Source organism: Globicephala melas, chromosome 13, assembly GCF_963455315.2.
Source record: "Globicephala melas chromosome 13, mGloMel1.2, whole genome shotgun sequence".
In the NCBI taxonomy this organism is placed as follows: domain Eukaryota; kingdom Metazoa; phylum Chordata; class Mammalia; order Artiodactyla; family Delphinidae; genus Globicephala; species Globicephala melas.
In genome coordinates this window covers 65,543,767-65,662,310 of record NC_083326.1, presented here as the reverse complement: position 1 = coordinate 65,662,310, position 118,544 = coordinate 65,543,767, and the positions used below count along the sequence as shown (strand labels likewise).

Below are 118,544 nucleotides of genomic sequence, written 5' to 3'. Positions count from 1 at the left end.
TGTTATGTCACAATATCTCTGCTGTCTGGTGTGTCATGCAGGTAGAAAGTGTGACAAACAGGACAGGAAACAGATTTAATTCAGTTTGGAGCTCTTTCACTTTTCTATCAATCCATCTATCACCCATCAATCCGCCCATCCATCCACTATTCATCCATCCATCCATCCGTCCATCCATCCATCCACCCACCCATCCTGTGATTGCTCTTATTTGAAAGAGGATCAAAAAATACCTCCACACCCATTCCATAGCAGCATTAGTCACAATGGCTGAAAGGTGAAAGCAACCCAAATGTCCATTAGTAAATGAATGGATAAACAACATGTGGTCTATTTACATAATGGAATGATTCAGCCTTTAAAAGGAAGGATATTCTTTTTAAAACATCTTTATTGGAGTATAATTGCTTTACAGTGGTGTGTTAGTTTCCGCTTCTGCTTTATAACAAAGTGAATCAGCTATACATATACGTGTATCCTCATATCTCCTCCCTCTTGCGTCTCCCTCGCATTCTCACTATTCCCAGCCCTCTAAGTGGTCACAAAGCACCGAGCTGATCTCCCTGTGCTATGCGGCTGCTTCCCACTAGCTATGTATTTTACATTTGGTAGTGTATATAAGTCCATGCCACTCTCTCACTTCGTCCCAGCTTACCCTTCCCCCTCCCTATGTCCTCAAGTCCATTCTCTATGTCTGCGTCTTTATTCCTCTCCTGCCCCTAGGTTCTTCCTAACCTTTTTTTTTTTTAGATTCCATATATCTGTGTTAGCATATGGTATTTGTTTTTCTCTTTTTGACTTACTTCACTCTCTATGACAGACTCTAGGTCCATCCACCTCACTACAAATAACTCAATTTCGTTTTTTTAATGGCTGAGTAATATTCCACTGTATATATGTGCCACATCTTCTTTATCCATTCATCTGTCGGTGGACACTTAGATTGCTTCCATGTCCTGGTTATTGTAAATAGAGCTGCAGTGAACATTGTGGTATATGATTTGTCTCATCTTTGATGATGGTCTGTTTCCCTTACTGGGCTGGAAGCCCTGTGAGGAAGGTAAGAGCCCTGTGAGTCTTGTTCACAGCTGTATCCCTAGAGTCATTGCACATGACCTGGCACATAGAAGCTGCTCTTTTGTTGTAAGAGTGAATGAAAGAATGAATGCCTTTTATGGTCTCTCCTTGGCTGCCACCCATCCCTTTCCTTCTCTGGCCACCTATGTTCTGCTGTCCTAGAAAGATCAAAGAACAGCTTGGTCCCTCCTTTGAGGTCCTTTAGCACTTCCAAGCCTTCCTCCCACTCACGCTTTGGATTTGCTTATTTCCACAGACTTCACTTTTAGAACCGGGCATGGGCTGGCAGCCTGCAGCTGGTGGTTAAAGGCTGGACTTTTCCTGTGGGTGAGCTCACTTCCAGACCAGACTGGAAGTTCCCTGAGGGCAGGGACTCTGCTTGGCAGAGTCAGGTGAAAAAGCTTTGCTGAATGCGGGAACCAGTGGACACAGATGGAAGGCAAGCTGCTCCAAGCTGTGGCTGACTACTGAGCTCTAGGTCATGGGAGGCATCCACGGTGAAGAGCCCCTGCTTCCAAGATCCCCAAATGGGGAATTTTTTCTTCCTGTGGGCAGGTGTTATGATGGGCCCTTATACAGTTTACAGTCCTGGGGGATGGGTGGGGGAAGTGGGGACAAACAAGCACTGAAGAGGCAGGAGGGCAGTGGCCCTCAGAGGCAACAAGGTGCAAAGGAATGGGCTGCTTGACTTTAAGCAGTGGATGGATGTCTGGTGGTGGGCAGGGAGGGCTTGAGGCAGAATAGCATCCTGGCGGGTTTGGATGGTCCTTCCCCCTCCCTCACCTCATCACCTAGCAAGGGTCCCCTCTCCAAAGTGGCTGCTCTGGGGCCTCCAGCACCAGCCCCTGAGAGCATCCCAACCCTCCTCTGAACTAGGGCTGCCTTGGTCTGGGCTGCATGGTCACCTCTGTCACTGGCTCACTGTGTGACCTTTGGTGAGTTGTGCCTCTTCTCACAGTCATCTCTCTTCTGAGCCTTGACTTCCAAATTAGACATGTGTTTCCAGATGGGTAGGCTGAGCCCCCAGAAAGGGCTAGGGTTTGATGAGTTCCTTGGAAGGGATTCTGTAGTATCTTTCCTCCCTCCCACCTGCCTTGGAAGGGCCCCAAATAACATTACTGGGTGAGGCACAGGGCAAGGAAATAGCTCCCAGGGGAATCCTTTTCCCCAGTCTCAGTTCCTTCTTCCTTACAGCTGGGGTAACAGTGCCCCTTGGCGCTGCAGGCTGTAGAGGGAGAGGCAGAAAGGTGGATGGGTGAGTGGTCATCCCACTCACCCATGAGTGGCCAAGATACTGCCATCATGCTGAATTTTCTTCCAGCAACATCCAGCAACTTCTGGTTCTCACCAGAATGTTCTCCATGGAGGCCAAGAACTTGGCTGATTCCTGGAACAGTCCCGCACTCATTTTACACATGGAGAAGCCAGGTCCACAGAGAATACAAGATTGGTCCAACAGCAGGTGGCAGGTGATCTGAAGCTTCTAGGCCCCCAGCACCAGGAAGCCTGGCTCCTCAATGGAGCCGCTGGAGCCCTGGCCTGGGTGTTGCCACACAGCAGCCCAGGTGAAGCTGCCCCGTGCCCAGTGCCGGTGCGGGAGCACAGTGGGCCTTTGTGCTAGGAGGGCACCACTCCCTGGCCGGCCCCACCCCACTTGAGGGAGAGTGCTTATCTACCCGCCCACCTCACCGCCAAAGCTCTGCCAGCTCCTCCTTGTTGTGCACTCAGAGCTGCTCCCCGACGGCGCAGCGCTGGGGCTCCTGCAAGACAGCACTGCTGCCAGACTTCACGGATCCCCTCCCCGGGACTGATCATTAACCCGGAGACCATATAAGGAGCGAGCGGCCTGGGCTGGAGGGACGCATTGCGGCCGCCGTCATGGACAGTAGTACCTGGAGCCCTGCGACCTCTGCCACCGCCGAGCCCCTCAAGGCCTATGAGCGCATCCGCAATGCGGCCGACATCTCTGTCATTGTTGTCTACTTCGTGGTGGTGATGGCTGTCGGGCTGTGGGTATGTAGGGGTCCTGAAACGCGGGCTGAGGTGGCAAGGGCCAAGGGGAGGGAGGAGGGGGCACACGGAGGAGCCACCGCCTTGGTGAACTGCAAGGAGGGGAAGGTGGGCTGAAGGGTGTGTGGAGCCGGGTGGAAATGACTTGGAAATGTTTGAGAGGAGTTCAGGGGGCACCGTGTGAGGTGAGGGGCCAAGCAAGGGTGAGCAGAAGTGGAGGTGCTGGCCAGTGCCTGAGGAGGCTCCCCCACCCCGGCTCTGTGAGCAGAGAAGGAGAGTGAGAGATTGGAGAGGCTGGGGGCTGGGGGTGTGAGGGGCAGGAGAGGACCAGCTGGTAGCTGCAGGAAGGATCCCAGGGCTTGGGAAATGAGCCCCAGGAAGGTGACTACTGTCCTGCCTCTTAGTCATCCAGTTTCAGAGGGGAAAGAAGCAGGGTAGATCCAGAAGGACACCAGCCTCTGCCAGCTTCAGGTGCTTTGGGGCAGCCCAAGGCAGAGGGGCTGCCCTGCGTCCCCCACCTGGGAGAGGTCTTGTGCCCTGGGATCTAGGGGCTGGAGTGAGTGAGAGCTGAAAAGCTGGGCCCAGGAAGAGGAGGAGGACGAGGAAGACTGGAGGGTGGCCTGGTGCTGGGGAGAGGGAAATGCATGTGGCTCCCTTTTGGGACTATGGGGACACACCAAACCAGAGAAACTTGTTCTTAGCAGTCTTGAACTTGGAAATTTCACTTGTGACAGACGTCGGCACACCTAGCAACTGGAAGAGAGGTATTTTTAAGTGTGAACATATTCCAGTCACTCTCAAAGGCTTTCATGAGGGACCGCAGGCCAGGAGGCTGAGGTGCTAGCAGGTGGTTGAAGTCGTTTGACTTAGAGTAGAGGAGGGTGGGCATTAACCCCTTCATGGCCAAGAGATTTTTTTTAGAGATAAAAGGAAGTGTTGATTTTTAAAAAGAAAAAAATAATTGTAGAAACCAGATGTGACTGAAAGCCTAAAGTGTCACAAGGAATCTGTGTGGCTGATTCTTGCTCAGTACTCTCAGCTTCCCAGACATGGTGGAAAGTCCAGCCAGGAGCCAGGGTTCTCAGGTTTAGCACTGGCTGTGACACATGCCAGCCTTGCGATGCTGGTAACCCCACTCAGTCTCAGTTTATTCAAATGTGCAATGCGTACAATCTTACCTGTTCTTATGACACCCCACGTGGCTGTGAGGATCTGCAGAGATGTATCTGAAAGCTCCTTATGGACTCTAGGAGTCTTCAGAATGACCTTCAGAATGGTCTTTCCCTGACCAACTTTCAGAGCCTGATTCCTTGGAACTTTTTTTTGTTTCAGCCCTAGCTACCTCCCCTGCTCCTTGGGGCTGTTGGTCCCCTTGCTATTCCCAGAAAAACCACTACAGAGGCCCTAAGACTATGGCCTATGGAAGCCTCCCTGCCAGGAGTCCAGAAATATCTGAGCCATGCTCTCCTTGGCACTGCCTAGGGCACAGGGGGCTCAACAAGTCTGTGTTAATTGCCTGTCAAATATAGGTTCCTTCCTCCGTCTTCTGAGCTTCAAGGAAGTAAGGAATGTGGAAGTGTTTCAGAAAGTGAAGTGGGTTGAAGAAAGTGCAAGTATATGGGGGATGGGGGTGATCCTCTTGGCTGGCAAGGTTATTCCGTTCTAGTTTTCTATTAAATTTTTGACACTTCCTCCCCAGGCCATGTTTTCCACTAATCGTGGGACTGTTGGAGGCTTCTTCCTGGCAGGACGAAGTATGGTGTGGTGGCCGGTAAGTTTTCTCTGAAATACTATTTGCTGAACCACGATATTCCCCATAGGAGGCCATTTTCTTGTTGGCTTTGGGTGATGGTTCTTCTTTCTTCTTGCCTTAGATCCCTGATAATGGGTCACCTGCTCTCCAGGTCTCTGGGCACCCTTAATCTCTTGCAGTAAGGGAATAGCCTTTAAATAAATAACACTTGGAAGTTTTTCAAGGGATAAACAGAGGAAAGACTTCACAAGGAGGACAGCGTGGAGAAGCAAAAAGAGCACACAGTCCGAGGTGATCTTGGGCAAGTCTGAGATTCCATTTCTCTTTCTATAAAATGGGAGTTGGTAATATTTGCCTTCCAGGAGTATGATGAGAAGCGGAGACTGCTTGTGGGGTGGAAACTCAATAAATAGTAGCTCTTTTGCTACCTTTTTGCTACTTTAAGACCCACAGAGGAGAGACTTTATCTCTCCTACCTCAGGAGCCTAACACAGTACCTGATACACAGGAGGCCCTCAATAAACATTTGTAGAGTGGCTGGAGAAGGAGCCCCTACTGTCCCCAGTTACAGTTTTCCTCATCTCTTGGTGGATTTTGTATTTTGTATAAACGTGAGGTGTTTTCCCTGACACTTGCACATAGGCAGAAGTATCCCAATCAAAGGACGTGTGCATGGGTGGAAGAGAAACTGGAAGGGCCCTTCCATCCTAACAGCACAGGGCTCTGCTGGGTTATCAGTCAGCCCAATGATTATTTCAATCCAGAGTTCTCATCAAAACTACTGGTTGACCAGATTGGCCAAATTGTGAAATTCTTTGGGCGTAAGATACAAGCAGGACTGACTGGTGAAAGGGGCAGGGGTAATGAAATGTACATACAATGAGAAGAGAGCGACAGCTATGGAGGAAGAGAAGCAAGAAAGTGAAGATTGTCACTGTCGTATACACAGAACAGAGGGAAGGTAGGAGGAAATCATGCCACTTCCTGCACTTGGCCTTTGATCAGGTATTTGGGGATGGATTTTAATATTTGGCATCTTCACAGTTGCTAATGTTATCCCTGAAGTCATTTCTGCTTTACCCTTGGCCAAGAATACTGGGCAGATGCTGACTTCTGTGTTGGGTCCCTCATGGTGGTCTCTCCTGACACATTTTATCTTCTCATGCTTTGGACTTTGGTGCTTTCCTAAAAGCTGGTGTTGGATAGGCAGCTCTGATCACAAAGTTCAAGGCAAGGTTGGAGTAGTTCCTCTAGAACTGCACTGTCCAATATGGTAGCCACTAATCACATTGGCTTTTTAAATTGAAATTAAAATAAGATAAATAATTTGTTTCCTCAGTCACACTAGCCATATTTCAAGTGCTTAATAGCTACATGTAGATGGTAGCCACCATATTGGACACTGCAGATCTAGAACATTTCCATCATTTTAGAAAGTTCTATTGGACAGTGCTGCTGTACAGATTTCACAGCCAAGGCTGGCATGAAATCTCAGTGGACTTGAGATTTTCTGAATTAGAAAACTGAATAGGACCTTGAAGTTTACTTTAGTTGTTAAGAAACAAGTGTATCCCCACCCCATCTAATGCTTCAATGCCCCCAAGAGTAAGCCTGCCATCCAGGATGTTTATCCAGCCTTGGTTTGCATCCTGACCTCTTTTCTCTTCCTTCCTCCCTCTTTAACAGGAAACTCATATCTCTTCATGTAAATTTTCTAGGGCTGATTTATTGGGGATAAGGCCTTAGCTTCCAATCTCTGGGTCTTGGAGAAGCCAACAAGAAGGCAGAGGCATGGGGCAGAACCACCCGTAGGAGATATACATTTTGGGCTAGGCCTGGGAACACATCACATCTTAACCAGTGATGATGTCTTTCTTCCTGATGGCACCTGGGTTTGGATCTGGGCTGAGAGTTGGGTGATGAGAGGATTAGCCCCACCCAAAACAGATAATGTGGGGTTTCCGGTGGGTGTTGTTTTCCTTACTCATGTCTCGGATTATTCTAACCAACAGAGAAACATGACATCATTCCGCTTTTGTGCAGAAGTCCCTGTTTCCTTGATGAGGCTGAAATTTGACTTTTCTTCCTCCAACAACAGTTTCCATCTAAGGTTTCACGAGATTACGTTAATGGTTCATAAACCTGCCCGTGTATCTGAGTCACCTGGATGTGCTTTCTAAAAATACAGATTCCTGAGCCTCACTCCAGACCTACTAGATGAAAAAACCTTGGAAGAGGGCCCCAAGAATCTGCATTTAAAAAAAGCTTACCAGGTGCTTTTGATGATCAGGCAGGCTTGATAATCACTGGTTTGGGTAGACTCTTCCCTATATGGTCAGATTTACCGAGAATATCAACATCTATTAGGGATCCTGGCAAGGGGGATTCTTGAATGGGGATACAATGACCTCTAAGTCCCTCCCAACTCTGAAAATGCTCTAATTCTAGAAAATTCTAGAGTAGAATGAGTATGGGCTTTGAAGTCAGCTCATCTGACCTGCCTCATTTACTAGTTGTATGACCTTGGGGAAGTCACTGAACTTCCCTGAGCTTCAGTTCCTCCCTCTATAAAATAGGAGAATAATATGTACTTTGGAGGGTTCTTGTCAGGATTAAATGAGATTATGCATGTGCAGCACTCAACACTGTGCTTGGCAGGTGCTCAGTAAATGGGGACATTAACAAATGGAAGGAAGGTTAAGAGCATCAGGGCATCTTACCCCTAAGATGCCCTGACGCTCTTAACCTTCCTTCCATTTGTTAATGTTCACAGACCTACTAGAGAATGGACTTGAGGATATGAGGAGGGGGAAGGGTAAGCTGTGACAAAGAGAGAGAGTGGCATGGACATATATACACTACCAAACGTAAAATAGATAGCTAGTGGGAAGCAGCCGCATAGCACAGGGAGATCAGCTCGGTGGTTTGTGACAACCTAGAGGGGTGGGATAGGGAGGGTGGGAGGGAGGGAGATGCAAGAGGGAAGAGATGTGGGAACATATGTATATGTATAACTGATTCACTTTGTTATAAAGCAGAAACTAACATACCATTGCAAAGCAATTATACTCCAATAAAGATGTTAAAAAAAAAAAAAAGTGTCAGGGCAACGCCCCAGCTGGCACTTGTCTGGTGCCCAGTAAATGGAAGCTAGCATTTATGTGAAGATATTGCTACCACATCACTTAAATTTAACTTTCACATTGTGTGAGTATATGAACACGATTTATATGTAATTTATTTATACTACTGTAAGTCATCAATTCCAGCTACACATTGACCGCATTTTTACAGTTCTGAGATTGACTGTGTCTGACAGTTAGTGGCATGCCATACTTTAAGTGGCAATGTTTTTTCTTCTTCGTGCTCCGTGGTATGTCTTACAATAGTTGGTGTTTTTGATTCAGTAAAGTATGGTTATATTCTAAGGTAGTAGTTTTTATCTTTTATTTTTTTTACATCTTTATTGGAGTATAATTGCTTTACAATGTTGTGTTCGTTTCTGCTGTATAACAAAGTGAATCAGCTATATGTATACATATATCCTCATATCCCCTCCCTCTTGCATCTCCCTCCCACCCTCCCTATCCCACCCCTCTAGGTGGTCACAAAGCACTGAACTGATCTCCCTGTGCTATGCAGCTGCTTCCCACTAGCCATCTATTTTACATTTGGTAGTGTATATATGTCAGTGCTATTTCTCACTTCGTCCCAGCTTACCCTTCCCCCTCCCCGGTAGCAGTCTTTAAAAATATGTTCACTACAACTCTTAAGCGCTGTAGAAATGCCTCAGGGGCTGCCCTCACTCTCCTTCCCAGCAACCCGTCTTTTATTTATTTTACATGAGGGGAATCTGCTAAGATTTTGTTTGAGGGCAAGGTTCTGCTGACTTACAAAATTTAAAAACTGCTAATTTAGAAGAAAAATAAGCATGATGATTTCCATTCTAAAATTTAAAATGATTTTAAAACTATTGTAGTACACACTTGAAAGAACAACAAGGCATGCAAGAAAATGCAAATCAAACTACTTTCTCTCCAAAATTGAAAAATAGTTTAAACTGCATCAAAACTATATTTCAGAAAGAATATATTTCTTTCTTTTTTTTTTTAAATGGATACGGCTGCCTTCTGCAGTCCCCAAATTGGAACATGTGGTTTGACCAGTTCAATTGCACTTCTGGGTGCAAAGGAGAAGCACGTGCGTGGGAAATATGGGGCACCCCCCCCAAGGTTTTAGGGACATTTGAGGGACCCACACCCTGGTGGGGAGGAGAGGTTTGGGGACCTCTCTTGGGTGGATGCGTGCCTTTCCCAGCCGTCCTTGTCCTCGCTCAGGCCATTGTGCTAATGTTGGCCAGGCTGGAGGGGATCCTTCTGGGTGGGCATTCAGAGGAAAATACCTGAATAGGTAGTGCAGATAATTGGGGCCTGCCAAGACATTCTGTATTTTCTTTTTTTTTTTTTTTTTTTTTGGCCGCGGGGCATGCGGGATGGTAGTTCCCTGACCAGGGATAGAACCCGTGTCCCCTGCAGTGGAAGCGCAGAGTCTTAACCACTGGACTGCCAGGGAATTCACAAAACTATGCTTCTAAATTTCCCTTTGGATTAAAATACAAAGTCAGTTTAAGCCTGTCTTCGGTCTATAAGTTTATAACCAGAATATCTGTCCTCAAATGTGCTGGCCCAAGGAGGACATCACAGGGGCCACAGGCTCTTGGAGCTGACATTTCTCTTGGCCTCCAAGGGGACACTTTGCCTCCTTCATCTGCCTTTAGCACTGTTGCTTTGTGCTGTAGGATGTGTGAGCAACCAGAGAAACTTCGGAAGGATAGTCCCAGGGGATTTTTAGGAGGAAAGGACTTGTATTGACCTTGGATTGATACACCTGAGGCCCCGAGGGCTTGGATAGTCACCCATGAGAAAAGCAGGTGGAAATCAGAGCTCATAAAATCTGAAAGAAGATTGGATAAAGGAGACGCCAGTTGGGGGGCATTCCTGGGGGCTTCAGTGACTTTGAATGTGGCAGTTGTGACCTGTAACAGGTGGAGATCCAGGCACTCTAGAAAAGGACCCCGTTCTTAAAAAGTTAATGAGGCCAAGAGGGAGAAATAGTTTGTGCTTGGCCTAGGGATAAAAGTGAGGGCCCATTGGGAGGAGGAGCAAGGACTCCAGGGCTGGGTAAAGGAAGGTCAACTCACAAAGAGGGCCAGGCAGGGAGGGCCCCAGAAACCTGAGTCACATTGAGGCAAGCCAAGCCAACTGAGAAACACGAAACCTTGTGATTGAAATGAAACCTTATGTAATTGTGGGCTGGCACCATGGTTTGGTGCCTTTGATGAACAGCTGCCTGGGTGCTGTGCTATAATGATTCTTTGAGGATGTGGGAGACGTGAAAGCAGGAAAGTGAGCTTTGAAGGGGAAATTCTCCATGCCTTGGCTAGTGGCAGCAGAAATTACTTAGAGAGATAGAGCCCCAGGTACACAGCCCCACGGAGAACTTTTGTTTTGGAAGAGAGTTTGGTCACACCAGCCAGGACCACTGGCAGAGCCAGGTCCATGGGAGCAGCGAGTACAACAGGGCTGAGCCAACCCTTCAACAACCCCCAAGGCATTTTCAAACACTTCAGAAGTAAGTATTCTAAAGGGAGTGGGGACCTCACAAGGAGCCAGAGGACTTGCTTTGTCCTAGATTTGTGACGTCAGGCAAATCATCAGCCTCTCTGAGTCTCAGAGAGTCTTCTCAGTGTGGGAAACAGTAAGACTGAGATCTCAAAGCCTCTTCCAGGACTAAAATGCTGAGATTTCACACCACAGAGGAAGGAACAAGCATGGAGGAAATGGGTGTGTACATGCGAGCCAGTCCATTGCCAGTGGAAATGTGATGGCTGTGTGTCTCTCAATAGCCACAGTTTCTTTCCTTCCTTTACTATTAAAGAATCATCAGAGAGGAGTATATCACAGTGGTTTAGGTCACGGGTTGACAAACTTTCTTTGCAGAGGCCCACAAAGTAAATATCTCTGTCACAACTACTAAACTCTGCTGCTGTAGCATGAAAGCAGCCATGGACAATACATAGATAGATGGGCATGGATGTGTTCCAGTAAAACTCTATTTATAAAAACAGGAGGATGGCCAGATTGGGCCCGTAGACTCTAGTTTGTTGACCTCTTGTTCAGGTCTGGGCCAGGCTGCTTGGGTTCAAATGCAGCCTCTGCCCCTTACTAGCTGTGTGACCCTGTTTGAGTTACTAAACATCTGTGTGCCTTACATTTGTTTTCTTATAACAGAGATAACAGTACTTACTTGAGGTTGTTTTGAGGATGCACACTCAGTCTCAGAACAGAACCTGGCACACAAACTCTCAGGTTTAGCTCTTGTTCTTTTTTCAATCATCTATCTGATTGAATCCTCAGTGATCCAGCAAGAATGACGATTAACCCCATGGGTTGCCCAAGTTCACACAAGATAACAGTAGAGCTAGGGTTCTCCCTGTTCTTCTGGTTACTCAGGTCTCTTTTTCCTTATCCTTTGAGATGGAAATTTATGAGATCTATAGGTACAGTCTACAGGTTTCTCTGAAAACCAAGACAATCTTTCATTTAGGTTTGACCATAGACCCTGATGGAAATTTTCTCTGAGGAAAGAGGACAGCTTCTCATACTTCTTAGACTCTTTTGAGTAAAATGTATCTGATTAAGTCTCTAAAACCTAATGATCAGATCAAAGTTCAGTCACTTAGGATGCTACTGGAGTGGCCACCGGGAGGCCTGGAACAGCCTGGCAGGCCTAATACCTAGGTGAGAACTCATGAATGAGAGAGGAAGAGCAGGAACAAGGCGAATGGACATAGGAGAGGCAGAGAGCTCACCAAGGGAGCAAGGGTTGGGAAGATGTGAGATGGGAGACAGACAAGTACTTGACCTTCATAAGACCGGGTGACTGCCAAGTCCAGGTGGCCCTGTCTTCCTGCTCTGATTGCATGTAGCTGTGTGTGCTTTCATTTGTCCCAGGGTTGAGCCTGTGTTTTTCTTAATCTTTTTTTTTTTTTTTTAAATCTCTTCCACCACCTAGTCCAGGGCCTTGCATCTAGTATGTGCTGAATTAAAGGAATGAGAGGGAGAAGAGGGATATGTCCCCAGACCCTCATACTGGATCCCTTTGTCAATGTCACCTGAGCCTTCAGCCTGCATTCTGCTCTCTGGTGCAGTGACTACACTGTGTAGGTGGTGGAAAGAATTCAGGAGATTAGGAGGGTGCTGAGTCCAAGTGAAAGGCTGCTTCCAGCAGTGCTCCACGTTTCTGTTCCTATGTACACAGAACATTTTTTTCCTTTAGGTTTTTTTTTTTTTTCTAGGCTCATGGTAGTAAAACTGGAAAACCAAGCCTGGCCCTAATTAGGGTGCCTGATTTCAGCCCAGATTGGACTCCTTGGTAAAGTCTGGTGTGGCCATGCTTCCTCACTCTCTCAAACATTTGGCTTCTCTCAGTTTAAGTCAAGATTTTGCAAACCTTGTCAGTTCCCATATATCTGTGTCTCATTTGTGGTGAGTTTTTTGCTTAGCATGCCAGTGACTGCCTTACTCTCGAAGGACCAGTTCTTTCTCTTCCTCCTCCTCTTTCTTCTCTTCCTTCTCCTCCTCTTCCTCCCCCCGCCTTCCTCCTCCTCTTGCTCTCTCCCCCTCATCCTTCCCTCTCTCTCTTTGGTGGACCCATTTCCCTCCAATTCTTCAAGGCTTGGTTTCCTTTGAGGAGTTTCTCTGATTCATGCACAGGCACTCACCATCCCATGTATCCTTTGTGTTCCGTGGCCTCAGTTGACTGTGTGTAGCCAAGTTCCTGTCATCTAGTTTGTACCTAAGCTCCTGGCTTCTCCTTTCCCTCTGGCTGTCTTCCCAACATTCTCTAACACACTAGCAATTCTGCCAACAGAGAAAGGGAAAAGTAAGTTATAATCAATATCTCTAGTTGGTTGAGGTCAGAAGAGTGCTGAAACTATCAGCCATGATGAAGTCTTTGGATTGTTCATGTTAGAAATGTGTCTGGGCTTTCCCTGTCTACTAGTGGCATGGCACATTTTGAGTTGGCTACAGCTATATGTTTGTTCTGGATAAACTGTATGCAAGGGAGGTGATTTGGAGTTGGGGTTAAGAGCATAGGCTCCGGATCCAGGCTGCCTTGGTCTTAACCCCAGTTCCATCCATTCCTATCTCTGTGGCCTTGGCTAAGTTACTTACCCTCTCCTGACTCAGTTTCCTCAACTTCAAAATAGAGGTCATAGCACCTACCTCACAGGGTTGTTTTGAGGATTAAAGTAGTTAATACATGTAAATCTCTTAGAATAGTATACAGTTAGTACTACCCAAGTTGGACATTCTTATCATCATCATCATCATTGTCCTTATTATTGTATCTCATCTCCAGATCCTCCTTCTGTTTATTTATTTATTTATTTAGCTGCTCCAGGTCTTAGTTGCGGCACGCGGGATCTTCACTGCTACAGGCGGGATCTTCATTGAGGCATGCGGGATCTTTAGTTGCAGCACGCGAACTCTTAGTTGCAGCATGTGGGATCTAGTTCCCTGACGAGGGATCTAACCCAGGCCTCCTGCATTGGAGGCGCGGAGCTTTAGCCACTGGACCACCAGGGAAGTCCCCAGATGCTCCTTCTTAAAGTGTGAATTCAATCATTTATCCATATATGCATTGCTATTATTTCATTCTACATTTACATATTGATTACCTTCTATGTGCCACATTCTGTGTTAGGTGCTGGCATATATTTGTGTGTGTGTGTGTGTTTGTGTATGTGTGTGTGACACACATTCTTACAAAATGTATCTGAAATTACAAATAGTGGTGAGGGTTAAGAAGGAAATGTGTTTGAATCTTTATGTACATAAGAGGATCAGGGAAGGCCTTTCTGAGGATTGGGCATTTAGGTTGAGCTCTGAAAGATGAGAAGGAGGCAGCCATGTGAAGACTGGGGGAAGAGCGATCCAAGCAGAAGGAACAGAATTGTCAAAGGCCTGAGGTGAGGAGGAGCTTGGGATACTTGGGAACTGAAAGAGGGCCAGCATAGGGGAGAGACCATGCATATTGATCAGGCCCTTCAGGTGAGCGACCCTGAGTTGTTGATGATCCCAAGGATGAGCCCGTCTGAGCTGGTGAGAGGGTTGGTCTTCAGCCACCTTGACCTATAAATGCCAACAGAAGACCTCACCCCCCTTTTGTGCCAACAGCCTGTGGGAAGATGCCAGCTTTGGCAGTCGTTTCCTGATTTCACGCCCCTTTGGTTGTTGGGGCAAAGAGAGAGTTCATGAAGAAAATAAGTGAAAGGCCACCATTGTCCATTTTGAGTTGACATAGGGTAAACAGAGATTATGATGACTCTGGAGAACGCCTGTGTCTAAATATTTACGAGTCTCCAAAATTAAGTAGCCTGAATATGTAAGCCCCACCTTCTCTTCTGTCCCAATCCAGGAAATGTCATCCCTACGAGATGGCAAGGGTCAAAGATTAAACCTTTTCAAACTTCCCCTGTGAAAATATTCCTTACTAAGGGAACCAAGATGTTAATTAATCAACTTATTTATTTTTAGTTTGGAAAATAGAGTCACTTTTTATTAATACATGTTATTTTTTGTTAACATATAATAAGTCTATTATTGTTATTTTAAATGATTTCACAAATACATATTCTTTCAATTTCTCATTTTATATCTCCAATATAAATATAGATAGATATAATCCTCATAAACTCTTTGGAGTCTTTAAAATTATTTTATTTTATTTTTTTGAATTTTATTCTATTTTATTTTTTTATACAGCATGTTCTTATTAGTTACGTATTTTATACATACTGGTGTATATATGTCAATCCCAATCTCCCAATTCATCCCACCACCACCATCTGACCCAAGATGTTAATTTAGATTAAAGACCAGTTCCCCAGAGGATGAGGGAAGTATCGAAATACAAGTGTGATGCAGACACACACATGCTGTTCCTGAATTTACAATGAGTCAATGAGGTGGGCTGGGGGGTCTGACTGCATTGTGCCCCTTCAGGGAAGTTCAGAAGGGAATGTCTGGGGAGGAAGGGGGAAAGACAGTGTGGTGCTCTGGCCTCTTCTTCTGTCCTTTGGACAGAAGTCACATTGGGCTGTGGGACCTTGGGCAAATCACGTCACTGCTCTTGTCCTCAGACTTCTTACCTGTAAAATGAAGATGAGAACAATATGCACTTCACAGACTGTTGTGAGCATGATCAGATAAGGTGAATGAAGTGCCTGGCCCAACACTTGGCCTCCAAGGAGGCACTGTAAGTTAGTCATCCTCTCTCCCTTTCTTATTCTCCTAGGACGGAGCTCTCAAAGTGTGGTATCCGCAGCAGCAGCAGCAAAAAAAAAAAAAAAAAAACTTGGGTTCTTGTTAGAAATGCAAAATTTCCAACCCCAACCTCGACCAGTGTATCAGAAACTTGAGGGGATCGGGCTCAGCCATCTGTGGTTTAGCAAATCTTCCAGGTGATTCTGACTAGGGTTGCCAGATTTAGCAAATAAAAATACTGGCTGGCCAGTTAACTCTGAATTTCAGACAGTGAATGATTTTTTAGTATAAGTATGTATCACTCAATATTGGCACATACTTTTACTAAAAAATGTATTCTTTTATCTGAAATTCAGATTTAAGTGGACATCCTGTATTTTGAGTCTAGATTGTGGTGCATGCCAAAGTTTGAGAACCACTGTCTGAGGATATCTCGAGGGAGGCATCCAGCACAGCCCAGAGTAGTGGAGAGGAGGCCCTGAGATATCCTGGTAGCATTCCTTAAAGGAAAGACAGAAGCTGAGAACAGGAAGCCATCTCCAGAGCTCTGGACATTCTGGGTGTTATATGATCCATTAACAAAGAAAGTGGTTCCCCGAAATTAGCTGAGTGTATTTTCCATTTGAGCTATGAAGATCTTGCTCCCTCCAAGAGAAAATGACCACTCTGTCTAAGGAAATTCAGGGAACTCCATCAAAACACGGGCTATGTAAAAGCATCATTAATATTTCTTCTGGTTAGTATGGCTTTGTGGGGTAAAACTTTCCTAAAGATTTCTCACGTGTCACTTCATTTAAGCCAGAGAACACCCTTGTGAAATAGGCTAAGAAGGATTCTTATCCTCAGTTTATAGTGGAGAAAACTGAGGCTCAGGGTAGTAATATGACTTGCTCAAGGTCACATAATTTGTCCTGGCAGAGCCAAGAATTTTTTTTCTTTGGCCGTACTGCATGGCTTGTGGGATCTTAGTTCCCCTACCAGGGATTGAAGCTGGGCCCTCGGCAGTGAGAGCGCAGAGTCCTAACCACTGGACCAAGATTAGAACTGGGTGGGAAGCCTCTCAGTGTGCTTAATAGGAGGGGAAGAAGGTGGGGTGGGGGGCAGGCACACCGTTTAACTATGCTTTCAAGGCATATACAGGGCACTCTTTTTTCAGTCCAGTGGCTACCTCTGATGGTAAATCTAGGAACACACACAGAGCCATTGTCTGTTGCTTTAGGCAATTCTTGACTCTTCAGCTCGTGGTCCTGAGTGTTCACATACTATCTTACTTTGCTAAGGGTGCGGAAGTAAAGAAAAAATGAATGTGTAAACTTGAACTTTCTTCCTCTGGGCTTTAATTTTGTTTTCACTTGAAAGAATAGGGTTGACCTTAATTATTTCCAAGGTAATCCCTGCTCTAACATCAGATGACTGAGTGTTGGCAAGTAATAGGCTTTCCCGTATATTTCCTATTTTCTATTTTATGTCATATAAAACATAGTTTTCAATTAGCATTCAATGATATTTTCATGTCTTTTTCTACAACCCCAAAAACAAATACATAACTTCCCTGCATGCTTTGTTCTAAGACTTCAGGCTCTACAAGTTAATCTGAGACCACCCTGGAATTGTTGCCCTTTATTGTTAAAGGTATTAAAGAATTGTGTTCTGATTATAAAATTACACATACTCATTGTGGGAAATTTAGAAAAATACAAAAACACACTTAGTGTTTTTTTTTCCAGAGATAATCACTGTTTAATTTGGATATCTCTCTATATCTATCTATCTATCTTTAAAAATTTGGGGATCATATGGTATATAACTTTGTATGTTTTTTTATTTGACATTTTTGTCACAATCATCTCCTCATAACAAATTCTTCAAAGCTATAATTTTAAAGGCAGTGTAATATTTCATCCTGAGTATGTACCTTAATTTATCCAGTGGTTTTCCTATTGTTGGTCATTGATGTTGTTTCCAACTTTCCTGTATTGTAAATAAGGTAGCATTGAACATACTAAGAAAATCCTTACGTATAAGACTTTCTCTGCATCTCTGATAATTTCTTAAGATAGAATACTAAAAGTAGGATCGTATGGTGGAAGGAGATGATCTTTGGATTTGTGCCAACAAACTGCTTTCCAGAATTACATTTCTATCAGAACTATGTGGGAGAGACTATTTACTTGCCAATACCAAATATTATCACTTAAAATTTTTTGCCTATTTGATAGACTAACCCTCAAGGTCAGATTCCCCTTGAGGTCTTGGTCTCACTAACACTGAGCTTACAGGTCACCCTTTTGACATCTCAGAGCAGTTTAGAGTTTCTAGTCAGCCCCACTGTCTTTAACGGGCCCCGTGTGGGCCTGGCAGGACAGGTTTATTGCTCTTCCTCAGGAGAGAGCCGTCCTTGGCATGTCCGCATTAAGAGTCCCGACTCCATGCAGCCAGTGGGAATAAATGCAACTCAAAGGCATTTGGTCACCATGGTTCCTGTCATTTCCCCAAGAGGAGACTCCAAGGATTTGCTGTCACTCACCCACCCACTCACTCACTCACTCAGCAGACTTTCACTGAGTGCTTGCCATGTGCAAGAAAGGTCCTATGCTAAGTGGAAGCAGAAATGCTCTTCAAGAGCTAGAGGATATTTGGGGGACAACACTTGTCCGGAAGCAGTTACCAAAATAGGGCCTGACAGGCACCAGGAGAGTGCAACAGGCGACAGGTGGGGTAAGAGGTCAGAGGAGGAAGAGATTGGTTCTGGAAGGTGTCAGCAGAGAGATGGGACTGGGCTTCCCTTTGGTCACTGGGACAGTGTTTTTGCAGGTAGAGCTTGATGGAGAGGGAGTTCCAAGCAGAAGGAAATGGTGTAAACAAAAGCAGGAGGTAGGAAAGCACAGGGCATATCCAGGAGGCTGGGTCTGTGTGATTTAGCTAGAGCATACAGGACTTGGAAGAGTGTGGAGGGGCTGCTGGGATTGGAGAAGGAGGATGAGGCTAGATTGCAGAGACCCTTGAGAGCCTGTAATTCCTCTTCCCATTTTCATGCCATGGCAGGGCAGAGGAGCCCTCCAGTCGGCAATATTTATTGACTCTGGTGGTTGAGGTCATCCTCTGGGAACTCTTATAACCCCCTCTCTTGAGGAGACAAATTGTGGAAGGATTTCCCACAAAGCCTTTAAGTGGCTTCTGTAGACTTCCATATGAAATGTCTCAGTAACTTTGCTATGGCATGAGGATACTTGGGAAGTTTTTATTTAACTGAGCCTGCCGGGTCTGGGGTTCACCAGTGAGACTGGTCAAAGCTTGTTTCAGTCCATGTGCTATATGTTGGCATGTAGAGAAGTGACAGTGTCTCCCACTGGGTGGCCCAAATGCCATGGTAAACTCCGGAAGTTCAGTAGGGGATTTTGGAGAGAGAGCCTCTTTCACCCCAAACTTTTTGTTCTCATCTTAGCATCCCAAGTTTGTAGTTAGTCGCTGGCTTCTGGTCCCAAAGAGAGGTCAAAACAAGTTTAAGAAGGAACAGTGACTTTCAGTGCAGTCTAGGGCAGGTTTCTCAAACTTCACTGTGTGTAAGAACTACCCTTACTTCTCTGATTCAGTAGGTGTGGGGTGGGGACTGAGCACTCGTAGCTCTCCTAAGCTCCCGGGTGAAGCCAGTGCTTCTGGCCCGCAGAGCACTCTGTGAGTAGCTTGGTTTAGGGAGCCCATTTCTAGGGCTGAGTTAAGCACTGAAGGAGCGATCACTAGATGGACTGTTGTCTGCCTTTGGTTTGAGAGGTAGATGCAGTCCCTGCTAGCTTCCAACTCCAGACATTAATAGTTGGTATGGGGAAATGAATTTGGCCAGATGTTTTCCTTGTGGTTTAAGTGGTTGTCCCTTTAGAGAAGGCTCATGGGAAAACATCAGATTTGTGCCAAACCCTGGAGGGATTGAAGTGAAAAAAATTTAAGTGATAGAGCCACTGTATTGTTAAGGCAAACCACATTATCAGGAATCTAAATTGCAATGAGAGGAAATCTATTCTTGTTAAATGGTCCAGATAATTTAGAGGCAGATTCTCTGACAGTGATGGGAATAAGAGGGACTGGCTTTGTCCTCAGCACTGCCAAGACCCATGGCTGAGAGGCAGGTTTAAAAGTATTTGAAGCCACATGATGTTAAAAACAGATGGTAAGTCAAGAAGGGCAGCCTGCTTAGCTCCGGACAACCCATGTCTGGACTGGTCTAGAGGCCCAGGGTCTGAGACCTATTTGGGGACACAGGTGGGGCTGAGGGCAACAGAGAGAGCAACAAGGGCCACCAGTGAGGAGCAGACACATGAGAAGAGGAAGCTTAGCCTGGAGAAGATTTGAGGGTGGGTACAACCCTTGTCCTCAGATACTGGAAAGACTAGCTTGTGGAAGAGAGATTTGACTTGTTCTGTTGCACTGTAGAGGGCACAAGTAGGACTAAATGGGGAGATTTAAGCTCAAGGTAAAGGAGGACTTTGCAACCATTAGAGTTGTTCCACTATGGATTCAGCTGCCTCGTTAGGTGGGGCATTCTCTGTCACTAGAGACACACATCCAGAAGCTGACCTTCACTTGGTGCGGGGGGGGGGGGGGTGGAGTGTTTCCGAGGGGATTCAAGCTGTGACATCTATGGGCCCATCCAGTTCTGGAAGATTCTGTGATTCTCTAATTTCTCCCTAGGTTTTTCCCTCCTGCCAACCATCTAGGATAGGAAATTTAGGCAGTAAAGTATGATTGTGAATTCCCTAAAGTCAAAGGAGAACATAGTCTTTTTCTCTTTGTAATGTAATGACATTACATTATTTCCCCAATTACCATGCTGCGAAACCTGTTGGGTTTGGTCAGACCCAGCACATTTTGCACTGTGACAGCAAACCATCTAAATACTTGGAATGGCTTCTTGAGCCCCATCAGAGAATGAGGAAGGCCTGGAAAGAAGTTAGTCAGAAGCAAGGTCAAGCTGGGAACATTTCAGAGGAAGTCTGAAATCCTGAACTGAGAAGGAATGTGGGAGGAAATTACAGAGAAGGACAAGATGCTTCATAGGTCACTCCCTAGATGGGGCATGATTCCCAAGTGGACATGAACATGGGTGAGGTGTGGGCAGAGAGGGCTTTTGGGAAGTCAGAGTGATGAAAGCATTGTTAACAAGCTCCAGTGAGAGGAAGGGTGGTGTGAAAACCTGTCAGAGGAGTGTAGGTGATAAAGCAATGATGTATGTATGTATTAGCCCGCTTGGGCTGCCATGGCAAAACACAACAGACTGAGTGGCTTGCACAACAGAAATTTATTTTATCACAGTTCCAGAGGTTAGAAATCCAAGATCAAGGTGCTGTCAGGGTTGATTCTGGTGAGACCTCTCTTCTTGGCTTGTGGACGGCTGCCTTCTCTCTGTGCACATTCAGTGAGAGAGAGAGAGACAGAGACATAGAGAGAACTGGTGTCTCTTCCTCTTCTTATAAGGACCAGTCGTATTAGATTAGGCCTTACCCTTATGACCTAATTTAATCTTAATTTCCTCCCTAAAGACCCAATCTCCAAATATAGTCAAATATAGGGTTAGGACTTCAACATATAAATTTTGGAGGAACACAGTTCAGTCCATAACAGTGTCCATTGTAGCTCTTGTGAACTGTCTTTGAGGGTGAAGTGACTGTCTTCTTGGAGGAAAGAAAGGACACTGATTGAGGGCCCGCTGAGTGTGTCATTACTGATTCATAATCTCCTTTGACTCCTGCACAACCCTGTCATGGGAGAAGATTGAGGCTTGCAGATGTTATGATCACCCAGATTGGAAGAGGGCAAGAGAGCATTCAAACTTTAATTTTTAAGCTCATGCTGCCTTCTCACTGGAGGGAACTTTAGTGTGAAATCTTGCTGAATTCCTGGGACTGCATCTTTAAACCCGGAACTGCCAGGAAAGACTGCTTGGCAGGCTCATTTGGGGGTCCGGAAGGGTCTCTGAATAGGGAAGTGACTTGATCAGAGTTGTGCTTTGGAGAGGTCATGTGGGTGGGGGGAGACTGGAGAGCACCTCGAAGCCTGTTAAGAAGCAATGACAGCCTGTACAAGGGCAATGTAAAAAGTGCTAGCTGCCTATGCCATTGTGAAGGCAGAGTCAGGGTTTTGTAAATGACTGAGTGCAGGTCACGGGGCGAAGCGGGGGAGGTCGGATGAGGCCAAGGTGAGCGACTGGAAAACAGTAGTGACCATGATAGAAATGAACTGAACCTGGACTAATACCTGCAAAGCTCCCCTGGCCCCCATTCCATCAGATGGTGAAGGGCTGCCTCAGGAAAGCCTACAACTGCTTAAAGCCCACTGTCCCCCTTTGGGGGGATCTTGGAGAGAAATTCTTGAACTTAAGGTTAATCTAATGCAGTTAATTATTACTAGTAATTATGCTCTTAATAGTGTAACATTAGGCTTAATAATTTATCAAGTGAGAGATGATAAATGAAAAAAAAAAGATAATGTGTAATGACAGGCAGGCTACATGCAGAAGGGAATCCTGATTAAAAGTGAATTCTTATCCCCACCAAGCTGTGAGGAGAGGAAGGAGGTGGATGTGTTTAAACAGCCTGCTTTCCTCTCAGTTTCTCCTTCTTGTCCTCCTCCTCCTTCTCCTTCTCCTCCTCCTCCTCCTCCTCCTCCTTCTTCTTCTGCATCACAAAGCATTTTACTGTTTATGCTATAATGAGGATGAAATGCAGTCTAGATCAATAGAATTTTTACACAATGAGAATTCCACTTATGGTCAGAGCCAATGGTTATTTACTTCTTTATGCAAAGCTTACTGGGTCCTATTCTTTTAACAAAGGCAAGCATGCATATGTTGTACAACACACTTTAAAATACAGATAACAAAAGATTAAACTCTTAAGCAGCAATAATCAAAGTACACAGTTTCCCTTCTTAATGAATGACGTCCACCCAGTTACTAAAGTCCTGAATCTAGGGGTTACCGTTGATTACCCTTTCCCGCATTTCCCACGTCTGATACATCAACAGGGCTCATCAACTTTGTTTCTAAAATGTACCCCAATCTCTATGCTTGTCTTTGTCTCAACTGCCACCACCTGAGACCAAGCCGCTATCCCCTGTTACCTACAGGCAGCAACTGCCTCCCACATGTTTTTTTGTTTTCTCTCTTGCCCCCAACAATACACTCTCCACATACTTGAGAGCAATACTTAAAAACAAGTTAGATCCTTTCCCTCCCCTGCTTGAAACCCTCCAGTGGCTTCCCATCAGACAGAGTAAAATCCACTCTCCTATCCTGGCTTGCTAGGACCTACGTGATGTATCGCCTCCCAACTTTCCAGCCTCATCTCACACCACCCATCACACTCCAGCCACTCTGGCCTTCTTTCTGCTTCCCAACCATGATGACCTTCTCACTTGGGAGGGTGTGGGGGGGTGGCCTTTTCTTTGCTGGAAAGCTTTCCCTCTGATCTTAGCATGGTTGACTTCTTTTATCATCTTGATCTCAGTTTAGAGGTCACCCCACAGAGGGACCTTTCCCAGACTAAAGCAGTCACTCTATCTATCACACCTTCTCTATTCTCTTCACAGCACTTAACCACTCTCTGATCTTTTTTGTTGTTGGTGGTGGTGCTTTTCATACAGGAATCCCCAGTGTCTAGAATGGCACTTAACACACTGAGTAGGTGCTAAGTTAATATTTGTTGAGTGAATGAATGAAGGCACTTACACCACTGTCTCCTTATCATTCTGGAGACCTCCTGGCCCAGCCTTCAGAGATCTCCCTCTCCTCTGACTTAGCATATGGCACTAAGCACCCACTGTTTTATATCAAGGAACAGTTAGGACAGTTTCTTGGAGTAATCTGCCTTTTGGGAAATATGTGTTTTGTTCCAAATTTGAATCATATTGGGGATATTAGACAAATAACTACCAGCCTCCCCCAATTGCTCAGCAAGACTGGGGATAATCATACTAGTTTGATGATCATCAAATGTTGCTATGCCTTCTCCTCCTGGGTACAGAAGAGCTCTAGAACTTTTTGGAGTTCTCTTGGACCTCAGAGGCGGTTGAGTTGATGGTACGGTACCATGATTGGTCAGTTCAAAATCCCTCTCTTGTTTCACCTGATACTTTCTCCTTCATCTCCTATTCAAAAATCCCATTCTCCTTTCCTCTCCCAGGCGTCAACTCTTGGGTATTTAGTATATGTCCTTCCAATTTGTCTTCTAACCTATGTTTCTAGACATATGTATATCTTTGAAAAATGCAGTGTTTTGTGCATGTATCCATAGGACCTTTGTAAAAAAATAAAAATACTATATCGAGGGAATTCCATGGCGTTCCAGTGGTTAGGACTCCATGCTTCCACTGCCCGGGGCCTGTGTTTGATCCCTGGTTGGGGAACTAAGATCCCACAAGCCACGTGGTGCGGCCAAAATAACTACTATATCGACTTAGAGAGTTATTATTAGCATCTCTTGTTACTTGGGAGCTCATGGGATTACAGAATTTAACAGCTAAGAGTCACTTGGAAATTATTGGCTCTACCCCCTGCCTTCTTTGACAAGTGTCAAGTAACTGACGTCCAGAAGCTTCCTTTTAAATGATTTCTTTCAAAAAAACTGTCCACATTTCCTGAGATCCTGTATTGGTCAAGGTGCCAAGTCAGGAGTGCTGGGGGACACAGAGATGAATGGCACAGGTCCTGCTCCTGAGCCCTCCGCCGCTGGGGAGACTTCCAGAGGAGGCCGGTCGGGCTGTGGAGCTTCCCATGCCTTCTTGACTCTTGCGCATTGGGCTCACAGAGGACTCACAGAGTTCTGATTTGGGGATACATCCCACGACTCCTTCCGCAGTCCTCTCCTTTTTATCTTTGCTATTACCCAAGTCCTCACATCTGCCTTCTGAACCAGTGGTCCCGGCAGACTCCAGCATAGTCAAGTTTCTGGCTGGCCTCTGCTCTTTCTTGTCCTTCTCTTGGATGTCATGTCTCTTCTATCTTTGGTCCACCCCTGAGAGTCCTGGTGAAGCATGGAGTCCTCACCCGACCTTCTCTTTGTGTTTCCAGATTGGAGCCTCTCTGTTCGCCAGTAACATCGGAAGCGGCCACTTTGTGGGACTAGCGGGAACGGGAGCAGCTGCAGGCATCGCCACTGGGGGCTTTGAATGGAACGTGAGTAACATCAGAGACACTGTGTCCTGGAGCTGGAATGATCTCTAGCTGTCAGCCAGCTCAGTCTATACTCAGAGATGTTCTAGATGCTAGAGAACCTCCCAGGGCCACCTTGGAGTACAGATGGATGAGGGGCACAGCTTCAGGAACCCCAGGGTCCTGCTCCCCTTCCACCATGAGAAATCACTGATTTGATGGCGATAGTGTTTCTTTCTTCTTTTAAAAAGCCAACCCCTCCTGTACCCTTTCAGCCATATCAGAGGTTTGGAAATACCACCAGATTTCCATTATTATTATTATTATTTATTTTTAAAGCTCTCTAAATGGTATTTTACTCCTGTAAACCAGGGAAGAGGCAAAAGGAGCTGTGATGTCAGTGGGTAGCCCCCCGGGTTCCTCTACACTGTTGCCCAGCTGTTGTTCCTGTGGACCAATCAGGCATCAAAGTCCTTCTCCAAGCACTGATGGCCACTTAGGGAGTTGTGCCCAGAGCCCAAAGAGAAAATGCTGGGTGGATGGTCTGCAGCAGCTGCAAGCCCTGCAGGCAGCAGGATGGGCTAAGGTTCCTCCTGGTTTGACTCCACCTCTTTTTTGGTTTCAGGCCCTTTTTTTGGTGGTTCTGCTGGGCTGGGTGTTTGTCCCCATTTACATTAAGGCAGGGGTAAGTATTTGCTCTGTTATTATGTAATATATATTTCCTGCTGGCAAATATCTGTGTGAACTTGGTCCTCCTGGAGGGCAGAGGAGACTTTCTGGGATAAGAGCCTATGACTTGTCTCTCTTTCCTGGGTTATAAAGTTCCTGACTGCTCTCAGGGGCATTCAACAGATCTACTTGGCCACGACTTGTCCCTCTGGGAAGCCCTCCTAAGCAACCTCACTCTATTCAGCATTGAAAGCATCACATCCCCTCGGTCTGGGTGAATACTTGCAAGGCACTGTCGTGCATTTGCACATGATACGTAACTGTCTGCCTCGGCCCCTGGAACAGAAGCAACATGAGAAAAAGAACCATATTTTCCCTTTATTTAAAAACATCAGCAGCCTTTGTTTGCTGAGCATGCATCTGGTACTCAACTACCAAATGCATGCTCGGTCTCTTGACTAAACCTCTGACATTTTACATAAGAGAGCTTTAGCAACATCTGTCCATTGAGATATAATGAGCACCTACCATGTGTACGTCTATACATTAGGAGCTGAAATCAATAAGAAAGAGGCACAGGCAGACTCTGCATCTTCTGGAGGCTCATGGACTGCTGGTGATACATGTCTGATTCCAGGAGACAGCAGGCTCAGGGTTGAGAACATGAGACAGAGTGTGGTTGGAATTTGCAGAAAGGAACTGGGAGAGCAGTTGAGCTGGCCTGCAGCCACAGTCCTTGGCAAGGCTTATGTGCAGAGCAGGGTGAAGCACACACCCAGCGTGGACACCTTTTTTGGTGCACTGGAAAGGTACCACCGTGGTTATGATGTCTTGTTCACAGAAGGTGCTTTGTATAGGACTATCTATCTATTTATCTATCCCCTCCTCCTTCAGGGCAAGGATCTGCCTTCTTGGTTATGTGCAGGCATGTGTTCATTAAAAAAATTGTTTATTGGGCCCTTCTATGTCCTGGGATGCTACCCAGCTGCCTCTGCAGTGGTAGGGCATGTGAGATTGAGATGAGCAAATGGATGGAGGATGGGGACATCTGGCCACCTCGAAGACTTCTCTGACCAATGACGGTTAACCCTTGATCATACCTCTGACACCGGGGTGGATGCCTCTGCTCTGCTTGCTCTGGGCCTTCTGATCACTCAGACTGGCAGTGACCGCCCTTCCATCCCATGCAGGTGGTGACGATGCCAGAGTACCTGCGGAAGCGATTTGGAGGCAAGCGGATCCAGGTCTACCTCTCTGTTCTGTCCCTGTTGCTGTACATTTTCACCAAGATCTCGGTGAGTCCTCCGCCCTAGGGGCTGAGCACTGGCTGTCTCAGAACCTGCCTACCCTCGCTCCTCACCACATGCTGGCCCACCAAAGGGCAGTGCTATATGTTTCCATTAACTCGGTCCCTTAGGCCTTTTTGCTTCTTAGGGTAAAGTCCTATTTCACACATCAAGGAGTGAACACATGGAACTCCTTATCCTCTACTGTGGGGAAGATTGAAGACATAAACGGTTCAAGAAGGTTCAGTGAAAGCTGTTCTTCTGTTCTAACAGAAGATTAATAGGGAGTTAGGGATGCCTGAGGGCTGGCCCCGACCTTAGAGGTAGTTGTAAGCCTTTATGCCCTGTCAGGGTCAGAATCTGGCTCCAAGTGACATTTCTGATGCGCTTAAACATGGGCAGTCAGTGGCAACTCTGGAAGGGAACTCAGAGATTCCCCCTCTTCCTTCGTGAACAGGGAAACAGAAACTCTGGGCATGGAGATTCTTGCTCAGGAGTAGAACCCAGACTGCTGGCTCCAGCTCACTGTCCTTTTCACTGCACAAGCCTTCTTATATTCATTCAGAATCAGCTCCCTGGGCCTTTAGTTGCTAACCCTCCAGGGGATTTTTGCTCTCTCTGAACCCAACCACTGGGGTGGACCCCCTTCCATTTAGCCTGCCTCCCTGCCAACCTGGAGCTGCAGGCCCCAATATGCAGAGCTGAGATTTCTCAGGGATTGGCTGGCCATTGCGGTGTGTTTGAAAGCTGTGCAGAGCTCTTGGCTGACCCACTGGAGCAAGACTTGAATTCCTTCTTTACTTCTCTTCCTTTCTTGAAAATGTTCAAGTCAACTCCTTTTGATGGTAAAACAAAACAAAGTGAAAGACCCAGGAAATCATTGAAGTTCTGAGATATATTCCCCCTGACAGTCCAAAAGATGGCAGGAAGAAAAAAGTTCGCTTATAGGTCTTGCCTGGAATTTTTTTTTTAACCCCTAAGGAGATTGTCAGTCTGATAAAGGTTAAAGCAACAGTGGAAAAAAAAATTTTAAAGAAGGAAAATGTGAATAAAGAATAACAGAAAGAAAATAGGATCTTGATAAGAAAACTATCTAGGAGAATAATTGGAGGAAGCATGGGGTTGTGGAGGAGCTGGGCTTCTGCTCTACTGCTCGCCAGCGGTGACCTGGGGCCAGTAGCATATTGCTTTACTTCTCTGGAGCTTAGCTTCTTTGTGAGTAGGATGGGGATAAAAATTCTGCCTTGCTTACCTCCCTGGGTGGTAGTGAGGATCAAATGGATTTTCTTGAAAACATGAAACGTTTTTGGGATGTAAGATATGATGATGATGAACATGAGAACCATCGACGCTCCCTGTAAGAAGCTCCCTGGATTGCTTCAGCACCCTAACCTAGCTAGAGAAGAAGGCTATATATTCTGGATACTAGGCCCTTATCAGATATATGATTTGCAAATATTTTCTCCCATTCTTTAGGTTGTCTTTTCACTTTCTTGGTAGTGTCCTTTGATGAATAAAAGTTTTAAATCTTGATAAAGTCTAGTTTATCTGTTTTTTCCTTTTGTTGTTCATGCTTTTGGTGTCATTTCTAAGAATCCATTGCCAAATCCAAGGGCAGAGAGAGAAATGGCATTTTCTGTGCTCACATAGGAAGTGGTTCCAGCTTTCCCCCTTAGCCAGCAGTTACAAAGTACTCACTGCTCTATCAGAGGGGTTATCTCATTGACTATCGTCAATTTTCCTCTTTTTTCTTGTCCTTCCTCATCTAGCACTAAAGGTGAGATTGGACCAATCTCAGCACTCGTAAAAGATCTGCCCTGGCTGAAATCTGAGTCAGTTGGATCTGAACTGAGCCTTCTCCTCTAGTTAGCTAGGGTAATGAAAAAATAGCAGCTCGTGCTTTTATTGCCCTGATTACTTAAAAGTGAGAAAACAACAATATTAGATAACATTTTCAATTTTTTTAATTTTGGAAAATTTCAAACATACACAAGCAGAGATAGAATAGTACTAATGGACCTAATACTAATGGACCTAATTCTCATCACTTGGCTTTCACAATGAACAATATTTTGCCATTCTTGGTTCATCTCTCCCTTCCACCTTTTTTCTCCAACAGTATTTTAAGTCAAATCCCAGACATCATGTCATTTCACTGTAAATTCTTCGGAATGCACCTTTAACTTTTAAAGAACTTAACAATTGTGCTATTATCATGCTTAACAAAATGTATAGTAATTTCTTAATTTAAGTAGTTTAATACCTGGTCCATATCCAGATTTTCCTGATTATCTGAAAAATGTCTTCTTACAGTTGATTTGTTTGAATCAGGATTCAAATGAAATCTACACATGCATTTGACTATTGCTTCTTTAGAGGAAACGTATATATATCTCTTCAGCCTACCACAATAATTTTTCACTTTTATGTTATTACTTTCTACATGCATACACTTTTTTTTTTGACTGGGTTGTCTTTTTTGATGTTGAGTTGAAAGTGTTCTTTATATATTCTGAATACTAGACCCTTATCTGATACATGATTTGCAAATATTCTCCCATTCTGTAGGTTGTCTTTTCACTTTCTTTTGTGTCCTTTGATGCACAAAAGTTTTAAATCTTGATGAAGTCTGATTTATCTGTTTTTTCTTTCGTTGCTCATGCTTTTGGTGTCATTCCTAAGAATCCATTGCCAAATCAAGATCATGAAGATTGAATTCTAGGTTTGTTCCTAAGAGTTTTATAGTCTTAGCTCTTACATTCAGATATTTGATCCATTTTGAGTGATTTTTGTATATGATGTGAAGTAAAGTCCAGTTCTCCCAGAACCATTTGTTGAAGAGACTTTCATGTCCCCACTGAATGGTCTCAGTGGGAACATGTGCTCCGGGATTGGGCTTTGTCTTGGAGTTGGGACTGACACCCAGCCTTACTGCTCCCTCCCTGCCCAGCTTCCTGACATAAAGTGCTACTGCCCTTGACTGGTGCTTGTGTGCTTTCCCTGCCTATGTGGTGATTCCACCTCCTTCACTTTCTCCTCCTTTCCTTCAGCGTAGTTTTTAATTACAAGATGAAAACCCTGGGCATTTCAGTCTTATTTCCTTGGAGACTGGTGTGCATAGCCTGGACTGGGAGTTGCTGGGAGGGGTAGAGAAATCGGGCTTCCTGAGGCAGGGAAGGTCAGGTGCAAGAGGAGAAAAGGAATGTAAGTGAGAGGGTGGGGAGGTGACCCTGGCACTAGTGGAGGTTGGTGAGGGAACTGCTCCTTACTCCTTGGTTCAGCTTGTGAGATAGCACCTGTCTACTAAGCATGTAGAGGAGGGCACTGGGATTCCCTTTCTTGGAAGCAAGCCTTCTCCAAGTCCACAGTTCAGGTCGGTGAAAGTCTGTTGGCTGAGCTTTGCCCTTGGAGCTGATGTAGCAGTAGTCATAAAAATAATCTTACTGCTCAACATCTTTGCCTGCCTTCCCAATTACCTCACCTATTGTTCAGGTTACTGATTAAACCTCCCTGGACTTGGGAGCCCCCAGGTACCTGAGGGGCAGCCTCCCTCAGCTCAGACCCTGATGGAGTCCATCCCCCAGCAGATGGCTTTTTCTGAATTTTACTTTTGAACAGTACTTAGTATGGTCTGCCCCCTTTCTGTGTGATTTCTGCGGTTCCTTACTGGAGGCCTTGCCCAATGTCCTACCAGCTCCACCTGCTGCCCAGAGCCAGCAAACCCTTGAATAATGCACACGAAGGATGATAGCTGCCTTTTATTTGGTGCCAGTAGCTTTACTTAGTCTCCAGTAGGGGCTTAACTTATTCCATCTCCAGTCCTCATAAGAGTTCTGTGCAGGTGAAGATTTTTATTTAATTTTCCACTTGATGGAGGAGAAAACTGAGTCTCAGAGAAGTTAAGTAATTTGTCCCAAATCACATAGCTAGTGTATTGCAAAGCCAGGACTGGAGTCTGGGTCTCTCTAGTCCCAGTGTCTGTGTTCTCACAATTCTGCTCTGTGCTTGGATGGGATGAAGGCATAGGATAACAGGATAGATCATCTAGTTCTATGATCTATGCTCCCCTTTTACAGAGAAGAGAAGGGGCTTTGTGGGGTCAAACAGTAGCAGAACTAGATTGAGAAGCAGAATCCTTGATACTGAATCAAAACCTTTTGACATTATGTCCCCTGGCTTTCTAAGTCCAGTACAAACAAGTCAAAATTCAAGACCTTGGGGAAAATTTAAATAGCCAGTTAAGTGACCTTCCAATTTAAATGAGTTTCTGAGAGTAGGATTTGAGAGGACTGTAAAGGGAGAACATCAGCCGCACACTGGGTGTATAAGGGATCTGAAGGTGGGACATCTAGGCAGTGGGGAAGGACAGGGAAGGGTCAGACAGGCAAGACTTTGTAAATTTGGCTGACTTCAGGTTCACCATGGGTCACAGAGCATGAAATCTTTAAAAGGATTACACTGATATTGACTGTACTTGCTAGGAGCTCACATTAAGATACACGAGTTCAGGGCTTATGAACAAAAGGAAAGAATTGTTAGTTAACAAAGTAAGGTAATCAAGTATTTACATTGCACACAAACAGAGATTAATCACTATTGTTGTGTGTGTGTGTAGGCATGGGTAAGAAGAGAGGAGTGGCCTTGTGATATCCATGTCCAGACAGGGAACAATCAGGGACCTACCAGGAAGGCTTTGGGAGGATGCAGGGATCCAGTGGGCATGTAATTGATAGGAGAGAAAAAGTGAAATGCGTTTCAGGTGGAGAGTCCCAGATGTGGCCCAGGCCATTGAACAGGGGTGGTGTGGAGTCTTGACTATGGCTGCCGTCTTGTGGCTATGTCCTTTTGGTTTCTGAGACTCAGACTTGATTATTCCACCCAGACTTGATTATTCCTCCATGTAATCCTGAATTTTATAGGCTCCTTCCCGCCCACCCACTCCACCCCAGCACCCTGCCTTACCAAGTTCGGAGAAGCATTCTGTTCTGTAAAATTTCCTGGCATTATCTGTCTTATTCAAATGTGCACAATCACTTGAGATAAAGCCTCAGATTTTATGAATTACATGTGATGACCAAATGTCCCTATTTATATTTCCTGGGGCTATTATCACAGATCACAACTGTAATAAACTTTTATAGCAACTATGCTATCTGTTTTGGATCCTTGGGTGAAAATAAGAGCTTCGGAGCTTGCTTAAGTTTTGAATGCTTATCACCTGGTTCATTCACTCACAAATGGAAAGAGAAATTTGAGTAATGGGGCTCTCCATCTCAAACCTCATTGCCAGGCAAGATCTACTGGGTGCTCAGATACAACTAGGACTAGAATGGGCAGCAAATGAACACATGTAAAATCCCAGGATTTCAAACATTAGAGCTGAGACTAAACAAACTACCCAAGGCTTATGGTCAGAGACTGTTACTCTAAGAGGTTTTCCAACTGGATCTGTATTTATTGTCCCCTGTGAGTTCCATGGAGCTTGTTCAGCCAGACTTTCAAAGTGGTGGGCTAAATCCAACTTCCTGTTTCTGTAAATAAAGGTTTATTGGAACACAGTCATGCCCATTAATTGATGTATCATCTACGGCTGCTTTCAAGCTTCAACGGCAGGCAGTCTTGAGCAGGTTGGAAAGCAACTGTATGGCCTGCAAAGCCTAAAACATGTATGAAGTGAGCCTTTACAGAAAAAGTTTGCTGACCCCTGGCCTAGAGGACCATAATTGTTTAGTTCACTTCAAGTTAGTTTTGCTTAGCAGCACTGGGGAAATTTGCTTGTTCCCTTATTCCCTCCCTCCCTCCCTTTTCCCCTACCTCCCTTCTTTCCTTCCTTCTTTCCTTTTTTTCTTCTTTATTAAGAGCTAAGAGAAGTTTAGAGAAGGAGCAATCTGAGATGAGCTGTGAAATAAATGATCTCATAGGATTAGAGGAGAGTTCTTTTATATCAAAGTTGGTGGTATATTCCCTATCCAGTCCCTGATTTTTATAAATAAAAAAGTAATGAAATGCTTCAAACATACAGTAAAGTACTATACTAATACCACCACCAGGATTCTGTAGATCTAAACAGCTTATCATTTTTTAAAAAAAGAAATAAAACATAACAGATAAGGCTTATCTATACCCTTTTGACCCTATTTCCTTCCCTCTTAAAAGGTAAACACTATCTTGAACTTGGTATGTATTCTTCTGGTCTATTTTTTAATATTTTTACTACATGATGTGTGTATAGCCATATATCCATCCAGCCAAGTAGAAGGTTCTTTATGGAGCTAAATGAGGCAGGGAGAAAAAGAACTGCATCAAGAACTGGTGAATTTGGGGGTGGAGAGGGAGCAATTCTCCCTAAATTTACATGAGATAATCTAGATAAAACCACCTATCAACAAGCCCGCCACACAAGAGGTTCGTGGTGATGCTCTGGTTGTGTCTGAGTCAAGATGGATCCCATCTGTGCAGAGGAGATAAAATTATGATGTAGCTAACATCTCTCTCCACTCCAGGGTGAGGCGGGGTTTCCCTCTCATGGACTCCAGCACTCAAACTTGCTTTTGGGAATAGATCAGATAAACCTTTTACACTGAGGTGTAAATGAAGGATAATAGCCTAGAGCAGCAGTCTACAAAGTGGGTTGGGAGGAACCTCAAGGTGTTAATAGTTGTTCCTTGGCAAACAGAGTTCCATAGTTATATAAGTTTGTGAAGGGTCATTTACTATGTTTTCCTCCTGGGGATTCACAGTATATTAGAGGCTCAGAGAAGTTGTGTGGTAAAGAAACTGCTTTAACTTTATTTAATCCAGTATTTCACAGACCTCTTTGACTATGGAATTCTTTTTTTTTATCATGTAATATCTATTATCATCTTGAATAAATCTTGTTGGGAAATTTAGGAATAGAGCATGACTCTCAGGTATTCATATCATTTTTTAAATAATTAATTAATTTATTTATTCTTGGCTGTGTTGGGTCTTTGTTGCTGCGCACAGGCTTTCTCTAGTTGCGGTTTGTGGGGGCCACTCTTCGTTGTGGTGCATGGGCTTCTCATAGCAGTGGCTTCTCTTGTTGCGGAGCGCGGGCTCTAGGCGTGTGGGCTTCAGTATTTGTGGCACATGGGCTCTAGAGCGCAGGCTCAGTAGTTGTAGTGCATGGGCTTAGTTGCTCTGCAGCATGTGGGATCTTCCTGGACCAGGGCTCAAACTTGTGTCCCATGCATTGGCAGGCAGATTCTTAACCACTGTGCCACCAGGAAAGTCCTCCTTTTGTTTTTATTTTTATTTTATTGAGGTAAGAACACTTAGCTTGCCCTCTAGCCACTTGACAGGTTTTGAGTGTATAATACATATTGTTGACTAGGTACGATGTTGCATGGCAGATCTTTAGAGCTTATTCATCTTACTTAACTGAAACATTATACCTGTTGATTAATAACTCCCCCTTCCTCCAGCCCCTGGTAACAGCCATTCCAGTCTCAGATTTTATGAGTTTGACTATTTTAGAAACCTTGTATACATGGAATTGTACACTACTTGTCTTTCATATTCTCAACTGGGGATAAAAATATGAACCTCTAATTGTGGGAGTTCAGCCAAAGGACAAAGGGGTGTGGGCCAACGTGGAGCCTCGGAAATCACAGGCATCGGCACTACTTGGGAGTCGGCTTCTGCTAACCCCTCCAAGTTCTCCTCCCTCGTCCCTGCCGCTGACGTGCCTCAGCCAGGCCCCGTGCACCCTGCAGCCAGTGGCCCCTCTCTCCCCAGCCCCACCTCTTCTCTCCTTCCAGGCAGACATCTTCTCTGGGGCCATATTCATCAACCTGGCCTTGGGCCTGAATCTGTACCTGGCCATCTTTATCTTACTGGTAATCACTGCCCTTTACACAATCACAGGTGAGTCCCCTCGAATGACTCAGCCCAAGCCCAGCTTGGGGTTAGGCACTTGTGAAGACGTGGCTTCTCCTCTCAAGGAAGAGATCCACCCAGGAAACAGTTCGAGGAAACAGTTGTAGGTGGCCCCAGAAAAATCCAGTGCTGGTGGGAACAGTCAGGACAGCTTCTTACAGGAGGTGGGACAGGGTTTGGCTTTGCAGGTTGTGGAGAGAACTTGGCTGAGTCGGGAGAAGCAGGGAGGGAGTGCCAGGCTCGGGGAGAGGTGTGAGCAAGGGAATGGAGTCAGGAATGGGAGTGGCAGTGCCGGGGCAGGGTGAGCAAGCAGATGAGTTCAGCTGGAGGAGGGGCATCAATGGGAGGTAGCTGAGGGTGGGGGGTGTGGACGATGCCAAGACCTGATAGTTCAAGTGGGGTCACAGTGCGGGGGCCTTGGAAGCCAGACAGAGGCCTTGGATTTGATGTGACAGGGACTGGGAGGCACTGTAGGGAGGAAGGGAGGGAGTGACACACAGAGACCTTAGAGGAAGGCTCCAGAGGTGACCGGAGAAGCCGGCGGCACTAGTGACCATGGGGCACCTTTGCAGAGGTTGCTCTGCCCAGTTAGGGGAGCCAGGCCCAGCGATGGAGCTTGCTGCCCAGCTGGAGCCCCATGGCGCTGGGGATAAGAAGTTACTCAGATGGCCTGAGAGAAGAGAGAGTGGACTGATTTGGTTATGTCCCCAGACATCTTGTAGAGATGTCAGCTCTTTGCTCTTCCCTGCCTTTGTTTGCGCAGGTGCTTCTCACCATAGCCATTTCCTGGCTTAAAGCAGTCACATCAAGCTCTCCGTCCCCAAATAGGGAGAAACATTCTCTCCCCAAGGCCTTTCCAGCATTTCTGTGAAAAGTGGAGATACTGGAACATGCTGGGTGGCAGACCTCTGTAACAGGACAAGGGAGGGAAGGAAAGGAAGGCAGACTGAAGGGTGCAGAAGGTGTGCAGAGGGAGAGGAGTGCAGGTGGGGGTGAGGGTGGGGAAAAGAGGTGGGCTGACAGGTTGCCCTCCTACCTGAGGTTAGATGCCTTGTCTCCTTTGCTTGCTCAGGGGGCCTGGCGGCTGTGATTTACACGGACACCTTGCAGACGGTGATCATGCTGGTGGGGTCTTTTATCCTGACTGGGTTTGGTAAGTGGGGCTGGGGCAGGCTGAGGAGGTCGGGGGGCAGAGGTAGAGGCCCAGGGAGAAAAAACGAGTCCAGCCTCCCTGTCTGCTGCTGTCCTAGACAGTGAGCTGGGTATGCTCTGCTCTCCCCAGGGGAGTAGACTGGCCTAGATTGGCAGTCACTGTGGGTGTGCAAGGGACACCTTCCCTAGCCCTGGAGGTTTCAGGCTGGGCCCGGCCCAGACAATACCTGGATTCCTTGCTGCCCTCTCTAGACAGTCTGGGCCAGTGGGCCCCAGTGTGGGCCGCTGATGTCACGAGAGGTCTTCTCTCCACAGAGAAACTGGACTTAAAAAGGATAAGGCTAAATATCTATTAGGCTAAATATATTTAAATGTTGCATCTTAAATCTCAGATTATGTCATCTACATTTTGATGTTAAATGTCCTTTCTTTTATGAATGACCATTTTCTTATTTATTTCCTGATTTGGTAAAATTTAAAAAATCAGCCACAAAGTAAGTCAGAAAGAGAAAAACAAATACTGTATGCTAACACATATATATGGAATAAAAAAAAAAGGCTCTGATGAACCTAGGGGCAGGACAGGAATAAAGACGCCAATGTAGAGAATGAACTTGAGAAGACTGTGGGGGTGGGGGTAGGGGAAGCTGGTACAAAGTAAGAGAGTGGCATGGACATATATACACTACCAAATGTAAAATAGATAGCTAGTGGGAAGCAGCTGCATAGCACAGGGAGATCAGCTGGGTGCTTTGTGACCACATAGAGGGGTGAGATGAAGAGGGTGGGAGGGAGGCTCAAGAGGGAGGGGATATGGGGATATATGTATACATATAGCTGATTCACTTTGTTATATGCAGAAACTAACAAAACATTGTAAAGCAACTATACTCCAAAAAAGATGTTAAAAAAAAAATCAGCCACTCTGTAATCCCCGTCCTCTCAGTTTTGAAATTTTATTTGGTGGTCCTCAGGGGTCTGGAGCAGGGGAAAGGAATGCCTTATTCTGCAGCACAGGGTCTGGAATGCCTTATTCCCACAGCCAAGAGGTGGCAGGGCTCCAGACTTCCTCACCCATTCTTTCCCATCCCACCACACTGCTGAGACTGGGGGCCTAATCTGTGTCTGTGTCCAGAATCCCAAAGGCCACTGCTGATAGCAGGGGGTGAGGGGAAAAACAGAGTCTTTGAATCTGGTTCAAAAACAAGGTCTTTCTTTTAATAATTCAAATACTTTCCCTTTGTAAAGGAGTTTATGGTTGGAGTACTTTCACAGGTTGTTGCTTTGGACCCTCACAGTAGCCCCCTGAGGGGGCTGGGCAGGGTTAATAATCCCATTCTATGGATGAGAAAGCTGAAGCCCAGAATGGGACAATGACTTGCCCAAGACCCCACAGTGAGGGCTCTGGCTGTGGGTTTCTCAGGCATCCACAGGAAGAAACTGCTATGAAGAGTTGAGAGTTTCATGATGTTGACTTATGTTACCACTGTTTTCCAGCTTTTCACGAAGTGGGAGGGTATGATGCCTTCATGACGAAATACATGAATGCCATTCCAACTGTGATTTCTGATGGAAACACCACCATCAAGAAAGAATGCTACACCCCAAGGGCTGACTCCTTCCACATCTTCCGAGATCCTCTCAAGGGAGACCTGCCATGGCCTGGGCTCATCTTTGGGTTGTCCATCCTCGCCCTGTGGTACTGGTGCACAGATCAGGTACCCATGCTGGATGTGTTGGGAGGAGAGGGTCTTCCCCAGGGTGCTACAGAGACTCCTGTCTGCCTGTGGCTTGTGGGGCTGGGAAAGGTAGGGCAGGGCTCACGTGGTCTGAGGGCTGCTGAGCCTCGGTGACATCAGAGTGCCAGGCCAAAGACCCGGGATGGTGGGGGAAGCTGGGGTGGTTAGAGCCTGTTGTGGGGTCTCTTGCCTACACCCCTCCCTCACTGGGCTTTCCCGGGCAGGTCATTGTGCAGCGGTGCCTCTCGGCCAAAAACATGTCACACGTGAAGGCTGGCTGCATCATGTGTGGGTACCTGAAGCTGCTGCCCATGTTCCTCATGGTGATGCCAGGGATGATCAGCCGCATCCTGTACACAGGTGATGCCTTCTGCTGGACTTGCTGGCCTCTCTCTTCCATTTTCCTGGCTCCAAGTCACTTCTAAAGTCCTGTAGGTCCCTGTTTCTTTTTTTCTGCCCTCTTCTTTTCTTGCCATGATTACCAAGCATTATTGTATCCCCCTGCCCCAGACAGTGAGCAACTTGAGGCCACAGAATGTGTGGAGTTGTGTTCCCTGGTTCTTTACATTGGCAATTATTTTTCCCCTTTTGCAAATTCTCTGAAGTCATGACGTGCCTCCAACTATAGCTTCTTCTAGCTAATATTTACTTATTTTTTGCTCTGTCTTCTCCCCAACCCCCAGGCTATAGTAGTATGTATGATGCCCTTAATGTCAAAGGACCGCAGCCAGTCTCTAACTGCTTCCTGCCCTGTTTCCTGGACCATTTCTGTGAAGGGGCCCCGAGCCTTGCACTTTGCTATCCAGGGTGTTAGATTCTTCCTTGGCCTGTTTGTGGCCTCTCCTACACTTCCGTTTGCGTGTGTTTTTCGGTCAGCCATCATAGGTCCAAACTGATTCCTGGAATATAAAATAATGGCAAAAAGAGAGCACCACAGAGTGAAAGTTTGATGAGCACCTTCCAAAATGAAGACAAGACAGTCTGGGGCCACTTGTTGCCGTTGGCTACATGCTCCTAACAGTGCTTTCACCCTCCTATACTGGCTCACCTGTCACGAGAAAAATATATCTAACTGAAGATTTTAAAGTATAATGGATATAACACACAGACAAATATTTGAGGTGGTGCTGTGATGATTTGGTACTATATGGGGCAGCACTAAATGACCTACCTGTAGTAAGTACCTAATAAATGCGTGTAGATCTGAATTCTATAGAAGTTTTTAGAACTTCCTCCAAGTCTCTAGGTCATGTCCCCTTCCCCTCCCAGGTTACTGCCTTTCTATTTCTAGCCCAGATTTTCCACATCTGGGAAGTTCTACCCCACATTCCTCCCGCTGGGGAATTCCCTTAGTTGTCTAGATGTTCAACCCTACTTGCAAGAGCTGTTGAAAACAAGCCTCAAAATTAGGAACAGCAAGTCACTGTGATCTTCAGGAGAAACAAGAACACAGTCACTGCTGAGCAGAGTAGCTAGCTAAAGTCTGAGGACCATGCCCTCTTCTTTCCTACGTAAGCATTTCTTTGCTTCTCCCTCATCTGCCTAGGAACTGTCTTTCCTCCCCAGGCAGAGCTTGGGAATGGTCAGAACCAGCAGGGCAGGGGGATGGCATGGAAGGGCTTAGTGGGAGCTGTGCTCTTTGTGGAACCATGTCAGGGCCATGGGCAGGAACATCCTATTTGAAGCCCTGTCTTAAGAAGGTGAATCTTGGAAATAGTTCCCGGATGTCTGCTTGCTGACATGACTCTTCATCTCTCCTCAGAAAAAATTGCCTGCACTGTGCCCTCGGAGTGTGAGAAATATTGCGGCACCAAGGTTGGCTGTACCAACATGGCCTACCCGACCTTGGTGGTGGAGCTCATGCCCAATGGTGAGAGTTGTCCCTGCTGGCAGGGTCTTTCTTGGGAGGCTGATTGGGCTTGGGCTCTATCTACATAGCGGTCTGTGGGCCTTCTGGGGCAAAGCCGTTTCTGAGGCTGGGGTGCTAGTAGGGAAAGCCTCATTCCGGGCATCCTCAGTTTTTGAGCAGGTCTTGCCTTAGTAGGGAGGAGACATCTGGCTTGGTTGGGCTCCATGAGTCCTGGCACTTGTCCATCAGTCAGGCATGGAAAGGAGATGATCTGAAAACATGTTAGGGAAAAACACGACTTTTTCATGCTCATCTAGAAAGTCTTTCGATGCTCTCCAACAGACATTAACATGAGGCTTGAACTAAATGGAGTTTTACCTGGAGAATGAATTGACTTCCAGGCTGTTCCAAAGAAAAACATGGAGAGAAAGGCAAAGAGCAATTTTAGCTCTAGAATGAGGAAATTCAAGGCAGTAGGTAGATTGGATACAAGGGGGTTTCTCATTATACAGAATGTGGTGTCCTAAGAAAGTGAATACTTAGAGTCCAGAATAGTTAGTTTTGGGGTAGACCTGTATGGTTACTGTTCATCTTCATGTTGAAGAAAAATCTAATTCTGGCTTAAGGGATGGAAATCTCATTAGGTTAGTGGTCCCAGGAGACAAAAAATTCAAAGGTATGGATCAGGAAAATTTAGAATAAACATAAAATTTTATTACTGAAAGGAAACATGGAGATCATCTAGTCAAACCTGTTCATTTTACAGTTGGGGAAATTGAGGCCTACAGAGAGAAAGTGACTTTTCCAAGGCCACACAGTAACTCAGCGTCGGGCATGGTTAACTCAGCTGAAGACTAGAATTTAGGAATTTGGATTTTTTTTTTTTAAACCACAGACTGGATAGATGACCTTGGGCAAACCCTTTGCATTCAACTTCTATAAAAATGGGAGTAATAGTTAACTATTCCACTGAGCTGGGTTGCTTATTAATTAAGGTTGCAATTAACAAGAATCATGGCTCTTTTAGAGTTCTGGCTGGGATTCTGGCCTCTGTGGCGTGCTTATGCTATTTCCTTAGACTGGCAGATCCTGGGTGAGGACTGTAGCTCTGAATACTGTGCTAGAGTGGATTGTGCATGACAGAAAGCTGTGTGGCACATAGGACACCAAAATGCTGCTTTTGCATGTACCATTGTCGTTCCTCCCTTTTGGCTGGAATCTGGCTTCTGTAAACACCAGATTCCCCAATGACCTCTCCATGCTAGATCAAATAGATATTTTCCATTGGTCCCTCAGTAGCATTCAGCATTATTGATCACTCATCTTTTTTGAGTTATTCCCTTCTCTTGGATTCCATAACACTATCCTCTTCTGTTTGTCCTCCCCCCCCACCCCCTGCCCCCATCCTTTCCAGCTGTTCCTTTTTGTCTCGTTTGCAGATTCAGCCTCCTTCACTCAGTCAGTAAATATTCCCCCACCAATCCATCACCAAATTCTGTCCATTTTACCTCCTAAGTATCTCTTATATTCATCTACCTCCTTCTCTTGTTATCTCCATCACTCTACTCTGATATACCGTTACTTGTTGCCTGGACTGCTCTAAAATTATGTTAAACAAATATTTGTTGTGTGAATAAATGAACGTGAGTCTGAGAAGAGTATCATACAGAGGGAAGAAAACTCTATCCCAGCTGAGCAATTAACTGGTAAAGTAACTCCGAGCGAATGGCAGAACTAAGACTTGAAGCCTTACCTACTAACTCCTTGAAATGGATCTTTGTTTTATTAATTGAAAAATGAGATAGTTGGATGAGATGGTCTTTATAACTCCTACTATAACTCCAATAGTCTGTAGTCTACATGATAGACACTCAAGTGGGACCATTAAAAAAAATGTCCCAACAAATGACAAAATAATCAGAATAGGCAACCTTTATTTTTCTTCTTGTGAGGCTGTAGATGAAAACACAGCTATAAAATTATTTACAGATACAATACCTAGAAGGTGACAGAACCATGTTCCAAAAAGATCTCAAGAAGCAGGAATGTTGACTCAAAGCTAACCAGCTGAAGTTTAGTAGAGATATATGTCAAGTTCTATTATACAGGGATAGTACAAGAAACTGAAGATGTTTAGCTTGGAGAAGAGAGAGTTCAAGAGAATATGAGTTGTCTTTGAATATGTGAAAGATGGAAAAGTGGATGAAGAGTAATACCGCTTCTGGTGGGTGGCTGAGGCTATCAACAGGCAGATATCTGCCTAGTTAGGACTGTCCAAGAGGGAGCAGGCTCCTGTTGCTGCAGGGTTTAGGCAGAAGAAAAGTTGTGGAAAGGATTTGTGTATCAGATGGGTGGTAGGCCTAGGTGACACCTAAGGTTACCTTTACTTCTGGGATTGTACTCTCAATAGTGGGCCCTCAGCATGGCCTGGCCTCCTAGCCTCAGTAGGGACAACCTCGTGCTCTCCTTGGTTAGTATTTCACAGAGATGTGAAACTATCACCACAGTCAATTTTAGACAATTTTCGTCATGCCCCAAAGAAATCTTGTACCCGTTAGCAATCACTCTATGTTTCATCCTAGCCACCCACAGCCCTAGGCAACCACGAATCCACTTTTTGTTTCTATGGATTTGCTTAGTCTGGACATTTCATATAAATGGAATCATGTACAATATTTGTCCTTTTGTGTCTGGCTTCTTTCACTTAGCATAATGTTTTCAAGGTTCATCCATGTTGTAGGCATGTACTAGTATTTCATTCCTTTTTTAAAAGTGATATTCCACTGGATGGATATACCACATTTTGTTTATCCATTTATCAGTTGATGGACCCTGTGTTGTTTCTACTTTTTGGCTATTATAAATAATATTGTTATGAACACCCATGTACAGGTTTTTGTACAAACCTATGTTTTTATTTCTCTTGGGTAGATGCCTAAGAGTGGAATTGATGGGTCATATGTTAACTCTATGTTTAACTATTTGAGTAAATATTTACCACAGTGGTGGTACCATTTTACATTACTGCCAGCAATGTATGAGGGTTCCTATTTCTCCACATCATTACCCATGCTTGTTATTATCTGTCTTTTTAAAAATTATAGCCCCTCCAGGGGGTGCAAAGAAGTATTTTATTGTGATTTTGATTTGAATTTCCCTGATGCTTAACAACTTTTCATGTGATTATTAGCCACTTTATCTTCTTTGGAAAAGTGTCTATGTAGGTCCTTTGCCCATTTTAAATTAGGTTATTTGTCTTTTTATTATAGAGTTGTAGGAATTTTTTATATATTCTGTATAATAGACCCTTATTAGATATATGCAAATATTTTCTCCCATTTTATGGGCTGTCTTTTCACTTTCTTGAAACCTTGTCTTTTGAATCCTAGTTTAACTATTTCTTCATTATCATTAATCTTTTGAGTGAGAGACCTTGTAAAAGTCTGCTCAGATGGAAACACGTACACACACACACACACACACACACACACACACAACACCATCACCACCACCACCATCACCGCCACCACCATCAATCACCCAACAGCAAAGCATTTACCTCATGTGTATTTTGTCCCTAGCTCTTTGTTGACTGCTGTGGGCTTACAATGTATTTTTAAGCTACAGTCCATTCCTTAAAGTTCTAATCTTTCTGGAGAGATAAATCAGAGAATATGGTGTGCTGTAAGAAGGCAAAAAACTTTCTAAGTCTTCACACTTTCCAAGCACAAAAGAGCTGAGGTTCTCCATGTACCACTCAGAACCTCCTTTTCTTTCAGGACTTCGAGGCCTGATGCTGTCAGTAATGTTGGCCTCTCTCATGAGCTCTCTGACCTCCATCTTCAACAGCGCCAGCACCCTCTTCACTATGGACATCTACACCAAGATCCGGAAGAGAGCATCTGAGAAAGAGCTCATGATTGCAGGAAGGTAAGTTCAGCTCCCCCTGTCATGCACCATAGAAAGCTTGAATGATCAGAGAGTTTCCCTCAAGCTGGGGAAGATTGGTACATGCTGGGTAGAATGGGAGTAACCTCTGTGGCAAGTTATATTTGCTTTCAGTGGCATTTAACTTTAAATTAGAGAGCATCAAACAATGTCCTTCTGAAGCAGGAAATGACATCAGAGATCATTGAATCTAACCTCAGTTTATCAATAAACAAGATGAGGCTTGTGCTGCCCAAATCAGGAAGCAGAGGCAGGACTGGAACCCACGGCCAACTGAGTCCTTGTCCAAGGCCCTTTATGCTGTCCCACGCTTTCTTTCTCAGCCCTCCACACTGCAGCTCTCCTCACTGGACTTCTTTTAGACCCAGGTGCCTCCAGTACCTTGACCCTTTGCTGTAACATTTTTCAGGACCATTGTGAGGATTTGGTGATATTACGCTTGTGAACATGCTTTGTAAAGTCTAAAATACCAGGCTATGTGCACGCTTGTAATGGGCACAACAGGATACTGAATGCAGTAAGCATTAATCCGTGGGTCAGGTGTGCCCATTATCCCGATTATCATGGAGCAGATGCTCTGGATAGAGGATTAGCAGAAGCTCTGCTGTGTCTCTCCATGGGGCTAAGGCAGGCCAACCTCCTCAGGGGAGGTGGAAAAAGTCCCTGGGATGTCTGTCAAGGGAAAGGTTCCCAGGGAATGCTGCCACCTCATAAATCTCATGAGCAAGATTAGGGCAAAGGAAGGAAAGGAAAATGGCAGGCCACTTTCAGGAGATGAGACACCTGGCACTCAGGGGAGGTCTGACCACTGGGCCAGAGTCCACCACTTTGCTTCACCGGAAGCAGCACAGTTACCCTGACTGGGTTTTCCTTAGAAAGAAGTTTACTGGTGTTTCTCTGCTATTTATAAGGCTCAAGATGCAACATGGGAAGAAAACCATTTTGTTGCTTTGCTCAGGGCTGGACCTCTTGGCCTGAGATTATGTTGGGGCTCATATATTTTTTGTGCATCCAATGACTGCTGCCCAGGGGTTTGTCCTTGTCCTAGATGAACTTACAGTTACATGAAACAATTCCAAACTTTGCTGTGGCACCTGTAAGAGCAATCAAGGGCTCAGAGAAGGGATAGATGAGTGCACCATGCAGTAGCTGAGGAAGGCTCCTGGGGGAGCAGCATCCAAAATGGCGGATAAGAGTTGGGTAAATGGGAGGCAATGGGAAGGGCATTTTAGAGGGAGAAATATGTAAGTGAAAACACTGCCCCACAAAGGTTAGCTTAAGACTCTTGCCTTAAATTCAGGTAGGAGAGATAAGAGAATCACAGCCTTCCTTCTATTTAAATCCAGAGGTTATAAGGAACCCTCCAATCTGTTCAGGACTTGAAGTGAAACTCAAAAGGAGGAAAGCTAGAGAATTCCCTGGTGGTCCAGTGGTTAGGACTCCGTGCTCTCGCTGCCAAGGGTGCAGGTTCAATCCCTGGTTGGGGAACTAAGATCTGCAAGCCACGTGGCGTGGCCAAAGGAAAAAAAAGGAGAGCTGGCTCCAAGGTCCATACCTCTGTTCCTATACTCCACTGCCTCTCAAAGTGGGATTCTCTCCTGGTAGTTACTGGGTCTACTTTACTATTGAAAATCAAGTGCATTTTACTTACAGGTGAAGAAGATTTTCCTGAAGAAGCAGAATACAGAAGAAAAGAGTCTCAGTGAATTTGCTAATTATTTTTCCTTGCTGTGGTCATATAAAACTTTATATCTATCTATCTATCTATATATTTTTATGTGTACATCTATATTTGCTAGTTATACACACACACACACACACACACACACACACACACATATATATATATATATACACAGTGATATATATTTATTCATGTGGAGGCATTTATTGACACCCTATTGTGGGGGCTTTGATTTCAGGTTGTTCATGCTGGTGCTGATTGGCATCAGCATTGCCTGGGTCCCCATTGTGCAGTCAGCACAAAGTGGGCAGCTCTTTGATTACATCCAGTCCATCACCAGTTACTTGGGACCACCCATTGCAGCTGTCTTCCTGCTTGCTATTTTCTGCAAGAGAGTCAATGAGCAGGTAGGTATCATACATGTCTAGAAAAATCATTCTGGAACAGAAATTCCCATCTGGATTTGTATATTCTCTGGGAGGGATTCTGTTTCCCAGAGATCTTAAGCAGGAATGAATGTGCTGCTGAGGGTTTATATGGAAAAGCCTCCAGGGACCATGGGACTCTCCTGGGTTCACATTCTCTCGGACTTCCCTCTTCTCTTTGCTGCAGGTTCCAAATTAATTCCCAACTAATGATGTATGTTTTCCATCCACTCCTGGTGATTTTGACCCAACTGCATGGCTCTCCCTGGGAAGTTTGTAGCCCCTGGGTGAGCAGCTCCAGAGGAAGTTCTAGCACAGGCTACCTCCTTGGTTCGGCAGTGAGCTAGATTTTCCAGCCAGCACTTTTCAGGGCCCAGTGAAGGACTAAGTAGTGATACTCAAGCAGGATAGGGATGAGGGACTGTCAGGAATCTCACCTGTTGAGAGAGTTTGTGTGTGTGGATAATGGAAGACTCAGCTGGAAAGGCAGGTTAAGGTTAGACTAGGCACAGTCCCTTTGAAAGCCAGGCTGAAGAATTTGGGCCATCAGTGGGGCAACGTTGCAGATTTTGAAGCACCACGAAAAGAATGCCTTTGGATAAGGCTTCTGACTGGGATGTTGCTCAGTGTCTCTGTATCCAACCATCTCTATGCCTGGGAAGGATTGGGAAGGGGTAGGGGTGTTGACTATGTAGCTGACTGTCTGAAACTAAACAATGATGTATTTTTGGTTAGACAACCCCTTTCTCTCAATAGGACAGAGACAGATATATATCAGGGAAACACTTCACTGCAGTGACCCAGAGTTGAGGTGTGTGAATCACAACACGTGTCTCTCTTCCTTTGTCATTTGCCATTAGGAACATAGTCCAGATTTGCTGGGAACACAAAACTGAGTGCATGGATAAGTGGCCTTGAGAGATCAGAATTAAACCTGCAAGTGATCTTGGAAAGTTAGGGAAATTGGCACACATCTTGGAATACGTTTCAATAGGGATTGACAGAAACTGGTTCACTGGGAGATTTCTAATATTCAGGTAAGGAAAGTGTGGCTAGAAGCCCAACTGGGTATTGCAGTGGGCCACAAGCAGACTCAGTTCAGCAATGGACCAGAGCTTTCAAAAAGTAAGGCTAGGGACTTCCCTGGTGGTCCAGCGGTTAAGACTCCAAGCTCCCAATGCAGGGGGCCCAGGTTCGACCCCTGGTCAGTGAACTAGATCCCGCGTGCCGCAACTAAGACCCAGCACAGCCAAATAAATAAATATTAAAAACAAAAGTAAGGCTAAGAATTGGAATAGATTGTCATGGTTCTCAACTGGGGGTAATTTTTCCCTTTCCCAGGGGATATTTGGTGATGTCTTGGAACATTTTTTTTTCGTATCTGTGAACATTTTAAAATTATATTTCATATTTTAAAATTTTGGTCAAACAGAAATTGCTTTGATACCCCAAATCCAGATTATTACCTACATTTCAAAATTCCTTAAGGAAAGGTTCAGTTTATCCTACTATTTTGATTTCCTTGGTAGGAGATATAGCTATATATCTTTATGTCCATGTCTATGACACTCTGAAAGGAATAAACACATTTTGTTAGCATTGTTCTCCTTTATTTGGCAGTTATTTATAACCACTCTTCAACTAACTTCAGAAGTATTCCAAGTTATTAAAGGGAGTGCTTTTTGGGTATGTAAACACCCAATAACTACTGTATTGGGAACATTTCTTTTAATGGTGCACTAAATTCATCTCTTTAATTAGGAAATGAGATGACTAATTTTCACATCATAAATGCAACATTCTCTTATTTCATTATTTTTTTAAAAAATTTATTTATTTAATTTATTTTTGGCTGTGTTGGGTCTTCATTGCTGCATGTGGGTTTTCTCTAGTTGCGGTGAGTGGGGGCTACTCTTTGTTGCGGTGCACAGGTTTCTCATTGTGGTGGCTTCTCTTGTTGCAGAGCATGGGCTCTAGGCACGAGGGCTTCAGTAGTTGTGGCTCGCAGGCTCAGTAGTTGTGGCTCGCAGGCTTTAGAGTGCAGGCTCAGTAGTTGTGGCGCATGGGTTTAGTTGCTCCGCGGCATGTGGGATCTTCCCGGACCAGGGCTTGAACACGTGTCCCCTGCATTGACAGGCAGATTCTTAACCACTGGGCTACCAGGGAAGCCCTTATTTCATTATTTTGGAACATTTTTTTTCTTGGCCACGCCGTGCAGCTTGTGGGATTTTTAAAGTTCCCTGATCAGGGATCAAACTAGGGCCCTCTGCAGTGAGAGCACGGAATCCTAACCACTGCATGGCCAGGGAATTCCCATTTGGGAACACTTTTGATTGTTATGATTTGGAGAATGTTACTGGTATCTAGTGGGTAGAGACCAACATTCTACAATGCACAAGACACCCTCCTACCCCACTTCCCCCAACAAAAAATTATCCAGCCCAAATGTCACAGTGCTGAGGGTGAGAAGCCCTGGCCCAGAGTCTCTGGAGAGTAGCACACAGAGACTGCAAAGTGATTCTCAGGACTCATCTTGCACTCTGTTTGCTGAGGGGTGACCAAGTCTTGAGGAAAATTTCAAAGGATCCCAGATTTTTCTTTTTTTCTTTTTAATAAATTTTAAGCTACACTAACTTTTTTTTTTTTTTACTTTTAATTAATTAATTTATTTAGGCTGTTGCTGCGTTTTAGTTGCAGCACGCGGGATCTTCGTTGCGGCACGCAAACTTGTAATTGCGGCATGCATGTGGGATCTAGTTCCCCCACTAGGGATCGAACCCAGTCCCCCTGCATTGGGAGCGTGGATTCCCACCCACTGGACTGCCAAGGAAGTCCCCCAGATTTTTCAAGAGCCTCTTGAGAATAGAGACTAAAGGAATAAGAGCAGACTAATTGCCAAAAGAAAAGGAAAACCTAAGCGAGTTTTATCAATACTATTCACACAAACTAAAATTAAGAAATAAATTTTTTACTGAAAAAGTGTATGAGGGACAAACGGGACCTCTTTTTCTTCTTCCTTATTCATTTATTCATCCAGCAGACACTTCCAGATGCCAGCATAGGGCTAGGCATTAGCAACACGCAGGGAATGAATCCTGGTTCCTTCTCTGAGCAAGCTCCCAGTTCAGATGGGGAGACAGGAGCGAATGCATGATTACATGGCAGTGTGGTCGGTGCTGGTGTGGAGGTGTGTCCACAGTGCTGCAGCCACAGCAAGGAGGATGCACCCACCCAGTTCTGTCTAGGCAGAAGGAGAGGAGAGCTTCCAGCTAGGGCAAGGTTCCCAGGAAGGGATGAACCTGTGCCCTCCTAGGTAGAGAGAATGACCTGCGCAAAGAGACAGGACATGAACATACATGACACGTTTAAAGAATAGCTGGTAATTTAGCACACCTGTAATATACAGTGTCGGGGTACAGATGGCTAGCAAAGGAGCTGTTCAGACCAACACTTGACAAAATCACGAAGCCTCCTTTTGGCCACCCTTCTATGTGCTCACTCTGCTTTGTCATTGGTCCTCTTAAAATATGACCTGTAGACTCAGACCTTGTCCTCTAGGTGAGAACTGACTGAAAGGAAGGAAAGAAGGAAGGAAAGGAGGGAGGAAGGAAGAGAGGGAGGGAGGGAGGAAAGAAAGGGTTTTTTTAAAAACCTGAAAAATTGTCCCCCAATGTTACTAGTCTCTTAAGGGCTTTCCATAATTCTAATATGTAAACCCAAAATTTAATGTAAAAACACACAGTATAATTTTATGTTCTCAAATTAAAAACAGTGACTTTGGATCTATAAAAGGGGGTGATGGAAAATTCCTTTCTCCTCTGTCCCCAAAAGACCCAATTTCTTTTTCCATGTCTTCAAGGAATACAAATTACTTCACAAGTAATTGGTGTACATCTGAATGTGCCTAAATCTGGAGGCTGATGGTAAAAGTAGCTGCAGGTAGAGAAATTCAAATTATTTTTAAAGTTAAAGGGAATTAAGGCCTTAGGTTGCTATTCTAACCAGTTATTAGACACTTTACTCCATTATCTTGGGAATCCTTGTTTTATGACTTACGTAAAATCACATTACTGAAACGTGGTAAACGCAACCACTGAAGGCCTGATGTAACATTCCTAGCCGTATTCTGAACTCCACTGTTTCCGTTTTAGATAGCCTGGAGCTCTCATTTCTCTCACTGTTATTCTTTTGCCTCTGTCCCCACAGTGAATGTGCAGCTGTTTTCTGTATACAGTGTTTCTTAACCCTGGTTTTTCTTTCACAGGGAGCCTTTTGGGGACTGATCGTTGGATTTGTGATTGGGGTGTCCCGTATGATTGCTGAGTTTGCCTATGGAACTGGGAGCTGCATGGAGCCCAGCAACTGTCCCACAATTATCTGTGGTGTACACTACTTGTACTTTGCCATCATCCTCTTTGTCATTTCTCTCATCATCATCCTGGCTGTCTCCCTCTTCACCAAGCCCATTCCAGATGTGCATGTGAGTATCCATCTGGGAGACCTGTCCTGCCCTGGTTTCATGTTCATGCTGCAACACCCATCTTGGTTGCCTTTGGCTCAATCAGACGTCACCAACTCACATGACTAAAATAGGCCATCCTTGCTTTTGGTGTCATGTAGAAGGATACAGGACAGAAAACATGGTTTCCCAGTAGAGCAGTGTTAAGAGTGTGTCTTCAGCAGGAGTCCTCACAGCAGGCCTCATTTCACTCCAGAGGCTATTCTCTGGATCCTGCTCCCCAAGTGACAGCTCGGTACAAGGGAATGAGATCACATGGGCAGGCACAGGGGTCACCCTGGCTTGGATGCTTATGCCCCAGATAGCAACACATATTTCTTGTAACAATCTCCTGGTCATAGCTTCCAGGGGTCCCAGCAAGGGACATACCTGGTTATAAAAATCACCACGTTGACGGAAATCTGAAGTATGATTTACCCTTTATTTTTTCCCAATTAAGCCTCCAAACAGTTGCCCATAGAATTTAAGAAATTTCAAATAGTATCAAAGTCTAATTGATTCAAGACTTTAAAAATCGCAAGTACTCTTCTTTAACTCTAGATGTCACCCTTGGTTTAGGGTATGTTTGCAGCCCTCCCAATGCAGATGAAGATTACCAATTATGGGTCATTTTTACCATAAGCAATATAGTCTGATAACCCAGCACAGGTGACATTCTATCCTTTTCAGTTTTCCAAGGAACAGAGCTAGAGAGTTAACCCAAGATCGCATTTGTCTGTAGAGAAAGAGAAAGGGTTTTGTTTATCCCTTTCTGGTGCGTGGACAAATACAGGGCTTACGGAATCCCTGAGAGACCTTCAGTCTCACTGCCAAATTTTCAAAACTGTGACCAACCTTAATATCAAACAAATATTGCTTTTATAGCAGCAGAACCGCCATCATGGTTAGTGGCCAAATCTGTCACAGGCTCACTTTATGTTGTATTAATTGCTTCTTGATGTCTCAGTTTTTGAAAGTATTGTAGCCCCAAACACATTTAATTCCATGCTTCCTCTTGAAGTAAAGTAGTTTCTGGTTTTATGTCAATAGAAACTGCACCTCCAGCTGTTCCCTGTTCTAAATGGCTTATGAGTCTACAATTCTCCCCCCATAATATAGTACAGAAAACCTGATCTTACACTGCTGGTCTAGATAAATGGGTGTCTAGCCTTGTTTCTCAGCACAGGTGCTAAATGGAACAAATTCACTTATCATATGAAACAAGAGATCATTCATTCAAAACATTTCTATGTTCAAGGCAGTCTCATAGCCTCTGAATATGCACATAGCATAGGGGCTGGTGTGCACGTGTGTAAGATTTATATCCACATTCCCAGCATATTTAGAGATAGTGCTGTGGATGGGAACTGTTATCTGTGTTCTTTATGGTATTGAGAGCCACATTCCTTTTCCTTTCTTGATATACATCTCTTTGTTCTCTCAACTTCTTGGCCCAAGACACTGTTTGGATCTTTCTGCTAACCTGTTCTGCTTTCTCCACAGCTCTACCGCCTGTGCTGGAGCCTGCGTAACAGCAAAGAGGAGCGTATTGACCTGGATGCAGAAGAGGAGGACATTCAAGAAACCTCAGAGGAGACCATTGAAACAGGTGATTTGTGGCTCAGAGCCTATTCCTAAGCCCTAAAGAGTTACTCCTCCAACAGCAAGACCACCTTACTGAAGCCTTCACTAAGTGCCTCATCAAAGCTCAGATCTTTCTACTAGAGGGGAGTGAGGAGTGGGGTGTGGGGTGAGATGGATAAGTGGGTTTTGAGTAGATTACTCAAGGTCTGGTCAAGGGGAGGAAGGGGATACCAAATCATCCCAGCTCTTCAGTCCCTGGTTTTTAGTGCTCAGTGAGTAAGGGTGGGTGAGATACATGCCACCCTGACTTGATTTGGGGCTTGGCTAGGGACAAGGGAAGGCTCAGGACTCTTCCGACATAGCCTGTGAGCTGAAAGAAGTTAGAACCAAAGCTATGGTCAGTTCTAGTCATATCAGGGGGATGGGATAGAGGCTCGTAGGGTCTTGTGTCTTACCGGCTTACCACATCATATTTAAAAAATCAAATTTCCCTGGAAGTCCAGTAAGATAGTTCTTAGGCAATGCCAAGAGACTTATCCTGATCATAGAGCAATGCTTTCCTCAACTTCTATGTTGCAGCTTTTCCTCCCTAGATGGGAGGGGTGCACACATGGAGGATGGTTGTGGTGATGTGCAGTGTGCAGAAGCGTGGTAGCACAAGGTCATATGTGTTTTACCTGGTACTGGGCTGGAGGTCTCATCACTCCATCTGAAGGGGAGCATGGATGCTGCACAACAAGGTCTGAATCTGGCCATCAGGAAACTCATAGAACTAGCTCTGGAAAGGGCCCTAGAGATTGTTTGGTCTTATCACCTCATTTTACAGACATGGATATTGAGGCCCAGGAAGGGAGAGGCTTTGCCTATGGTCCCAGCTCTGATGTAGTCTGCTCTGAGATCTCTAAAGACCTCTCAGTTCTGAAATGTAACCCTGCAAGTGCTGGAAGGAACCTAGAGCCATAGGCAGCTGACCATGGTATTGAAAAAGGCTGCCCCTTCCTGCTTCCTTGGGACAGGCAGGTGTGAACATGCCCCCTACTTCTCCCACCCCTCAAAATGTCTCCACATTGAGTGAGAATATCAGATTTGAAAGGAACATGGATGAGGCATATTTTGCATGTTTTAATGTGGAAGAAGAGATTAGCTCTGCACCACAGGGAAGGCTTAAGACAGATGGGTGGAAAGAACTCTTCCAATTTAACTTGAAGTATGGAGGCAGGATAGTGCAGAAACTGTGTGGTATTTGGATTTGGGGAGAACTGAGGTTGAATCCTGAATTCTCTACTTACTACCCTGGGCAAGAGATTCCATTTTTCTAAAGGTCAAGTTCCTCACAAAAGTATTCTAAATGATAGGCTACACTTCATAGCATAATCCTCCACTATAAGCATAATCCTCCACTATAAGAATTGGCTATAGTTATCACCGTCATTACTGATACTTAAGGAAGAGTTTTCTAACTGTGTTTGTCTGGAAAGGGGTGGGCAGCAAGTATGCATCTAACAGGGATGCCATAGAGGAGACTCCTACACTGACTAGAGAACTGGCTTAGTGACTTCTGAGGTTCCTGGCAGCACTTGAATTCTGTTGTTTCTTGAACTCATGGTGAAATCAGACTGAACACTCTGCCCTATTAAAGTTCAAAAAATGAAGATCTCTTGAGGGCTTTTGCAGGCAATAGGTGTGACCCTCAACATTCTCTGAGAAATGGCAGCATGAGGAAACTTGCAGCTGCATCATCATCATCCCCATATCATCACCACCAGCACCATTGTCATCATGACTGATATTGATATGATCATAACATTTTAATTATGAATACTTTAGTCTAGTGATACATTTTAGCACTGCATCATACTTATAAGGCATATAATGCAAGTGTAAGTCTTCCAATTTTACAGATGAGGAAAATGAGACTTTCTCAAGGCCACCCAACTTTTTATTGACCCAGATAACCAGGCATTTCTCACTTGGGCTGGTTAGTGAGCCCAACTCCTTGCTAATCCCTCCCCATTCTCCTATTTTGGTAGAGTTTACTGAAATGGAGGGGTACAAGGAGGTTTGTCTATCTTTTTTATGTGTGTGAGAGAAAAGAGAGGGAATGGAAGGGGACTAACACTTCCTAACCCCTACTACACACTGGGCACTCTCTCAGGAAATCTTATTAATGAAGAAGGTGTTATTTATCCAACTTTATGTATACTTGAATATGAGAGGTGAATTAAGAAGGCCATAAAGTGGATTGACATATATACACTAATATGTATAAAATGGATAACTAATAAGAACCTGCTGTATAAAAAAATAAATAAAATAAAATTCAAAAAAGCAAAAAAAAGAAGGCCATAAAGCTGGGTTTTGGTTCCAGTTCTGACACATGTATGTGCTTGACCACTGAGGTTCTTTCCAATTCAGTAAGTCTGTGATTCTTAGAACTGGGAGAGTGGAGAGCAGTGGTCCCTGACCATGGTGCTGAAAACACAGTGGGCTTGATTTTGTATCTAGTGAGTCACAAACCTGAGATTCTAACCCAGGTCTGCCTACCTCTAATGCCACACCTGGGCTCAGCAGACAGAATTAGTTCCCTTGGTGGGCATCCACTTTGAATGGCAAGGTCAGTTGAATGGTTCGACACAGCAGTATCAGATCTTAAGCCCTGGAAGTGTTGATCACTGCTGCCTTGTATCAGGGACTATTCAGACCAATCCTTATCACATGGCTGGATCTGTTGTGAAGCCTTGGAGTTTCCAGGTGTAGCCAGTGCACTCCTGAGTCATGCCAATCTCATTGCTTTTCAGTGATGTAGCAAACAGACATGAGTTTCTGTGTTTGGGAGGTGGGTTTTCCATGTTCTTCATACGTCACAGTCCCCAGCCAATTGTTAACATTTCTCTCTCATAAACTATTATTTCCTGTTTGATTCTGACTGTTCTAAATTAAAATGTATTTACATTGGGCCCAACAGAGATAAAACGTAGGCAAGCTGATCATAAGGATGTAGAATCCATCTATTAACATCATCTTATAATTATGTTTATACAAACATAAATTTGTACCATTTTCATTCTTGCAAACAAGAAAACTGGGAAATGTCTGCAAAATGGCAGATGTTTCATGGAATGGCATCTCCCCTGGAAACCTTTTCTGGTGCCTCCTGCTTCTGTATCCAACAATCCTTTTATGCTTTGCCCTTGAAACAGAAGTTCCTGAGGAGAAAAAAGGATGCTTCAGGCGGGCCTATGACCTGTTTTGTGGTCTGGACCAGCAGAAGGGTCCCAAAATGACAAAGGAAGAGGAGGCAGCCATGAAGCTGAAGATGACAGACACCTCGGAGAAGCCTTTGTGGAGGACGATAGTGAACATCAATGGCATTATCCTGCTGACCGTGGCCGTTTTCTGTCATGGGTATTTTGCCTGAGTCCTGCCTTCTGCTGCAGGCTGTGCTTGTGAAGGCTGGGATCTTTATTCTGTCTCCTTTTAATCCCGTTCTGCAGTGTTGAAGGGACACCAGCTAGTTGTAAAGTTTGCCCAGTTGATAAATGTGTACATTTGTAATTACAGGCTAGCTAGAGAAAAATTGCTGTTTTGCTGTTAACTTGTATTTGAGACCAGTGTGATACAATCATCTGTACATATCGGAGCTGCAGAAGGAAATTCCACCCAGTCTGATGTCTAGGAAAAGGCAGTCTGATGTCTAGGAAAAGGCAGACTAAGAAACAGAAGCCCATGATGTCTGATGCAAGTTTGTCTCAGGTAGATTCAGCACGTCAACATTGTTTGTGACCCTTGAATATTATGTTAAGAGTTGTGGTCTCCCTGGTTCCTACCACTTTCCCTATCTAACTTCCCCCTTCATTTTTTTTTAAAAGAAAAATCTCCCCCGCCTCATGATATCCCAGTCAAGGTTTTCCTGGCACAGGAAAGATCAATCTGATAAACTGATGAACACGTTGAAGCTGAGGATGTGAACTTGATGGGGTCCCTGTCCTGGGTGTTTGCTCTTTGAAGGAGGGGCCTGGACATGGCAGTACTAACACCAAAGGGAGGGACCTAGGCTCCAGCCTCAGGCCAGCGGGGAGAGCAGATAATTCCGAGTCAAGGGGATTTTCTGGTTTTCTTAAAAGTGTCCATTGTCAGTTCTTTGTGTTGAGATTTCATTCATTTTAGCATTTCCTGTGCCTGGACTCTCTTAGCCACTCAGTAATGTTTGTGGACTGAATGAATGATGTGGGTATTTGTTAATAAATGCTTGCTTTATTTTTGGTTAACCTTATGGCTGCACAGAGTACACACTCTGGTGACTATAATGAATTGGGGTGCATTTTTCAGAGGCTCCTCTTCCTCATGGTGCTGATATTGACATACAGGCTTAGTAACTGACTCAGTGTCACAAAATAGAGCACATATGCCTCTTGGGGGCATCTGTCATCTCAAAGCAGCTGCACTCTCCTGAAACACTGAAACTTTTAGCCAGAGATCCTCCTCCCTGTGAGTTCATGTGACCACAGCTCTTCTTTTCTTAAGTGTCTTGATTGGTGGTCATCCATTGACCAAGTTTGGGGTGGGTGGTCTCTGTTCCAGGTGGTAGCACTCAACACTTTTATTTCTTGTTTTACCTGTTTCCTAGGGAGAAATGTTTTAAATTAAAATTAAATTTAATTAATTTATTTCTTTTAGTTCCACCTGTGGAATCTTAATCATATTGTAATATAATCCTGTGGAAGTCATGATGTTAGTATTGACTGATTTCAGGCTAGCTTAGAAAAGAGCTGAGAGTGGTTCCTTGGGTATAAAAATGGTTCAACAGGTAAAGAATGGCTTCTTCTTGTGAAAGGAAAAGAAAACATTTGATGTGCCCTCATACTCCCCTTAAGCTAGGCAGAAAACAAGGAAAAGTGGAGAATTTCACATGGCTAGTATTACTCAGAGTACTCAGTTTTGTGGGGAGTTTGTGATATTTTTGAGCTTTGAGAGGATAAAGGGAGAGGATTGAAAGCTAGTGGATGGAGCATCATAAAGTATCTAGATTGTCCTAGATTCTGTTTCTGACCTTGTCAATGATTCACTATATATATTGTGGTAAATTATTTTGTCTCAACTCTGTATTTTTCTCTTTGAAAAATGGGGACCTTGGTGCTCATAGCATCTACCTACCTCCTCTGGGTGTGACGAGGTCACTTTGAAAAGAGGATGAGCAATACATACATGAAAGATGCCAAGCAGATGTAATATTAAGCTGCATTTAGTCCTGTACATTAAAATTTATTACTTTGGTAAAAAATAAAAACATTAAAAAACCATAACATCCTGATTTCCTGTTTTCTAGAGATTCTAGACAAATACTGAGCTTGTCTGTGGTGAGCATTTGTTGGTACAAGATATGGATTAGGAAGCAGGAGCCAGGACAGTTGAGAATAGAATCTAACAACTTGAACAGTTTAACAACAAGTAGCAAAGTTTGAAGATGATTTCCACTTGAAAACCACTAGTAAACATGAGGTGAGTAACTACCTTCAATGCACAATGTCCCATTAGAACAGACTGAACCACTTGGGTAACCAGGGCCCAGTAAGTGATAAACTATACTAGAATAATTTCAGGGATGCAGGAAAGAGCTATTCGTTTCCTCAGATGGAAGGTGTGTGTTATGGTGCAGAGTGATTGCTCATTAATGCTAGTTTTTAGAACTGAAAAACCAGGCACTGTCAGGAATAAAGCTTCTTTAAGTATGGATGACCATTTTAAAAGGAATCTTTCAAAATGAGAAGATAAAGCTCCTTGTCTGCAGAGTGACGTTGGTCCTGGGGCCTTTGACATACCTGGCAGCATTTCTTACTTCCATATAACTGAGTCAGGCATTGGTGTATACGTGAAAAAATTTCTACCTCTGAAACTCACTAGAACCCACTTTTTCCTAGTACTGAAATCACCATTTCCTAAAAGATATGCTACAGCTTGTTCTGCTTCACGAAGGCAAACCTTGGGAGAAAAACATGTGTGTACTTAGTTGCAGGAGAGAGATTTTTTTAACATTACCCCAAACTCAGCCCGAAGAGTACTCCTTCTAAACTCCAAGTTGGATTTCGGTGAACCAAGTTGTTTGAATGAGATGCCGTTGCATTGATGGGTTGGTGGGGATGGAATTAGGGAGATGTGGGTGAGGTTAATGGGGCAGCATTATTTGACTAGCTCTGGAGGATTCAGGTGAGTGTTATTCAGTCCCCGAGGTCCACATTGCATCCCTGACCCAGCCAGCTTTTTCTGTCAGAGGAGCTTCTGCTCTTCTATGAGGGCTCTTCCAAGACTCCCAGGACATGGATAATGATGCTTTCTGGTTCTAGGGCACCCCTAGCTTGAGAGAAGTTGGTCCTTGAGTGGACCTGCATTCCTAGATCACACTCAAAGGCCAAATTGTCAAACTAAACACTAGATATTTCAGATTGGAGAAAATTCAAATTAGAATGCTGGTGCTTCGCTTTATTTTCTGATAGTCCAGGAGTCAAGGTGCCTGAGTCCTGGGAGCAGCAGATGCTTTCTCATTAACTCTTTGTTGAAAACCTCTGTGATCCAGCCACCCAAAGGCGCTGCCCCACCTGCCTTCCCTCACCCTCAGGCCCTATATGTTCAGTTTGTAATTCTGTTTCCTTTTGCTGCATGACATCCACTTTAGATTATTTTTTCCACAGGAACCCATGACTTGGAAATCCATAAGATGCATAATTAACTTTACCTGTGCTATAAGCTTAATTGTGTTCTCTTCTCTCACGCATTCATTTGTTAAAGTCTAACCCCCCCCAGTACCTCAGAATGTGACTGCATTTGGATATAGGCTCCCTAAAACGGTAATTAAGTTAAAATGAGATTACTAGGGTGGAACCTAATCCAATATGACTAATGTTTTTATAAGAGGAGATCAGGATGCAGGTACACACAGAGGGAAGACCATGGGGAGACACAGGGAGAAGACTGACCATCTATAAGTCAAGGAGAGGCCTCAGAAGAAACCAGCCCTGCTGACACCTTGGTCTTGGACTTCCAGCCTGCAGAACTGTGAGAAAATAAATTTTTGCTGTTTAAGCCACCCAGTCTGTGGTACTTCGTTATGGCAGCCCTAGCAAACTAATATAATCTGTAAGGGGATTAGATCCTGTTCTGCATTTTCTTAGATTCTGTATTTGTCAGTTTGATAGGCATTTATCACAGGGTCAAGTATATTAACTATATTTTCCTATTTTCTGTACTTTGATGCTCTGGCATTTGGAGGCCTTGCAGACTGGGGAGAGATGGCAAAGTGCTTGTTCTGGATCACATCTGTCATAAACTGACCAACCAATCATGTTTATACACCAGTCACCTCCTTATCTAACTCTCACACACCAAGGCAATATTTCTTCTGTCCTAAATCATCCCAGGGCCAGGTACTTGGCAATTAGAGACCACCTCAATAGCCCAAAGCGCACCAGAATTACTCAAACCGGCCAATCCTAAGTTGTTTACCTGCTCTGCCTTGCCTTTCCTGAAGAAACCCCAATAAAGTCTGTGGCCTAGGCCTTCCTCTTGCTCCTTTCTGCCTTCTGACTGACAGTGGTGCTTCCCCCTGTGGCCCTGCATGGCATGCAGTGCCCTCCTCTTTGGGATCTGTGACTATAATAAACTTCTGCCTTTCAAGCCTGGTTCTCTTCTCTTGTGGCTGCACCGACTTCATCATACCATACCCCACACCTACATTATTAGAACAGATCCACTTCTCATAGCTGTCTCAAAGGTCTATAGGGCACCATCAGACAGACTCTTGATCAGGAATTGCATTTCCATTTCCTTACAAGACTGTCTGTCTTCTTCTCAACCTTCCTTCTTCTTAACCCTCTCTTATTCTTCACCCTCTCTTCTTCTCTCTCTGTCTCTATTCTTGTCTCCTCAATAGTCATTCACCTGGTCCAGCCATCTTGCAGACTCCATTTTTTTCTACTCAGTGAACCCAACACCACTCTTCATCACTTTCTGACCCCTCTTGAAGCCAGGAACACACCTATGGCCCCACAAAGCTAGGTTGATTCAACTTGCTTCAGCAAGGGAGACAATCAAGCTGAAGTGCAGCTTCTCACCAAATAGAGGAAGAGATAGAGTTACCATGGGATTTGGAGGAAGTGTGGAGTTTAGGGAAAATTTAGGTGAGACTGTGTTTGGCTCAAAGTAAAACAGAGAGAGTGTGTAAAGGGGTTAATATACAGGCTGGTCTAAGAAACAGACCCAGGGTTCCCATTATCTTGGAAATTCAAAGTTAAATGTGGAATATTATGTCTGAAGACCCCTATCTGAAGCTCTGCGCCTGGGTTGGAAAGCGAGGCTGTTTCTCTGTTAGTGACCTGTGTGACTCAGAGCCATCAGGCAAGAGTGAGCTATTTCATTCTCACTGATATCATTTCAAATAGCCAAGCTTCTCAGTCTATGATTTTAGAGAACAAGTTTTCACACCATGTCCACGATGTTAGTTAGCACAAGCTGTTTTTACACACTTACATTCCTTGTCTCTCATTCTCACACCACAACTCTGACTGCTCCAGGACCAGGGTCCTGACTTCTGAGTTCCAGTTTGTTAATATTGTACTATACTATCTACCCAAAGATATTGAAAAGGGAAATTTAACTTGTTGAAACAGAATACTTGGAAGATGGGCTAAATAGCAGAATGGACAGAACTGACCTTAGTGGATGGAAATATGAAGCCCATGAATTATCCTAAAACGTACTAAAAAGAGGTAAAGTGATAGAAACTGTGAAATAAAATTCAGAAGACATGGACCCAGGAAGGCCAACATTCATCTCTTTGACGTTCCAGAAAGAGAGTAGGCAGAACATGAAGTGAGGAAGTAATACAAAAAATAGCAAGCAGTTGGTAGGTAGACTATTCAAAGAATTCCTGCGAATCAACGAGGAAAAGATAGCAGGAAACTATTAGGGAAAAAAGGACAAAGAATTTAAAAAGTCTTCAAAGAAAAAGAAATCAGGAAGAGATCATAAAAATGATGATGTCTGCAATACGGTGGAGTAGGCCACTCCAAACTCTCATCCTCCAATAGAAACATTGAAAAATGAGCAGAATGGGGACATATGTATATGTATAACTGATTCACTTTGTTATAAAGCAGTAACTAACACACCATTGTAAAGCAATTATATTCCAGTAAAGATGTTTAAAAAAAAAGAAAGAAAAATGAGCAGAAACTGTCAGAACCAATTTTGTGAGAATTATGGAAAATGATTTATAAAAGTTTATAGTGACCAAACAAGCATGGAATCAAGAAAAAGTCACTACAAAATGGTAGGAAGATTTTGTGGCAATCTTACTGCCCTTCTCTTACCCTCTCGCTGTGTGGTGGCAGTTTTAAAGCAGCACCAGTCATAAATTGACACCAGTTTTAAAGTAGGGGTAGCTCATGTCCCCAGTGTGGAACCATTTCCCTAGCTCCAGAGGGAGCAGAGCAGACCACATTCACAAATTATTGTGTATGCCTCTTCTAACCTCTCTGGGAGGCTACCTGAAGGACTGACACTAGGTACAGCTCTGTTTTACCTAACTCTGAACTCAGACTGGAAAATCTTGAAAACACTGCAAGCCAAACTTGCAAAGACTCTTGTGTTGTCAAAACACAACAGACTGCCTAAGGCAAAATCTGGGGAAAGTGTCTCTGGGAAATTAAGACATCCAAAAACAACTGTATATAATGGGGAATTTAGAAAGCCATATTTATGACCAGGGTAAGACACATGCTTAGAAAAGACCTGAGAAGACCCTAAGCTTTCACCTTGGTCAGATCCAGTGCAAGCCTGGCTAGGAGTTGAAGGAGGCCCCCAGCACAGTCAACTTTAAAAGACTGGGAGAGCTTCTGTCACTCAAGGAAATCTCTATCAAAACAGTAGCTGAGGGCTTCCCTGGTGGCGCAGTGGTTGAGAGTCCGCCTGCCGATGCAGGGGTCACGGGTTCGAGCCCCGGTCCGGGAAGATCCCACATGCCGCGGAGCGGCTGGGCCCGTGAGCCATGGCCACTGAACCTGCGCGTCTGGAGCCTGCGCTCCGCAACGGGAGAGGCTACAACAGTGAGAGGCCCACGTACCGCAACAAAACAAAACAAAACAAAACTGGAAAGAACCGTTTTTGCTCTAGTGTCAGAATATTTCATTGTTTCATTAGTTAAGAGCTAGATATAGTCATTGATTTGTGTTTTGCTGCAGTGTTGTTCAAACAACAAAAACTTCTCTTTCAACTCTAGGCTCACAGAGCCTCAGTCAACAAGATATTTCCTTCATGAGAGTGTCATGGGGAAACAAGATGGTTACTGAAAATAGGAGATTTATGCACTTAACTTTCACTTACTCTGAAACATGTGCTCAAAGTATTAAAATGGCTTCAGGACTATCTTTATTGTTCCAGCTATACTTTTTCTTTATTTTTCCAACTGAGCTGGTATAGTTTAATTTTCATAAGTTAGTATGCATGAGGTGCTACACCAAAATATCTGGTTCATGAAAGCCTGCTTGAACTATTACCACACATCTCCTCCTACAACCAACCCACTGCCCCAATTTTCCTTTCCTGATTCTGTGCCTTGGCATCGTGTATTCATTTGGGCCCTGCCTTAGATTTGCCAGTCTCAGGTCTAAGCCACTATTTTATCCTGACCTCCCATGTGTATGATACACTGGGTTCCAAATGCCACTCTGCGTACCAAACACATAGCTGGGCCCAGTCACCATTACCCCATCCCATTCACTACATCATTAGATGCTCACACCAAATACTGAGGATTCTGTTTTCTTTGCTCTAGCTGTGTTTCTGGGTCTGTGCTTGAATCTCACAATGGAAATAAAAGGATATCCTTACATGGCAGTGACAAGGCTAACACTGAGGATGCTAATGGCAGGTTGGGGTGAGATCAGCAGAAGTAGCGTGACTGAGCCAAACATGCAATGGACTCACCAGTGGTTGTGCAAATGGCAGTGATAGCCGAGAGGATGAAGATCTCCAGATAAAGGTCCAATCCCAAGGCCAGTGTGATGAATATGGCTCCAGAAAATATGTCTGACTAAAGAGGGAACAGTCAGGATGGAAAAGAAACATGCACTGCGTCACTTAGCTCTTCACTGATGACTAATATTTACTATAGTATACATGTCACTAATATTTACTATAGTATACATGTCACCTCTACAATCCAATTATGAACACCTTAGAAGCCAGATCTCATCCTCAGAGGATCAATTACTGGACTGACCATCGAGGCTAATAATGAGTGATTGAACAGAAGGTGAGAAATGTTTGCACTATAGCTTGTGTAGACTACTCTTTAATGATGGTCAGCAGAGAAACAACAATAAAGACTAGACTAGTAGATAGAGGAGATACAGAATAGACGAATAGTTATGGCCAGGAAGGAAGATACTTGAGCATGCTTGGGGTAACAGAAAGTAATAGGTAAAATATGATGGGAGGAGGGTAATTATGAAGCAAATAGCCAGAGGCATTGAGAAGAGATGGGATCAAGAGTAGGCAGAGGTCAAGGGATTGGCCTTTGACAAAAAGGAAGACTCCTCATCCTCAGAGTAGTGGGAAAAAGTAAGAACAAGGTTATTTGGGTGGAGGAGGGTTGAGTGGTTGGTTCATGCCTAAATTTTCTAGATAAAGTGAGAGATGAGGTTTTCTGATAAGAGGCAGAGGTCCAGGAGGTAAAAACATTGTGGATGGTTTAGAATAGTCATTGAGAGGACCAGGGAGAAAATCATAAAGAAACACAGATAAAAGGACTATTGGTTGAGGTTTAGAAGCCAGCAGGGAGTCCTGCAGAGGGATGCTGAGATGCAAGGTCATGTCCACCCAGCTCTGTTGGCACCCCTATAGCCCCAAATTGTGCTTCCCAGCTTCTCTGATCTTTCTTCAACACAACAGGTGTTTCTTCAGCTCTGATCCTCCCAGGCTTCATATCAAAAACCAAACCCAAACCAAAACAAAAACCTGAGAAATAGGATGTAAGCATGTTAGAAACACAGAAATAAAATCTCTGGGTACAGGCACAGAGTCAGAGGGAAGCTGGATTCAACCAGGGTTGGACTTTTTGCCAGGGGAGTTCAATGAAAGTGGAGATAGGCAAAGAAACTGAGGCTATGTGCTTAAAGAGTGATTATAAAGATGGATCGTGGAATCTAAGGGAAAGGAAAGCATGAGTGGGGTCAGGGCAAAGGATAAGGCGGCAGGATTCAGAATCAGAAGAATTAGAGGTAGGTTTCTTTGTAGAACTTGGGTTTGGAAGGTGTATAATAGGAGATGGTTGCTTTTTTCCCCCCATGAAATTTGAAATAAAACTTGGTATTTTATCATCTCACCAGACATTCGTCTTGTTGAAAAGCCTGTTCTTGATGATCTGAGCCTAGAGCCTAACTCTGTGTTACCAACCCAAAGTACTTTCTGCAATGTTGTTATCACTGGGTTTTCAAGGAATGCAATTACTGTGTAAATTGAGGGAAGATTGGACTTTTTACATAACTGGATAGTTACAAAAAGTCTATTTATCATTTCAGAAAAGATATCACCTACTGAGTTGTTACTCATTGTATTTGAGTTGCCATGAAACATACCTGCATCCGTCTAAATTTATGGCTGTCACATTCATACCGACGTACATTGTATGTACAATTATTTAAGTACAGTATTACGACTTGTGTACTCATGCATAATTATTTACATATGAAAACACACATTACTGTATTATGAATTCCTTGACTTTGGTTTCTCTTATATAGTACAAGAAAGGCAATAAATTGATAGTCTTGAAATTATAAATAAGCAGCTTATATTACTAATGACTTTTTATTTTTTAAATATTTATTTATTTATTTAGGCTTCACAGGGTCTTAGTTGCAGTGTGAGGGAACTTTAGTTGCGGCATGCGGCAGGGATATAGCTCCCTGACCAGGGATCGAACCCGGCCCCTGTGCATTGGGAGCACAGAGTCTTAACCACTGGACAACCAGGGAAGTCCCACTAATGACTTTTTATTGTGGTAAATATATGTATATATGACATAAATTTTGCCATTTTAGCCATTTTAATGTGTATAATTCAGTGGACTTAATTACATTCACAATAATTATAAAATATTTCTCATAAAAAGGAAGCATTTCATGATTCAGGATTTTCTTTTGCTTTTAAAGGACGTTAGTAGGACAATTGTCATATCTGAATAAGGTCTGTAGGTTACATATTAGTAACCTTAGTTTGTATCAAAGTTAATTTCCTGGTTTAAAAATTTGCAGTGTGTTTTTCTAAAAGAATATCAATATCTTTAAGGCATACAGGTTGAAATATTTAGGGGTAAAGGTGCATGATGTCTGATAGAATACATATAATGATTCTCAGTATATGTATTATTGGAGGTTGAGAACCAGTGAACAAGATGATCTTTTTAAAACTTGGGGCAGGGGATGACTGTGAAAGTTTGATCTGTTTAATAAGTAACCAGGACAGAATCTGTTACAGAGTGTAATAGTACACAAAAGGTAGTATCTAAGATTATTAATACCACTTAAAACATAACCTTGTAGGGACTTCCCTGGTGGCGCAGTGGTTAAGAATCCACCTGTCAATGCAGGGGACATGGGTTTGAGCCCTGGTTCAGGAAGATCCCACATGCTGTGGAGCAACTAAGCCCATGTGCCGCAACTACTGAGCCTGCACTCTAGAGCCTGTGAGCCACAACTACTGAGCCCGTGTGCCACAACTACTGGAGCCCGTGTGCCTAGAGTCCATGCTCCGCAACAAGAGAAGCCACCACAATGAGAAGCCCACATACTGCGACAAAGAGTAGCCCCCACTCGCAGCAACGAAGACCCAGCACAGCCAAAAAAAAAAATTAATTAATTAAAAAAACCAACACCCCCCCCCCCAAAACCACCATAACCTTGTAGGTAAGAATGGACTCCTGCCACTGAATCTTTCCAGGTGACCACAGCAGACCCTGCACAGTCACACTCATGCTCTTGGCCTTCCCTGCTGTTTCATTCAGCTCCCCAATATTCCATCCCCTCCCCACAAGCAGGAACCATCTACTCCAAGAGTCTACATCCCTTGGGGGCCCCTTTGGCCACGTCATTCTGCTCCAGCACCTTGTTCATGCTCTTTAGGATCATAAAGCTCTAGATGTCAGAGCCAGGGAGAATGGAGATCACTAACTCCCACCCACCCGAGGAGCATGTGAGCATAAAGCCCCGGACACCTGCAGGCTCCTCTGCCTCCCTTGGACTCTCCTCACCTTTCTGTCCTGGGGCTTAAGTGCCCCCAACCCCCATCAATGAGGATGACCTCCAATTCCAATTCCACCCAACATGGACTACCACCCTCTTTCCTGGTCTGCAACACATTTCCTGTACTTGTCCACACACCCTAGTCCAGCTCTTAGTTTAGTATATTTGCATATATTGTCACAAAGTGCTATTTCATGTGTAAAATTCTTACACCCTTAACCACGTGGTGAACTCCTAGTGAATAGGAATCTTGTTCCCCCTGACATGGAGCTCAACAATTTATAATAAGTGCTGGGAAATACTCACGTTGCATTAGAAAGGCTCATGCCATTTAATCTAAGCAACTGGTTTACTTCCAGTCATGATTCAACTCAACAGAGGAGCAATAAGGATGGTGAGCTTCTGCTCTCATGAACTGCCTAGACTATAAACTTGCAGGAGATTATTTCCTTAGTCACCGATACATGAGGAGCTTTTTCTTTGTTTTCTACACGTACTGCTGAATCTTCAATTTCCTTTCTTCTTTCCTCAATGATTATCTCCAAGGGTTTTAACTGTTAAAAAGCTTTAGAATTCCATTCATCTGTTGATGGACACTTAGGTTGCTTCCATGTCCTGGCTATTGTAAATAGAGCTGCAATGAACATTGTGGCACATGACTCTTTTTGAATTGTGGTTTTCTCAGGGTATATGCCCAGTAGTGGGATTGCTGGGTCGTATGGTATTTCTATTTCTAGTTTTTTAAGGAACCTCCATACTGTTCTCCATAGGGGCTGTATCAATTTACATTCCCACCAACAGTGCAAGAGGGTTCCTTTTCTCCACACCCTCTCCAGAATTCTTTTTTTTTTTTTTTTTTTTTTGCGGTATGCGGGCCTCTCACTGTTGTGGCCTCTCCCGTTGCGGAGCGCAGGCTCCGGACGCGCAGGCTCAGCAGCCATGGCTCACGGGCCCAGCCACTCCGTGGCATGTGGGATCTTCCTGGACCGGGGCACGAACCCGTGTCCCCTGCATCGGCAGGCGGACTCTCAACCACTGCGCCACCAGGGAAGCCCTCCAGAATTCTTTTAACACTTATTTGTGACATTTGTTTTGTAGGGGCGATAAAATAGGGTACATTTAAGCAAAGTCAGTATAATAATACAAAACACTTTCCTTCTGGTCTACACGTCAGATAATCAAGCTGAAAAGGAAAAAGTAAACCTAAACTGGCTTTGACAAAGAGAATAAAGAGGTTATTGTGCAGGGGGGAGCCAGGGTGCCAGAGAATCCTTCTCGTTTCTACTACTAAATAGCTGTGCTACTTGAATGAGACATTCCGATCTTTCTGTACATCCATTTTTTTTCACATCCTTAATGAAAGGGTGGGTTTACACTCTGGAGCCTCTCGTGACATGTAATTCTTTTTTTTTTTTTTTTTTTTGCGGTACGCAGGCCTCTCACTGCCGTGGCCTCTCCCGTTGCGGAGCACAGGCTCCGGACGCACAGGCTCAGCGGCCATGGCTCATGGGCCCAGCCATGGCTCATGGGCCCAGCCATTCCGCGGCATGTGGGATCCTCCCGGACTGCGGCATGAACCCACGTCCCCTGCATCGGCAGGTGGACTCTCAACCACTGCGCCACCAGGGAAGCCCTACATGTAATTCTTTTACTCCACAAATGCAGGGTCTCTGAAGTTCCTTTTTTTTTTTTTGCATAAAATCTTGGTAGAGAGACCCCATGTAGTTTTAAAACATCTATATGGCTTGACCTTTAAAGGCTCTCTGATCTTAGCACTCTCATCCCTCATGAAGCTAAAATGCCAAGAGGGCATTGAACTCACTGAGATTCTCAAAGCCACACAGATGAACAGGGAGAGAACGGAGAGGTAGTGTGGAGTTGCTTCCCACCAAACCGCTTCCTCATATATTCTGGCATGGTCATCACCTTCAGAGACAGACATCAGCAGGGATTCACCTTCAGGGTCCAGCACATTCAGATCATTCAACACTTATTAAGCACCTGTGGGCAGGTGACTGTGTGTGGCACCTTGGGAAGACACAAGTGAGAAAGGCACAGTCCCTTGGGAAAGCAGCAAGGCTGGAATGCACACAGGCATTGGAATCAGGCAATCTTGGGATCTGTTCCCAGATCCAACATTTACTGGAAATATGAACTTTGGCAAATGACAATCTCTCTGAACCTCTGTTTTCTCATCTGTAAAGTGGGCCTTTAATATGAAGGTAGATGTAAAATACCTACCACAACACCAAATGCATGGTAGACACTCAACAAATATTTTTTTATTATTTTCACCAATAATGTTGCAGTCTAGCAAAAACAATATAAATAATGAACCATAATTAGGATTACATAATAAATTGATAATTCAACAAATTGCAGATATATATTCAGGTGTATATTTACGTGATTATCTTTATTGAAAAAAAGAGAGTTATATTAACTCTTATGTAGAGAAAATTCTGAGGTTATCATTACCGAAATACGAGATCAGCTATGTGATCAGTTTAAAAGGTGCATTTTTCTGGTTCCTTCATAGTAGTTTGAGCTCATGATTTCATCTCCCCCCGTATAAAAGAATGTTAAGTAAACATTTATATAATATTATCAAAAGCAAGAAGGGAAATTCTTGGGGCTCAGAAACTGTGCAGAACCCCCTCAAAGATGGTAAGCTATGTCCAAGAACACATGCATAAGTTCTGTGGTGTGTATTCTTACACCAAGGAGAGCAGAGCTTGTTCAAGCCTGGCACTAGAAGGGACTCAGGATGAGCAAAGAGGGATTATATAGTGACCTGCAGAGGTACTAGACAGAAGGCTTGCCCCCTGGACACCGTCATCCCAGGAATTATCCCAGGATATAGCACCCCTCAGCCTGTGCACCAGTTGCAGAAGGAATAAGCATGGGAGCTAGGCTCAGAGAGGCAGAGCAGTGCCCTAGTTGGTTGACAACACCGAAGTTGAAGGGGAGCCACCAGAGCATGGTATTTCCAACCCCTCATTAAAAAAAACAACAAACTACCTTACAAACATCAGAATGGCAAAAATCAGAATAAAGGAAAATACCATGCGTTGGTGAGAATGTGGGAAAATGGGAACCCTCACAACAGTGATCAGCAAGAGGACAGTGGATTGCAGCCGTTTTCAAGAGCGATCCGGCAGCACTTAGCGGTCTCATGTAAATGTAAGCCCAGAAATCCTGGGACTAATGATATTACCCAGGTTTCATGACTTTGCAGAAAGAATGAGTGAATAAATGAATGCTAGAAAAATGCACCAGAGAACACCTGTGGATGCTCACCCCTGCCTTGATGTATATGGGGACAAAGAACCACCCTAGGACCAGCAACAACAGCAAGGCCTACAAGAAATCAAGAACAGAGTGGAAATTAGAGAGGTTTGGCTTGTGGGCTTTTTCACCTCATGACCTCTGAGTCTGAAAATAAAATGCTTACTTGGATCCTGTCCCACTCAACCAATTATGACCCCAAGACAGCTGTGGGTCCCTTACCTCTGTTTCCATGATTCAGAGGTCACCGTTTCCTGGGGCTTAGGATGTGACAAAAGATGTATGGTGAAAAGTAGACAAAGAGTAAGAGATATGAGCTCAGCTGGACCACTAGAAGGTCATACAATCTTTGCCAAAAGGAATTATTCTTGAATGTCAGGAATTTCTTTCTCAAACCAATGAGAAAGAAATTTAGAGATAGAAGAATATTCCCAGTGACTGCCCCCAAGTCTTGCCATATATAATAATGATAATGGTATAGTCTTACATGAATATTAATGTTTGCAAAGAGCCTTCACTTATATCACTCATGCTTTTCTTACAACACCAGGTGAGGCAGATGTGATAAGCACAGTTATTCCTGTTTTGTGGAGGGGTAACCCAAGCCTCACAAAGATTAAGGAAGCCCAAGGTCACAGGCTAAAAGAGCCAGGCTCTCAGCAACCTGTTAGTCACACCCACTGGGGCCATAGGGTATTTTGTCCACACTTCTGGAGACTGGCCCCTTTCTGGAGTGCATGGCACTATCAAAACAAAACTCGGACCATAGGGCATGTGTGGAGGCTGGGTCCATTCTGGAGTCTCTGATACTACTAAAGTAAAACTAGGGGCAAAATCTTCAACAAGGGAGGGGCACAGTTATTTGTGATGACATAAGGTCACTTTCTGAGTCTATCCAGGGATGGTCTGTTTATACATTTGCTATGATCCAACTTTCTTCCACATAAGCATCTCCCTCTGACTGATAGGCATATATATGCATGTGCAAACACTAGAAAGGATAAGAGACTAGACCTGAAAAAACTCAGTCAGCTCAAGAAATATTTATAGCATGTGCTCAGTCAAATGCTGGATGATGGGGTAGTGTGAGTGACACGAGAGGAAATGGTCCCTAGTACTTAAGGAACTTAGGATCTAATTAAGAAGACACAGCTTCTACTGCTGAGATGGCAGTAGAACAATTAGGAACTTAATCACCAAGTCTTGAAGTTTTGATCTACTAGCTCTAAATCATTCACTCCTTACTATGCTATCACTTTCTTCCTCAATTTCTACTCATCCATCTGGCATCGGCCCCAGGAAGCTCCCTGGACATGTGCCAAGTCCCAGCCACCATCTAGGATGGATGCTCCTTCTGTGCGAGGTCTCTCAACACTGCATGCATACTTCTTTCTTTTTAGTTTCTACACTGTAGTGAATGTTTATCTGTTTCTCTCACTGAGATGTAAGCTTCTCAAAAGAAGGGATCATTACTTTTACATTTTTTAATTTCCTGCATCTAATTCAGAACTGGATATATAGTGTAATAGCTCAAGGAGGAGAGATAGAAGTGAGAGCTAAAATGATCAAGGAGGTCAAGTGATAGTGGGGATTAAATGATATAGAAATGACATTCTTGGTGGGAATAACTGCTTTAGTGAAATCTCAGAGGGGGGGAATGATGTGACTGGAATGACCCAGGCAGAATGGGCCACACAGGGAAGGCCCTGAGGTTTATCAAGGGATGGGTTAGGAAAAGGAGAAACAGAAATCAAACCAAAGAGGAGTTTGTCCTATACAGACTCCCAGACAAACATACCTAGAGTTCTGATTTAAAGAAAAAAGCTTATGATGCCACTTACATTCCATTCAAATGCTGCAATGGCGATTCCCGAATCCGCTCCCATCCCTGTCAGCCCCACGAAGTGACACACTGGCGATATTACTGGCAAAGAGAGAGGCGTTCAGCTGGAATCCAAGAAAACAGACTAGGATCAGAGTTAAAAGTCCCAAAACAGACTTCTTGAAAGCAGGTGAATGTTGAGATGTTTCCATCACTTCTCCTTAGGGCAGGAGTCAGCAAGCTAGAGCTCATGGCCTAAATTTAGCCAGTCACCAGTTTTTGCATGGTTGGTAGATAAGAATGTTTTCATACTTTTGAATAGTTTTTAAAAATCTTAAGAAGAATGATATTTTGTGAAATGTGAAATTATATGAAATTCAAATCTCAGTGTCCACAGATAGTTTTATTGGAATACAGCCACACTCATTGGTTTTACATATTGACTAAGGCTGCTTCTGTGCTACAACAGTAGTTGTGTTGTTGCCGCACACTGTATGGCCCATAAGCTCTAAAATACTTACAATCTAGCACTTTATGGAAAAGCTTTCTTTATTTTTTTAAAATAAATTTATTTATTTTTGGCTGCATTGGGTCTTTGTTTTTGGGTCTTTGTTGCTGCGTGCAGGCTTTCTCTAATTGCAGCGAGCAGGGGCTACTCTTCGTTGCAGTGAGCGGGCTTCTCATCGTGGCAGCTTCTCTTGTTGCAGAGCTCGGGCTCTAGGCACGCGGGCTTCAGTAGTTGTGGAGAGCAGCCTTCAGTAGTTGTGGCATGTGGGCTTAGTAGTTGTGGCTCACGGGCTCTACAGCGCAGGCTCAGTAGTTGTGGCACACAGGCTTAGTTGCTCCATGCCATGTGGGATCTTCCTGGACCAGGGCTCGAACCCATGTCCCCTGCATTGGCAGGCAGATTCTTAACCAGTGCACCACCAGGGAAGCCCCTGTCTATTTGGAAACTTTTGTGGCAGGATTTTTCCCCTATATCTGTGAAAAAATATCATTGGTGTTTTAATGGGGATTTCATTGAATCTACAGATTGCTTTGGGTAGTGTGGATATTTTGACAATATTAATTCTTCCAGTCCATGAACATGGGATATCGTCCCATTTATTTATATCTTCTTCAGTTTCTTTCATCAAGGTTTTATAGTTTTCAGTATACAGATTTTTCACTTCCTGGGTTAAATTTATTCCTAAGTATTTTATTCTTTTTGATGCTATTGTAAATGAGACTGTTTCATTTATTTCTTTTTCAGATAGTTCATTGTTAATGTATAGAAATGCAACTGATTTTTGTGTGTTGATTTTGTATCCTCAACTTTACTGAATTTATTAGTTTGAACAGTTTTGTGTGTGTGGAGTCTTTAGGATTTTCTAAATTTTAGGATTTCTTGCCTAATTGTTCTGGCTAGGACTATCAGTACTATGTTAAATAGGAGTGGTGAGAGTGGGCACCCTTGTTTGATTCCTGATCTTAGAAGAAAAGCTTTCAGGTTTTCACCATTGAGTATGATGTTAGCTGTGGGCTTGTCAGATATGGCCTTTATTGCATTGAGGTAAGTTTCTTCCATACCTGAGAAGTATGAGAGTTGTTGAGAGTTTTAATCATTAAAAGGTGTTGAATTTTGTTAAATGCTTTTTCTGCATCTGTTTTCACATCTGTAGATGGGACTCCAATCAGTGAGTCAGCCACCTGGGCGTGGGCTCACCTTCTAAAAATTTCCCTCCTTGGTCTTGGACTCCATCAGGGATTCACACAATTCTCAAAGGCACTTTTGCCCACGGAAGGATACCACATTATTGTTTCTGAGGAGGAATACTAGCCAGGGACCTCCTATTCCACCATCTTGCTGATGTCACCTCATGAACGCCCATACCATTTTGAAGATGTCTTTTTCTTTGTTGAACATTTGCTTGATTGTTGTCAACCTTTGACTGTTTTCCATTGTTTCCACAATGTTCTGGTTGGTTTTTTGATGTTTCTGTTTGGGAATGAAATCTTGGAATGTCCTAGTCCACCATTTTCCTGGTCATCTCATGGTTATAATGGAGTTCTGTTGACTGAGACATCTCATCAGGTCATTACTGCTCCCTCCCACACTCTCCCAGAGATCCTATCCTGCGTAAGGCATTCGTGCACATCTGTCCTTTCCTCTGCTCTGCAAGCAACATCTGTGTGCATTTCTGACCATTTAAATGCAGGACAAGAAGTAAACTTGATGAAATAAGAGCCTCAAGAGGAGCCGAGAGGAAAATCAAATGGGTCCCAATACAGGAAAGTAGGAGTAGAGCTAAGTTAACTAAACCTTAATTTAACATAAAAGAAGTTTGTGGCACAGCTGTATCTCACTAGGAAAAAAATTTAGAGATCAACCTTAGAATAAGGCAAGAAAAAGTCACTTTTTAGAGAGCTCTGTGAACCTGAGTCCAAGACCCTCATAAAGCATGAGGAAATCTGCACGAGAGAAAGGACTTGGTTAGCTCCCACCAAAGGACACATATTTATAACTTGCCTTTACCAAATAAATAAGCCCATCAAGCAGCAGGTCTCCTTTGGATCATTTTTCTTTCTGAGTAAGAAGTTTCTGTTGGGCATCACATTGTCTTCCACCTATAGGCCTGGAGTTTTGAACCTCTGAGCTCCTACCTCATCCTGTGGGCAGGATGGAGGCTCAAGGTGCTGCATCCCTTCCTTCTGAAGCCCTTGCTCTGCTAGGCTATGTGGCTTCAGCTTCTCTAGTTCCAGCAGCTGCACTCACATACTCTCATCTCATGCCCAGGGACAGGGAGAAGGAGGAGGAGGGAATCTGGGCACGAGGACACCTCAGAGACCTGTGGGTATACAATTCCTGAACATTGACCAGTCTGGAAAAATTGGTAAAGTAACTTTATTAGTTTATTACTCCAGAAGAGGAACAAGCTCTACTGCCTTCTCTGGGAGATCTATAGAGAAGAGTTGGTTTGAAAACTGTTTTTGCATATATATGAGTCTGGGTTAGTCCATGGGAATGGTTCCATCCACCTCCTGTGTCCTCATCTCCCTGCTGAAGTCACAATGCCTTCTGTCTGCTACCTGTCATATAAAGCACCCCTCCCCTCCCCCACCACAAGTCTCTCTTGTTCCTTTCCTCATCTGCCTAGGCTTTTCCCACCTCACCACCTTCGGCAGTTGGCACACACATCAGACTTCTGCCACCTCCTGGATGTCCCTTGACCTTAAATGATGCAGAGGTTTTATGCCTTCTATTTCTTCTCCTTACAATGTCCTTTCTGCTATCCCTTTAGCACTAGAAGAAGTTCTACCTTCTCCAGGAGACCCAGATATAAAGAGCCATATGGTAAGGGGCTGTGTTAATTGTTGTAACATTAAGGCTAGGATAGCGTGTGACAGGTAGGTGTCATGAAAACGATGTGCATTGCAAACTCTTGTAACCCAGTTAGAACAAGAAAAGCCCCAGGATTAATCAGGTCTTTGGAAGAGAGGGAGTTCAACTTGAACCAGCAGAGGGTGCTGTGGGACTAATCGTGGGTAGTCTGCTCTCAGCTGCTCCCAGGAGGATGAACCCCAAGCTTGAGGGCAGGAGACTTTTGCTCACCATCGGGGACTTTGCAGCTGTGTCCCCCTGGGAGGGGCATCAGTGGAGTCATAGGTGATGATCTATGAATTATTCAGCAGAAGTCTGGGAGCCCTACTCAATTTTTCTTGAGATTTACTGGTTCTAAAATAGTTAGCTTGGTTCTGTGGTCTTCTGTGGTTCAGAATTTTATTTCTTTGGATCCCCAAAGGCATCATTTTTATATAATATTATATATATGATACAATATATAATTTATATTATGCCATATCATATTATATATAATATACAATTTATAATATGTAATCTATATTATAGTACAGTATAGTATAATATAACAGGGGTCTCAGAGTGGTTCTTGGGCTCCATATCAGGCAGGTGGCCTTCCTGACCATCTCTGGGCTCCAATCTGAGGAGGGGGCTGATTATTACTGCTCAGTGTGGTACAGCATCCTCAGAGCTCACACAGTGCTTCAGACACAAACCCTGAGCTCCCCCAGCCTCACCCAGCACCTGGGGGAACTCACAGAGCACTGTTTAACTGGCCCATGAAAAGACAAGGGCTGGGTTCCAACTGACAATAGCGTGTGCTATTCAGGAGCATTAAAAATAATATGAGAGAGAAAAAAATATGAGTTAAAATGACTGGACCTACACAATCGGTAAATGTATATTTATCATTGTGAATATATTTGTGGCAACTTAAAGATATATACATTCACACACAGTAAAAATTGGTAAAAAGGAATACAAGGTTTAACTAAGGGAACATATTTATTTCCATATTTTTCTTTTCTATTCCAATTGTAGATGCTAGATTCACATGCTGGGGTCATCAGCCACCAGCCTGCCTTCTTCTTCTGCCCTTGGCACATGCCATGATATCTGACTCTAGGGATCTTTCTTCCTTTCTGCCATGGAGACCGCTTGACATCCTACAGATCCAAACTTATGCATCAGACTTTTTTGAGACTTCTTTGGCCCAACTTCCCTCTGCTCCTCAACATGCATAAAGGGTAATTTCCCATGTGTGTGTTCCTGTTGCACCCTTTAACTGCCCTTTCACATATGTGTGCAGTGTCTGGAAACAGCAGGCAAAGTTGGAGCTGTAGGGGTACAGTTGACAGAGACGGACATTTAAAAAAATTGATATTTTTCCATCGAAATAAAAATCCAGATGTGAAAGCATCACTGTTCCAGTGGTGGATCTTCTGAGACATCTACTCACTCTGTTATCTGAGGTAATGACACCAGGAAAAAATTACAGTACAAAAAGGACATGTGCTAAGTGTTATCACAGTAACCAGAGGATGTAGCCCCTGTGGCCAGCAGGGGGCGCTTGTGATGTCCAGAGAGCGCAGGTGTGCTAGACAGCTGATAAACCACTCAGCTTGCTCAAGAGTATTTGGGTAAACTGTGTTCTCACTAGTGTGTGACTTTCCTTCACCTGTGATGCCTCCTTATCACCCTACGAGATCCTAGGTCTGGCTCTCCCATGGCTTCATATTTGAGTCAGATCCTTTTCTTCTAGAGTCTTTGCCCAAATCTGGTCCAGGAAGGACTGATAGACAGTGAGGATCCAGAATGTGGATAGAGTAAGTCTGTTCCTAGGAGAGTCTGGCTAGAGAAGCAAACACAGCTTGTGGGCATAATCCCCACCATGGATCTTCTGGAGACAGAGCTCTGAGGCGTCTCCAATGTGCCCCAGAGCATTTTCCCCTCAGCCTTTTACAAATGGGGCATTTTCCAGGGGTTTAGGTGAAGGGGCTCCCGGGGTCAGACAGGTTCTACCTTTATCCTCTGGTCTATAAGAAGCAGTCCTCTGATACTAGACTCACACCCCTCTGTCTCAGTGTATTGGTCACTTGATTAGAAGGTCACCACCTTCTGCAATGGAAGCCTTAGAAATGTAAGCAATTTTGATGCAGTCTTGCATCAACAGCTGTTATTCTGAAGCACTGTAAATGTGATTGATGTTTTTTGTTCCCTGGACTATGGCCTGAGGGGAAAGACTGATTACTACTGCAGACCTGGAATAATAGCCTTGCACTACGATCTTGGCCTTGGGAAAGTGGGCCAAGGCATCCCCTCTGCACCCTTTGCTCAGTCATTTACTTCCCTATCACAACATGTGACCAACACTAGCTCACTGGGGATATTTCTGCTGTCACTTCTGCCACCAGCACCTGAAGAACTAAAGTATTTGGGTCTTTAGAAATGTCTACTTGTGTGGTCCCATCAAAGCTTAGACCTAATCTTTTTTTTGGCTGTGCTGTGAGGCTTGCAGGATCTTAGTTACCCTGACCAGGGATTGAACCCGGGCCACGGCAGTGAAAATGCCGACTTCTAACCACTGGACCGCCAGGGAATTCCTGATTACTCTTTTTAAATTGCGTTGTCCGTGGTTACAGAACAATGTTGAATAATAATGGAGGTAATGGGCAACTTTACCTTTTCCTGATCTTAGTGGAAGGATTAAGTGAGATGCTGACTTTAAGACTAAATTATACATGTGTGCAAGAGAGAGAGAGCATATTACCATATTATAAATGTATCTGTCTGTTTTTATTTTCTTAACTGGTTTTTCTTAGGAAATGTTGTTAAATTTGGTGAAAGGCTCTTTCAGTATCTATTGAGACAATCTGATCTTATCTTTTGATCTATTATTATGGCATATTATATTAAAAGATTTCTTAATATTGATCAAAACTTGCATTTCTGGAATAAATTCCAGTTGGTAATGGCATTTCAATTTATTAATCTGGTATTACATTCCATTTGTTAATATTTTACTTAGAAATTTTATATCCATATTTAATGATATTGATCTGTAACTGTCCTCTTTTTGTATTTCTTTGTCAGGTTTAAGTAGCAGTGTTATAAATCTTTCTATGAGAACTAGGAAATTTTCCCTCTTTTCCAGTGCTTTGGAAAAAATTATGAAGCAAACAAATTGAAATCATCTTATCTTTGAAGATCTGTTAGAAGTTTTCTATTAAGCTACGTGGGCCTCATGTCTTTCTGTGGAGTAGTTCCATAACAACATTCTCTATTTTTTTCCTAAAGAAAGTAGTCTGTTTAGATGTTTTATCTTTAATGGGACCAACTTTGCATTTTCCAAGGATGTATACATTTCATCTAGTTTTTTTTCAATGGAAGTTATCTCTTTAGGATTTTTTTCATTTTAAGTTTTCAATATGTTCCACATATTTGACTTTATACATTTTCATTGAAAAAGTTAGTAAGTGGTTTTCCTATTCTGTCATTTAAAAAAAGATTTTGATGTGCCAGTTAGATTTACTATTTTTTATCCTCTACCACTTAACCTGTTACTTTTCTTGTGATGGGGAGATGGGTTGTTTCTCACTTGTCTTTTTAATTTTCTTGTACCTGGTAGAACTCTAAATTTCTTCCCCTTGCTTGTTTTTTCCTTCACAAGATGGTTCCCACAGAGCTCTCCAGCCTTCCTTTTAAGGAGGAGATGGAATCAACCCAAATGTCCATTGACAGATGAGTGATAAACTAAGTATGGTATATATACATACATCAGAATATTATTCAGCCTTAAAAAGAAAGGAAATCCTGTCACATGCTACAACGTGGATGAGTAGAGGATATTATGATTAGTGATTTAGGCCAGTTATAAAAAGACAAAGACTGTGTGAATCTACTTATATGAAATATTTAAAGTAGTCAGATTCATAGAAACAGAAAGTAGAATTGCAGTTGGGGGAGTTGAGGGGATAGAGAGATGGAGAATTATTGTTTAATGAATATAGAGTTTCAGTTTTTTAAGATGAAAATTTCTGGAGATCTGTCATATAACAATGTCAATATACCCAACACTATTGAACTGCACGCTTAAAAATGGTTAAGACAGTGAGTTTTATATTATTTGTTTTTTAGCAATATTTTCTTAAAAAGAAGCTGGGCCAGAGATGAAGGGTGCTGCTGAAGCATAGGCATGGAGTATGTAACGGAAGTCAGGGTGTGTGAACACTGATAGGAGGTAATACCATCTACATTTTCACTCACCTTGTGTGGCAGAATAGCATGTCCATCCCCTCAGGGTATTGGCAACAAGCCACAGCTGTGGTGACACTGGCTATGACCATGCCACCAAAGGAAGTCATAGGTGTTTTCATAAGACAACATAGTGGCCATAGAATCTCCAAATACCATTTAACCTCATCCTACTTCAGAATCGCCAACTCTAATAATATAATTTCCTTAATAGAAAGGCCCAAACTGGGCTTAAACTCTTCAACATAAAAATAAAAGTAGTAATACCCAACTGGTCCACAAAATGAGAAACTAAAATGTATATGGACTCTTCTTTCTACCCTACCCAGGTATCCAATTGATCACTAACTTTGTAGATTCTCTCTCCAAAGCTCTTTCAAATTCATCAGGTCCTGTTGACTTTCCATTCTAATGTCTTATTTCAAACCTTCATTGCACTTATTGATTATGGGCTATGATTGAATTGACCCCTGATTGACATCTGGCCCCTCCCCTCACTCCTTCTCCTTTCTGGGCATCTGGCATCTTCTGATTGTGAAGTCTGGTCCCAATTCCAGGATTCCTAGCTCTTCTTGCCTGAATAGCTGGGCTCCTTTCAGTGAATGGCTCAGAATCTCACCCCACATGGTCCCTCCTGGAGAGGGGAGTGTCTTTGTTTCCATTTCCTTCCAAACAGAGCTCATTCTGGTGATATTTATCACCTCCTTTAACACAAAGTGACTCTAAATGTCTGGACCAGAGTAGTGGCCCTTGGTGCATCTAGAGAAATGTAAAGGTTTAAATGTATTTTGATCATAGCACGCTGCACAGACACACCCTGGACTCACCGCTGGAATTGTGAGGGGTGCAGATTGGGGAAGGCAGGAGTCCTGAGCAATAGCACCTGCCCAGGGTCGGCATGTGTCCTTCATCCACCAGAGGGCGCTGTGTCCTATGCACCTGCTTGATGCTCTCCAGTTTCTCGGCTGATTCCCTCCCCTCTTGCAGGTGTTCCTGTGACCTCACTGGAGTGAATAACACCTCCCTCCTACAGTCTCTCTTCTTATCAGGTGGAGCCAAGGCTAAGGTTGAAGGAAGGATTTGAACAGCCTCCAGAAAGGGGAATATTTGCATGGAGACCTCCTACCCTCAGGATCAGGGTGACATATAAGAAGGGTTGGTGGGCTCAGGCCTGGCTGTGAGGCTCAGAAAGCAGAGCCTGGGGGTGTCTTCACCATGGCCTGGGCTCCTCTCCTCCTCACTCTCTTCGCTAACTGCACAGGTGGATGCCTGCAGGGAATTCTGGGAGGCCTCCTGTTTGTCACCTGGGAGGATGACCTCTCCCCCTTCCCTGGGAATGGGATCTGTCCTGTCCTCACTGGGTCTTGGGCAGAGGTTGTGTTGACTCAGCCTCGCTCTGTGTCGGGATCTCTGGAGCAGAAGGTCACTATCTCTTGCACCCGCAGCAGCGGTAACATTGGGAGTTACTATGTGCACTGGTACCAGCAGCGCCTGGGCAGTGCCCCCACCACTGTAATCTACAAGGATGACCAAAGACCTCCGGAGTTCCCAATCGTTTCTCTGGCTCCATTGACACTTCCTCCAGTGCTGCCTACCTGACCATCTCTGGGCTGCAGCCTGAGGACAAGGCCAAGTACTACTGTCAGTCTGGTTATGACAGCAACAAGGACACAGCGCTCCAGACCCATGGAGAAGTGAGATCAAAATTCCCTAGAGCCTCCCTGTCCTGGGTCTGCCCTTGACCCATCCCCACCAGGGAGGGCTGAGTTTTTCCCTGTGCTCTTCTTGAAAGCTCAAGCTGGAATTTTCATGAGTTCCTCTCTTTTCTTTCCAAAATATAATTTTTTCCTCCCATGTCTTGATAGATGATCTCATAATCCTTTGCAATCACTGCATGGAGGAGCTTTAGTTCAAATCAGGGTTTCTGAACCTCAGTGTTCCTTGTGGAGGGGCTGTTCTGTGTATCGAGGACATTTAGAAGCATCCTTGGGCCCCACACATCAGATGCGAATAACAACCTACTCTCCATATTGTGACACACAAAAAACCTCCAGCCATTTTCAAATGTCCCATAGGAGGGCAAAATCACCCCAGTTTGAGAACTACACGTTTTAAAAGAGCATGATCTCAGCTATTAGGAAGGCTTTGGCTTTGAATCCTGTTTATACCACCAGCTGGGTGTACGGATGTATCATCGCCCTATGCTTCTGTTTTCCCAGCTTAGGCAAAACAATAACACATAATTCAAATGATTGTTTTGATGGATGAATAACATTCTAAGCATCATGAGATCAGAGAACCTATGACCCAATCATATGGAATCTCCTTCCAACTGGAGTGTGACTTTTGGCCAGATTAGGTGTGTGATTAATATTTTAAAACTTTATACAAAGCACATGAAAATCTCTCTTCATTTATTCCCACAGGGAGCATTTTTCAAGCATGGGATACAAAGATGAAGACATGAAAAGGTCCGGTACTCTAACAGTTTGCATTTTAAGATGGGTATGAGAAAACAGACCAGGACAGCAGCAAAGATGGGTGTATTAAAATGTCCTTTCTTTGGGCTTCCCTGGTGGCACAGTGGTTGAGAGTCCACCTGCTGATGCAGGGGACGCGGGCTCGTGCCCTGGTCCGGGAGGATCCCACATGCCGCGGAGCGGCTGGGCCCGCTGGAGCGGCTGGGCCCGTGAGCCATGGCCGCTGAGCCTGCGTGTCCGGAGCCTGTGCTCCGCAACGGGAGAGGCCACAGCAGTGAGAGGCCCGTGTACCGCAAAAGAAAAAAAAAAGTCCTTTCTTTTACCAGAGTGTTTAGGTTCAAATTTTGGCTCTGGTTCTATTCGGTTCTCTTCAAATTTTGGTCCTTGGACTTCCACTGTTCAGTACATATAGTCTCCACTAGCAGAATGTGGGTATTTATATTTCAATTTACGTTAATTAAAATTAAGTAAAATTTTAAATTCCATTTTCTCAATCACACTTGCTGCACTTCAACTGCTTAATGGCTGCGTGTGCCTCATGGCTACCATTTTTGAGAGTGCAGGTATAGAACATTTCTACCATGGCAGGAAGTTCTACTGGACAGTGCTGACTTGAACAATTCACTTGTCACTCAGGGATAAAGGCAGCCCATTTAGTAAAAAGTATTCTTGTGAAAACTCTTCTGTGTGCTGTGAGGCATGGTTCTTTTGGATACAACTCTAGGGTATCTTTTTTTTTTTTTGCGGTACGCGGGCCTCTCACTGTTGTGGCCTCTCCCGTTGCGGAACACAGGCTCCGGACGCACAGGCTCAGCAGCCATGGCTCACGGGCCCAGCCACTTTGCGGCATGTGGGATCTTTCCGGACCGGGGCACGAACCCGTGTCCCCTGCATTGGCAGGTGGACTCTCAACCACTGTGCCACCAGGGAAGCCCGGGTATCGTTTTTTATGTGCATGAATTTTAACCAGGGAGTGATGATAATAAAAAGAGTAAAAGAGAGATCTGGATATGCAGACTGAAAAGTCTCCCGACCATCCTGGCAAGTATCCTATGGGAGACAGGTGGGATTTCTAATGCTCCTGCTGGCCTTTAGGGTTTGCTCCACTCTGTGTCAATGTGGGGCCTTTAAGATCCCAGATTTGTGTCTGTGTGGACTGATCTGGTGTTGGTAGCCGATCTCCAAGATGCTCTTAATGGTCACTGACTCCTGGTATTCTTGCCCTTGTACATACTGATTAGAGATGACCTGTGAAACTAATGGAATATTGAGGAAATGACCGTGTATGACTTTCGATGCTACATCATAAAGGACTTCCATTGTGCTGTCTTAGATCACTCGCTCCGGGGAAGGCAGTTGCCATGATGTGAAGACTCTCAAGGAGCCCTATGGCGAGGTTCATGTGTCAAGGGACTGAGACCTTGTGCAACCAGCCTTGTGACTCAACCAAACTGGAAGCTGGTCCACCAGCCCCAGTCAAGCCTTTCTATGACCATCACCTGGTCAAAATCTTGACTGTAACCTAATGAACAAACTTGAGCCAGAAACACCCTTCCAGGCTGTTGCCAACTCCCTGATTGACAGAAACTGTGGAATCATACATGTTTTTGTTCTTAGCTTCTAATTTTGGAGAAATCTGATGTGAGGAAATAGATAATGAATACATTACGAGATGGACATGGCGATGTGGAGAGGGTGTAGGCATTGGTGGGGTTAAGCCTTAATGTCTACTGTTAGTGAAATGTGATGAGACCACACTGGACTCCCTCGCTGCATATGATGTCAATGGATTGCCTAATGGCTTTTCCTTATAACCCATGGCTTCATTATAAATGTCCCATATGAATTATGCACAACCATTATGCCTTGTCAAGCTTCTTTGAGTAAATCTTTTTTTTTTTTTTTTTTTGCGGTACGCAGGCCTCTCACTGTTGTGGCCTCTCCCGTTGCGGAGCACAGGCTCCGGACGCGCAGGCTCAGCGGCCATGGCTCACGGGCCCAGCCGCTCCGCGGCATGTGGGATCTTCCCGGACCGGGGCACGAACCTGTGTCCCCTGCATCGGCAGGTGGACTCTCAACCATTGTGCCACCAGGGAAGCCCCTTTGGGTAAATCTTTGACTATAAAATAGTCGAAGGACACGGCCCTCTTCCACACTTTGATATTTCAGTATTGAATTCCTTAAAACAAGGTACCTTACCCTCTTTATTATCTTTATTTTTCACCCCCCCACCTTTATCAGACGTAAAGATTTATGTAGACAGTCACCTTATTATTCCTTTGAATAATAAGAAGCATCTGTGTACATTTCTGCCCCTTAACTAAAAGACAGAGATGTTGCTTTAACAAGAGGGGTCACCCAATGGTAAAGATGAAAAAAAAATATATATAGCACGTCCGAATTCAATAGAGCTAGGGAGTGAAGTGAACTTCCCAAAGTAGATTTTAGAAGAGACTCTCATCTTTTTGTCTAACTAATCAGGAGAGAGTCAAGTCCTGGATTTTGATGGAATATGTCCATAATAGGAGGAAAAAACAACACTTTAGAGCTCATCAGCCAATATGGCATTGAAGACCCTCTTCAAGCCAGGAGAGCAAAGGAAGAGGAAGGAAGAGAGAGCCTCTGGTGTTGGCAATCTTACCACAAAGACAATGGTGAGTTTCACCTCGTGAATATCCGGGGGCCTCACAAAGTGAACTGATGAAGAACATTCGTATCTTCTGTTGACAAAGGCTGGTGTTGCCCCTGGGAACATCTTCACCTCTCTGTCTCTTGTCTCAGCCACAGCGGCCTTCTTTCATCTCCCTCACATCTGGCACACTACTGGCTTGTTCCACTCTTTTCATAAGTATTTCTGGAATGGATGGAAGCATTTTTCTAAGTGAGAAGTATCCATTATGCTGATCTTTTAGGGTCCTTTGTCCAGACTGTGCTGACTCACCCATCCATGGTGTAGGAATGTTAGGAAGAACTTTCTGAAACATGCTGTGGCCTGACAACAAAAGCATCCAAAAAATGCCAGACCCAGAAATATGAGACGTTTTGCCATTTCCCAATACCCTACACTATTTGGTGTCTCTGAATATTTGAACACTCTGCTACACCTTCTGAGAACCCTGCCCTTCTCTAGAAGTGTTGCTTGCTTTGTTGCTCCACAAACAAGACCACTACTCTCCAGTCCATTCCGACCCAGATGACCAGTCACCTCCTTCCTGTTGCCCTCTTGAATGGGCTGCTCAAGTCTTTGTTCCCAAATCCATCTGCTTTCCCACCTCGCTACAGCCTTCGTCACGTGGTATGGTGGTCATATTTCTTTCACCTTAAAATCTAGAAAGAACTCAGTTGAGAAAGATGTTTCTTAATATCAATTATCAATGGACACTACAGGGTGTGGTCCACAGATATTTCTGGAAAGACAGGGACCAGGCTTTCAGACCAACGCCATTAACATAATTTCCACGGAGAAACTGAAGTTCGAATTCATTGCGCAGTAGGGGGCGCTGTGGGATTTCCCCAGGTCTGCACAGTGGGTGCCCTCTGCTGTGTAATCACTCACACTCTCCAGGGCTGGGGCTGTGTTTGCTGGTGGAGACTCAGCTACTGTGTCCTCTCTGGGCTGGGCAGGGTCTCCTGCTCAATGGTCTGTGTCAGGTCCCAGCAGCTGCTTCCTCCCTAGTCACTCCCATGGGGCAGGCTCTGAGTCTCCCCATCAGCCCCTCTGTCTAAAGAACCAAGTGCAGACCTCAGCTGGTCCTCAGGGTGGAACAGAGGTCTCCAGTATGGGAAACAAATTTACATGAATAGCCCCTCCTCCCTGAGGCCACTGGAAGAGATAAGAGATGTCTGGGCAGCCCAGCTCCAGTTCAGGTGTCTCAGGAGGGCTGCATTCACCATGGCCTGGACTCCTCTCCTCCTGATGCTCCTGTCTCACTGCACAGGTGGGGACATTCCTCAGAGACACAGAGCAGCCCCACAGTCTGTGTTAGCCTCTCTGGCTCAGAATCTCAGGCAACTCAACTCTGGTCCCTGCCCCAGCACCCATATGTGTCTATGTTTGCAGGTGCCCTCGCCCAGCCTGTGCTGACTCAGCCACCCTCCCTCTCCTCAAATCTGGGAGCATCAGCCAGACTCACCTGCACCCTGAGCAGTGGCTTCAATGTTGGTAATTTCTGGATACGTTGGTACCAGCAGAAGCCAGGGAACCCTCCCAGGTATCTTCTTACTTTCCACTCAGATTCAGACAAGCACCAGGGCTCCGGAGTCCCCAGCAGATTCACTGGATCCAATGATGCATCAACTAATGCTGGGATTTTGCTCATCTCTGGACTCCAGCCTGAGGACGAGGCCGACTATTACTGTGCTACATATCACGGCAACTCAAAGGCTTTCACAGTGCTCCAGACCCATGGGGAAGTGAGACAAAAATCTCCCCACTGCTCTGCTCTGCTCACAAAGGAAGCCTGGAAGTTTCTTCCACCTCCCCCAGCATCGGGTGGGCCCTCAGAACTGCACAGACAGAACCTCTCAGACATCCCTCAGTCCTGAGCCAGAGACCCTCAGGTTGTGACCACGTCAGGGTCAGAAGAGACCTTGGCCCACAGGTCCTATCCCCTTGATTCCCCCGGTTCACTTCCTAGCTCCAAAAAGGCCTTAATCTTTGAGTCCTCACCTGTGAAAGGGAGATCAGGACACTGTCTGCTTCATAGGGTTGGGAGAGGATTAAATGAAGTCACAGATATGAACTCATTGCAGTGTGCGGCCCAGACCAGCTGCTGTGATCACCGTCACCACTAATTCAGCCTAGTCTAGGACCAGATGCTCCCAGAATGTTCTCTTCCTATTCCCAGACTCCCGCTCCTCCCCTGCTCCCCATTCTCAAGACTCACCCATCAAGAGAGGGAATTTAAAGAGAACTTGTTTTTCACTTGGAAAAATCTAGATTGAAAACCTGGATCTTTCAAATATTAGACATGCATCATGGACCTGCTTCTGAATTTCTCAGTGTGTCAGTGTCATTGTCTGTAGCATGGACACAAAGTACCCACCTGATCAGCCTGGTGGGTAGAGTGCATGGGATGGGGTACACAGAGTAGTGACAAGAATGGTCAGTGCTATCTTCCCTTCATGACCTCAAATGTCCACTGAACAGTGCTCTTAACTTGAGCCAGCCCTGGCTCCACTATCCAGAGAGCCTGGAAGAGACACCTCCCAATCATACAGACACTTTGGACTCAAGAAAAGAGTCCCAGACCAGGTGGGAGAGGGCGGCAGAGTGTGGGTGCAGCAGGTTGGGGTGGGTGCTGCTGGGTGTTCCCTGTGCTTCACCTGCAGTGTGCACCTGGCGTGACAGGTTTCTCACCCCCAAGAACGACTGTGGGAACTGCAACCTGTTGATGAGAATTATGACCCAGAGGTTCTAAAGAGAAGAGGGCACCAGTGTGATTTCACGGTTCCCGGCAGTATTTCCAAGGCTTAGAAATGGAACCTACAATGGTGAATCCTGATTAGAAAATCCAAAGAACCACCCCCCTCCAAATTATAGATTTTCTCAACAGCTGCACTGGCTTGTCCCAGAAAGAGTGTGAAGATGCCCTGCAACAAACGGAGTGCTGATAGCCTGGTCTTGTGGGGCTATGTGGAGTGGGCAATTATGCACAGGGGGAAATCTTGTGCCCTGACCTTCACTTCCTTGTGACTGTGACCTCTCAAGGTCTTTGTGGGAACAGAGTACAGGCTTCCCTTGGGCCACCATTTATCACAGATTGCTCCACAGAATAGAACCCTGCAAAGGGCCAGAAAAAGCAGAGTAGGACAGAGATTTGGGTAAAGGGCTGTGTATGATTTATGGTTCTCTTGAGAGACAGAACCAATGGGATGCAACTCTATCTATCTATCTATCCATCCATCCTCCCTGTGGACAAAGTGAGCAGGGACCCCAAATCTCACCTCTCCCTATTTTTTATATCTTTTAGGTTTCTGTTTCTTTCTAGGCTCTGTGGACACATCCATCCATGATGTTGGAGTGAGATCTCAAAAACAAGTTCATTTATAGCAGAAAATCAGCCACATATAAATGAACAAGAAAAGCTTGCTATGGCCTGGCAAGAAAAGCATCAAGGCAAGAGTCCTGAACATGTGGACTGGGGAGATCTTGACTCAGTGCCATCTGAGACGGAAACTCTGGCTTCAGGTTGGCCAATGGATGGTTCCTGAGGGTCCCTTAGACCCTGTCCTACAAAAAAGCTTGTCATTAGGACCAGACATGGGATGATCTTGACACAGAGTTCCAGACCCTGGAGGACTGGAGACTCAGCCATCCCCTGTCCTCCCACCGTCAGGCTATAAACGTTGGCTGCCTGTGTGTAACATTACGTCAAGGGTGACCTTGCTCCTAACTATGCCACCACCACCTGAGGACCTGAAGACTTTTCAAGGACTTGTGGCTTTGAGGGTGGCTGGACCATTTCTCACCCTCATCACTGCTCCACAGGCAGAAACTTTAGCTTCAGGACACAGAATCCTTTAGGGCAATTGATAGAAGGGCCAGAGGGAGGCTGACACTGGCCGTGCCCAGCATAAGAGTTAAAAACTACTGGAATAGACCATAGGTCATCCATTCAACCAGTACCTGGTCTTCATCTGTTAAGAACCCAAACTACTTTTTCTTATCTGTACTCAAACCCTTCCTGGTGGCCCTCTTCCTGTCCTCCTGAGGCCACAAGCCTTCACCAACTATTCTGGTCTCCTGGGCCTGACCCTCACCTCTGGGTTAACATGTTCCTTGTAAGCTCCCCGCCCTTAGATGCCAGGCTTCCTTGTGAAGACTGGCCCTCCTGCAGACACAGGAAACCAGGGGTGAGGCTACTCTGCGAGTCGGCTGGAGGGAAAGGAGGGGACTGTGATGGCTGCGGATCCACGTCCTTAGTACCGTGTGCCCCTGATCTCTGGGCTGCCAGGACTGCAGATGTGTGGTTCTTTAACTAGATCACGAGAACTATGCTACAGTTCATGAGGGCAAAAAGGAGACAACAGTCCCCATTTTCTTATCATTCAACCAAGGCACTGGCCTCAGGGCTTTCAGTTCCCGGGAAGATTCTAGAAATGGAAGATGAAGGCTGTATAGCAGGAGTTGGGAATCAAACATGAGAATCAGTAAATGTTAAGCTTTATAATAAATCAAAGAGAAATAAAAGGGAGGATCAGTCATGAGGGCAAAATGAATGAATTTGTTTCAAAAACCACCTTTTTTTGGGCTCCTTTCTCAATGCATAAGATTTGAATAGAAAAACACACTTTCCATTTTCAATAAATGCTTTAGAACCTGCCACTTAAATTCTATCACCATTTCTGCCTTTATAAAAATAAATATAGAAATGAAGAAATACAGGAAACTTCCTTAATGGCTTAATGATTATGTATCTTTAAACTGGAGAAGAGCATTGTTCCTCCAGGCGAAATGCTAGAATTGTTTCCATTTTAATCTGACCACACATGATGGCTGCTGGCCTCTCCTGTGAAAGATTTTAACCTGGGATTTGCATCAAATCAATAACAGAAGTAAAAAAATATGAACATATTTTAAAACAAAGAATCAATTTACACAGAAGCCTAGAGATTGTACCGAAAATTCATTGGAATGAATATAAACATTTTCAAATTCTCAATTAATAAAAATACTATATAATTTTAAAATTATATAAATTTAAAAGTACTTCAAAGTGTATGTTGTTCCAGTCCCAGTATTAAAAAAAAAGTAGAAACTTTGACCATATATGCAGGAAAACAAATAAAAATTCAGCAAGGAACATAAAGGAAAATTTGAACAAGGGGTAAAATATTTTCTTACAGGAAAACACTGAGTAAGAATGTCAGAAGTGAGTAGATGGGTTATACAAGCACTTCTATTATTTATATTATTGCTTATTTATACATGTTTTCCCTTGAGAAGGTGCGTGGGTGGGTGTAAGCAGAGGTGACAGTGCAGAGCCCTCCGATGTCAGAAGGAGGGATGGGTAAGTGATCAATGTCAGTAACTGACACCACACAGGGGTTACTGTACCTTCTGGAATGTAAGTCCTAATAAAATTTTATTGTTTTTTAAAATTTATATTTTGTATGAATAATTATTGATTATCATCTTGTATACGGAAAATCTTTTCAAACATAATAACTGTTTATCAAATTCAAAAACTCTAAGTTTAACTTAGAGGGAAGATCCACCCTCATTACTCAGGACCGAAGGGTGTCCTGGGACATGGGACTTCCAGTGGTGAAACCAGGAACATCCAGGGTAAACAGGGATGAGTTATTTACCATATTATAATTGAACATGTGTAATAGATCTTCAAAATGCTTTTCCAGAAATCTCACTTCTGGATGGTGGAATAATTTACCTGCTGAGAATGATAAGGTAGGTGACATACTACAAGTTACAATTAGTAAGTTATAATTCAAATTACATGATCATCTTTATAGCACATGAGAAAGATGCCAATATAATGAAAACTGAATTGGGCTAGTGCTCTGTGGGGAGAGCTATTATGCTCATCTCTGCAGGTGCTTATGCACGATGAGAATTTCCTGAATGAAAACTTTGCACCATCAGAGAGCCACTGTCCAGGTCTGAGAAAAGAGCAGAGATGTGGTAGATTAGATGGATTATGGAAGCCAAGTGAATAACTAGAATAGACCTTAGGAATTTTATTTAAAAATGTGTAGGATGCCTGAGTTTTAACCTGGCAGAGTGGAGAGACCCTGTATAGCACATGGACTAAACTGGTAATAGAGCTAAACTAGTCATTTAGTAACTCTCATTCATTTCTGGTAGTCATGGAAAATGGTATTGGCCAACTATGGAAGACAGACGAGATTTTTTAGAAAGCTAAGCATACTCTCACCGTACGATCCAGCAGTTGAATTAGGTGTTTATCTACATGAGTTGAAAAGGTGTGTCCACGCAAGAAGCTGCACACAAATGTTTACAGCAGCTTTATTCATAGTCGTTACAATCTGGAATCAAGCAAAAGGGCCTCCAATAGCTGAAGGGATAAATCAACTGTGGTACATCCACCCAATGGGACATTATTCAGTGATTAAAAATAAATGAGCTATTGGGCCACAAAAAGAAAGGGCGATACAAAAAGTAAATGCATATTACTAAGTGAAAGACGCCAAATCTGTAAAAAGTAAAATACAGTTACTGTGTGATTCCAACACTATGATACTACGGAAAAGGCACATTTACTGTCTAGAGACAGTAAAATGATCTAGAGTTGCCAGGAGTTCGGGGATAGGAAAAGGCTGAACAGGTGGAGCAAAAGGGATGTTTAGGGCAGCGAAAATATTCTGTATGTTAATGGGATAGTGGTTAGGTGACATTACGCACTTGGTAAAACCCATAAAACTGTGTGACACCAAGAGCGAACTCCAATGGAGTTTAGTTGATAATAATGTATCAGTATTGGTTTATGCAGTTTTACCAGTTGCCCGAAACCAATGCAAGATGTTAAAATGGTGGAAATGTGGAGGGAGTAGGAGGAATATGTGGGAATGCTCTATAGAACTGGATTTTTATCTGAAGGAATTACACATCTCCTTGTAATTAAAACCCAGACCAAGATTATGTCAACTGTGTATTTACAGCTCTAACCCTGCTCTTGGTTTCCAGCCCCGGAGGAGGTGAAAAACTAAAGAGTGAGGCGGGGGAGGGGCGGGGAGTTGGTCTAAAGAGGTCTAACCAATAGGAGCTGCATCTCATTTGGGATTTTCAAAATCCGAAAGGACTGAGACCAACGAGATGGTAGGAGTAGGGGGGAGGGAGTGTAAGAGGTAAGAATTCAAAGAAGGAGATATTGGCCATTCAAGTAACTGAGAACAGTTGCTTTTAGCCTGTGCTGTGGGTTGTTGGGGGTAGGGAAGGCTCCTAGGAGGAGCTCCTTGGAAAGTGGCCGGAGAGCAGGAGAGGCAGGTAGAGACCAGACCACTGTAGTGACCTCAGGGGACGTAGGGTCATTGTTGGACTGTAAGGTGGGGGTGACACGCTCCCGTTGGCCTTTCTACACTAACTCTCCAGCTTCAATGGGGATAAAACGCACAAGTCAGGGAGGTGGGTTTGTGGGTCTCATCCTGGGAGGAGAAGGTGGTGGCCAGAATCCAGGTTAGTTTGGGTGGAAACCGGGGTGTGTGAGGCGGGTCTAAAGGTGGTCTCACCCGCTGGGCTCAGCTCGGGAATGTCCATCCCAATCCTAAGGGAGCCTGGGTGTGGACCGCAGGGGACGCTGTGCGTCTGTCCCTGAGGGTCTGTGGGGGGACTCTCAGCTGGGAATCCAGGCCCTGGAGCCCTGCCTTGTGCACTCTGCTCTGTGCTCACCGGTCGAGCTGCTGTGACCACGCAGGGCCCAGGGGAGGCTCCCCAGCCCCACTCCATGCTCAGGTCTCACCCAATTTCGGTCCAGTGTCCCCAGGGGAGGGGTCATTTGCATGGAGGGGTTCTCTGCTCTCCCATGAGGGACAAGGTAAGAGAGATTCTGTGCAGGTTCCCTGTGGGCTCAGAAGCAGAGCTGGGGTGTCTCCACCATGGCCTGGACCCTTCTCCTTCTCGGCCTCCTCGCTCACTGCACAGGTGAGAGGCAGTGGAAGCCGGGAGAAGGGATTCGGGGACACCTGGGCCGCTTTATTCCTTCTTGTGGAGAACATGCTGTGGACAATGGCCCAGACTCACTTCTCTGTGTGTCCCCTCCTCTGTTCCAGGGTCCTGGGCGCAGTCCAGGCTGACGCAGGAAGGCTTCATGTCAGGTTCTGTGGGACAGACGGTCACCCATTCCTGCACCGGAAATGGCAACAATGTTGGAGCTAGTATCGTGAACTGGTACCAACAGATTTTTCACGGGGCCCCCAAAACAGCGATGCTCGCAGGTTCTCTACCCTCAGGGATCCCAGACCTGTGCTCTGGCTCCACGTCTGTCAACACGGCCTCTCTGACCATCTCCAGGCTCCAGCCTGAGGACAAGGCTGATTATTACTGTTCAACGTGGGATGACAGCATCAGTGGTAACACAGCGCATCTGACCCACTGGGAACCGAGACAAAAACCCACCCCCTCCCCCTGTGATCACCCCCGTGACTGCCTGTGACACATAAGGAGGGTGACCGTGGCCCACCTTACAGCGTGAGGGTCTGACTGTCCAGCACCCACCCACTTTAAAGGGTCAGTGACACAGGCTCCGTCTCACTGTTTTCATCATAGTTTCATTGAGATATACTGTGCATGCCAACAGGTTCACTGGTTTAATGTGCACAGTACAAGGGTGTTTAGCATATTCACAGAGTTGTGTAACTATCACTATATTCTATATTCTTTTTTTTGGCCTTGCAGCGCGGCATGCAGGATCTTAGTTCCCAAAGCAGGGACTGAACCCGTACCCCCTGCAGTGGAAGCTCAGAGTCCTAACCACTGGGCCATCAAGGAAGTTCCAGATCACCATATTCTAATTTTAGAACCTGCCCACATTCCTCAGAGAACGTCCCCACCCATTCGTGATCACACCTCATCACACCTCTGCTCAGTCCTAGGGAACCGCTGCTCCACTTTCTGTCTTTACAGATTTGCCTATTCTGGACATTTCATATAGATGGAACCAGAAAATAGGTGTCCTTTGTGACTGTCTTAGTTCAGTTAATTCTTTTGCATAACATTTTGAAGTTCCATCCGTGTGGGTCAATATCCATTTTCTATTGCCAAATAATACTCCATTGTATGAGCTGACCACCGTTTGTTTACCCTTCAGGGACATTTGAGTTGTTTTTTTCTTCTCTTGGCTATTATGCAAAATGCTGCCAGAAATATTTGTGTACAAGTAGTTAGGTGTTTTGTTTTTGGTGGAAGTATGTTTTCACTTCTCTTGGGTAGATACCTAGGAGTGGCATAGCGGAGTCCTATGGTAACTACGCTAACAGTACATTTTGAGATTTGAGGAACTGTCAGATGTTTTCCGACACGGCTGCCCTGGTTCGCATCTCTACCAGCAATGTATGTGGGTTCCAATTTCTCCCCGCCTTCACCAGCAACTGTTATTATCTCTCACTTTATTTTATAGCCCTTCTAGTCTGGGTGAGGCAATACGTCATTGTAGTTTGCATTCCCCTAATGACCCCTGATGCTGAGTCCCTTTTCATGCTCTGTAGGAGGCTCTGAGGCCCTCCCCATGGATCACTGACCTTAAGAACCTTTAAAATGAGTCAGTGCTGAAATCACACACTCAGCTTGTTCCCCTGGACTCAGCAGAAAGCCCTTGTTCAGGGATAGAATCGCTCTCAGAGACCAGGGAATGGGCAGCATGAGGCCCCCTCCCATGTGAGGACCACTAGGCAGGGCTCACACTTTCCACAGGGCTGTTCTGGAGCCTCCCCTCTGAGCACGACTCTCCCTGTCACCACTTCAGGAAAACACCAGCCCAGCAGGCGACTCCCTGATGCCTCAACAGAGGCCCCTCCCCTGGGAACCAGGACTTGGACGCAGCTTGGATGCCCCTCACCTCCCCCACACAAGACCGTTGTCAGGAGCCACTCAGTCCACACGGACTCCGACAACCTCCTGACAAAGAAAACGTACAGACATCCCAGGAAAGATGAACATTCCATACAGGGGATAAAACAAGACTTGCATACATGTAGAAACAGATCCATTGGTGCTTAGGATGGATTGCAATGAAAAAATCTGAAAATTATGCTTATTTAGCTTATCAATAGTTTCTATTTATTTTTAAAAATACCTGTCAGAATTTTGGAGAAATGGGACCTTTTTTCTAATATTTGTGTGAAAAAATGTAAATCCAGGAATAGTCTAGGACATTTTACAAATGAACAAAAATGAAGAGAGATATACATGACTAGATAGTGACACATATTTACAGCAAAAATAATTTAAAGATTGTGAGGCTACTATAGAAACCACACACAACAAACAAAAATCAATGTACACTGTGTGGGAATCCCAGGAACTGGGAACCACCCTGGATGTGTGAAAGGAGACAGGGACCAGGTGAGCTGCAGAACCTGCTGAGCCCTCAGGTCCTCAGGTCACCGCGAAGTTGTGCTCTGTGACCCGCAGGGGGCGCCATGGGACTGCCCTGGGGTCCCCGTACAGCTGCTCAGGGAGGACCTTTCGCTTCAGGAGCTGGGCCTGGGGGCGGGGCCTGTGCTCCCTGGTGGGGACTCAGCAGTGTGTCCTCTCTGGCTGGCAGAGGCCCCTGAGCAGGGACCTGCGTGGTCTCAGCAGGTGCTTCCTCCCAGGGGGTCCCAAGGGCGAAGCCGCCCTCCATCCCCCTGAGTCTGGGCTGTGAGCTGAGCTCCAGCACCAGGGCTCATGGAGGGGCTGGGTGGGCCCTGGGTAGACACCCATTTGCACGGGAGCCCCTCCTCTGGCAGAGGTTGGGGGAGAAAAGGAGGCCTGGGGCAGCCCAGCCCCACTGTGGGGACCGGGGGGCTGTGAGCACCATGGCCTAGACTCCTCTCCTGCTCGTGTTCCTCTCTCACTGCACAGGGACGGCCAGGCCGCGGGGACCAGGTCTCAGTCCCCAGCCTGCATCAGCCCGTGTGGCTCAGACTCCTGGAATCTATCCTCCAGCTCCTGCCCCATCTCCCCGCTGTGTCTGTGTCTGCAGGTGCCGTCTCCCAGACTGTGCTGACTCAGCCTCCCTCCCTCTCTGCATCTCCTGGAGCATCAGCCAGCCTCACCTGCACCCTGAGCAGTGGGTACATTGTTGGCGGCTACCACATATCTGGTACCAGCAGAAGCCAGGGAGCTCTCCCCGGTACCTCCTGAGGTTCAAGTCAGACTCTGATAAGCACCAGGGCTCCGGGGTCCCCAGCCGCTTCTCTGGATCCAAAGAGGCCTTGGCCAATGCAGGGCTTCTGCTCATCGAGGAAGTGAGACAAAAACCCCTGAGCCCACAGACCTTGGCTCTGAGGCTCTTTTCAGTGAGAAGCTTCTGTGGAGGGATCTGCAAGGGAGGCTTCTCTGCACTGAGATCTCTGTGAATGGAGAGAGGAGAAACACAGGGTCGTGCCTGTGACCCGAGACAGCGCAGGTGTCCCAGGAACCCGCACAGAGCCCACCTGCCCCTCCTTCAGCGTCTGGAGTAAATTCACCAGAGTAGGTGCTGTGTCTGGACCCAGAAATGCTCCCAGCACAGCCATGTCCCTCCTCATTTCCTTCATCTCATCCCACAAATTGTGAGTCCCGGGCTGTACGGATGTCCCCACAGCTCAAATACTGACACGAGCTCTGCTTTCTGCTCCCTCCTCCCCCCCTCAACCTCTTTACTGTGCTGTAAACAGGGCTGCATTTTCCTAAAACTCAGGGGTCATCCAGCCTCTGAGTAATTGCGTGGGGAAGCTATGGATTATTTCTTCCTTCAGAATTAACTGAGACCCCACACGAGGTGAGTCCTGAGGATTTAGCAGAGGAAGCCCTGGCTCCATCTCTCAAGACGGGCTGTGTTTTCTTCTGCCCCAGGTGATGTTTCCATGAATTCTCCGAAAGCACCTCAACTGCAGAAACATTTTCCTCAGGTCCCTGAAGTCCGAATCCTCCTCTCTTTTCCGAAATCAAACTAGACAATCTCCCCTGGTCCCCCAGCTGCAGACACCTGGACCCAGCAGGGCCCGCGAGCCTTGGGTCTGGTGAGGGCGCAGGAAGATGGGGCTGTGGCCCCCCTGCCCTGTGCTTCCTGGGCCTGCAGACCCACAGCTGTGGTGTCAGGGCTCCATCCTTCCCAGTCCTGCAGGGAGGACAGGGGACAGGCGTCTACACTCCACGTGACCCGGGCTTCTGTTCTGTGGAGTTGCTAACAGAAGTGTCACCCTGATTCCTCCTTCCATCTGAAGGAGATCCTGCTCCAGGGACGTGGCTTCCTGCCCATGTGGCTTCCTTCCTCAGCCCCAGCCCCGGAGCCTGGAGGCTCGTACAGAGAAGCCACCCCAGGGATGGGTTTGCTTGGAGACGCAACCTCAGGGGTGGAGAAGCCACAAGAGGGACAGGGGCCACTGGGGCTCACGGTGGACTTTGAGGGAATGGCTTCCTGAGGACACACGGGCACAGCCTCTGTCACACACACACACACACACTGTCCTGGATTCTGCAGGTTCCAGGCTTCTCTGTCCCTCCAGGAATCAGGGGTCAGTCTGTGCTCACCCAGCCTTCTTTAGAGTCAGGCTCCCCAGGAGTCAGGATGTCCCTCCACAGAGAACACCAGTGACAGTGACAGTGACAGAACCGGGTCCTGGGTCAGGGATGGCAAGATGCCCGACCCCCTTCTCTGCTGGGATGAGTCCCAGGGCGAGTCTCTGCTCCCTGTCGGCCACTCACCCCCTGGACAGTCTCTGGGGTCCAGACGGTGCCTGAGGCTGATTGGGACAATTATTCTGGGACGGCGGCCTCAGAGCTGTGCTTCAGGCCCGAGGGGACATGAGGCACAACCCTCGCACCCTGTGCTGTCCAGCCCGGACGCTCACTCAGTCACCACCCCTGACACTCCCACCCAGGCAGAACCTCTGCTCACAAGGCTCCTGTCCCAGCCCAGAGTCACAGGGCCTGTCACCTCAGGGACATTGTCCACATTGTCTCCACTCCCCACGACTCAGACCTGGGACATCTGACAGAAATTCCTGGGTCCAGTGCGAGTGGGAAATAGAAATCCGTTCCTCTAGTGATCGGGTGTTTGGAGAAGGGAGTTCTGTCACCCTCCTGATAGAGCTGGACACAGGGAGCAGGTGTCACAGATAAGAACAAACACAGTTCCATGCTGGATCTGGTCCTTTCGCTCCAAGGTCTGTGCTGTGTGGCCTGAGCATAGTCAGGCTGGCTCTGCATCTTGAAAAGGAATGCCACCTGCAGCCTAAAATATGCAGAATAGCCCTTTGTCAGGGCTCTGCCTCCCAGGCTTGACATGCGAGGTCAAGGTCTAACACTCTTCATTCATATAGATACAGAAAGGTGCAGAACTAAGAATAACCTTTGTCTTGTTGGAGGTTTCCAGGAACATCCTGACCGGACCTGCGTGGACAGCTGCACAAAGGGTCATCGCATCGCCTCCAGGGTCTGGTCTCCACCAAGAAGTTTGCAACAAGCAGCCACACCCTCTCCCCTTTCAGTTTAAAAGAAGCCTGAATTTTAACTCGGGTAAATGTCTTTGGGGCACTAGACCGCCATCTCCTCTGTCTGCTGGCTTTCCAAGTAAAGTCATTATTCCTGGTCCCAAGACTTCGTCTCTCCATTCATTGGCCTGTCCTGGGGTGAGCAGTATGAGTTTGACTGGGCACCAGTGCAAACAGAATCACCGGGTGCCCAGCTACGAACTATCCCTTGCCTGGTTGGTGGAATGACAAGGAAGTGGACATCCAGCACCTGTGACTGGGAGGCCCGCTGGTCCTCCAACCGCTCCCTGCAGGCCTCCTGCCCCTGGTCCAGAGTCTCTGATCTCTCCCTGATCCTGAAGGCTTAAGTGAGCTGAGCTGCTCTGTTTCTCTTGAGCTCTTGAGAAGCTCCTGATCTCCAGGTCCGGGAGACCCTCCTCAGTAAGGACGTGGCCTTCAGATCCTTCGCTTGCTACTTTCTCCAGTTTAACCCCACGACTTTAAATGCCATTCCCACTCTGTTGGGGATGATATTGGATAAATACCAGTTGTCCTGGCCTTGGACCTTATAAATCCAAACCACCATTAAATCCATGAAGCTCTTAACAAAAATCATTGATCAGGGACTTCCCTGGTGGTCCAGTGGTTAAGAATACACCTTCCAATGCCAGGGACACAAGTTCGATCCCTAGTTGGGGAACTAAGATCCCACATGCCGCGGGGCAACCAAGCCCGCACACTGCAACTACTGAGCAAGTGGGTCACAACCAGAGGGCCGTGCGCTACAACTAAGACCTGATGCAGCCAAAAATAATATAAATAAATGAATAAACATTAAAAAAAATAATTGATCAGAGGATGACGCAGATTAGGGAGCGGATCATGAGGGTTCCTTAGGTCAGAAATGCAGGAAGAACTTCTTAAAAAGGGTGAGAGTTGCATTTACAATAATATTCTTTTTATGTCAACCTCTTCTTGACAGAAATTGTAAATAAATGTCTATAAATTGGAAATGTATACATTTAGTACATTAGAGAGTCAAAAGAAATTAAGTACTGCCAGAATAACAGTCACAGGCCAAGGAGAACCCACAGATGTAATAAAGAACAATAGACATTGTTCCCCTAACATTTTGATATTCTCTGGGCAAAGACATAAATAAAAGTCAAAGAATGTACAGTGGGGACTGGGTGACCAAAACAGGGAACTGTATAACAACAACAAATAAACAAACATGCAATTGTGACCCACGTAGATTTCCTACCAGGTAGCTCCAGGCCTGCGGGAACCGAGACCAGGACTCCTTTCTCATCTGCGGGAGGTGGGGCCACCCAGCAGCTTCCTGCTCAGGCTCTGGCTGGAGCTTCTGTTGCTGCTTCTGCTGCCGCCCTGGGTCCACGTTCATCCCTGGGGGCCTGCTGGGGTGTGGAGGCTCCTCTTTCCCCTCTGTCCTCAAAGTCCCTTCAGCAGCCCATTCCTAGGAGAGGGTCTCAAAGGAAACAGAAAGGCCATGTGCCCATCGCTGGGGATGCAGCATTCTTTGCCCTGAAGCTCAGGGGCTGAGGTGGGGGGTCGGTGGAGGTCATCTCCGACCTGAACTCTGACTCAGGAACCCTGAGCCTCCATCATTGGGGTCATCTGCCAATTCCCAGGAGTTTCTAGGGCTATGACCCCCTCTCATCAGCCCTCAGGATGAACGGCTGTGCTTTGCTCACAGGGGAGATTTCTTCGGACACTTTTGCACTGACACCGGAGCATCTAAGGTGCATCACACATTTGGGTCTTTTGGAACAACTACCTCTCCATGCCCCTCAGTGATCCAACCATTGATTCTTCCTGTTTAATTGCGGTGTCTAACACTTGCTGAACGGTGCTGAATAATAATGGAGCTAAAAGTCACATTGGCTGCTCCTGATTTGTGGCATTTCCACAACTTATCACCATCAGGCACCAATCAGAGGATAACGGGTGCTCTTACCATGTATGTTTCACAAATCCCTATATAAGTTCTTGATACATTAATGATGTTTTTCTCAAACTGAAAAGAAAAAGTGTTTATGCTTTTCCTTTCCCCCATAATTAGTGGAGGCAGCGCTGGGCCATTGCAGTTCCTTAGATGGTCACACGTCCAGGGCCGCCCCTTTGTGTGGCTCATCTTACTGTCTACGGGCGGCAGACCCCACCTCAATATTCCCTCCTCTCCATTGTTTGTTACCTGCCCTACAAAAAGGAGAAGAAACACTTATCACAAACCCTAACCGGACTCTATCTAGGGTCTCTCACAGGATTAAGAGGAGTAATACCCTATAAAAAGCTGTTGGCTTTCTAGTTACTAAAAATGAAGAAGCACAAAGGATATTTTTTAAAATTCCATTCATGAGGGCATCAAAAAGAATAAAATACTTAGGACTAGGATTAGCTGAGTAGGTGAGAGGCTTATAAACTGAAAACTACAAAACATTGCTGAGAAAAATTAAAGCGGATGTAAATAAGTGCAAGGAGACCTGTTCATGGATTGGAGGACTTCATCCTGTGAAGGTGTTGATCAATCCTGCCCAATTGATCTGCGCGTTCAAAGCAACCCCATCATGTGCTTACTTCTCCCAGTTTAATCCCCAAAGGTCCACAGATCACCCCGCTCTGGTTCTTTGGGAGGAAGGTGGAAAAATGTTTGTTCTTTTGGACCTAGATATTAGATACCCAACCCCTGGAATTCTACTCCATGGCAAAGACAGGCATCAGAAGGCCTGTGCCGCCCTACAAATGACAGAAATATAGAGATCCACAGGCAGACACACTCCCAGTAGGGTGAAGAGCAGTCATGTCAAATTGGAGTAGCTGGTAGCCCTCCACCTCTGCACACACTTGGTGAGAGAAAGAGTTACCATGCTCACCCAGCCACATCTCCAGACCCCACCCATCCCCTTGGAGAAGTAAGTGTCCCAGGTGACTGACTACATTCACTAGGAACAGAAAGCCCCCAGACCCAGAAGAAAAACTGGTATACTCCCCCCAGCAACACAGCCTAGCCCCTCACAATCGCTGGGGTCTGGCTGCAGTAAAACACTTCAGCATTCACATAATATTAACAGCTAGTATTTATTAATAACAAACACTGCATTATTCTCATAACATTAAAAGCTAATACTCATTGAGTGCTAGGGATGGGTAATATGGTAGGTTGCATTCCAAAACTTGGCACATGTTAGCCATTTAAAAAAAAAAAGGCCTGTGCCAGGTGGGCTGAGGGAACCCAACAGGAGAATCTACAACAACCACCACAGTGACAACGTCAAACTGTAAGAGAACCACGGAGAATTAGGATGAGGTCTGAGCCACTTTGATACTCACAACCTTACACCTTTGACATGTCTTAAGGTGAAGGTGGACCCGTAATGACCCCAGACCCCTGGTAGGGGCAAACTCACCTGTCAGGTGATCCTGAAATATCTGAGAACAATCACTGTGCAATTATTCCTTCTAATTCTCCCTTTTTCTCTTACGTGTTAAATCCTCCTTATCTTCAAATCTGATGCACACAAAATTATATATCTTTCCCACTGTAGCAGAGGAACTTTGTTTAATAGGCATCAAAGCATCTAGTGTGGATCTCTGTCTGACAGGATTTGAGGCCTCAGACACAGATAATGAGAAAGGAACACAATTACCACGCACATTGTGTGAAACAGACACTGTAGTAGCAACTCTGAAATGAATATGAAATCACATTTCATATCACACTGTGAGAACAAGAATTTTGTGGCCGTACTTCAAAACTTAACTGGAGAATTTTTCTCTTCCCACACTCCTCTTTCATCCCAACCCCCCTTGCCTGCTCTTACCAGCCCTTCTGCTCCATATCAGACTGTTTAGGGAAATTCAGATAAAAAATGCTCCATGATGTTCACACCAACGTGTTCAGATACAGTATAATTTTAATTTCTGATTATGAGTCATATGTTTTCCTATTTTTATCTGATGTTTTGGAAGAATCTCAAACTTTAATGGTTGTATTATTACTTTTCTTCTAAAAAACTGCAGGTACATTGAAGCCACCCTAGTTTCTTGATGGCTTCTCAGAGAAAAGGGGAGCTGCCCACCACGTCTGGTGCTGGTCTGGGTGTCAGCATGCCCAGCCTGGATGCACTGGACTGTTGTGACCAGCAATGGTGTCAAAGACAGTGTCGGCGGAGACCCCGGTCCCTCCACAGACCACACAGGACTCTGCGGGTCTGCACTGGGTTTCCTGCTGGAGGAAGAAGTGCTCACTGATCCTCCACAAGGAGCAAGAAGTGATTTCATTGGGGAGGGAGCGAGGGTCACAGTCACGGGATGAATGTGACGTTTGGGATGAACTAGATCCCTGGGGCCAGGAGGTGGAGAGCACATCCATTTATAACTCAGCCTTCAGGCTCTGCAGAGAAGAATTCAGGTTTGAGAAACGTAGGACGTGGGGGAGCTGATTAGGGGAAGGATGTCAAGCTCATCACTCAGTGTCTCATCCCTGTGCTGTCCCCGGTCTCTGTGAAGCCCCAGCATCTGCCTCCTTCGAGACCTCCCCCAGGGGACATCAGGTGACGCTGGTCACAGAGAGGCAGGAAGCTGATTTGCATGAGGCCCCTCCTCCTCCTAACAGGTCTGGGAGGCGTGAAAAGGCCCGAGGACCCCACACTCCAGCCCAGGAGGCTGAGGAGGCCGTGTCCTTGGAGTGTCCCCACCATGGCCTGGCCAGCGCTTCTGCTCGGGCTCCTCACTTATGGCTTAGGTCAGGCGCTGGGACTCTGCATCCTTGGGGGCACCTACAAGCAGGGCCTCAGGGGATACTGTCTCCATAACAAGCCCTGTCTCTCTCCTGTCAGTTTTAGGGGTGGATTCTCAGACTGTCGTCCAGGAGCCGTCAGTGTCAGTGTCTTCAGGAGGGACGATCACTCTCACCTGTGGCCTTAGCTCCGGGTCAGTCACTACTGGTTACTATCCCACCTGGTACCAGCAGACCCCAGGCCAGGCTCCCAAAACTGTTATCTACAACACAAACAGCCGCCCCTCTGGGGTCCCTGGTCGCTTCTCTGGATCCATCATTGGGAACAAAGGCGCCCTCACCATCACAGGGGCCCAGCCTGAGGACGAGGCTGACTATTACTGTAATCTCTATGTGGGTGGTGGTGATTACTATTGCACAGTGATATAAACCCATGGGGAAGTGCTACCAAAACCGACTCATGTGCTCAGAGGGCTCAGCCCTTAGAGGCAGGAGAGGCAGAGAGAGGGTGGAAATGGTCAGCACCCCGTGGGGAGTGAGGCTCTGGGGCCCCATCTCCTGTCCAGTGGTTCGTGGCCACATGCCTCCTCCAGTCTCTCCCAGGTGTGTCCATCTCTCCAAGGGGACCCCTCTCTGACTATAGATGGGGAGGGGGCCCAGCTCCCAATCATATCAACCAACAATGACACTGAGAGACCCCAGTATGACCAGCACAACTATTCTTGTCCAAAGAGAATTAACAGACATACCCAACTTCATTAATTTGATGATGCAGAATAAATTAATATTTATGATTTTTTCATATATGTGCAACAGCTAGATCCATAGCACATTTGCTGATCTGTTTATATGCCACATGCTTACAGTCATTGCATCGTGAAGCTAATGATGGAAAATAAGCATTTAAAAAATTCCATGTTCTGGGCTTCCCTGGTGGCGCAGTGGTTGAGAGTCCGCCTGCCGATACAGGGGACGCGGGTTCGTGACCCGGTCCGGGAAGATGCCGCGGAGTGGCTGGGCCCGTGAGCCATGGCCGCTGAGCCTGCGCGTCCGGAGCCTGTGCTCCGCAACGGGGGAGGCCACAACAGTGAGAGGCCCACGTACAGCAAAAAAAAAAAAAAAAAAAAAAAAAAAAAAAAAAAATTCCATGTTCGATGGTGTCCTAGAGACAGTTCCTGCTCTTTTATAGCCTTTTCCCACACTTTTTAGCTTTTCTGATTTTGAGCATCACTTAATTAAAGCTGACATAGTTTTATATGTAATTTTATATATAGTTCTATATTTTGTAATGTAATATTAAAATTCTTTTACATTTTACTGATGATTACATTGGTAGATTTTTAAATATGTGTATGTTTCATTTTGGAAAGTGTTGCTTTCTGAGAAATTGAACAATTAGTGTCTATCACTAACTGTGCTCACAGTACAGGGCGCGGTCGTGGATGTTCATGGACTGACAGTGACCAGCCATCAGCCCAGGGCCCCAGCATCACTTCCACCCAGAGCTGGACTTTGACCAGGAGCAGCAGGGGGCGCTGTTGGTCTCCCCAGGGTCTGCAAAATGGGCGCCCCCCTGCTGTGTGACCCCCCCAAACTCCCAGGTCTGGGGCGTTGGGGCCTGTGTGTGTGATGGGGACTCAGCAGTGTGTCCTCTCTGTGCTGGGCAGGGTTCCTGCTCACAGGTCACTGTGGGTTCCGGTCACTGCTTCCTCCTGCTTCCTCCCAGGGGTCAAACTCTGAGTCTCACCCATCTCACCCCAATTTCCTAAACTCACCCATCTCACCCCAATTCCCTAAACTCACCCATCAAAGGAAGGGAGTCGAAAGAGATCCTGTCGGTACTTTAGAAAAGCAACGACCACAACACAACAGGACTGAAAAAGGGGCTCTGAGGCCATGAGGGACAGTGTGGGACAATCCTGAGATGGCCCCTCCCCACTGGAAAACTGCTCAAGACTCCAGGGGGTCTGGCCACCCGTGTGCTCACTGGGCCACGCTGACCTGCCAGGAACCAGGGGTCACCAGGAGCCAGGCACCTCCCCCCGGTCCCTCCTTCTCCCTGTGGGCACCCAGGGCAGGGAGGCCAGGAGCACAGACAGCAGGTCTATGTGCAGATGTGACTCTGCCGCATGTGGATCTGGGGGATAGAAAGGGACTTTGGGGAGCACGGTCCCTACACCAGCGCTGAGGGCTCCGTGTCTGAGGCTTCACCGTGACCTGGGCGCCCCTCCTGCTCACCTCCTCTCTCCCCACATGGGGGGACGACGTCACCTGGGGGTGGGCCGGGGACCCCAGCTCTGCTCCTCAGCCCTCTCTCCTGCACAGGGAGCAGGGTCCTGCTCTCAGCCTCCTCTCTGTCCCCTCACAGCGACCGCGTCCCCGGGACAGATGGCCACACTCTCCTGCCCTGGAAACAGCAACAACGTTGGCAGCGAGGGGGCAGCTTGTGCAGCAACAACCCGGCTGGGTCCCCAAAGTCCTGACCCGCAGGAGTCACAACCGGCGCCCAGGGTCTCAGAGGGGTTCTTGGGCTCCAGGTCAGGCGGCGGGGCCTCCCTGAGCATCTCTGGGCTCCAGGCCGAGGCCGAGGCTGATTATTCCTGCTCAGCCTGGGACGGCAGGCCGGCTCCTCACCCGGTGCTTCCTGCCAGGTGGGTGGTGAGCCCCGAGCCCTGAGCTCCCGGCTTCACCGGGCACGTGGGGCTCACAGAGCACCAGTTACTGTCCCCGGACAAGACCGGGCTGGGTTCCCACGGACACTGATGGGTGCGATGCCGGTTATTAAAAGTAATAATGTCAGTGAATGGAGCTGAGGCTGTATAAGCATATGCATCTTCACATGCACTAAGACTTAGCAAAAACAGGATTTCAGGGTTTAATTAAGGGAATAATCTTTTCCCTGACTTTTTTTTCTGTTCCATTTGAAGGAGCTGGAGTCACAAGCTCAGAGGGTCCACTTCCCTGACCTCGAGTGAGCGTTCACCAGCCTCACCAGGAGCCACCCTCTCCCTTCTTCTGACCTTGGCACATGCCCTCTGGCCCGAGGGCTCTGCCTGTCTCTGCAGGGGGATCACCTGACTCCTCCCTCACATTCCTGCTGACCCATTACAGCTTTGTTCAGGCTCCTTTGTCCCCACCCCTGAGCACAACCCAACCTGCACACAGGACACGTCACCATGTGTGTGGCCTGCTGCTCCCTGTCACTGTCCTTTCATACACACGTGCCATGTTTGCACAGCAGGCAGGGCTGGGCTGTGGGGCTACAGTTCACAGAGATGCACATTTTGGAAATATGGTCAGTTTCCATGGAGACGAGAGTCCCAGGGTGAGAGTATTCCTGTCTCCAGGGTAGACCTGGAAAGGCCCCGTCACCCGACTCTCCTGGGAGTAACATCAGCAAAGCCTGCTGTACAATGGGACACTCTGCAAGGGGGCTGGGACATCCCAGTGGCTGGAGGAGGTGCCTGTGGCCAGCAGGGGGCGCAGTGCAGAGTCCCAGAGAGGGGGCTGGGCCAGACAGCGGGGAAACGACTCAGGGCTCCAGAGCGCTGGGCAAACTGTCCTCCCTGATGTGGGACCCTCCTTCCTGTGAGGCCCGGTCACCCAGGAGCTCCTGGTGGCCTCCCTGACCACAGGGTTCAGATTCGGGTAACCTCCTCCGAGTCCTCTGTGGAGTCTTTGCCACGTCTGGGTCAGGGAGGGGCTGTTAGAAGGTGAGGAGTCAGAAGGTGTCTCCAAGGAGGAGCGGGGCTCCTGGGAGCGTCTGTGCCGACGGTGAGACAAGCGTGGGGGGCAGAGGCCCCATAGGGTAACCTGTGTGCACTTAAGCATGTGTGAAGAGTGTGTATTAGCATATTACAAATGTGTTGTTTGATCCTATTTTATGTGGATTTGCTATTATTGGTGTTAAATTTATTTTTTAATGTCTTAATATAAAACACAAGTTGTATATTTGAAAAAATGACTTTTAGATTCAGTATCGATTTACTAAACCAGTATAAATATTTCTTCGTTGACATTTTTTTTGGAACATTTGGATCGATATTCATTGATAGTGGTTTGTCAGTGTTCCTCTTTGGTGTTCAATTTATGTGCTGTATGTATAACTGTTTTAACTGCTATCTCAAAAGAACTAAGAAATTTTACATCTTTTTCAATGTTTTGTAATAAATACACAAAGCAAATCTATTGGAACCATATGATTGCTGAAGATTTCTTAGCTATTCCCAATAAAATGTATATATCATATCTTTCAGCAGAAATTCAATAATAATTTTTTTACTTTGGAAAGTAGTGCATTTACGTATTTTCTCAAATAGAGCCAATGTTGTATCTTCATTGAAAAGCATGCATTTTAATCTCTTCTTTCCTACCAGTTATGTGTTATTTTTTCCATTTTCCACATGTTACAGCTGGAGGCACTGTGGGACTGCCCTGGGGTCCCTCACAGCTCAGGGAGGACCTTTCACTCCAGGAGCTGGGTCTGGGGGCGGGGCCTGTGCTCCCTGTTGAGGACTCAGCAGTGTGTCCTCTCTGGCTGGCAGAGGCCCCTGAGCAGGGACCTGCGTGGTCTCAGCAGGTGCTTCCTCTCAGGGGGTCCCAAGGGGGAAGCTGCCCTCCATCCCCTTGAGTCTGGGCTGTGAGCTGAGCTCCAGCACCAGGGCTCATGGAGGGGCTGGGTGGGCCCTGGGTAGACACCCATTTGCATGGGAGCCCCTCCTCTGGCAGAGGCTAGGGGAGAAAAGGAGGCCTGGGGCAGCCCAGCCCCACTGTGGGGACCGGGGGGCTGTGAGCACCATGGCCTGGACTCCTCTCCTGCTCGTGTTCCTCTCTCTCTGCACAGGTAAGATAGGCCTCAGAGACCAGGGCCCATCCCAGCCTGAGGAATTCCGTCTGGCTCAGGTCCCCAAGTAGCTGCCTCCTGTCCCTTCTCCTCATCTGATGTGTCTGTGTCTGCAGGGTGCCTCTCCCAGCCTGTGCTGACTCAGCCTCCCTCCCTCTCTGCATCGCCTGGAGCATCAGCCAGACTCACATGCACCCTGAGCAGTGGGTACATTGTTGGCGGCTACCACATAGTCTGGTACCAGCAGAAGCCAGGGAGCTCTCCCCGGTACCTCCTGAGGTTCAAGTCAGACTCTGATAAGCACCAGGGCTCTGGGGTCCCCAGCCGCTTCTCTGGATCCAAAGATGCCTCGGCCAACTCAGGGCTCCTGCTCATCTCTGCGCTGCAGCCCGAGGACGAGGCTGACTATTACTGTGCTACAGTTCACGGCAACACTGGTACTTACACTGTGCTCCAGACCCACAGGGAAGTGAGACTAAAAGCTCCCCTGTGCCCTCCCCCTGAGACAGTCACTGCTGCTCTGCCTGGACCACGTCTAACTCAGGGTGACCTTCTGTTGTCACTTCTGAATTTCCTGAGAATGACAAATCTGACCCTGTCATATGCTCTTCCTCCCCTCAAATCTGAGACTGACCCATTGCTCTGATACCTCAGCTGGTTCATGTTTTCACAGATAAAACTTCCATGCTCAGAGATAAAAATCTCCAAGTGGGGACTTCCCTGGTGGTGCAGTGGTTGAGAATCTGCCTGCCAATGCAGGGGACACGGGTTTGAGCCCTGTTCTTGGTAGATCCCACATGCCATGGAGCAACTAAGCCCGTGTGCCACAACTATTGAGCCTGTGCTTTAGAGCCTGTGAGCCACAACTACTGAGCCCACGGGCCACAACTACTGAGGCCCACGTGCCTAGAGCCCATGCTCCGCAACAAGAGAAGCCACCGCAATGAGAAGCCCGTGCACCGCAATGAAGAGTAGCCCCCGCTTGCCACAACTAGAGAAAGCCCACGCGCAGCAACGAAGACCCAGCAACGAAGACCCAATGCAGCCAAAAAAAAAAAAAAAAAATCTTCCAGTGGAGATGTTATGAGTGGCAGAGAGAGGTTGGTTCTGGCCCTGCCTCACTCAGACTCCTTTTTCACTTGATAATAAATAAAATTTCATAGGATACCTGTTGTGTCATTTTATTAAAATGTCCTTGATAAAAATACAGTATTTACAAAGATAAATATAGTATTTCAGAAATGTTACACTTGTCAATGCAAAATTAAAATAGAACACAGGTTTTCCTTCAGTTAAATTCATGCACTAGGGCTTCCCTGGTGGTGCAGTGGTTGAGTCCACCTGCCGATTGAGGGGACACGGGTTCATGCCCCGGTCCCACATGCCGCGGAGCGGCTAGGCCCGTGAGCCATGGCCGCTGAGCCTGCACGTCCGGAGCCTGTGCTCCGCAATGGGAGAGACCACAGCAGTGAGAGGCCCGCGTACAGCAAAAAAAAAAAAAAAAAAAAAAATCTTGCACTAATTTTAAGTAATGACCTTACATTTTGGCAACGCATTTTGGTAAATTGAAAATCTCACAGTCACACACCATCTGTGTAACACACACACGCAGTGCTGGGCAAACTTCAGTCAGGCTGTTCTCTTCCAACCAAACACTCCCCTAACTATGTCTTTTCAAACCCACTATTGGGGCTCTGTTGATCCTAACAGCCCCACGTATCAGGCTCCCTGGGAACAGATGCTGCTCAAAGCCCTTCAGAGTCTCAATAAAAACTGCCAAGAACATCACTAGGCCCTGTTCACTGCAGCCTGTGACGTGTGCCTGCAAGAGAGATTCCCAGGAGGGAGTCACTTCGTAAGACACGACACGGGGGACGGTGGGTCTCGTGTGTGGAGAGCTTCACACACAATAAAGAATGAGGCGTTTAGGCTCTCCCCACACCCTCACTCCCTCCACAGAGAGGAGCTCCCTCCTCCTCAGGGCTGAGGGGACACACAGAGGAAGGGGGGCTCTGGCCACCAGGGACAAGTCACACAGAGGAGGGGACGTGCTGTCCTGCACAGAAGGGGATGGGCCTCCACGGGGCCAGCACTGCTCTCACTTGATCCTGATCTAAGAGGAATTTGGGTCACAGACGCCCCCTCAATCCTGACCCCTGGGCAGCCAAGGGCGCTGTGGACAGACTCACCCTGAGGGGTCTGAGGGGAGCCCACAGATGGCTCTGAGGTCACGGGGGACACTGAAGGGGCACCTGGAATGGCCCTAAGGTGGGGACAGTGCACAGAGCAGGGGGCAGGAGCTGACCCTGAGGGGCTCTGGTCACCAGGGCACACGGTGTGTGTTTCAGGGCCTGGACACCAGGGGGCGCGCGGGGGCCATTCCTGAGGGTCTGAGAGCTGGGACCAGCCCCCCAGCACTGCCTGGTGGTCTCTGCTCAGGGCTGCCTGCTGTGACCTCCCACCCCTGGGCCCCACCCAGCCCCGCCCCTGCCCACCCCCTGGCCACACTCAGCACGGGGACCTGACCCAGGGCCCAGGGAGGGACCAGAGAGCTGGTGGGGGGGGTGTCATTTGCATGAATGGACACTCCCTCTCTCAGAGTATGAAGAGGGGAAGGAGAGACTTGGGGACGCTCTGCTTCAGCTGTGGGGACACAGAAGGCAGGACCCCGTTACCATGTCCACCATGGCCTGGTCCCCTCTGCTCCTCACCCTGGTCGCTCACTGCACAGGTGACTGGATGCGGGGACAGGGGAAGGGACCCCGGGAAGACCATGGGCCCTGCTTCCTGCTCTTGTGTCTGGACCCCAGAATCACCATCTCTGTCTCTTCCACTTGCAGGATCCTGGGCCCAGGCTGTGCTGACTCAGCCGCGCTCTGTGTCTGGGGCCCTGGGCCAGAGGGTCACCGTCTCTTGCACTGGAAGCAGCAGCAACATCGGGAGCAATTATGTGAGCTGGTACCAAAAACTCCCAGGCTCGGCCCCCAAAACCTTGATTTATGATGACAATAAACGACCCTCAGGGATCCCTGATCGCTTCTCTGGCTCCAAGTCTGGCAACTCGGGCTCCCTGACCATCACTGGGCTCCAGGCTGAGGACGAGGCTGATTATTACTGCCAGTCTTATGATGACAGCCTGGATGGTCACAAAGTGTGCAAGCCAGGGGCGAAGTGAGACAAAAACCTGCTGTCCCCCCAGCACTGGGGCTCCCGGGGCAGAACCATCCTCTACCAAGTCAGCTGCTTCCGTTGTTTGTTTGGCCTAAAACTGGGGTCTGAGACCCACACCAGGGAACTTGGTCCAGAAAATCTGTTTACATCTTAATTCTGCACCCTGCCCCCTCTGCCGCCCAGGCTTTTCCTAGGCAGCAAAACTGTCCAATTTTTCTCAAATTGAGCAGAATCCCTGGATGCCAGGGTAAGGTGCCCTGGCGACAGAGTCCATGATGGGTTAGGTCAGAACCAGGGGCCAGAGTCCAGCTGTGTCTGAATCAGGACACATCAGACTGTCCAGTACGTATCCTGGGACCAGCAGCTCCCAAGATTGGGCCCCAAGCTCCTCATCTCTGATGCTAGTGGGGGACAGACAGTGGTCCCTGATCAGTTCCCTGGTCCCAAGTCTGGCATTTGGCCTCCTTAGCCATCACTGGGCTGAGCTGATACCAGCCTGCTTCTCCCGCCTTTCCTGTGACAGCCTCTCAGGCTCACCCAGAGCTCCAGGTGAGCAGTAACCGAGACCAGGACTCTTTTCTCATCTGCGGGAGGTGGGGCCACCAGCAGCTTCCTGCTCAGGCTCTGGCTGGAGCTTCTGTTGCTGCTTCTGCTGCCGCCCTGGGTCCACGTTCATCCCTGGGGGCCTGCTGGGGTGTGGAGCCTCCTCTTTCCCCTCTGTCCTCAAAGCCCCTTCAGCAGCCCATTCCTAGGAGAGGGTCTCAAAGGAAACAGAAAGGCCATGTGCCCATCGCTGGGGATGCAGCATTCTTTGCCCTGAAGCTCAGGGGTTGAGGTGGGGGGTCGGTGGAGGTCATCTCCGACCTGAACTCTGACTCGGGAACCCTGAGCCTCCATCATTGGGGTCATCTTCCAATTCCCAGGAGTTTCTAGGGCTATGACCCCCTCTCATCAGCCCTCAGGATGAACGGCTGTGCTTTGCTCACAGGGGAGATTTCTTCGGACACTTTTGCACTGACACCGGAGCATCTAAGGTGCATCACACATTTGGGTCTTTTGGAACAACTACCTCTCCATGCCCCTCAGTGATCCAACCATTGATTCTTCCTGTTTAATTGCGGTGTCTAACACTTGCTGAACGGTGCTGAATAATAATGGAGCTAAAAGTCACATTGGCTGCTCCTGATTTGTGGCGTTTCCACAAATTATCATCATCAGGCCCAATCAGAGGACAGTGGGTGCTCTTACCATGTATGTTTCACAAATCACTACATAAGTTCTTGATACATTAATGATGTTTTTCTCAAACTGAAAAGAAAAAGTGTTTCATGCTTTTCCTTTCCCCCATAATTAGTGGAAGCAGCGCTGGGCCATTTCAGTTCCTTAGATGGTCACACCAGGGCCGCCCTTTTGTGTGGCTCATCTTACTGTCTACGGACGGCAGACCCCACCTCAATATTCCCACCTGCTCCATTGCTTGTTACCTGCCTTACAAACAGGAAAAACAACTCTTATCACAACCCCATACCGGGCTCTAACTAGGATCTTCCACAGTGTTATGAGGAGTAATGACCTACAAAAATTTCTTGGTTTTCTAGTTACTAAAAATGAAGAAGCAAAAGGATATTTTTAAAAATGCCATTCATGAGGGCATCAAAAAGAATAAAATACTTAGGACTAGGATTAGCCGAGTAGGTGAGAAGCTTACAAACTGAGCCAGAAGGAGTTCCTCAGGCTGGGATGGGCCCTGGTCTCTGAGGCCTGTCTTACCTGTGCAGAGAGAGGAGCATGAGAAGAGCAGGGGTCCAGGCCATGGTGCTCACAGCCGCTGCTCACGACACAGAGCTGGGGCTGGGCTGCCCCACTCCTCTCTTATGCCTCCCCACTGGCGCCACAGAGGAGGGGCTGTCACGCAAATGTGTCCCCACCCACTGCCTCTCCCCCATGACCCCTGACAGGGTCTGGGGCCCTTGCAATTTTTCTTTTTGCAGAGAAAAATTAAAGCAGATGAAGATAAGGGAAAGGAGACCCGTGTTCATAGATTGGATGACTTCTTACTGTGAAGGTGTCGATCAATCCTGCCCAGTTGATCTGCGCGTTCAAAGCAACCCCATCTTATGTCCGCGGACACTCGGGGATGTGGCCTGTCCTGTGGGGTGATGTACTCTAGGCGTCATGAACGTTGGGAGATCTTGGAGTCTCTGACCTGTGCTTCCTTAACACTCTGACATCTCAGGGTCTTTGCGGGGACCCAGGGTTCAGACCCTAGCGTGTCCTCCGGGATCACCTTCACCCCTGCTGGCCTGGCTCCCCCGCTCCAGGGACCCGGCCCCTGTCCTCGATCCCCATCCTCCCCCTGTGTCTGGTACATGGGAGACAGTCCTTAAATATCCTCTAGAGAATGAATGGCTGGCTGGCTGGATGAATGAATGATGCAGCTAAGTCCCCCATCGGGTGGTGACTTACAGCCCCTGTGTCCTTCCTCTAGCGGAGGACATGAGTCCCTTGTCCTGAGTTTTACTAACATGTTTCCAGGCTTTCCTACCATGGGTCTCTATGTGACAAATGTGCACACACCCACCCCCCAGTCCCAACCCCTGCCCTTGCAGCTGCCCTCACCTGTGTCAGTCGGGCATCCACCTGACATCTGGACCACCCGTTTCTGTCCCACGGCCTGGGGTCAGCTGGTCACCACCCTGTGTCCCTCCTCAGGCCACGTGCCATGTCACCCCTTCCTGTTTCCTCTGTGTCCTGTTCGTCCAGTCTCCCCAAATGTCCCCTGGCTGGGTCTCTCTGTCCCAAGTTCTGTCCTAGAGTTTTACTCAGAGCTCGGTCTCTATCTGGCCCCACTGAGGACCAGCACCGCCGAGATTGAAGATCTCCCAGCACACGGGGAGGTGGCAGGACGGCCCGAGGGGGTCCCTGCTGGGTGCCCAGGCCCTGCTCCATCCCCAGCCCTGCGCCCCAGGGTGTGTGCAGTCTCCTCCCTGACTTGCTCTGGAAGGACCAGCGTCCCCTCCTTCTGGGTCCTCCTCTGTGAGCGTCCTTGTCCCCTGGAGCTCCTGCTCACAGCACCAGGGCCAGCCCGCCTCCTCTGAGCCCCCGCGTGGGCAGATCCGCTGTGCTCCCTGTTCCCTGAGTCCGGTCCTCAGCTCCGCAGCTGTTCCCACGCCCTCCTGGATCAGGATGTCGCGTGTGCCTCCCGCTAGACCGCCGCCCGCAGAGCAGGGACCCGAATCAGTGAGGCTACACCAGGACCACACCTGCCTCGTGCCCCGTAGGGAGGAGTCACGTGTGGGAAACGCAGGGGTCAGGGACACAGGTGACCGTGAGATTGTGGACCAGAGCGAGAGGAGGAGAGGTTGGCCCTGGGACCAGCAGGGGGCGCTGTGCGGCCATCTCTGGTGGATTGGGCAGGACAGGGGCGCCCAGCTGGGCAGACCTCCTCTGCCGGAGGCCCAGGGCAGGGCCCTCTGCTTCCTTTGGGGAGGGGGCAGCTGTGTCCTCTCTGGGCCTGGCCGAGTCCCCTGCACGTGGCCCGTGTGTGGTCCTGGAAGCTGCCTCCTCCCCGCCCCGACTCATGGGGGAAACTAGTGCATCAGGCAGGTTCCCTGGGTCCAAGGGCCCCAGACCTGTCATGGGGGAGAGGCAGTGGGTGGGGACACATTTGCGTGACAGCCCCTCCTCTGTGGCGCCAGTGGGGAGGCATAAGAGAGGAGTTGGGCAGCCCAGCCCCAGCTCTGTGTCGTGAGCAGTGGCTGTGATCACCATGGCCTGGACCCCTGCCCTCCTCATGCTCCCCTCTCTCTGCACAGGTAAGACAGGCCTCAGAGACCAGGGCCCATCCCAGCCTGAGGAATTCCTTCTGGCTCAGGTCGCCGAGTAGCTGCCTCCTGTCCCTTCTCCTCATCTGATGTGTCTGTGTCTGCAGGGTGCCTCTCCCAGCCTGTGCTGACTCAGCTGCCCTCCCTCTCTGCATCTCTGGGAGCATCAGCCAGCCTCACCTGCACCCTGAGCAGTGGGTACATTGTTGGCGGCTACCACATATTCTGGTACCAGCAGAAGCCAGGGAGCTCTCCCCGGTACCTCCTGAGGTTCAAGTCAGACTCTGATAAGCACCAGGGTCCCCAGATGCTTCTCTGGGTCCAAAGATGCCTCGGCCAACGCAGGGCTCCTGCTCATCTCTGGGCTGCAGCCCGAGGACGAGGCTGACTCTTACTGTCAAGTGTATACAAGTGGTGCTGAGCACCGTGACAGAGACAGATGGACAGAGACAGATGGCGAATGGGACAAAAACCCTGGGCCCCTCGTTTCCAAGCTTTGACACGTTTATTGAGGTAGTTAATAGCTTTACTGATAAGATCAACAGAACATTTCTGATGTAGACCGGTGCCACACTAGAACTCTCTACTGTCTATGGAAAACGTCCGTGACAACTCTAGAAAGTTTAAACGAACATACTAAAATTTATACCAAAACTGATAATTGAAAAATGACAGTCACTTACATGCAGAATTGAGGACATGTTTCCAATAGTAAAGAGCAATGGAACAGCAGGTGAAACCCATCCAGAGGGCAAGCCATGGTACCACACATTTCCTAGGAAAGATGCGTGTGTGCGCGTGTGCGTGTGTGCGTGTGTGCGTGTGTGCGTGAGAGAGAGACAGAGACAGAGACAGAGAGAGACAGAGAGAGACAGAGAGTAACCCCGTGCTCATCCTGGCCCCCAGGCTGTGCTTTCAGCCTCCAAATGAGAAGGCCAACTGCAAACATAAGGCGTTTACATGTCTCTACTGCAAGAGTGAGATTTCACCAGAGATCAGTGTCAGCGCGGCAGGAACCAGCAATGAACCTGAATGTAGAGACTGCGTGGTGTGAATGTGTGGCTTTGAAAACAAAATGGCATCAATGGGTCAAACATGGATGTAGCCTTGGGACCTCTGTAGACGGGCACTCAGACATTTTTTTAAGTGTTGTATTCCTTCATTTTTTCAGAGTCCAGCAAAGTATCCATGTTGGTAACAGAATTCTGATGGTTCACCCCAGTTGGAAATGTATGTATTTCTTGTAAAGAAATAGTAGAAGGATTTTTAAGAGGCTTTTTTTGGACATTGCATCACTATGGATCCCAAAATAAGTCTCCTTGTCCCTTATGAGAGCTTTCTGAATCATGATGTTAATTTCAAAATAAACTGTGCCAAAAACCTTAGAACGGGAGAAGAATAAAGTTTTATAAAATTTCTCGGTACCATAAAATGTGCTTGAAATGTTACACTCCTTTTAAAAGTTTTCCAGCTTAGTAATTCCAGAATCTTCCCTTGTGTTGAATTTAAAGGTGAGAGAGTTTGCGTGGCCATTTCACCCTTTTTGAAGTGATTTTCCTTCAATAATCAGTATATAAACGTCATGATGCAGTGACCCACAGCGTGGCTCTAGCCAACTGTCAAAAAGATGCTCACTGAACGTGCATCTTTCAATCTGTGTTACTGCAGTTTCACATTCTGACTCCCATTTTGTTTCAAACAATTCACCAGTGTAGATGTACGACCCATGGAGGGAAATGGATTCAGTATTTGTTTATTTTCATACCAACATCACCATGGGAAATTACCCGTCGGGTATTTTTTTCACTTACTAGAATTTCATTTTAGCCACACCAATAGATACGTAGGGGCATTTCATTGTTGTTGTAATACACATTCCCTAATGAGAAACGATGCTGAGCCTCCTTTCCTGTGCTGATTTGCCACCTGCATGTTTGGTTGGCTGAACTATCCAATCTTGAGAGGCTGACTTCCTTTCCCCGCTCCCTCTGCTCATAGACAGAGGTGGGGACCAGTCTCATACACCAGGTCTGACACGGACCCCTCTTTCACTGTCTATTTCTCCACCACAGGCATCCTTCAGGCCCTCAGGTGCTCTTGTTGGCTGATCTGATTCCAGGTTAGTCCTGAGACTGAAACCGTGTACAAGTCCCTGTGTCCACGTCTTTTGAAGTAAAATGCTGACTCAGGAGTGAATGATTGGGAAACATGAAGATGGAGAGACAAAGAATAGCTGTTGGGCTGGGGAACTGGTATCAATTTAGACTATAATTCTGCCACATCGCAGAATCACCAAACTCCCAGTTCCTGCAGAATCACCGAAATCCCAGTTCCCTGAAAGATGAAGGTAGATAAAGGCCTGACACACATTCCTAAGTTGTTTGTACAGGAAGCAGAGCCCCACCAGATGAAAACTGCTGACCACAAGCACATAGACCCTAGACTGGTTGGAACCAGAAGGTTGATGATGCTTGAAACGTCACCTTGATGCCAACCTATCCGAGAATTGTCCACGAGCTGATTATGCCCTGATCCTTGAACACTATAAAACTCCTCACTACCCCCTCCAGGGTGGGTCACACAGTCTTGAGGGCATTAGCCCGCTGTGGCCTCCTTGCCTGGCAAAGCAATAAAAGCGACTCTTTTTTACTTCACCCAAAACTCTGTCTCCGCGTTTCTATTTGTCACTGGTGAACAGAGGCCGAGTTTCAGCAGCAAGACGTTGGCTCAAGACAAGTCGTCTGCTGTGTGTCACAGACCTTGTCTCCAGGGTCCAGAGTCCTGCACGGGGCGGAGTGAGTCCCCAGCCTCTCCCCAGCGCCCCCGTCCATAGCCCCCCTGGGCCCATCACACCAGATGCCTCTTCTGGGGTCCTCGCTTTTCTGCGTCTGCAGAGATGTTCTCATTCTCTTCCCCCTTGAGGATCCCCCATAAAGTGAGGATTGACGTGACTCAGGATGCAGCCTGAGTGGGAGGCAAACTATGCTTCTCACCTTCCAAGGCTCTCTTCACCCTGGGCAGGTGGCCCAGACTCCCCTCTGCCCCCCTGGCTCCACCATCTCTACTTGGTCACCAGCTGTTACCTGTACTAGTCACAGTGTGCAGCTAGTCCCTCAGTGGGGAGACCTCTGCCATCACTTCTGCACCAGCACCGGCCTGTCTGAGGCTGAAATGTCCTTTTGGATCTTTAGGAAGAACTGCTGGTCCTTCCCATCAATGCTACGTCCTCACCATTGACATCATTTCATTCACTGACTTTCTACTACTTGCAGAATAATTGAATAATAATGGAGCTAAAGGTCACCTTCGCCTGTTCCTGATCTTTAACCACCCTAAAATCCTGGCTTAAGGACTAGTTATCTGTGTGTGTGTGAGATAGTGTGTATTATCATATTATAAAGGTATCTGTCTGTTTGTATTTTTATGTGGATTTTTTAAGGAATTGCTGTTAGGGTCAAAGTTTCTTTCGTGATCATTTAAGACAATAATATATTGTATTATTATTGGTATTATATTAAAGTATTTCATAATAGGGAACCCAACTTGTATCATGGGAGTAAAAGTATCAATTTATTAATCTAGTAAGAAATCTCTGTTCATATTTTATTTAGAACATTTTCATCAATATTTAATGTTACTATTCTGTAATAGTTTTGTGTAAGGAGTCAGGTGCTTTCATCACTGTTATATGTTTTCTATAAGAACTAGGAAATTGTATATTTTTTCAAACTTTGTGAAAAAATATGAAGCAAATAAGTCGGAACCATCTGATCTCTGAAGTTCTGTTCAATGTTTCCTGTGAAACTATCTGTATCTTATGTCATTCTTTGGAGCAGTTCCATAAAATTTTCTATTTTCTAAGGAAATCGGTCTGTTACTCATGTTATATCTGATGCAGACAATGTTGTACCTTACTAGGCAATGATGCATTTTAGAGGTGTTTTTACTATACATTTTCTGGGATTCTTTTTCCCACATAAAACCAGCAGGGTGAGCTGTGGGACTGCCCTGGATCCCTGCACAGCTGCTCAGGGAGGATCGTTCACTCCAGGAGCTGGGTCTGGGGGCGGGACCTGTGCTCCCTGTTGAGGACTCAGCAGTGTGTACTCTCTGGCTGGCAGAGGCCCCTGAGCAGGGACCTGCGTGGTCTCAGCAGGTGCTTCCTCCCAGGGGGTCCCAAGGGGGAAGCCACCCTCCATCCCCTTGAGTCTGGGCTGTGAGCTGAGCTCCAGCACCAGGGCTCAGGGAGGGGCTGGGTGGGCCCTGGGTGGACACCCATTTGCACGGGAGCCCCTCCTCTGGCAGAGGCTAGGGGAGAAAAGGAGGCCTGGGGCAGCCCAGCCCCACTGTGGGGACCAGGGGGCTGTGAGCACCATGGCCTGGACTCCTCTCCTGCTCGTGTTCCTCTCTCACTGCACAGGGAGGGCCAGGCCGCGGGGACCAGGTCTCAGTCCCCAGCCTGCATCAGCCCATGTGGCTCAGACCCCTGGAATCTTTCCTCCAGCTCCTGCCCCATCTCCCCCCTGTGTCTGTGTCTGCAGGTTCCGTCTCCCAGCCTGTGCTGACTCAGCCTCCCTCCCTCTCTGCATCTCTGGGAGCATCAGCCAGACTCACCTGCACCCTGAGCAGTGGGTACAGTGTTGCCAGCTATGTTATAACCTGGTACCAGCAGAAGCCAGGGAGGTCTCCCTGGTACCTCCTGTCCTACAACTCAGACTCCATTAAGGACCAGGGCTCCAGGGTCCCCAGCCACTTCTCTGGATCCAAAGAGGCCTCAGCCAATGCAGGGCTTCTACTCATCTCGGCTGCAGCCCAAGGACGAGGCTGACCATTACTGTGCAATCTGGTACAACAGTGCTCCTCACAGAGACGCAGGCAGATGGGAAAGTGGAACAAGAACCTTAGCCTGTGAGAACCTTTTTCATGACAACTTTTAAATTTCACATTAAATTGTATATATACAAAGTGTACTTGGAAGTACATTCTGGTTTGTAATGGATCTACTCCCAATTCTTAATTCAACCCTTCTTAGTTTCCTGAAAACTTAGAACAAAAATAAAACAAAATAATTCATGATGGCACTGAAATACTGTCTGCTTATCCATGTGTAAGCAACCAGAGAGGTAGATCTGGCCTTTCTTCTTACTATAAAGAAATGAGTCATTCCTCGTTTTATCTTCAGCAGAGCCCGGGGACCAGCCCAGCAGGTGGACCGTCCACTAAAGCGTGGACTCTGCTCCTTGAGGGTCAGAGCAGAGAACTTGAGGTGTCAGGGGTACAGCTGACACC

The 118,544-nt window shown here is 46.1% G+C and overlaps 3 protein-coding genes across 5 annotated transcripts; all 3 read left to right on the top strand.

Annotated features, from left to right (window-relative positions):
• Nucleotides 1-1,432: 1,432 nt before the first annotated feature.
• Nucleotides 1,433-56,337, top strand: SLC5A1 (solute carrier family 5 member 1). Of its 3 annotated transcripts, XM_060310740.2 has the most exons (16): nucleotides 1,433-1,632; nucleotides 2,399-3,090; nucleotides 4,787-4,858; nucleotides 24,233-24,337; nucleotides 24,939-24,998; nucleotides 26,173-26,277; nucleotides 34,050-34,155; nucleotides 35,240-35,320; nucleotides 36,817-37,037; nucleotides 37,283-37,418; nucleotides 38,821-38,928; nucleotides 42,687-42,837; nucleotides 44,778-44,946; nucleotides 49,229-49,444; nucleotides 50,966-51,071; nucleotides 54,247-56,337. In XM_060310740.2, exons 2-16 carry the CDS (start codon nucleotides 2,956-2,958, stop codon nucleotides 54,462-54,464), a joined length of 1,989 nt encoding a protein of 662 aa, XP_060166723.1. In that variant the 5' UTR covers nucleotides 1,433-1,632; nucleotides 2,399-2,955; the 3' UTR covers nucleotides 54,465-56,337. The 3 variants fall into 3 exon arrangements, with proteins under 3 accessions (XP_060166723.1, XP_030716780.1, XP_060166724.1); XM_030860920.3 differs by lacking the exon at nucleotides 1,433-1,632 and having other exon boundaries at nucleotides 1,732-3,090; XM_060310741.2 differs by lacking the exons at nucleotides 1,433-1,632; nucleotides 2,399-3,090; nucleotides 4,787-4,858 and adding an exon at nucleotides 5,054-5,131.
• Nucleotides 56,338-84,416: 28,079 nt separating this feature from the next.
• On the top strand, nucleotides 84,417-104,093 carry LOC115855120 (uncharacterized). The gene is made up of 5 exons (XM_070046944.1): nucleotides 84,417-84,462; nucleotides 84,585-85,016; nucleotides 91,274-91,573; nucleotides 94,186-94,305; nucleotides 103,786-104,093. The coding sequence occupies exons 1-5, from the start codon at nucleotides 84,417-84,419 to the stop codon at nucleotides 104,091-104,093; spliced, it is 1,206 nt and encodes a 401-aa protein (XP_069903045.1).
• Nucleotides 104,094-106,214: 2,121 nt separating this feature from the next.
• LOC115855121 (uncharacterized) lies at nucleotides 106,215-114,464 on the top strand. Its single transcript, XM_070046943.1, has 5 exons — nucleotides 106,215-106,260; nucleotides 106,377-106,729; nucleotides 108,862-108,991; nucleotides 109,101-109,394; nucleotides 114,403-114,464. The coding sequence occupies exons 1-5, from the start codon at nucleotides 106,215-106,217 to the stop codon at nucleotides 114,462-114,464; spliced, it is 885 nt and encodes a 294-aa protein (XP_069903044.1).
• The last annotated feature ends 4,080 nt before the right edge of the window (nucleotides 114,465-118,544 follow it).

Coding starts and splice junctions, on each gene's coding strand:
- SLC5A1 (XM_060310740.2), top strand. CDS start 2,956: ATGGACAGTAGTACCTGGAGCCCTGCGACCTCTGCCACCGCCGAGCCC. Junction 26,278..34,049: donor ACATTTTCACCAAGATCTCG/GTGAGTCCTCCG, acceptor CTCTCCTTCCAG/GCAGACATCTTCTCTGGGGC. Junction 38,929..42,686: donor GGTGGAGCTCATGCCCAATG/GTGAGAGTTGTC, acceptor CTTTTCTTTCAG/GACTTCGAGGCCTGATGCTG.
- LOC115855120 (XM_070046944.1), top strand. CDS start 84,417: ATGGCCTGGACTCCTCTCCTCCTGATGCTCCTGTCTCACTGCACAG. Junction 85,017..91,273: donor TCCACCTCCCCCAGCATCGG/GTGGGCCCTCAG, acceptor CCTCTGTTCCAG/GGTCCTGGGCGCAGTCCAGG. Junction 94,306..103,785: donor TGGCGGCTACCACATATCTG/GTACCAGCAGAA, acceptor GTCCCCTCACAG/CGACCGCGTCCCCGGGACAG.
- LOC115855121 (XM_070046943.1), top strand. CDS start 106,215: ATGGCCTGGACTCCTCTCCTGCTCGTGTTCCTCTCTCTCTGCACAG. Junction 106,261..106,376: donor GTTCCTCTCTCTCTGCACAG/GTAAGATAGGCC, acceptor CTGTGTCTGCAG/GGTGCCTCTCCCAGCCTGTG. Junction 106,730..108,861: donor TGCTCCAGACCCACAGGGAA/GTGAGACTAAAA, acceptor CCTCTCTCAGAG/TATGAAGAGGGGAAGGAGAG.